This window comes from Camelus bactrianus, chromosome X, assembly GCF_048773025.1.
Source record: "Camelus bactrianus isolate YW-2024 breed Bactrian camel chromosome X, ASM4877302v1, whole genome shotgun sequence".
Lineage (NCBI taxonomy): Eukaryota > Metazoa > Chordata > Mammalia > Artiodactyla > Camelidae > Camelus > Camelus bactrianus.
In genome coordinates this window covers 60,617,090-60,750,261 of record NC_133575.1, presented here as the reverse complement: position 1 = coordinate 60,750,261, position 133,172 = coordinate 60,617,090, and the positions used below count along the sequence as shown (strand labels likewise).

Sequence of the window (133,172 nt, the reverse complement as noted above, 5' to 3'; positions counted from 1 at the left end):
TCATTCATGATTCTGTTCTTTGAAACTCAAGAACACCACTGGAAAACTCACATTCTAGACAACAAAGTAAGCCAATACCCAAGCATTTTGTTGAGGGAAATTTAGTGAGAAGGACCATTACCTAGAACAGAGGATCTGGTAAATCAGAGTGGATTATAAACCATACTCCTAATGTCATTTAAAAATTTTGGAAATAAAAGCTAGGGTCCAGTTTCTTGGAGGTTTTGAATTCAGGCAAGATTTAAATCTAAGACCTTGCAAATGGATTACTAATAGCTATAGCTAAATTTTTCTGGTTGCTGTCAGATGTTGTATTAAGTACTATAAATTATTTAATCTTCATGGTGACTCGGAGGTGTATTATTACCACCCTGTTTTATAGATGTTGACTAAGATGCAGGCATTTGGTAATTTGCCCAAGGTCACATAGTGAATGGCAGAGTATTTCCAAGTTAGATCTCTGATTCCAGAACTTACTTTCATTGTGCTCTTAATCTTGCTGCTACAATATGGTCCCTAATTTATATTTTAAAATATTTATCTCAAGTCCTAGAGTAGATTACTTATGAGGTATGATTTCTTAGACTACACGTTGGTTTTGGCTAGTTTGCCAAGGGAAAAAAGGGCAAATCTGAGGAATATTAAAGGTCATATATTGTAAATTCAGTAAATCACTTTGGGCATTACCAAATACACCTTAGTCTTTGTGTATCAAGGTGTTTCATTTCCGAAAGTTTGGAAGGAGACTGGAATTAGTTTTAGAAATCTTTAATGTTAAGTCATCTCAGCCTCTTATTAAATGTGCTTTTGACCCCAGTTATGACTTGATTTGAAATATGAAATGAGCACAAAAATTGTAGCTTTTAAAAAAAAGGTATATCAGTCAATGTATTGGCATCCAAGTAAATACCCTTTAAAGTTGCCTTGGGCAGCCGTAGGTATTCTGAGAATGCCATCATTGCTCAGAAGATACTTGGAACTTGTTTAAAATTGTATTCAGAAACAATATTAGAAGCAACTGAGAGAAGCAGCCCTGTTCAGTTTGTTCATGTTATTTGCCATCCTTGGGGTGAATCTTGGCTGTTTCTAAGAATTATCTTTTCCTCAGTGGATGGAGATTTGCCACCGTTAAGCATATTCACGGAAATACTATGAGCTCTGAAAGCAATCACAAACAAGACATTTCAGGTAATAGATTTAGAATAAGTAAATGGCTGCCAAGGTGAGTGCTTTGAAAAGATTATCACGCCTCATTCAACATTTGAGCACAGGGAGAAGGATATAATCCTTACTCACAAGGAACAGGCATTTCAGTGGGGATACATGTAAATAGTAGAGTATTACAGAAACCATAAAAGACACACATTACCGTAATTATCCATCCCTATGCAAATAGTATTTGAGAGGAGCAGTGAGGAGTAGTGGGGTGATCAAGGGCTCATCTGAATTTAGAGTTTGTTTCTTCAGCTAATAGGAGATAAATGTCTTGCACTTCCACTATGTATGAGGCATTGTGCTGATCTGAGGTTTCTCTTCCTGTTTTTGGCAAGATGGAGACCTGAAGCCTCTGAAATATTGCTGAATTTCTCAGTGGACAGTGTTGCTGACTATTATGTACCTACTTTTTAAAAAATTCCCAATTTCCCATATCTGCACCGAATGTTTTAGAATAGCACTGTCTAGTAGGAATATAATGCAAGGAACATGTAATTTAAAATTCTCTAGCAGCTACATTACAAAAGGAAAAAGATATAGTTGAAATTAATTTTAATACTTTTATTTAACCCAGTAGACATATCTTAACATGTAATCAACATAAAAGTTATTAATGAGATACTTACATTTTTTTCATACTGAGTCTTCAAGATCTGGTATTTTACACTTATAGTATGTCTCGTTTTGAACAAAGTATATTCCAAATTCTCAATAGTAACTAGTGGCTACCATACTGGACAGTACAGTTCTAGAACAATATGGGAGAGAGTGGTTAAAGTGGGTAGGATGCAAATGGCGATGTATTTTAGAAGTTCACCTGTAGATATGCACACCTCATCTGCTCACCTATACTACCCTAAAATTAAATGGACATCATGCTTTTAATTGTGTGTCAAAACTAATTAGGGTGTCTCCTAGCTTACAAAACTACCATCTTTCTCCCCTTCTGAGGTTAAAAGAATACACTTTCTACCAAAGCTTGAAATCTAACCATTAAGAATTAGCAAAAGACCTTAGCTAGTTGAGGGCTCTTATGATTAAAAGCTAGGGAAGACCATCACAACTGCAGCATAATAGCGATTAAAGTTACTTACTGCAGGAACAAGCAAAGTTTAATGTGGATTCTCTTAGTTCAGTTATGTTAAAATAATACAAATAATTTCCAAGCAGTTGCTCTATCATCTGAAATCACCACATTGGAATATTCCTGGCCTTTGTTAGAAACTGCTAATCTGGATTTACAATCTTTCTACTTTGTAGTTAAGACAGAAGTGATAATATATATGTTAAATGAGTTTCTTGGGGTGGAAGGGGCAAAGTTGACAATATGAGACTAGAGGCTACCAGATCAGACTTCAGGCTCAGTGAAAGTATTTCCCAACACCAAGTCTCTGATGCCATTGCTGAAAGTTTGTTTTGTTTTGTTTTGTTTTGTTTGGCAACATGAAGTGAAATATTAACTCCTGTGAAGAAAGAGCTTTTGGAGTTAAGGTTTTAGAAAAAGCTGATTGATTTGGCTTGGCTTTACTTGTATTTTCTGTGTGAATACAATGTAACATTTTCTGTGGCCTTTTTATTTAAGCACCTGAAAACCCATTTAGCAGTAGAGACGGATGTTGGTTTCTAGCATGGGTAACAAGCCGATCCACAGCATGTGAATCTGACTGCTTACTTGGAAGAGGCCAGAGAAGCACATCACCCAGCTTTTATCAGAATCTTGGATGTAGCCACTCTCGATTAAAGGTGAAAATTCAGGAGGAGTCATTCTGCTTTGTCTTGGCCCTGTGCCTTCCTGGAAGAAGGAAAAGAATGGAACAACGAGGCTCTGTTAACATGAAGGTACAGGAGAATTCTCCTTAAGGAGAGGCCAACTCAGCAACTAAGCCCAAATTCTGCCCTATTGCTCCAATGAAAAGGAACATTCCTAATAATAATACTACCTTCTCCAGCATCTGGTTTAATCTCTTTTCTCTACATTTGGGGACCAGTAACATCTGCATTTTTAAATAGGATAATCATTCCAGCCTAATGTGCTAAATAGAAATATATTCCAAGCTTCATTTTAGTGATATTGTCTAACAGCCCTTGTGCAGATGGGCACTGACTGGGTCCTTTCTCTGTTATTTTTTTTAAGTCTGAGGTCAAAATCACCTGGGAAGAAAAGAGCTGGAGAATCCATTCTTGTTCTTTTTCTCTATCCCACCTGCTGATGTTCCCTTTAATTCACACTATTAGTACATTTGATTTTGAACTGTCCAGCATATATTAACTAGGCCTGGCTTAGGCCTTATTTTCTGTTTAAAATGCCAGTTTATAAATCAGCCTAGAATCAGCTAGATTCCTAACCCTGACATCTTTGTGGATGACTGAAATATCTACCTACAACTGTTCCAGAGAGGTACTGTGGGACCCATTTGTAAGCATTATATGAATTACAGCACCAACCTTATAATCCCCAGTACTGTATACACACTTTGTACTGAAAGGTATGTGAACTGTCAGCAGGCCCTGAAAGGGAAAGGGAGGTGGAGAGATGGTTATGGATTGATGAATAGATGTGTTGAATACCTGCCTATTTATCAGCCACTGGGCTAGGCCTTTTCACACTTGTCCTCTTATTTGATACTCATACAAACTGGGGAGGGGGCAATTGGATATTTGCATTTCATAACTGAAATAGAATCAGAAGGTAAGTGATATGCTCCAGGTCCCACTACTAGCACTAAAAATAAAAAAAAATTTATTGGAATCTATGTCCCAAGCACCATTCCAGGTGTAAAGGATACAACAGTGAACAAGACAAAGGCCCTTACCTTCATGGAGATTACATTCTAGTAGGGGGAGGCAGATACATTTGTAAGTACAAATTAATAAGGTGGCTAAATGCTGCGAAAGAAAATAAAATGGTGTGATGTGACTATGACTGAGATGGAATAAGATAGTTGGAGAAGACCTCTCTGAGGAGGCGACACAAGCTGAGACCTGAATAAATAGGAAGCAGAACAGTCCAGCCCTAGGAACTGAGCTCTGCCCATTATTTGGAGAGAGGAAAAGGAGCAATGTTGAAGGTGGGGATAGGGGAGAAGCAGTAAGAGATAAATGAGGGCCATTTTGTGAGGATTTTATAGGCCAGGAAAGGGAGACGGAATTTTATTCTGAGATGAGAAGCTGTTGGTGTCTTGATCATGGGAGTGAAGTGTTTCAACTTTAACTCCTAAGTGGCAGAATCAGGACTAGAATACAGATCTGACTCTCGGGGAGCTCCATGTTCCATGATACCACAGCAGCCTCTCCCTTCCCTGCCCTTTTCCTTCCTAGTGGAAGTGCAGGGAAGCTGGGTCCACAGTACCCTGGAGATGGCTCTGCAGTTCTCTAAGCTTTTGTCTTCTCTTTCTAGTTTTCCTTGTTTCCTAACATTGTGGCTCTTTACGTTATTTTACTCTAATCTGATTTGAACGACCCTTTTCCGCCATCACTGAGAGAAATCCTCAGATAATGGAACCCAATGCCACAAATAAAACGGAACAAGGTAACTGGGCCAGCATTGTTCTGTTTTTCTTCACTAATACCTGTAGGGGGCAGCATTGCCCATATAATGAACCACAGAGCCAGCTGAAATTTAAATTTTTTAAAGAGCTGAATGTTCAGATCCTTTGCATCGGATGCCTCTTAACTTCTTTGTCAGTGATTTTACTGATGTATAGGCTAAATACAACAAACTCAGATGAATCTGGTCAATTGAACATACATTTATGGATTAGCTAATATGCCCTCGCATTTTATGGTTGACAGTCACCCAGTTCAGCTGCCCACATCTAGGCAGGTCTACATCAAAGCATCCTGAGAGAATTGGTAGCTGAAAAATGGGTGACTCTGGATTGAAAGATTCCAGTTATTTATGGGATATGAGGCCCTAACCTAACTATGAGGAAAGGGGCCCCAACCTTGGAGTCCAAGTTGCTAGTTCATCTTCCAGGTTTCAGATATAGAAGCAAAGGGCCAAAGAAAATAGGGGCAATGGAAAGGCAGTTCTGGGCTACAGCATAGGAATCAGGCCAAGCTACATGGAAACTGGCTCCTTTTCTGCTTGTTATGGTGCCACAGATTGCTTCCCCAGTCTAGTAGGTAGGTCCGTGTTGCAGTCCTACTACCTCAACTCTCTGCCATGCCAACACTAACTGTTGGAGTGGGTCTGATGGTGACTTCATAGCCACATTCCCTCTGGATCCAGCAAAGTTCAGAGATTTTCAGGGCTGCAGGTGAGTACACATGGAGCCTGACTCATTTGCAGAGGTATCTTCTTAGGCTAAGCAACAAGTTTTGTGAAAAGGCCCTAGTTCAATTGCTGGTCCTAACCTTGCCCTACATTGATGAGACAAAGGGCCCTGCAAAGAGTATATCTGATATGGACCCCAGTCCTGTGCAAGGCACTCATCTAGGAAACAACTTCTGGGGGCTTCACCACGCTGCCCTGAAACTTCCCTCTATCTTTGCTCCTTCAAAAGAATCTATTCACCTGGAGATCCAACTAAATTATTAGAATTGTGTCTAGATAAGGACATATGGCCCTAGGAACTATAGGAGGCAATATAAGGGTTTAGGCCTTTACCACTAATGAGCAGTAATGATCTGATTGAGCAAACAGCCCATGGGAGAGGTAATTTGGGGACCTAAAGATGCAGTGAAAATAACACAGGTGTAAGAGCCAGCCAGACTTAGATTCATATGCCTCTTACAGGCTGTGTGGTTTTGGATGACACTTACCTTCTTTGAGTCTCAATTTTCCTTTCTGCAATGCAGGGATAGTGATGTCTACTTTGTTGGGAAGCTTAGCAATCATAAAGTTAAATTCCCTAGCACTTTAATGGGAGAGACGTTCTATTGAGCTATTAACAAGGTTAACAAGCAGTATTTCCCAGCATGGGAGAAGGTGGCTGAACCAACCTCTAATGGCTGTGAAGTCTGTACATCTAATTTTGAGATATTTTAAAAATATCTGGGAAGCAGCTTTAGAAAAGAGGAATGCATTTGCCCAGTGTTCTTTTGACGCTCAAGGAAGCCTATTAGATGTGTGTGAAGAAGACAAGCAGGCGACAGACACAGTTGTTCTAGAATAAGACGAAGTAGAAAGAAGTAGGAGAAAAACCAAAAGCCCATGTAATATGTCCCTGCTTTGCCAGGTAAACTAAGATTACACCTAATTGCCTGTGAAGCAAGAAATCAATGGCTAAAGATTTGTTGCTATGGCAACTTTTTTTTTTTTTTTTTTTTTTTTTTTTGCTTATTCAGCATCTAGCCACTATTTAGAGGCTACAACAGGGTCTGGGTAAGGAGATAATTAGATATACCAGGTGCAAAAAAAAAAAAAAAAAAACCTGCGCAATCTAAAAACAACCCCCCAAAATCTGCTAGTAAAATAGGATAAGTGGCAAAACTTGCATGCTTCTTTTAAAACTTTACATGTGGCTCAACAAGGATTCCACACACTCTAAAAAGAGGAAATCTTTTATACATTCGAAAAAGATTGAAAAGGGGGAAAAGTGTGAGAAGTGTGGATCTTAGGCCCAGCAAAACTTTTGTCAGAAACCAGTGACTCCAAAAATCTTGCTTGGAATTTCTCCTGTTTCCCCTTCTCCTATAATTTATGGGTCCTCTTCACTAGAAACAGCAACCCTCAGGTATCAGTTAGCAACCTTTTACACATTGTATCTAGCAGCCTTCTATTTGTAATCAGCATACCCAGGTCTGAGCTGAACTAAGATTTTCCTTTGTTCATCTAAAAGGAGTGAAGCTACTCCCTAGGTCAGAGACAGGCTGCAAAAAAAAAAAAAAAAAAAAAAAAAAAAAAAAAAAATTGCAGAGACAATTCACCCAGAGGGAACTTCTCCTTGCATTACCCCATCCATCACACAAAGCCCTGCTACTTTTCCTGAATGTGCTTGGGACAGTTCAAGGCTTCAACCATCAGAGATCATAGCTCAAAGAAAAAAGCACTGTTAGACCCTTTGTTCGTCTCTAACACTGTTTGACTTTACATACCACTGTGGTATTGTTCCTTTATGTAAGAATTTGTTATCTTATTACAGAAGAAATTTCCCCATGGTTTTGACTATTCTCCATACTCTGATGACTCATCAATCTATATCTCCTAAGGTCTGACCTCTTAGAACTTTAGACACTCTTTCCATGCCTCCCAGTCCCCCAGTTGTTTGCCAGACATCTCAACCTGAATATTTTAAAAGTACTAATTTTACATGGAATATCCTTCCCTATTTCAGTAGGTAGTACCATGTAGTGAAGGGTAGTAGATTTGAACTACTAGACCTAGCTAATGAGTGGGCCATTCAACAGAGGAGATCATGAAATAGGCAAGAAGCTTCTAAGAAATCTTGAACATGACTGAGCCAGATCTTAAGGCTTAGTGTAAAGAGTTAGGAGTGAGGGTTAAAAAACCCAACTTAGCAATAAATATTTAAGTGTATGGCTTCTAAAAAAAGGTCAAGCCATCTATAGGAGGAAAAGCCAGTAGGGAGGAAGACTCTTAAGGGAAATCTGACCTGCAAGAAAACCTAGAACTTTGACATGAGAGAATGATGAAACTGTGGGCAAGTCAACGCTGGAAAGTACAATGGTGAAAGTTATCACTTTTATTTCTGTTGCTTGGGTAGACTGCCCTAGGACAACATTGCTGAGATGTATGTCAGATAAGGTTTTACTTATGTTTTCTTCTAGGATATTTATTGTGTCTTGTCTTATGTTTAACTCTTTAAGCCATTTTGAGTTTATTTTTGTGTATGATGTGAGGGAATATTCCAACTTCATTGATTTACATGCAGCTGTCCAGTTTTCCCAACACCATTTGCTGAAGAGACTGTCTTTATTCCACTGTATATTCTTGCCTCCTTTGTCAAAGGATTGGCATGAGCTCTTTTTTGTATGTTTAATAGAATTCCCCAGTGAAGCTGTTGGGTCCTGGACTTTTGTTAGCAGGGAGGTTTTTTATTGCTGATTCTATTTCACTTCTAGTGATTGGTCTGTTCAAGTGATCTATTTGTTCTTGATTCAGTTTTGGTGGACTGTATGTTTCTAGAAACTTGTCCATTGCTTCTAAGTTGTCCAATTTATTGCCATATACTTGTTCATAGTATTCTCTTATGATTTTTTGTATTTCTGTGATGTTGGTTGTAATCTTTCCATTTTCTTTCCTTATTTTGTTTATTTGTGTCCTCTCTCTTTAATTCTTGGTGAGCCTGGCCTGAGGTTTGTCAATTGTGTTTACTCTTTCAAAAAATCAGCTCTTGGTTTGATTGATTTTTTCTATTGTTTTTTAAATCTATCTTATTTATTTCCTCCCTGATCTTTATTATTTATTTCCTTCTGCTGACTTTGGGTTTTGTTTGTTCTTCTTTTTCTAGTTCTTTTAGGTCGTAGGTTAGGTTGTTTATTTGAGACTGTTCTTCTTTTCTGAGGAAGGCCTGAATCACTATGAACTTCCCTCTTAGGACTGCTTTTGCTGCATCCCATAGATTTTGTATGGTTGTGTTTTCATTGTTGTTCGTCTCAAGGTATTTTTCAATTCCTTCTCTGATTTCATCTTTGACCCATCGGTTTTTTAGTAGCATGTTGTTTAGTTTCCATGCTGTCATTTTTTTTCTCATTTGTTTTTCTATGGTTGATTTCTAGTTTCACTGCATTGTGATCATAGAAGACGCTTGAAATAATTTCTATCCTCTTAAATTTGCTGAAGCTTCTTTTGTGTCTGAGTATGTGGTCTATCCTAGAGAATGGTCCATGAGCACTTGAAAAGAATGTATATTCTGTTTTTTGGGGGGATGTAACATCCTAAAGACATCAACCCAGTCCAACTGTTCTATTGTGTCATTTAGTATCTCCTTTGCCATATTGATTTTCTGTCTGGAAGACCTGTCCAATGATGTTAGTGGGGTGTTAAAGTCTCCTACTTTTATTGTATTCCCACCAATTTCTCCCTTTATGTCTGTTAGTATTTGTTTTATATATTTAGGTGCTCCTATATTGGGTGCATACATGTTAACAAGTTTAATATCTTCATCTTGCATTGCTCCTTTGATCATTATATAAGTTTCCTTATCTCTCTTTGTGGCCTTTGTTTTAAAGTGTACTTTGTCTGATATGAGTATTGCTACTCCTGGTTTCTTGTCATTTCCATTTGCATGAAGTATCTTTTTCCATCCTCTCACTTTCAATCTATGTGTGTCCTTCACTCTAAAGTGGGTCTCTTGTAGGCAGCATATTGTAGGCTTTTGTTTCATTATCCAACCTACCACTCTATGTCTTTTGATTGGAGCATTCAATCCCTTGAATATTGATAGTAATTTTTGATAGATGTGTGTTTATAGCTGCTTTGAATTTTGTTTTCCAGTTGATTTGGCATTTCTTCTTTGTTCCTTTCTTTTCCTTCTTCTTTTTGTGGTTTGATAATTTTCTTTTGTATTACCTTCATTTCTTTTTGTTTTTTATGACTCTATTGTATACTTTTGATTTGTGGTTACCCTCTTTTTCAAGCATGCTAATTCCTTACTGTATCTGTTTGGTTTAGACTGATAGTCATGTAGGCCCAAATGCATCCTAAAAAGAATAAAGAAAAAAAGAACAGAGAGAGGGAAAAAAATCTATATTTCCATGTTCTTTTCTCCCATCTTTTATGATTTTGATTTTATTTATTTATTTATTTATTTATTTATTTATTTATTTATTTATTTATTTATTTATTTACATCTTCATGTTTATTCTCTTTCAATTCACTGTAGTTATTGCATTTCCAATTATGGTTTTCTCATTTCTGTAGTTTCCTGTTTCTTTTCTATTTAGAGTTAATCTTTCCATATTTCTTTTATCATAGGTTTAGTATTCTGAATTCTTTTAGTTTTTGCTTGTCTGTGAAATTCTTTTTCTCTCTTTCTAGTCTAAAGGGTAATCCTGCTGAATAGAGTATCCTAGGTTGCAGCTTTTTCTCATTCAGGACTGAATATATCTTGCCACTCCCTTCTGGCTAGCAGTGTTTGTGTAGAGAAATCAGATGAAAGCCTTATGGGGGTTCCTTTGTAACTAACTCTTTGTTTTTCCCTTGCTGCCTTTAGAATCCTTTCTTTATCTTTAATTTTGGCCATCTTAATTATAATATGTCTTGGTGTAAGTCTGTTTGGGTTCTTCTTGTTTGGGACCTTCTGTGCCTCCTGTACTTAGATATCTGTTTCTTCTTTAGGTTTGGGAAGTTTTCAGTCATGATTTCTTCAAAAACCTCTTCAATCCCCTTTTCTCTTTCTTTTCCTTCTGGGACCCTTATTATGAATAGGTTGGCATGTTTTATATCATCCCAAAGGTCCTTTATGTTGTTTTTATTAGTTTTTACTTACTTTTCTGTCTGCTCTTCTGATTGGGTGACTTCTGTTATCCTGTCTTCTGAGTACTTATTTGTTCCTCTGCATTATCTAGTCTGCTTTTGACTGCCTTTAGTTCGGCTCTTATCTCAGCCATTGAATTTTCTGTTTTTAATTGGCTCTTCTTTATAGTTTCAGTTTCCTTTTTAAAGTATTCTCTGTCTCTATTCATAGTCTCCTTTAGTTCCTTTATTGCCTTGATCATTCTCTTTTTGAAATCATGATCTAGTAGACTTTTGAGGTCTATTTTATTGATCATTCTTTCATGGGATTTCTCTTGTTTTAATTTGGAATGGTTCTTCTGCTTCTTCATTTACTTATGTTTCTTCTATGTATTTAGGAGTATCAGTTATCTCCCGTGGTCTTCAAGGGCTGTTTTATTTTTTGTTTGTTTTTATTTAAAGTGGGAGCATTCCTGTGTAGACTGTATTCATCTAATAGTTTTGTTGTGATGGCTGTTCTTGGTACAGTGGTTGCTACATCTTTATTCTATAAGCATTGGCTGTTATCCCTTTGATTTGGGGTGTGTTTGGTGTACTGGTGATCTGAGCCTGCCCTGATTGCTGTTGTTGAACAGGGCCTCCTTTTTTTCCTGTGGTTGTCACAGCCTTGACAGAGGCCTAGTCTGCTCCCCTGTTGCTGGGATAGAGGCTTCTAGACCCATTCCTGAGCTGTTGTGTGTAGTAGGCAGGGTTGGAGTGCTTCAGCTGGAAAGAAGAGTAGGAAAGAGATGTCCACTGGGATGTGCCCTCTGTGGTGTTGTCAATTGTTATGCAGTCTTTCAAAGTACTTTTTGTTGACACTGCCTTTATCCCCAACTTAGCTACCAGAATGTCAGCTACCCACTCTAGTGTCCCCCAGGTTCTGGACCCCAGGGACCACCACTGCAGATCCGACAATGTCAGGCACCAGGACCCACCATAGCAAGTGTGCAGTCACACACCTGAATTTGTTGTGCGCCACAGGGTCAGTACAGACCCCAGCCCTGCCTCCATGTACTGTATGGTACCCTGGCCTATTGTAAATACCCATAGTCCCAGAACTCCACTCACTGCCTATTCGTTCCAAAGGCACAGGTCCACAAATTATCCAGAGAGATCATATCTGCCCCCTCTGCCTGGCACTGTACACAAATGTCAGTCCCACCTATGAAGTTGCAGGGCCTTGGGGTATGGATTCAGCTTTCAGCCCTGCCTCCACACAGCAGTGATGGCTATGACCAGGCCCCACCTCTCTTCTTGCAAGAACACACCAACAATGGAGTCAAGTGGAGAAAGTGGCTATGGCATGGCTGTGTTTCACCTATCCCCCCCCACACCACAACAGTGGTGCTTTTTTATGGGGGTCCCAGGCTGTTCTGTTCTATACACACCCCCAACCAGAGCTCACACACCACCCTCCAGTCCCCTGAGGTTGCCTCTATGCAGTGGGTCCCAGCCCTCTGCCTAGGCTCCTCACCCATTTCCAAAAGCCAGTCCCAGCATGTCCCTTTTGGCTCACATCTGAGGCCGGGGATCACAGGGACCCACCATGTCAGTTTCCCTTAGTTCTGTCTGCCAAGCAGTTGCCACTTTCTCCTCCGAGCCTCAGAAGCTCTGCTTCTGTCTCCACTGACCTTCTGGCTGGAGAAGGGGCATCCCTGCATGAGGGTGCGTTTCTTCCAATGTCCCTCCCTCCCTGCAGTACTGGTCCTGCACTGATTTTTCTTCTTTTTTTTTTCTTACCAGATTTTGTGAGAATCCTCCTGTATTCAAAGTGAGAGACAATCTGCTATAGTTCAGTAGGTGTTCTGTGAGATTCAGTGGGTTTGTAGATGTAATTCTAGGTGTATTTGTGGGAGAGGGTGAGCTGTGAGTCTCTCTACTCAGCCATCTTGGCTCAACCCCAAATTTCTTATTTTGAAATAAGTATAAATTCACAGGAAATTGGAAAGATAGTAGAGAGAGGTACTCTATGCTCTTTACCCAGTTTCCCTCATTAACTACATCTTAGGTAACTATAACACAAAACCAGGAATCAAAACCAGGAAATTGATATTGGTATAATATGCATGAATAGTTCTATGCCATTTATCACATATGTAGAGTCATAAAACCAACACAACTATCAAGATATGAAACTATTCCATCACCCCAAAGATCTCCCTCATGCTACCAATTTATATTCACACTCACACCTGCTCTCCATTGCCACCAACTTTAACCCCTGGCAATTACTAATCTCTTCTCCCTCTGTATAATTTAATCATCCCAAGAATGTTATATAAATGGAATCATATAGTATGGGAACTTTGAGGACTGGCTTTTTGTCATTCAGTATAATATTCTTGAGGTCCATCCAAGTTGTTCCATGTATCAGGTAGCTTGTTCCTTTTTATTGCTGGGTAGTATTTCATTATGTGGATGTACCACAGTTTAACTACCCATCTATTATAGAACATTTTGATTATGTCCAGATTTTGGCTAATACAAATAATACTATGAATAATTGTGTGGAGGCTTTGTGTGGACATAAGTTTTCACTTCTCAGGGATAAGTGCCCAGGAGTACAGTTGTTGAGTTTCACGGTAAATGTATAATTAACTTTTTAAGGAACTGCCAACCTGTTTTCTAGAGTGGCTGTAACATTTTACATTCCCACAGCAATGTATGAGAGATTCAGTTTCTCCACATCCTTGCCATCATTTGGTGTTGTCATTGTTCATTATTTTAGTTGTTTTCATAAATATATAAAGATATTTCATCATGATCTTAGTTTGCATTTCCCTAATGCAAGGATGTTAAACATCTTTTCCTGTGACTATGTGCCATACATACACCCTCTTTGGTGAAATATCTCTTCATATCTTTTGCCTGTTTTCTAATTGAATTGTTTATTTTTTATTGAGTTTTATTTATATATTCTAGATATGAGTCCTTCGTTAGGTTTGTGGTTTGTAAATATTTTTTTCCCAATGTGTAGCTTGTCCTTTCATCCTCTTAACAGTGTTCTGCTGGGGAAAGTTTTTACTTTTGATAAAATCTGATTTATAGATTTTTTTCCTATGGATTATGTTTTTGGTATTGTGCCCAAGAAATGCCTCTCCAAGCCCTAGGTTATGAATATATTCTCCTGTTTTCTTCTAAAAGTGTTATGGTTTTGCATTTCACTTTTAAGTTTATGATCAATTTGAGTTTATGTTTGTATAAGGCATGATGTTTAGTAGGTCAATGTTCTTTTTTTCTTTTTTTTTTCTTTTTGTTTTTGTTTTGGCATATGGATATCCAATTGCTCCAGCCCCATTTGTTAAAAAATTTTTTTTAAATTGCTTTTGTACCTGGGTCAAAATCAGTTGATCATACTTGTGTGGGGCTGTGTCAAGGTTTTCTATTCTGTTCCATTGTTCTATATATCTAGCCCTCTACCAATATCACATAGTCGTGATTACTATATAATGGATCTTGAAATCAGATAGACTGATTCTTCTCAATTTATATTCTTTTTCAAAGAAGATATTATAATTCCTTTATCTTTCCATGTAAATTCTAGAATAATATTGACCATTTATACAAAAATAATTGTTAGGCTTTTGATAGGAATTTAGTTAAAACTATCAGTTTAGGAAAAATAGACATCTTTATTATGTTGAGCCTTCCAATCCATGAACATAGTATGTCTTTTGATTTATTTAGTTTTCCTTAATTTCTTTCATCAGTATTTTGAAAATTTCAGCATACAGATCCAGTACATGTTTTGCTAAGTGTATACTTATGCATTTCATTTTCTTTGTAATGATTGTAAATGTTGGTGTGTTTTCAACTTCAGTGTCTACATATTCATTGATACTACATAGAAATGTGATTTATTTTTGTCTGTTGATCTTGTTTACTGTGATGTTGCTGAACCACTTATTAATTCCATAAAGTTTTTGTAGATTCCTTGAGATTTTTTACATAAACAATCCTGTCATCTGCAAATACAGTTTTATTTCTTCCTTTCCAATCTATATACATTTTATTTCTTTTCCTTGTCTTATTGCAGTGGCTAGGTTTTCCAGTACTATGTTAAATGACAGTGGTGAGAATGGGCATATTTGCCTTGTTCCTGACATTAGCAGGAAAATATCGAATACTTCCCCATAAGGGATAATGTTGGCCCAAATGCTCTTTATCAAATCGAAGTAATTCCCCTCCATTCTTAACTTGCTGAGAGTTTTTAATCATAAGTGAGTGTTGGATTTTGTCAAATACTTTTTCTGCACCAATTGATAGTATCATATGATTTTTCATCCCTAAGTTGTTGATATGGAACAATACATTGATTAAATTTCAAATATGGAAATAACATTATATACATGGAATAAATCCCATTTGGGCATGGTGCATAATTATATTATTGGATTTGGTTTGCTAATATTTTGTTGCTGAATTTTACATCTTTATTCATAAGGGATATTGGTTTATAGTTTTCTATTTTTTGTTTTTGGTTTTAATATCAGGTTAATGCTTATCTCATAAAATCATTTGGGAAGTGTTTTTTCATCTTAAGTTTCCTGGAAGAGAGTGTGTAAAATGCTGTTAATTCTTATTTGGATATTTTGTAAAATTTTCCAGTGAATCCATATATGCTTTGCTTTTAGGGGAACTTTTAAATTAAAAATTCAACTTCTTTGGTAGTTGTAGGACTATTCAGGTAATATATTTCCTCTTGATTGCATTCTTATAGTTTGTGGGTTTGGGGGGATTTATCTAATTCTTCTAGTTATTGATGTTATGAGTGGAAAGTTGTTCATAGTATTCTCTTATTATCCTTTTAATGGCTCCAGGATCTGTAATGTTATCCTGTTTCATTCCAGGTATTGGTGATTTGGATCATCTCTTTTTATTCAGTCTTACTAGAGGTTGATAAACAGATTTTTTTCAAAGGGCTTTTTGTTTTATTAATTTTCTCTATTGTTTTCCTATTTTCAATTTAATTGATTTCTGCCTTGTATTTCCTTTCTTCTGCTTGCTTTTATTTTGATCTTCTTTTTCTAGTTTCTTGAGGTAGGAACTTAGATTATTGATTTGAGACCATTCCTAATTTATAATGTAAGTATTCTGTGCTATAAGCTTCCCTCTCAGTACTTCTTTAGCTCTGTCCCACATATTTTGATATGTTGTATTTTAATTTTCATTCAGATGTCTGTATTTTTTAAAAAAATCTTTTGATACTTCCTCTTTGATCTATGCATTGTTAAGAAGTATGTCGTTTAATTTCCACCTGTTTTAGAGATTTTCCTGTTGTCTTCCTGGTTTTTATGTCTACTTTGATCCCATTATACAGAGAAAAAACACATTATGTATGATTTCAATTATTTGAAATTTGTTGAAGTTGGTGTTATAACTCAGGATATGGTCTATCTTGGTATATGTTCCATGGGTGCTTGAAAAGAATGTATATTCTGCTGTTGTGAGGTATAGTGCTTCCTAAAAGTTGATTAGATCTTCCTGGTTGATGGTGTTTTTAGTTCTTCTATGTCCTTACTGATTTTTCTGTCTAGTTTTTCTAATTTTTGAGATATAGTATTGGTGTCTGCAACTATATTGTCTATATCCCTTTGCTTTCTGTTTTTTGCTTCAAGTGTTTTGCAGCACTGTTTAGGATTGCTGTATCTTCTTGGTAAGCTAACCTTTTTATCATTATGTTTTGTCATTTTATCTTTTGGCAGTTTTATTTGCTCTGACACCTACTGTATCAAAATTGATACAACTACTCTCACTTCCTTTTTATTAGTGAATATATATATATTATAGATACACATATGTGTGTGTGTGTATATATATATATATATATATATATATATATATATATATATATATGTATATTTGGCATATCTTTTCCCATCCTTTTACTTTCAACCTATTGTTATATATTTCAGAATTTCCTGTAGACAACATATAGTTGTGTCATTTTTTAAATCCACCCTGCTCATCTCTATAGTTGATGTATCTATACTATTTACATTTAATGTAACACTTGATATGTTAGTGCTTAAGTCTGACATTTTATTTGTTTTTTGTTTTTCCCTCTGTTTTCATTTATGGCTTTTATTCCTGCCTTTCTGTGGGTTATTTTAAACTTTTTTTTAAAGAATTCTATTTAATTTCTGAGGGTATTTCTTTGAATAGCTTCTTTAGTGGTTGATCTAAGTATTACATTGTATGCACATAACTTATCACAGTCTATTGGTGTTGATATTTTACCAGTTTCAGTGATGTGTAGAAACCTTACCTCTTTTTTGTGTCTTTTCACTTTCCTCCATTTATAATATTGTCTTAAATAATTTCTCTACATACATTGAGATCCACATCAGACATTGTTATAATTTTTGTTTCAATTGTTAAACATAATTTAGAAAACCCAAGAGGATAAGAAAAACCTGTTATATTTACTCATATTCTTACTCTATTCATTGTATTTTCTTGCCTCATGAAGTTCCAAGATTACCCTTGTCACTTCTTTTTTGTTTGGAGAACCTCCTTTAGCCATTCTTTTAGGGTTGATTTGCTTACAACAAATTCTAGTTTACCGTCATCTGAGAATATCTTGATTTTCCCTTAATTCCTCAAGGATTTTTTGCTGGATTTACAATTCTGGTTTGAGAGTTCTTTTCTTTTGGTACTTGAAAAATGTATGACTTCTTCCAACCCCCCTCTGTGGTTTCTGATGAGAAATCTACTGTTATCCTAATTGCTTTCCCCCTATAATTAAGGTGTCATTTCTCTGACAGCTTTCAAGATCTTTCTTTGTTTGTTTGTGTTTAGTTTTCACATTTTATATGATGTGTTTTAGCATAGATTGTTTTTAGTTCCTCCTGTTTGGGATTTGCTCAGTTTCTTGAACCCATAGGAATATGTCTTTTGCCCAATGGGGAGAGTTTTCTTTTTTCACATTTTTAGATTGAGGCATACTCAGTTTACAATGTTGTGTCAATTTCTGGCATACAGCACAATGTTTCAGTCATACACATACATACACATATTCCTTTTCATATTCTTTTCCATTATAGGTTACTACAAGATACAGAATACAGTTCCCTGTGCTATACAGTAGAACCTTGTTGTTTATCTATTTATATATACTAGTTAGTATCTGCAAATCTCAAATTCCCAATTTATTGCTTCCCACCCTCTTTCCCCCCTGGTAACCATAAGTTTGTTTTCTATGTCTGTGAGTCTGTTTTTGTTTTGTAGATAAGTTCATTAGTGTCATCTTTTTTCTTTTTTCAGATTCCACATATGACTGATATCATATGGTATTTTTCTTTCTCTTTCTGGCTTAGTTCACTTAGAACGATGATCTCCAGGTCCATCCATGTTGTTGCAAATGGCATTATTTTTAAGACTGAGTAGTATTCCATTCTATATACATAAATATATACCACAACTTCTTTCTTATCTGTCGATGGGCATTTAGGTTGTTTCCATGTCTTGGCTATTGTAAATAGTGTTGCTATGAACATTGGGGTTCATGTGTATTTTAGAATTAGAGTTCCCTCCAGATAGATGCCCAGGAGTGGGATTGCCAGATCATCAGTTGGGGGAGTTTTCAGTCATTATTTCTTTGAATACTTTTTCAACCTCATCTACTTTCTCTTCTCCTTCTGGGACTCTGATTATATGAATATTAGATCTTTGTTGTAGTTTTAGCAGACTTCCTCTGACCATGTGCCAGTGAGAGAAAGGGTGCACTACCTCATTACTGTCAAGGTAGAAGTCCAGGTTCCCCACTGGTCCTCCCTTGGCACCCAGGTGGTGAAGGACTCCTCATTACTGCTTCGTGGGGGTGGGAGTACAAGCACCCCACTAGGCTTCCTCTCATACCACCAGGGTTGTAAGGGACAGAGATCCGTCGTTACTATTCCTCACATTTTGCTGCCTGGCTGGGATGAGTCTGGGCTCTAAATTTGGCTGGCCTGTGATACCACCATGGTGATGGCAGGGAGAGGTGATTTGTTAAAGCATGGTGAAGGTGGAAATCTGGGCTCTGCACTTTGCCTTTGCCTGCTGGGGTGGAGGTGGGGCCACAATTTTTCCATGGTGTCTGACTGGAGTAGTACAGTTATTGTATAAAAGTTTTCTCTTTCTAGACTCTCCCTTTCCGGATTCTTTGTCTAAAGAGAAAAAAAAAAAAAGATTTCCTTGGGCTTTTTATGTCAATGCCCATTGGCATTTCTGGGTTTCTGGCTTCTCTATCACCAAGACTGGGATATGTAAGGCAAAAAGGAAACCTAGAGCATTCATTCACCTCAAGTGAATCACTCTTCAGGTTCTGAGGTCCCTAGCTGTTCTGTCTTCTTCTCTCCAACATTCAGTGTCTTCTTTGGTGTGTTTTGTATATAATATCCAGCATTTAAGCTGTTCTTCATTGGAGGAATAGGGAAAATCAGTCACAGAAATTTTAGTGGACTTTGAGGTACCTATATAAATCCCCCAAAGAGTAATAGAGAGTGCAGTATGAAAATTACTGGATCTGAAGCTCTCAATCATTTCAACTCTGACCTTTTTTTGTTCTTTGACTTCCTCCGGGTAGGACAGCTCTTAATTGTATTGACCAAGGATTATGAAAAAAGAACCTATTTGACTAGAAGAAGGGAATTGAGGTAAGTTTGTTTGTAGCCCCTGTGTTCTGTCAATATAATGTTTAAAGTACTCCTAAAGTTCACTAGTTACAACTATGTACACAGCTACTGAACTGGAACTAGCTTTGCCTAGAACTTGATTTTCCTTGAAAGTTGCTTCTCCCTGCTTTCCAGGCCCAGCCATTGTATTTTACAGGTGAGTCATAAACTTGGAGGGTCCTGGCTTGGATGCTTGAAGCTGTTCACCCTGAAGAAATGGCTTAGGGTAAGATTTTTTGGGATCTGGGAATTTAGAGCCCATCAAAAAAATGTGGTAGCGAGGGGTGTGGATTGCTAGATGACATCAAGCTCCCCTGCAGATATAGGGACTCCCTTAGCCGGGGGTAGGGGAAATGAAGAGGAGGGTAATGGCCGCAGTTACTGAGAGGCATATTCAGGACAAGTCCACCTAACAGCAGTGTGTGGTCAGGCGTCTTAGCATGTTCTCCACTTTTCCTTTCCCTGGGTGCTATCTTGGGAGCTAACCTTCCTTTAATTGCATGATATTTACTACTCCTCAACCCACCCCTCTCTGTAGCTCAACAGAGTGCTGGAAGCTTAGAAGAGAGGAAGCCTCTGAGTTATAGCTGTGTTGGCCACTTAGACACATGAATCCTGTCCCATGAAAGCAGGGCCTCCCAGGAACAGTTCCTCAGTTCCTTGCCTCCTCTTTTGACATAATTAGACCAGACAAAAGGTCCTCTGGGGGGTCTGTGGGCAATAAAAAAGGTCCTGGAAATTATCCCTGGAAATCAGTAATGATAATTTTATTGAATAATGAGAGAAGCACTAAGGAAGAAAGGCACAGGAGAGCTCATTTTGCAGCTTTATACCCATTTTGAGGCAGAGAGGAACCCAGAAGACAGTGTTGTGTACTCCCAGAGAAAGGCAGATCAGAGACTCTTACTTGTTCTTCCTCACTCCCCTCCCCATCCCTCTCCCTCCATAGGAGAGGCTGGGGTGGTGGGTGGGGGGCCCATCCTGGCTCAGCTTCTGCTGCCTCCCATGCTTCCATTTTGGGCCTGTGGTACCACTCACACCCAGAGCCCTCGTTGGGGGGCAGAGTGGGCCTGGGGGCAGCAGATGCTAACTCCAGGAGCTGCAAGCAGGCTTTCCGAGAAGTCAGGGGAAAAGAGATTTGCTTACTCCCCCACTTTCTGTGAGGTGGGGTGGAAGGAGCCTTGGAGAAGGAGTTTGAAAACTGGCATTCAGCTCCCCTCTGGAGCTTCCTTTCCCCGTTTTTAAAATAGACACAAGAGCAGCTGCTCCCAGGGTTGGAGGGAGGATCAAGCATGATGAGGGATATGGGAGCACCTGTGAACCGTAAAGTGCCCACCCTCAGGTGAAGGCGACCTGTTGTCATGGAAGGGGGCCTCTGTGTCCAAATATGGGGGAGGGAGGCCCTTGTGTTCTTGGAGCTGAAGGAAGGGAGTGTCTCTGTGCACGTGTATGGGGGAGAGGAGGTGAATGAGGAGGCAGGTAGCTGGAAGATCTTGGACTGACAGGCGGAAAATCTGGCCTTTGCAGGCTTTAAGGCAGAAGGATCTGCAAGGCTGGGATCCTCAGAAGACTCCACCCTGGGGGAGGAAGGAGGTATGTGGGTGCGTGTGGGAGGGGAGTGCAGAGGGCTGCCCTGGCCCCCCTTTACCCACACTTAGGCAAGTGGCTGGAGGAAGCGGGTTGACGGAGAGCAGGGTGGAGAGCAAATGGAGGAGGGCAGGTCTTAGAGTTAACCTGGTCCATTCCTGGGGCTCTGTCCGGGTTTGGAGGAGGGCTCTCAAGCCTAGGAAATCCTGCTGGTTCCCCTCTATGACTCTAGGGCAGCTGGTGGGGGCTTACCTTCACCTTGGGTGGGATCTGGGGACTGTGTGATAGGAGAGCAGGCCTGAGCTGGGAGCTCCCACCAGTGAGCTGTGGTTGCCTTTGGGAGTTCTAGCAAAGGTGTTGTGGGGCCAGCCAGCCATCCCAGGGTTGGAGGTTGGAGAGGAGGGCGGAGGAGATGGCTGCTCTGGACCAGAGTGAGGCCTTTCCTGGAGGCAGTTCTCGTTCCCAGTCCCCTCATCCTGGTGGGCCTCCTGCCTGGAATCACTTAGGTCCTTGCTAGTTGTGGGTGGACCCCAGCTGGTGGGGCCTTGGAGACAGATCTGGTAGGGGGAAGAGAAGAGGGGGCCTCTAGTGACAAGGGGTTGTTGGACAGCCCAGCCAGTATCACCTCCAGGGCTCGGGACCCAGAGCTCGATGGGTTCTGTGATGCTGCAATCTCTGGTGATGGTGGCAGTGATGTGGGCAGGGCAGTGGGGGTGGGGGACCGAGCAGGAGCTGAGCTCAGGAAGCGCGCAGCTGCTATCTATCCATCTGGCTTCCCAGACAGTTAGCAGGGCCTGGGGCTGGGCTCTCCTGCCTTCGTTCCCACTCCCTTCCTCAGGGAGGGAAGGCTTGGTTGTCCTGGGCAGGCGTGATTCCTGTCTGAGTAGCAAGGGCAGATGCATCTCCATTGGCACGTCTCCTGGGTTCTTACCCATCATTGCAGACTGGGAAGTGGATAGAGGGCCACGGAGGGGCAGGAACCACCTTCTTCTCTGCTCAAGGTGGCCCGAGGCCAGCAGCAGGACGAGGAGCAGCCGCCAGGGCCCCTGAGACCTCCCAGCCCCATCTCCATCCCCAGCCCTCCCTGAGTGTGGGGTGGGTGTGGGAATATGGTGGGAAATGGTACCAGGTAGCACCTCTATCCCTGAATCTCAGGGTCCAGTCTTTGCAAGGGGAGTATAGTGTGGGTGTGTGGTGGGAAAGGAGGGTATATCTTGCCCCACCTGGTTCTAGCCCTCCATCCCTAGGGCAGGGAGGCCAGGAGAGCCAGGAGGTCCTGGGCCGGGGATGCTGGATAGGTCAATCCATGTGTCGACTGGCCCAGCAGAAGGGCTGATGGGTCAGGTTTGCCCTCCCCTCCCTTCATCTGGACCTGGATCTTACACTAGTTAGATGTGAGCAATAGGCTAATTTGATCCTGCTCTAGCTCAGCAGGAAACCAACACTGAGGAACTCGTAGTTCTTCCAGGAGGCTCTAGTCAGGGGAGGCCAGTCGCAAGGCGGTGAAGAGGGGGAGAAGCTGAGTCCTCTGTCCCAGAAAGGGCATGGTGGCCCCTGTCCTGTCCCAAAGGCTCTGAGATCTGTAAGATCTGGGCCCTGGGGTCCAGAAAAGGAAAAATTATTTTGGAAAGAAGATAGTATGTATTCCCTCTTGCATTTCTTCTCTTTGTTACCTCCACCTCTGTTCCTTTCATTTCTGAAATTCCTGGGTTCTAGCAAAGTGCCTGACACAAAGCAGGTCCCTAGAAAATTTTGCTGAAATGACTTGAAAACTAGGCATGGAACTCTGCTTCTGGTGACCACTAGAGAGAGCTGAAAGTCAGGAATTGAAATGCCTTCTAAAGTTGAGCCTCCTATCTAATCCCTTTCCTTGTGCCTCTGGAGTCTCCTTGACATTTCAGCTTATTAGGATTCAAAACTTGCTTCAAAAACTCTGGCTCAAACTAGCACCCACCCTATCTAGGCACCAGCTGTTGGATACCAGGGATTTGCTGGGGGCACCTGTAATTCCTGTCAGCTGGCCTGCTCTGCTGCTATGAAATGGCAGGGTACTGCTGGCTGCCTCTTCAGACATGAAAAGGCCCTGGAGGAGAGCATATGCTCATAAAAATTATGGGATTCCATAGCTTTGAAATCTAATGATCCCCAGTGATCAAAACAGACTAGAGCCTTGGGGCTACTAGGGAAGGGACTGAGGGGGCAGCAGATCTTGGGTGGGAGAGCCTGGGGCCAGTCAGCAGGACAGAGTAATTAGTCTCAGTGGGAAGAGATGAGGAGGCTGGCAGCTTGAGGATGTCTGCATTGAGTCAGGGGAGAAACGACAAGAGCCAAGAGCAGGGTGGTAAACCACCCTCTCGCAAAGGAAACCAGTCTCCTCCACCCCTCCCCTGCCCAGTGTATGGTCACAGGGAGATAGACTTGTACCTCTTGGGTTGCTGGGGGTGGAAGGACAGTAGGCGGGATCAGCTCTCCAAGGCCAAGGCTACATGAAGGTCTGGAGAACTTGGGAAGAGAGAATACCAGAAGTATAGGTTGGTTGCAAGTGAAAGTAATAGTGAAAAGATGGGCTATGTTAAAAGTCAGATTTTGTTCAGACTCAGTTTTTGCTCAGAGCTGGTCCTGCTGACAGCCTTTTGGAAATAGGCTCACTGTATAGTTGTTGAATGAAGTGGGCAAGTCATTTTCCCCTCCTTGTGTTGGCTTCCTCATTTGTAAAAGGAAGGATTTGGACTGGACTGGAAGTTAATTATCAGAGCTCAAATTCCAGCCTGCTCTGTTGCTGTTGAAGTGTGTGAACCAGCAACAGACCCTTTTTATTAAACAGGTTTCAGTTTCTCCACTTCAATTCAAGGCAGAATATGAACAAGGGAGACTCTACAGTTACTCCTAGCTTTGTCATTGTCACAGGCCTCTCTTTTGCATCACCCTCAATTGCAGGCTGTGTTGCTGCCTGGCTGTTTAACCCAGCTACATTAGTCCCTTCAGGTTCCCCCATCAATAACAAGGGAGAAGAAAAGGGCTTTAAATGGATTATTGCTAAGGTCTTTGCCAATTTTCAACATGGCATGCTTGTAGCAAGGTGGTGGCCTTGGTGGGGCCTCCACTCCAACTCAGTCACTAATCATGTTCTCATTTTGTGAAGTAACCACTTTTCTACTTCAGAGCTCCCTAAAAAAAAATCCAATCCTGAATAGTTCATCCAGCTCTAAACTCCTTTTCCACTTTCTGCTCTCAGAGAAGATTATATATCTTGGCAGAAATTTGACTTGAAATGAGAGTTCAGTTCTGAAGCTAAACCTCCTGCTGTTAACCAGGTTAAGATTATTTCACCCTTGGAGGCAACATACAAACCAAAGCTAGATTTTTAGATCTGTTTATTTTGTTCCAAACCTTTTGAGGATTTAAATGTCCCAGATCTCAAGCTCCCAAATTTTGTTCGTTCTCCTAGATTTAACTGTGGTGCAAAAGAGGCTGCATCTTTCCCTAAGTATTAATACTGTGCTGCTTTCACCAACCAACATTCTCTCCAAAAGTGCATAAGCACACACATGTACATACACATGTTTGGGAGAAGTAAATTGACACCCGGCCATGCCATGTTATGTAATACCTGATAGGGCAGATTTGAGACCTGTGAATGTTTTCCCTCATCTGGAGAGAAGTGGGTGGCAGCCTAATTCTTAAGAGCGATCCACACTTTGAGCAACAAAGGAGGCCCTGCAGAAGTGCCCTCAGGTGACTTGGTGGGGGTCGGGCAGGGAGGAATGGGAGCAGGGGCTTTGTTGCTCCAGTATTCTCAGTGGTCTCTCCTGGGAGTTAAAGTGCTCCTGGGGCCCAGCTTCTCCTATTTCAGTGCTGTTTGAGATAACAGGATAGCAATTAGGCAAGCCCCTTCCTATTCATGAGCTAAAAACCAATGGGTTTTCCTTTGGGGAGTTGATAAGAGCTGGACTGGGACCAATGTAGAGGGCTCAGGACTTTGGCCTTGAATGAAGCCATCAGAGGCCAGCCACGCCCCAGCTGCCTGTTTGTAACGGAAAAACTCATGGGTAGGGACCACTGTCTTCTTTGGAGCCCCTCAGGGGCAACCTCATACTCCTGGCCCCGGAATGGCCCTGGCTTGGGGTGGCAAGTCACTGTTAACTCTAAGTGACCGCCAAGGATGCCTGGCAAGAAGATGACGAAAGGTGAGGGTAACAAGAACACAATAGACAAAGACCCAGAATAGGGAGAGACACAGAGGCAAAGTGAGGAAAAAGGCTGAGCTCCTAATGAGGTGAGTTGTGCTGGCTGGACACAGCCTGGATGGAAATGCTCTTCAGTAGGAGTGCTGCCCAGAGCCTAGGCATAGGGAAGTATCTGGCACCTATTTCAGAGGGATAAAAATGGTCCAGAGTCTACCTTTTCTGGCAACTTTAATGCCCACTAAGTAGAGTGGTCAAGGATGCCCAGCATGGGGACACATTGGGTGGTAAAGGCTAGGATGGTTTCCCTTTCCTAGAAGAAACTGTCCAACAATGTGCATTTCCATCTCTACCTTTTGAAGGATCCAGGTTGGAGATGGGATTTTTCCCTAAAACAGCTCATTTTCTGGCCTGGCCCAGGTGGAAATGTTGACCTGTAATGAATAATGAGAGATGGAGGAGTTGGTCCTTCACCGGTCAATAACTATTGGCCCTTCCCCCCACTATGCCCTGTCATCAGTCTTCCTCTGCCTGCTGAGATGAAAGGAATTTCTTCACATTTTGACAGGTGGATTCAAGGATGGGGAGCTAGGAGAGCCTGCAGGTTAATGCACTGGCCTGGGAAATATGTAAAAATCAGTGAGTGGAACTTTATGGCATGTAAGGTTTCTTCCCTATGTGATATTCTACTTTTCCAGTCTATGATTATAGCAGCTTGAGCCAAAAAGTGAGATGTGGTTCAGCCTGAGATGAGTGGGATTGATTCTAGTGTTACAGGTGGGCTAAGCCAAGGTTAGGTTGATTGGCCCAAGCCCTGGGTCCCTCCTTTCTTCAAGCACCCATAAGTCTATGACAGTAATAAAAAGAAATAGAGGGGAAAGAGAAGGGAGAAGAGGCAGTAGAGGGAAAGAAAGGAGGAAGGGAAGAAGGACCAACCATATGATGTGGAAACTGTCTGTACACTTGTAAAATGATGTCAGCCACAGCTCTTGGGAAGCCATAGCTCTTACAGACTTTGAGGATAAACAAGGCTCCTTGTCTCATTTTACCTCTATGCCCTTCCCCCCATGCCCCCAAACAGTTCCAAAGGACAGATGGCAAGGAACTCCTCTGCACACAGGGGCTTGGATCTTCCCACCAGGCTTCTGGGGACACAGTAGCACCTTTGGCAGTTGCTTTTAGTGAGTGACTAATAAGCTGGGCCAGGAGTTCCCATCCCCCAAGAGTTGAAAAGTATATGGAGAGGTTCCAAAGGCCAGGGGATGAACCCAAGCTTTGCTAGATCCTGGGAGAAGAGAACCCTGGCAAGTTTAAAGGCATTCATGGGGAGAATTTGATTAATGAGTTTGGAACACCTGGAGCTTTGGCTCCAAGGGATGGTCAGGTGGCTGAAATGCTGTGTGTGCAGGTTTGGGAACAAGTGTGCTGGTGGCAAAAATGTAAATGCTGAGCAGGGCAGGGTGAAGGGAAAGGTTTGGGGAAGAGCACACAATGGCAAAGAAGAGGCATTAGATTTGTTCTTCAGGGTTGGGGGAGCCCGGCAGCAGCTCCCCGTTGGGATCTGGGTCAGGGGCCAACATCTTATCCTTGCTGGAATCCCTTTGCTCTTTCTTGAACATCCTTTGATGCATCAGAGGGACGAACAAGAGGATTACAGCCCCGATGATAGGGGGCACACCGGCAAAGTAGAAGGCCACATGATAGTCCCCAAAACAGTTGCGGAGGAGGCCTGAAACAGTCAACAGAGACAAGTCAAGCTCAGCTTTGCCCTACTGCCCAAAAGTGCTCTCTGCCCCTTCTAGGGGCCATTAACAATGCCTATCCAGAGAATCTTGGACTGTACAGCCTTGACCTAGAAGCCCCTCTCAGTTTAAATATGCCTGGATGGAAGAAACAAAACCTCTATTATAAAGGCAAGTGGCCTTTCCTTGAGGCACTGGGGCTACAGGTTCGTGAGGGTAATGCTCATTATAAAATAAGCTAATGAAGCTTCTCAAAGATCTCCATTTTTTACTTTCATGAAGCTACAGCTAACTTCTAGTCACTCCTAGGTATGGAGTTAGGAAGGAAGCTAGGTTAAAAGAACTCTACAGAAGATGGCCAAGCCTTGTCTGGCTTCACAGTGATATACCCGCCTACACCCTAACTTGGGCTAGAATGTTCTTGTGGAACAATTCAGCCAAGTTCTCATTTTCCCTTTCTCTGAAGTGCCTGCTTGCCCTAAGAGGAGGCTGGATGTGTCTCTTTCCTTCCAGCTGCAGATATGTTTGGCTCTTCTGGGTTCCTCTAAGTTGTGGATGTGTTTGGCATGGAACACAGGGCCTCCCCTGCTCACCTCCAGAAGCTAATGTGGGCCACCTCATAGGGAGGATGGGCCCAGAAACACTACTGAGGAAAAGTAAGTCAGCCTGGAGGCTGTTTAGGAGGTAAGCAAAATGGACAAATATAGATTCTGGCATCCACCCTTGGGGTCAGAGCAGGTAGAGGCTGCCCTCCCTCAGTTGGCAGTATGGCTGTTGTACAAGGGCCTGAGTAGAAGGTTTTGTCACTATAACACAGCCTGACCAGTGCTCTCACAACACTTTGTGCAGAACTGATGTTCAAGGAATGTTTTTTGAGTTAGCTCAGTTGGCCAGCCTAGGAGAGGCTAGCCCATGAATCAATATTTGCAATAAATCCTAAAGAGAGAAAATGTTCTCTTCTTATTAGTTTTTCTTGTTTCCTATGTTCCCTGGAGCACCAACAATGCCTTTCTTGAAAGTGGAGAGAGTGCTGAAAGATAGCAAGCCAGAACTTTTGCCTGCTGCCTGCTGCCTGCTGCCTGCTGCCTGCTGCCTGCTGCCTGCTGCCTGCTGCCTGCTGCAAGTGAGCCTCATTGGTCCAGTCCTGAGTTGTGGTCTTAATCAAATCTTCTCTACAGTTCAATTCAGAAGCCAGTAGAGGAGAAGGGGGATGTCTCTAAGTCTTAGTAAGACCATGGCCCACTTTCTCTTCTCTTCCTGCTCAACTATCTTTCTAATAATGACTTGCCTATGAAGAAAGAGAAGATTCTGGACCAATAGAATGGCCAAGAAGGCCAAACCCATTTCTCTCTCTACCCTCCTGGAATGTCTACAGTAAGACTCCACTGAAGCAGATATACAGCCATGAAAAGCCCATTTCCCAATGTGAATCCATGCACATATACTGTGCTTAGTCACTTTCACCAATAGTGCTAAGGGGTTTCGTGCACTCTGACAAGGCTGCATAAATAGAGAATGAGAAGAAAAGGGACTTCAACCAGAAATTCTTAGGAGAGCTAGATCCCAAGGAAGACAGGACTCCCCCACTCATACCCTCCCTATATATCATCCTCACCTGCAATGGGGGGTCCAGCAATCATTGGCAGGGCCATCATGCCCAGGAGGTAGCCAATGGCCTGTGAGGCCTGCATGGGGCCCACCAGCTCAAATGCGATGGGAGCCATGATGGTGATAAAGAAGCCATCACACAGGCCCAGGAAGAGGCAGACGACGATGAGGCCCCCGAAGCCCCGGCATAGGGGAATCATCATGGACATCAGGCCCAGGAGCAGGAAGGAGATGACCTAGAGGAGCAATAGACTGAGGTCATGTTGTGCTTGCCCGCCAAGACCACATAATAAATCACATCTCTTTCCTTAGGGCCTCATTTATACCATCTGTAAAATGGGGCAAAAGGATGTCAACAGAAAGACTAGTTGGACTAAATAGTTACTTAGGCCCCTTCTAAGTCCTGCTTAGAGGGACTTAGGATTCAAAGTTCTTAAGAGATCCCTTATTTAACTTTGATTCTGTCAAGATTTTTTAAAAGGTAAAGGGCATGGTCCCTGTCTTCAAGAAGTTGTCTTTTCACTGGACTCTAAGATAAACAAAATTGCTGTTTCTACTTTCTGATTCTTGTGTTTGTCTGCCCCAGGCATCAGGGTCTGGGATCAGACCACGCTGGTGTTCTTAGATCCAAGTTAGGTATGGGAAAAGGAAGGGGAGGAAGTGAGGATGACTTGAATAATGATTGGATGCATGAATGGAAGGCACAGCTTCCTAAAATGGGAAAGGAGCCAGTGCCCATTTCTGTGGGAGACTGCTTTTAGAAAACATCTTGGTGTGAAGACCATTGGGAGGTTCACCCAGGTTCCTTAGGCTTTAGGTCATGGGACACATTACCCATCACAGATATCTTAGGGTGGCTCTGGGGACTTCTAGGCTTGTCTGGGCACCCTGCAAAGGCAACAAAAGGGTCTTTAAGGAGAACCAAGACACTAGGAGGAGGTCTAGGGAAACTGAAGCCAGCCCAAGGGCACTAACTAGCCACTGGGCTTTCTTTGGGCTGAGAAAAATGACTCTGAAGTAAAGAAGCTGCCTTTCCAGAGGCTGTTTTTCCCATCTCAATAGAGAGAAGGGCCACTGGAAACACAACTGGCCTTTTGATTGAGGTCATCTGCAACCTATGTCAGTGAGCCAGACTGAAGAGCTGGGCTGTGGGTAGAGAAAGGAGCTCTTTCCCCCACCCACTTGTAGCCAGTGGAGTCAGGTTGTCCCAGGGTCAGGGCTAAGACCTGATCTGTTTACCAATGCCTTGACAGGACCTAGGATTTTCCAGTAGTTCACATAAGCAGACTGCCTTACCCAGGAAGGGTAAGTCACCGCATGATAAGGATATGTCACCATTATCACCACATGGAAGGTGGGTAGGAAGGTCAAGGATGTCTCAAGCCCTAAAGATTTCCTGTTTTGTTGCTGGCAGTGGGTTTGTTAGGCTAACTGGTTGGTTTTTAGAGAGGATAAGAAATGTCCTGGTCATGCCGTCTGAGGAAATCTCTTTGTTGAGGGACTTTTGAACTTTGCCAAGGCTGTCTTGGAATAGCTACTCAGAATCTAGGAATAAAGACTTATATATCTTAGTTTCTTCTCTAGGTATTCATGCACAACTGTAAGATGAAACCAAGCTATATCAACCAAGCTATAATAGTATGGCAATTAAGAGTTAATATCATCATATAATACAAAGGACCCCATTAACTGATTTCAATTTGCTCTAATTACTACCTATTGTGTCTAACTGCCTCTTAACATCTTCCATGACATCTTGCCAAGATTTGGAATTTAAAAATCCCTCTTGGAACTGAGAATCAGGCCTCAAGAATTGGCCCAAAGTGTGGTTGTCCTGCAGGTTGTCATCATTTCCTTTCCAACAGACTGTCTAGGGGCTTGACACCAGACAGATGTGCCTGTCTTCATCAATAGTAGGAACCACAGGGTCTAGTGGATGGCTCTTCAGAACCTGAAGCTCTGTGTACCTACTTTCCTCTCCCAGACCCTCATTCTTGCACCTGACCCAGGGAAAAAAGGAGGCAAATTCCTGCGATGGATTATCTTGAGTAGCTCAAGAGAAAGAAGTTCATTCATTGTCTTGTGCTCTCAGCCTGAGACACTTACCAGCACAAAGACTTTAGACAAATCACTTTCCCTCTCTGGGCCTTAGTTCCTCAGTTTGTAAAATGAGGGAGTTAGACTACAAGTTGATGAAGATACGTTTCAGCTATAAAGTTCTCAGATTATTTTTAATTATTCTAAATGGTAAAGTGGGGTTTAAATAAGAGTGGAAAAGGGGAGAGAATGATGGGTGGGTAGGGGAAGTAATAAACAGAAGCACTGGGCCTTAAGCCTAGCTCTGCTTCTGATTAGCTAATGTCTCTGCCTCCCTTGGAACTCCCTCTGCACTATAGAAAGCAAAAGCTGCTTTGGCCCTACGTCTCTCCTAGAGGCTATGGTGAGAAATGAGCTATATGGCTAGGCAAGGGCTGTTGCCTTTCCTGAAGATAAAGCCGTGGCCCAATGCTAGCTTATCCTGATTTCCAGCACCATTTGGCATCTTGGAACTGCTGATACTGACAGGGAAGATCCACAGGCATGGTATGCAAGAGGCTGGGAAAGCCACATATATAGTCCTATGCAAAAAGCCACTCAGGTAAGGGATTTGCTGATATTTTCACAGGAACTAAAAATGTCATAATTGGTTTATCTCAATCACAGGCTTTTGGTTTGACCTTGGTCAAGTCACTTATCATGGCTGGGACTTGGCTCTGCCATCCATCACTTAGGGTAAAGTGGAATATGGGAAGAGTGCTACATAGCAGTTCAGCTCTGCCACTGCTGTCTAAGTCTTCCCTTCAGTTTCTCCATCAGTGTAATGAGAGATTGGACTGGATGGACCATAATGGAACCCCTAGTTCTGACAAAGCAGATTCACTAGCTCTTGCAAATCTAACACAAAGTTAAACACAACAAGAAACCTTAATCATATCCTCATCCAAGACATATAAGGGTATTTAGGAAAACACTTGGGGCTGTCAGAAGACAGAGAAATCCCTGCTGTGAGTACAGTCAGGGCCCGTTGGAAGTGCTTTTAGGGCTTCTCCAGGGAGTCAGAACTCAAGCACCTTCCTGATGGATTATTTATGACCACATGTTTTCTGGGGCTGCCATTGCCCCTCCACAGGGTTCCACACTTGGGCACCTTCTGGTAAACCCAGCTGCATGAGCCAAAAGCATGAGCCAGTTCAGAAGGCTATATTGTTGCCAGGTACACAAAGACAGACAGCTTGACTGGTAGTTTGTATTCAAGCTGGACTAGAGCCCAGTTTACACAGAAAATGGCCTCCCAGGCATCCCATAATATGAGGCCACCTGTGTCAGTGTGAGAAGGATTTGTATGGCTTTGTATGGCTATAACATTTTTTACTTCTCAAAGCCAGGTCACACCTATACTTATTTTGATCCTCACCTACGAGGTGAGATAGGAAAGGCAAAAATTATTCTTAGTGCACAAAGGAGGAAAGTGAGGCCTAGAGAGGGGGAAGTGAGGTCTGGGCTTTTCTGGCACTTTTTTTGCATCCATCAAGAGGATGGCATTTGAGAGCCAGTGTTTAGTGCCAAGTAGCTCTGGAAGTATTAGAAGTGATGACCTGGGCCTAGGCCTGGAGGAGAGAGACATTGGGCCACAGAGCACTACAGAAGCCCAAGACCCTCCAAGAGAGTATAAGGTAGCAATGAGATCAGTCCTTACTGGGGGCGGCATTTAACTCCTGGCTTCAGTTTCCCTCTTTCAGGTGAGAGAGCCTTCATTAATAAACATTTTCTTTGAAAGTGCTTTTAGAGGTTCCATTTACACTGCTCTCACTGGATACTCACTTGAAGGAAGCAGAACAAGGATGATGGCCTTCACTTAAAAGCAAAGGAAACTGAGGCTTAGAGAATTTGATCAACTTGCCCATGTCACACAACAAGCTGATGTCAGAGCTAGGGCCTAGGGCACAGCAGTTACACACCCTACCATTCTGTCCCAAAGGTTGGGGATAGGATACCATAGCACCTGTGGCAGGCTGTTCTCCCCACAGTAGACAGGGTGGTCACACTCACCTGCAAGTAGATCTTCTTAAGGCCAGGAATGGAGTCACTGACACGGCCTGACACAAGGCGCCCAAGGCCTGAGGTAGCCCCAATACACACCAAGAGCACCCAGGTCTGCTTGATTTCCAAGAACTCCTCTTCCACATACTTCATCTGAAAAGCATAGCACCAGGCCCCACAGGATATGAAGAAGAAGAGGAGCTGAGTGGTTGACTGTTGGCATACCCAGAACCCTCTACTGCTTATTCCCTTGGACTATGGCAGAAGTGCCTTCTCCTGTAGCCTCCTCCCCTGTAGCCCTCGTGCCAGGACAAGCTCTCTGGCTGCTTCTAACAGCTTAGTAAGTTGCTTATCCCTTAGCTGTCTGGATTCTGGGCTTCTGAGCAATAGCTGAGGGCAGTGAGTATCTCCAAGCCCCTTCCAAGTTCTGGCAGGACAGAATACAGCCTTCACAACTGAAAAAATCCAAGGGTTCCCATATAATCTCCCCATTCTCAGACCCGGAACTGATAGCCTGGGGAAACAGCAGGTCATGAGGGTAGAAAGATCCACCAACCTCCAGATAATATTCCAAAGTGTGTTTTAAGAAACACAAGATCTGTGGAAGATAACAGCTGGACTAAAATCAACAGTTCTGTGACCATATAAGTTGGGTGGATGCTGGTTAAAGAAAGCTGAATTGATTACTGCAGGCTTTTTGGTATCTTTAAAAGATTGATACACATTATGAAGCTAGAGAGATCTAGTTATTTCCTAAACAAAATTAGCTGACCACAAAGACCAGCATTCCATAAAACACACTCTTAGAAAACCCTATCTTTGGGTCCCCTAGGGCAGTCTCCTGTATCCCAGTGATGCTTATCTTCTCCTGAAAATCTATCTAGCTTTATCAGTGGGGGCAACCATAGGCATAGGCCTTCCCCTAAGGAACTTCCCCCATTTCCCATTGAGGTCTTCCCTCAGGCTATGCTCTTTCCTACTCTGGGTCTTTCCAACCACTGTTATGTCTTTTTCTAAAGGTCCCAGCTCTGCCCTTTCAGTGTCCTTTGCTCCTATCCTCTGGATTTCAGGCAGGTTAAGGGCAGCTTCTTGGGGCCAGGTAGGGTAGACCCACCCTGGTATTCCTCACCAAGTGTACATAGGGAACGAAGTAGCCAAGGGCAGCAGCAGCAATCCCGAAGGCCCAGATGCGGTAAGTACGTTGGCGGAACACTCGCATGTTGAAGTACTTCCTGAGCTGAGCCAGAAAGCGTTGGCACAGGGTGTGAACACCTCTCTTGCTTGGGGTGTCCTGGGAGCTAGGCAGGAGGGGCCGGTAGGTGAGTGAAAGCAGCGTAAGAATAAACATAAAGGTACTCAGCACCTGGAAGGTTTGGGCGAGCTGGATCTTAGCCCCCAGCGTTTTGATGAGGAGGGGGAAGGATATGGAGAAGATGCTACTCCCAGCAGACACCACACCATTGGCCAGACCCAGGCGACGTTGGAAGTAGTGGCCCAGGATGACGAGAGATGGCTGAAAGGCGAAGGAGCAGCCACAACCAAAGAGAATCCCATAGGTGAAGTAACGCAGGCTTAGCGAGCTGTGGAAGAGACACCAAGAGCTATCATTCAGAAGCCTGACCAGCAAGCCACCTGCCCTTCTCCTCCCACCCTCCTGAGACCTTAATTCCCCCCATCCTTAACCTACAGCCCACTTATTACTGACCCTCAGAGCAGACAAGGAACAGGACCTTCTGATCCCCATTTTGTAGATGGGGAGACAGAGGCCCAGAGAAGTGAAGTGATTTACCCAAAGTAGCATAACTGGGGATCAGCAAAGCTTGCGCTTGACTCTAGGTCTGTGTGACTCTAGTCTGAATCCTAGCATCTCATCAGAGAGGATTGTTCAAAAGTCACAGCTAGCCTATGCAAAGTCTGGATGAGGGCCTACAAGGAGTAAGTCAGTGCCTTAAAGAAAATAGTTCCACCTACTGCTCACCTAGATGCCAGGGGGAGGCTGATACCGAAGATTTATCCCAAGTAACAAGAAAGTTCTGCAAGGAGCCAAGGTCCTGGAAGGTTGAGACCCTCCATAGGACTCTTCAGTGTCTTCCTCCATGCTCAAGGCCCTTAATATTTCAGAGAATGGTTGGTGGTATCCTGAGAGACACCCCCTCCCCAACCATGCCCAAGGTCTGGATATCCTAAGACCCTTTACTGTAGGCCTTAGATAATAGTCATGGAGATCCTTAGGTAAGGAGTCCCTGTAACTTCCAGAGCCTGGCTTCTGTTGCTGGACATGATATAGACTAGCTTTCCAGAGTAGTTTGGCTGCTTGATGGGAAGTAGTGCCTCAAAGAAGTTGTGGGCCTGGCCAAGTAAGACATTTCTCGCTAAAATTCTTGGGCCCTGCCTTGGCCATAAGCTCCTATTAACAGAAGGCAAAGTGTCAGAGGGAAAAGGCCATGGGAAGGTCAGCTCGGCCAGCCATCTGCCCTCAGACAATATTAGCACAACCTAGTGAAGAATTTTGTCTTCTTTTTGATGCCTCCACATATTTTGCAATAGTTCTTATCTGACCTTTTAATAACCTAATACTCTCCATGGTCAGGCAGTTCCTCTCCATAGGTAGACCCAGTCCTCATACTAAAGGACTGGACTTATGCCACAGAGATGAAGTGGTGCTAGTACTCATGATTCTAAGATAGCTATCATCATCATTGCTTTCAATCTGCCTGCATTCATTGGATATGAGCAAGGGCTTTGGTGCCAAAAGGGTTGCTTCTAGTTAGAACACATGGCTAAGTCAATTGCTCCTCTTATGTCAGATTCTTTGGGGCCTCATCCCATTAGGGTCTAGATACCCTTTGGCACTAACCTGGGCTGGGGGCCTCGTCTAAGGGAGAGGAGTTAGGAAAGTCTAAGGGAGACCTTCAGGGAGGAGGGTCAGAGGGAGCAAACATGGGATTCAGTTCAGGATGCTGTGTGGTGAATCTATTTCTAGCTGGGCCCCATGGCAGGAGGTCCCTGAGTAGGCTTGCCAAGGCCTCCCCAGCTCTGCCTGAACTTTGCCCCACCTCACACCATCCAAAGGAACTCAGAGCCCTGATTCAGAGAACAGGAAGGATGACCTGGAATTCTAGCCACAAGCAGAACCATTCTTCCACTAGACGTGAAACCATCCAGAAAGTTTCTTGGCTCTGAAGATGTTATTACAGAAAGGGCAAAGTGGGTGGGGGAGGATCCTAGGGGCTGGAGAACAGAACGCCTACTCCAATGTGCCTAAAGAAGAGTGCCAGAAGAAAGCACATCTGAGCTCCTTCCCCTGCTGTAACTGAGCTCATGTAGATTGGAAGGAAAATGGGATCCGTATGTTGCTAATTTGTTTACACTTTGCTCTGCTTGGCTTTAAAAAACAGGCCTCTGCTATGTAGTGCTGAGACTGGAGCCGCTTCTGAGGCCTAGCTCCTTCCCACAAGGAGCCAGGCACCAGCTTGCTGAGGGCAAATGAGGCCGACCACCAGAAGGGTCCTGAAAGTGTTTGGAGCTGCTGCCCTGGGGGTGCTGAATGGATTACAGGCAGGACATGGTTTTCCCTGCCTCTGTCCCAGTTGGATGGTACCAAGCCAAGAAACCATTGCAGGCCAGATCCAAGCTCTGCTGGAGGCTAGGCTGGGCAGCCGGAAATGCTCAAATCATAAAGAAAGCTGGCTCAAACTCACAGGGCCCAATTGCAGCAGAACACAATTATCATTCTCTGCTGTGAGTAGAACCTTAGGCCTAGAGAACAGAACCATGGTACTTCTCTGGGGAGCCAAGCTCAGAAAGCAAGTCTCTGACAAGTTAGCTGTGTCTCCAGGCAGGCATTCTCCTACACCAACCCAGGCAGATTGGAAGTAGGAGGTACCATAACTTCCAAAGTGTCTTTGGCAGAAAGTCAACGGAGTTCTTTAGGAATCCCTTATTCCTCAGGCAGTGGTAGAGGGTTTTTATTTCTCCCCTCCCTTACAGACATGCTTCTGCAGAGCTGGTAGAAAGAAAGCAGAAAGTGAACTTGTAGCCTGCTCCTTGCCTGATACCACCAAGTTCCACCAGTGAGACCAATGGGACTAGAGTTTGAGTTTACCCAGCTTAGGCTTAGCTAGGTAGCTGGGTTCTTGGTCTGTAGCTCAGTGAGGGATGCTGCTAAACATCCCTTCTCATGCTCAAGACATGAATCTTTATCTGTCCGTCCATACATTGGCATCCAGAAATACCTGGGAAAAGACCAGAAATGCTAAACAGCCTTGGGCTCAGCTGACCTCTTTTTCAGCATAAGATTCCCTGAGGAATACTGTAATGGTAGGTGTTCACATGGGCTTACTCTAGAAGTTCATTCCCAAGAGGGCAGTTGAGGTCATGAGATGTGCAAGATGCGTAGCACACTGAAGAGAAATGGAATGGCAGAGTTGGAAGACACCTGAAAAGACCTGATCTAATCTCCTCATGTTACAGATACAAAAATTGAGGCCCAGAGAGGGGAATGGTATTCATCAATTGTTCCATTGCCATTTGGTTGCCAAAACTGGACTTGAGCCTACCTGTATTAACTCCCAAGTTTGGACTCCTCCCACCATTTTGGAACTCTTGGGTCCTTTTGTGGTATATTCCCTACCAATGTGTAATGGGGACCCACCCTAGATGAATCCCATTAGACAATAATTCTTGGGAGCAGGGCCTTTAAGGACCCTTCATGGAAAGAGCCATAGGGGATTCTGCAATGAGAAGAAGGTCTCTAGCTGAAGCTCAGAAATAAGCCAAACCTCAGCCTTGGGCAAATGGCTAGCAACACCTATCCTTACCTGGTGAAGGAGCTGGTATGGAGGCCGATGAAAGCGACAGCAGCCCCTGCAGTTGCTGTGATTCGGCAGCCCAAACGATCAGTGAATATACTCACAATGGGAGAACAGAAGAAGATCATGCCCATTGAGAGGGCTCCTACCCATGCTGCAGAGAAAAGAAGAACAAAGACACCTTAGTTTAATGTGGTATCTGGTGGTGTGGCTGGTATCTCAGTTCTTCTCTGGCCTTTCTCAGAGCGTGTTGCATTAACCTGCACTGCCAGCCTGCCAGTCCCTAATGGCCAAGGAGGTTAGGCAATTTTCAAAGTGCCTATAGCAAGGCAATGTGAGAACCAGGAGTCTAGTTCATAAACACACCCAGAACATCAAAGTTGGGGCAGGGGGCCTTTAGAGATCAAGTCTATGATGGAGTCTTCTAGCTAGCCACCACATAGCTGCACTATATTTATCAGCCTATTGGGCTGTTTGGTATGACCATGTGACTGAATTCTGACCAATAGGATGTGGGTAAAAGTGACACACAGCACTTCTAGGCCTGGACCATAAAAAGAATCCATGATGTTTCTAATTTCTTGTGGGCTATATAACTGCAGAGTGACCTAGGAAGCCATGTATTAAGACTGGCAGAACTGCCATTAGTTCTGTTTCAGTCCCTGAATAACTATATGGAGCAAAGTTCCCCCTCCCTCTCCAATCTGGAACCCCTGCCCTGAATATTACATAAGAAATAAACTTCTTGTCCTTTAAACCACCAAATTTCTTAGGGCCATTTGTTACAGCAGTTAAATCAACACAAACTGAAACAAAGAGATTTTCCACTACCATTTTACTGATAAAGAAACAGGTCCAGAAATGTGAAGGGATTTACTTTCACACAGCAAGATCATACAGCAAGTCAGTGGCAGAGGTGGGACTCAAACCTAACTCTTCTTATTTCTAGTCCAATGTTCATTGTATTATCTCCTATTGGGATGAATGAAGCTTCCCATCATTGGAGGTATGCAAGCAGAGGCTAGATATAAAGCAGAGGATTCAAGCATTCGGGTCAGATTTGGACTAGCCAACATTTCAGGCTAACTTCCTGGGATTCTAAGGCAGATTTATAGCTTTAGGCACTGCGCTACTTTGTTTCAGGGTCAAGGAGCATGGGAGTTAATTAAGCATTCAGAAGCTAAGGTAAGGCTTGTCTTGTCATTGGAAGAGTCCTGTGAAGATGCTAAGACTAAGGAGTAGGGAAGGCCACAGAAAACGTCCTGGAAATGCGTGAGAACATAGGACAGGTTCGGAAGCCACCCAAAGATTGATAAGGACACTGTGCAAGAGGGTCATGCAACCCTCATGTGGAAATCCTTCATCAGAGCCCATGTTTGGCAAATCCCTGACTCCAAACTCAAACAAGAGTTTATTCTGTTTATAAAGGCTCTTAAGTGTCTGTAACAATGCTCAACAGGGAGGAAGAAATTTGCCCTTTTACTTAGATTCTTCCAGCCCATTTCCCCTTGCTCAGCCCTCGGAAAGCCTAAGCTATTTTTCTGTTTGTTTGAAGGCTGTTATCAAGTTTCATCTTGGGCCTCTCTTTTCTAGGCTAAACAATCTTAGTTTCCTTAACTTTTCCTCTTAGCTTTAATTTCTAACTCTGTAATTACTTTGAGAGCTCTCCTCTGAACACATTCCAAGTTTTCATCATCATCATCAAAAAGTACTCATTGAGTGTCACCTGAGCAGGGTGCCAAGCCAACTTCTGGCTTTCTTCAATTGTAGAGCCCCTAATGGGCCAGAGGAGTACAGCTGAGGTTAGACTAGTCCACTGTCTGTGTCTCTTACCTCAGAGCATAACACATTGCTCAGATCTCCACTGGGAATCTTTGCCTTGCTGAGGGTGTCATCTTGAGTCCTAGCTGGCTGGCTCCAAAAGTACTGGCCTGAGACAGCAAGAGAACTGAACTCTCATCACAATTTTACCTCATACCTTGCAACTTGACCTCTTATCAGCTATGGGACCTTGAGCAAGTCACACAGCACTTCTCTAATCCTCAGTATTCTCATCTGTAAAATGGGGATTAAAATTCCCCATGTGCCTTCCTCAAAGTTTTTTGTCTAATGATGATCAGATGTGATCATATGTATGAGAGCTTTATAACTACCAAAAGTCACACCAGATACAAAAATTAATACAAATGGATCATAGACTCACATGTTAAGCTTAAAACATCTAGAAGAAAGTCTAGGAGAAAATCTTTCTGACCTTTATTTAGGCAAAGATTTCCTAGATATTTACAAAAAGTATGATCCATTTAAAAATTGATACATTAAACTTCATCAAAATGTAGAATTTCTGCTCTTTGAAAAATACCATTATAATATGAAAATGAAAGGGCAAGACACAGACTGGGAAAAAATATTTACAACATACACATATGATAAAAGACTGGTATTCAGAGTACAAATGTGAGTTGATTCTCACAATTCAATATGAAGGAAGCAAACAATCCAGTTTAAAACATGGGTAAAAGAAACAAGTTTATACTGTATAGCACAGGGAACTATATTCAATATCTTGTAGTAACTTATGGTGAAAAATAATATAAAAAATAAATATATATATATTCATGTATGACTGAAGCATTGTGCTATACACCAGAAATTGACACATTGTAAACTGACTATATTTCAATAAAAATATATTTTAGAAAACATACGTAAAAGATTTGGATAGACATTTCACATACATACAAACACACAATGTGAATGGCAATTAGGCACATGAAAAGATGCTCAATATAATTAATTATTCAAGAAATGCATATTAAAACCACAAGAGATACCCCTATAAAACCACTAAAAAGTATTTTTATTTATTTATTTATTTTAACTTTTTTTTATTGAGTTATAGTCATTTTACAATGTTATGTCAAAGTCCAGTGTAGAGCACAATTTTTCAGTTATACATGAGCATACATATATTCATTGTCACATTTTTTTCCACTGTGAGCTACCACAAGATCTTGTATATATTTCCCTGTACTATACAGTATAATCTTGTTTATCTGTTCTGCATATACTTGTCAGTATGTACAAATTTTGAACTCCCAGTCTGTCCATTCCCACCCCCTTGGCAACCAAAAGTTTGTATTCTATGTCTATGAGTCTTTTTCTGTTTTGTATTTATGCTCTTTTTTTTTAGATTCCACATATGAGCAATCTCATATGGTATTTTTCTTTCTCTTTCTGGCTTACTTCACTTAGAATGACATTCCCCAGGAACATCCATGTTGCTGCAAATGGCGTTATGTTGTCAGTTCTTATGGCTGAATAGTATTCCAGTGTATAGATATATCACTTCTTCTTTATCCAGTCATCTGTTGATGGACATTTAGGCTGTTTCCGTGTCTTGGCTATTGTAAATAGTGCTGCTATAGAGGTGCAGGTGTCTTTTTGAAGTAGGGTTCCTTCTGGATATATGCCCAGGAGCGGGATGACTGAGTCACATGGTAAGTCTATTCCTAGTCTTTTGAGGAATCTCCACAGTTTTCCATAGTGGCTGCACCAAACTGCATTCCCACCAGCAGTGTAGGAGGGTTCCATTTTTCTCTATTGCCTCTCCAGCATTTGTCATTTGTGGACTTTTGAATGATGGCCATTCTGGCTGGTGTGAGGTGATAGCTCATTGTAGTTTTGATTTGCATTTCTCTGATAATTAGTGATATTGAGCATTTTTTTCATGTGCCTATTGATCATTTGTATTTCTTCCTTGGAGAATTGCTTGTTTAGGTCTTCTGCCCATTTTTGGATTAGGTTGTTTGTTTTTTTCCTTATTAAATCATATGAGCTGCTTATATATCAATGTGCATAGCAGCACTACGTACAATAACCAAGACATGGAAACAGCCTAAATGTCCATTGACAGATGATTGGATAAAGAAGTAGTATATTTATACAATGGCATACTATTCAGCCATAAAAAATGACAACATAACGCCATTTGCAGCAACATGGATGTCCTTGGAGAATGTCATTCTGAATGAAGTAAGCCAGAAAGAGAAAGAAAATTACCATATGAGATCACTCATATGTGAAATCTAAAAAAAAATGAACATAAATACAAAACAGAAACAGACTCATAGACAGAATACAAACTTGTAGTTGCCAGGGATGAGGCAGGTGGGAAGGGACAGACTGGGAGTTTGAAATTTGTAGATATTGACAGGCATATGTAGAATAGATAAACAAGATTTTACTGTATAGCACAGGGAAATATATACAAGATCTTGTGGTAGCTCATGGTGAAAAAGAATTTGACAATGAATATATGTCTGCTCATGCATAACTGAAAAATTGTGCTTTACACTGGAAATTGACACAACATTGTAAACTGACTATAACTCAATAAAATAAAATTTAAAAATAATAAAGTAATACATTTACATATTCAAAAAAAGTTAAACATACAATTACCATATGACCCTGAAATCACACTCCTGGGTATTTACCCAAGATAAATGAAAACTTATATTTACATAAAACATGTACCTAGATTTTTTTGCAGATTTTTCATAACTGCTAAAGCCTGGCAATAACTCAAAATGTACTTCAGCTGGTGAATGGACAAACAAGTGGATATACATTAATACAGGGGAATACAACTCTGCAATAAACAGGAATGAACTATTGGTACACACAACAACTTGGACAATTCTCAAAGGCATTATGCTAAGTGAAAAGAAGCTAGACACAAATTATTTCATTTATATTTAATTCTGAAAAGGCAGAACTATGGGGTCAAACAGATCAGTGGATACCAGGAGGAAATGTTGGGAGAGAGGATTCATTATAGAGGACCATGAAGGAAATTTTTGGAGTAATGAAATATTATATACCTTGACTATAATGGTGGTATCTTTTGGTCAAAATTCATAGAACTGAGCATACAAAAAGGGTGAATATTACCATATGTAAATTATACCTCAATAAATCTGGTATTATATTAAAAATGAGAAGGTGCAGGGAACCAGAAAGTGCTGGTAGAATATCTCAGTTATGATGTATGTATATTTCTTAAAAAAATTAGTTTGAGTGTATTGTCAAAAATGAAAAAAATACTTAAATTTTCAGTAAATTATCTTACTGGCATTTTATTAACTACAACTCACCATTATTTGGCCCTTCTGAACATCTACAATACAATGAAAACTGATGATTTGGCTTGAAAGTATCTTTTGTACAGTCAAAGAAAGTTTGAATTATATTTGATATAGCTTTTTATGTTAATGACATGTATTCATCATTATGGTATCATACAGAATATTTTCACTGCCCTAAAAATACCATGCTCTGCCTATTCATCCCTCCTCCCCTCCTGACCTCTGGCAACCACTGATCTTTCTACTGTCTCCATAGTTTTGCCTTTTCTAGAATGTTATATAGTTGGAATCATACAGTGTGTAGCCTTTTCAGATTGGTTTCTTTAGTTATATGCATTTAAGCTTTCCCCATGTCTTTTCATGACTGGATAGCTCTTTTTTTTAAGCGCTGAATAATATTCCATTGTCTGGATGTACCACAGTTTATTTATCAGTTCAGCTACCAAAGGACATCTTGGTTGCTTCCACATTTTTGGCAGCTATGAATAAAGGTACTAAAATATGCATGTGCAAATTTTTGTATGGATTTGAGTTTTTCACTTATTTGGGAAATAATTCAGAGGAGGAATAGGTCTTGTTACCACTGAGGATGACATTCCTGGCTCTCTACTCAGTTTTCTCTGACATTACCTTGGAATGGTAGGGGGACAGACTGGGTGATTGTAGAAGTCAAAGTTCCTCACTAGGCCTTTGTTGGTAAAGGTCAGAGGGGATGCATTTTTTTCCCATGGTGTTTGGCTGAAGTGGAGTGGTTATTGTCTAAAAGATTTCTGTCGTGCAAGGCTGCCCCTTTCCTGGTCATTTGGACAGAGAAATCAGTCTTTTCTTAGGGCTCATTTTATCTGTTCCTGTTGGCATGTCTGGATTGTGTGCTTTTTCAGCTCCAGGTCTAAGATGTATGAGGCAAAAAGAAAACCCAGGTAATTCATCACTTTGTTGTTCCTTGGGTTCTGAGGTACCTAGTACATCAGCTTTCTTCTCTCTACCTTTCAGCCTTCTTATATTTGTTTTATATATAATGGCCAGTGTTTTTAGCCATACTTCATAGAAGGAATAGGGGAAAGTTACCTTGATATAGTTTTTAATGTTAAATCTACATTAAAAAAATGAAGCCATCTACATATGATATTCATTTATTCAACAGTTATTTAATGTCCTCTCTGGCCCAAAAACATGGCTATCCCAAAGGCACTGAGGATGCTAAGTGAGTGACATATGGTCCTTGCCATTAAGGATCTCATAGTAGAATAAGGAACGCTTTTCTTAAAATAGGGCAATAAAATGTAAAAATCCCATGGTTCAAGACCAGAGTAAAAGTTTCTACTTAAAGAGTTTTAGAGAAGTCAGCCATTCCAAGTGAAAGAAAATTCACTATGTTAAGGGAAAAAAAGGTAATTTAATAGCTACATTATTGACTGAAGAAGAATAGCATGGTATAACAAATATTTAAAGGGTTGTTAGCATGAAAGGTTGTCAGAGGAAATTCAGTAACAGAAAAATTATCAAGAGATGACTATATTTAAGAAAGAAGAACCAATAGTGATGATAATAATAATAATGATAATTATAATCATATTGATAATAAATGAATGCTATTGGTTACCCTTTAACTTTCTTTTACTGAGTTTCCTTTTTTTGGAAAATATAAGGCATAGATACTCATTTCTAGAGCCCTCAACAGTCCTTGGACTCAAAACTAGGGAGTTTTTGTTGTTTCCCATATTACCCTTGCTCTCATATGAGGCAGACAAAGAGATTTTAATGAAGCAGCTGAGATATGGGAGAGTTCGGAAGGGTGAAAAGTAGATTTTAACAGGAGATATAGAGGGTCATCTTTATAAACAAACTTGGCAAAATCAGGGATGGCATGCCACAACTCCATCAGGCTGAGAGCATTATTTTCAATGTACAGCTGTGCTAAGTGCTAAGCAAGCATCTAATTTCTGACTAATAAACTTTCTGTCCAATGCACCATCCACAGCTTTCATCCAGTGATTCTCAGACTTCTCTTCAGCCTCAACCACTACCCTCAGGTGAGTTAAGTACTCCCAGAGAGTTGGCCCCAAAAGGCCTGTACCTGAAGTGAACACAATGTCTGTATTTACCAGGCATCCCCCCCCCCTTTCCTCTAAGCACCCATAGCCAGCTGAGCTTCTGTTGAGCCTGGGCAGTACAAAAGCAGAACTCTGGCCTTTCCAGCTCCATCCTGGACCTATTGGCCCTCAAGTTTCCTTATATTCAAAGTCTTTTCACTCAAGTGCCCAATTAGTGCCCTGGCTCCTTACCCAGGCTCACAGGCTAATGTCTTTGAAGTACAGGGAGACTGCTCAGAAAAGAACTCAAATGCGAGACCAGATTCTTCATTCCTTGGCTGCCAAAAGCCAACCTCTCTGAGCTCTCCCTCTGAGTTGAAAATGGGGGAGAGGGTACTCCAAGAGCCAAAGTCTCCAAATAAATTACAGGCTTTCACAAATTCCTGTTGTTGTGGGGAACTAATAAAAGCTCAAATGAGGGAATGATGGAGCAAAGCCAAAGAAGGAACAAAGCCAAAGAAGGGGCAAAGCTGGGGAAGAGGTAGATGAGAGAGAGAGGTGAAGGGGCAGAGATGGCTCTATTCAAGAGCCCAGGCTTCCTGGCAAGGTGAACATAATGACAAACTAACAAATAGGATTAGGAGGCCATGTTCTGAGGCTTGCTATCCAACTGTTGTACCCAACACTAAGTGGAGAACATGTCACTATGAATTGGAGTCTCTGTTGCCAGAAATATCCCCCTGTTTCTGCCCCATCTCCACCCTTCTTCAGAGTCCCCAGAACATAGTAAAGATACTAAACCTGATTGGGATAAATGAGCATGGTCAGAATGGCATAAGTAGGGCATGGAGGCCATGTAGGGTTGGTGGCAGGTAGCTCAGGATTGTGCCAATTGTATGCTGGCACACCTGGCTGGGTTGCCAGCAAATATTAGTAAGACAACTGAAAGCATTGGTGGAAAACACTTAAAAGGAGGCAAGTAAGGGCACTTCAGGGGTTAGTTGGGGAGCTCCAGAGGAAAGAAATGCAACACCCTGGCCTTCCTTGGGGACTGAGATGGCAGGATCCCTGCTCTTCATTCTCTCTGTGTCTGACTGGAGAGTGACCTACAGCTGAGCTTCATTTATTAACTATTTCTCTAGCCTTGTGCAGGACCTAGAGTTAACTGCTAGATAGTTATTTTTTCCAATGAGTAAATGAAATGCTCTTGTTCAGGGAAGCTAATTTCAAAGCTTTTTCTATTTTCTAATTAAACACCACGTTGAGAAGCTCTTTCTTCCAGTTCTCAGCCTCTCTAACTCCATTTACTTTGGTAGCTACTCACCACCCATTGTGTCTAGAACTCTACTCCAGATTTGTAGCAAGACTTTATTTAAAAATTCTAGAAGTGTTTTCATATTTATCCTGGCATTTAATCCTGCCAATGTTTTATTTCTTTTCTTCATTAGAATGTAGTGGTGTTTTTCTGGGTTGGCACAGCAATACTGGAAAACATTCTTTTCCAAGCATTCAACATCTAAACAAATCCCATGTTTAACCTTCCACACTTTGTCTCAAAACATGCCAACTTTAACAGGCTACCTATTTTGAGGGTCAAAACTTGTAAAGTCAAATAATCACTGAAAACATAAGTTGTCTTATTAGCACCTTATTACTTTATTTGGCCTCCTTCTCTGTGCTGCTATTGTTTATTTACTTTCATTTTTGGAATCTAGAGATTCAGATCTAGAGATCCAGTTCCTAATTTTACAGGTAGTCAGACTGAGGCCCAGAGAGACTCATACTTAGAAGTATCCATGTCAAGTCTGAAAATGCAGTCCTTCTAACTCCTGCCTCAGTCCTTCACAGGTGACTGGGTTTTACTTACTGGCTTATTGCCCACTGATTTGACAACCACTGGTTTAGGACAATGGTCAGTTATCTACTCTAGTGACTAAGGTATATTACAACCATCAGTGCTTTGGAGAAACTACAAATTGAAACAGTTTCCTCAGCTTTCTCTGAAATGGCTGGCCAGCACCTACAGACTCTGTCAGACACTCACCTGACAGAGACTATGGGAAAAAGGCAGGAGACAGAGACTGACAAGAAATAAGGAGATAGAAGGAGAGATACACACATCTAAAATGGAAAAATTGATGATAAATATCTTATTAGAACTGCAAAGTGTTAAAAATGAAAGGGTCCTCAAGAATCACAGAGGGGTAACCAAGATGTCTTCACTGGTGAATAACAAACATTTAAGGAAGAAATAATAATAATCCAACATAAACTCTTAAAATATAGAACAGGAGGTTAACACTTTCCAATTCATTCTATGAGTCCAGTATTAACCTACTATCAAAACCAGATAAAGACATTACAAGAAAAGAAAACTATAGATGAATGCCCCTCATAAACACAGTTGCAAAACCCTTAACAACATTTTAGCAAATTGAATCCAACAATATATTAAAAGGGTAACCATCATGACCAAGTAAGTATTATTTATCCCAGAAATACAAGATTAGTTCAATAACCAAAAATCAAAGGAAAATAAACAAATGGCACACAGGTCAAGGAAGAGTTTTCTTTATGATTAAAAAAAATCAGTCAATGCAGTATGTGATTATAATGGCTACAAATTTTTTAAATCCCATATGATTATCTCAATAGAAACAGAAAAAACATTTGACAAAATTCAATACCCATTCAAGATAAAAGCTCTCAGCAAGCCAGTAACAGATGGGGACTTCCTCAACCTGATAAAGGGCAACTATTGAAAAATTATAGTTAACATCATACTTGATAACAAAAGACTAAAATCTTTCACCCTAAGATGAAGAGTAAGGCAAGGATGTCTGCTCTTGCTACTTTTATTTAATATTGCATTGGAAGTTCTTGCCAGTGCAATAAGACAAGAAGAAGAAATAAAAGACATACAGATTAAAATAAGAATTACTTATAGTTTTACAACTATCTCTATTTACAGACAACATGATTGTCTATCTAGAAAATTCCAAAGACTACAAAAAAGCTACTTAGAACTAATACATGAGGTAAACAAGCTCACAGGGTGCAAGTCAGCATTCAAAAACCAATTGGATTTCTGTATACTAGCAATTAATAATTAAAAATTGAAATAAAATTAACATTTACAAATTACATCAGAAATTTGAAATACTTATAGATAAACTTGATAAAAATATGTGCAAGACCTATACACTGAAAATTACAAAATGTTGATGAGAGACATTAAAGAAGACCTAAATAAATGGAGGGATGTATCTTGTTCACAGGTCAGAAGACTCAATATTGTGAATATGTCCCCAAATTGTTTTATAGATATAATTAAATCCCAATCAGAATCCCAGCAAAGATTTTTTCATAGAATTTGGCAAGCTGATTTTCAAACTTACATGTAAATGTAAAGGATATATAGAATTGCAAAAATAACATTTACATTGAAGAACAAAGTTAGAGGACTTATTATAACCTGATTTCAAGACATACTATAAAATTCCAGCAATCAAGACATTGTGGTATTGGCATAAAGATAGACATATAGATTAATAAAACAAAATAAAGAGTCCATAAATGGGTGCACACATATATGGCTAGTTGATTTTCAACAAAAAAAAAATGTCAAAACAATTCAATAGAAAAAGGATAATATTTTTCAACAAATGGTGCTGGGTAAATGGGATATCCACATCGAAAACAATGAAGTTGAACTACTATCTTGCACCGTACTCTAAAATTAACTCAGACTGCTTTGTAGACCTAAATGTAAAAATGAAAACTATAAAACGTCTAGAAAACATAAGAGAAAATCATAGTGAGCTTGGGTTAGGCAAAGATTTCTTAATTAAAGCACCAAGAATAAAAATACATAAAATTGACTTCATCAAAATTTAAAAATTTAGTTTTCAATATACTTTTTAAATAATTAAAACACAAGCAACAGACTGGGAGAAAATATTTGCCAATCATATATCTGATAAAGGAGGACTCATATCCAGAGTATACGAGAATGATTGCTTATTTTCAAAAATAAGAAGCTAAAAACCCAGTTGAAAACAAGCAAAAGATTTGAACTGACACTTGACCAAAGAAGATATATGAGCGGTAAAGAAATACATGATAAAATGCTCAACATCATTAACCATTAGGAAAATGCAAGTTAAAACCCAATGAGATGCCAATATACATCCATTAAATCATCTAACATTTTTTTAAACTGACCATACCAAGTGTTGATGAGGATTTGGAACAACTGGAGCTCTGAGTTCCAGTTGCATAGCTGCTGGGAATGTAAAATGATGCAATCATTTTGGAAAACAGTTTAGAAGTCCCTCAAATGGTTAAACATAGAGTTACAATGACCCAGCAACCCCACCCCCGGACCCAAAATGAAAGTATATTGTCCACATCAAGACTTCTACGTGAATATTTATAGCAATTATATTTACAATAGTAAAAAACTAGAAGCAACCCAAGTATCCATCAATATGTAAATGGATAAACACATTGCGGTACATCTATAGCAAGAAATGGTATTCAGCAATAAAAAGAAATGAACTATTGATATATGAAACAACTTGGATGAATCTCAAAACAACTGTGGTGAGTAAAAGAAGCCAGATTTTAAAAATACCTACTTTTTGTTCCATTTATATAAACGTCTATAAAATGCAAAGTAATCTGTAGTGACAGAAAGAAGAGCAACGGTTGCCTATGGATAGGAGGACAAGGACTTTGGAAGATGATGATAGATATGCTCCTTACTTTGAATATAGTAATGGCTTCATGATATATACATATATTAAAACTTATCACACTATGTAGGTTAAATATGAGCTGTTCATTGTATATCAATTATATCTCAAGAAAGCTGTTTAAAAATACAGTAACATTTTCCTACTTTTTAAAAAAGCTGTGTATTTCCACAACTGAAAAATTAGAAAAACAAAGAAGCAAGGTGCAAAAAATCTTTTTCCACAATTCCAATCACTCGGAGACAAGTATTTTTACCTTGATATGTCTTTCTCCAGGTTTTTCTATACATATATCTGTATAGTTTTGTTCAAGACAGCATATACAGTACATATCACTTACAATCTGCTTTTAAAAATTTACTCAAGTTTTAGATACCTTTCCATGTTAATAAAATTCAATACCACTTCCCCTAAAGAAAGAATGGAAGAAAGGGAGGGAGGAAGGAAGGAAGGAAGGAAAGAAGGTGGGAAGGAAGGAGAATGAGCAAACAATTGATACATGCAACAACGTGGGTGAATCTCAAAATAATTATGTTGAGTGAAAGAAGCTAGAGCCTGCCAAAAAATACATACTGTATGTCTTCAGCTATGTAAAACTCTAGAAAAATACAAACTAATCTATAATGACAAGAAAGCATATTAGTAGTTGCCTAGAGGTGGGGAGGGGCAAGGAGTGGGGTGGGAAAAAGGAATATAAAGACACATGAGAAAACTTTTGGGGGTGATGGATATGTCCATTACTTTGATCGTAGTGATGGTTTCATGAGTGTGTACATATGTCAAAACCCATCAAACTGTATACTTGAAATACATGCTGTCTATTGTATATTAATTGTTCCTTAATAAAGCTTTAAAAAAACTATTGATGAGGAAATTGAGGCTCAGAGAGGACACAAACTACTCAAGGAGACACAGCAGGTCCATTGCTAAGCCAGGACTAAAATCTCCATTTTTGGACTCTTAATCTAGTGCTCCTTCCAGTGTTCCATGATGTCTGACAGGCCTCCAATGATCTATCCAGCCACCAGGGAAGAGCAGCAGGGGTCAGATGCTGATTTTCTAAGCTCTGCTTTCAGGAAGCATCAGGGCCTTTGCAGAGCCAGAACTAAAAACAAATGCCTAAATGATGAGTCCCTTCCTCCCACACCCTCAGCTTTGAGAACACTTGCGCTAAGAAGGTAGCCAATTTGGGCAGTTGAGTAGGCACTCCAAGGAGACAGGTGATCACTCTGTCTCCGGAAGCAGCTCTCCCCACACCTGTAGTCCAGCACTAGGAAGGAAACTTTGGATGATCGGCCTGAGACAGAAGACAAGGTAATCAATCCAGGGAAGACTGGCTGCCAGGATCAATAGGGCTTTGATCCTCAGAGCTGAGATAAACACTCATATTAGCTTCACAGTTGGGGGCCTCCTGCTATGGCCTTATGAAGTATCAAAGCCAGAGGAAATCTCACTTTGAGATTAGGCCATGTTCCTGCCTCTGAGCAGAAATCTGTTGACAATCCGTAGCATCTTTGGATTCCTTGTTAGAACAGAGGGATGGAGGTAGGGAAAAGATGGTAGAGGGAGGGACTGAGAAAACATGGGCAGAGCCCATTTTTCAATGTAAAATGCCTTTTCCAGGGATACTGACCCTTTCTGTTAAGTCTTTTCTGAGAAGGTGGAGAAAATGAGGGACAAAGTAGAGGAAGAACATCAAGTCCCTGCAAGCCAGAGGATATTACAATGGTTGGCAACCTGCTTTCCAACTGGAAAATTTCCTTAAGCCTCAGCTTGGCCATCCTGGAACCAGGCTGGGACCTGTACCACTATAAGGAAGGCTCTGGGATGGATTAGTCTTTCTATAATGTATAGGTTAAGAGTGCAGGCTCTAAAGTCAGACAGACAGGGGTCTAAGAACAAGATCTACTTACTTGCTGTTTGACCTTGAGCAACTTACTTCATATCTCTAAGTCTCAGTTTCCTCATCTGGAAAATGGATATTATAAAAGTGCCAACTAAATGTTTTGTTTTGTGAAGATTAAGTGAGGTCATATAAGAGACCTGGCATGTAGATATTAACTAATGTTCTGGAGAGAGCAGATGAAGACAGTCACTCCTCTCAAGCTGCTCCTGAAGGGAAACCCACATCCACACACACATACCCCTCCTTTAGCTGGTCCAGGTTTGTTAAATGGTCATTATGCAACTGTGTCTTTGTGTGCAGAAGTTAATGACTGCTCAGAGCAGTGAGCCTTCATGGCTCCCTGTGGGCTCCAGCACACCCCAAAACCTGAAATGCAGCAGCAGGAAGCCTGACCACTGGCATCTAAGAGCCAAATCCTGACCAGAGCAAATGCGAAGTGCAGTCTGGGTTTGGGCCTGGGCTGGGCACTGGTTACTTATTTAAGAGGTGACTCTGCAGGAAGTGTGGGAGTGGCAGAGTTGACAGAGGGATGGAGGTCAAGGTTTCAAATCCCCTCTTCCAATTCAATCTACCAGGAGGAGTAAATCACCATGATGGCAAGGATGGGTAGGTAAAAGGGGAAGGAAATAGCCACTCATGCCAGCACTGAGCAAGCCAGAGCTCATAGTCAAGATAAACCTTTTGGCAGCAAGGGAGAAGGTTCCAGCACCTTTATGTTTTAATTTCAATACCACCTTACCTTTGAAAAGTCCTTTTATCTTCCAAACCCTTTTTCTGCATTTATCTTATTACATCCTCATGGCAACTGTATAAGATAGGCCAGCAAATGTCCTCCTCTAACTCTTCTTTTTTCATAGTAGTAGTAGCAGTAATAGCTGACACTTGTATAGTGCTTACTATGTGGCAGGTACTATGTTCAATTCCTTATGTATATTAGCTATGTAATGTCATTTAATCCTCATGACAACCTCATAAAGTAAATACTGTTAGCATTCCCATTTACTTTCTCTCAAGTAAGTAAACAGGCCAAGAGGAATTTGGTGACTAGACTAGGTCACATGGCTAGTAAGTGGTAAAGCTAGAACATCAACCCAGGTCTTTCTGACTTTAAAACCCTTAGCTAATCATAGCTACTCTGCTATATATACCCTATTTTGCAAAGGAAGAAAATGGAGCTAGAGAGTTTGAGTGGCTCGCCCAAGGATACAAAGCAAGCTAGTAACAGAAGGAGGCCTAACTTGGGGCCTTCTGACTTCAGTCTAGTGTTCATTCCCTTATTCCCAATTGTATCCCACACCATCACTGGCATGTTTTTCTGGCCATTGGTACTACTTTCCAGGCACCATGTACTTGGATTACCAGAGATCAGGTAAACATGTCACCTACCAGCAAAGTCAGAATTTAATCTTTCATTATTTTATGATACTTGCTCTATAGATGAAGTAACCAAGGTGAAAAGAAGGTAAACAGCTTACCCCAGGTTTCCCACTGTGCCAGGAGCAGAGAAATTCCTCGAAGTTATTAACTCTCAAGTCTGGGCTTGTTTCACTTGAATACCTATGTGTGTGCCCACAAGGCAGCAAAGAAAGCAGTGTGGGTCAAAAGAAAATAAGACAAAAGAAACCCAGTATACTTCCTGTCTCCTTTTAATTGGATCTGTGGAGCCCTCAGGGCTGGGACAAAGGGAGCTGACACAGAAGTGAGATGGCTGAAGAGAATGTCAGGGGTTTGCAAGGATAGGAAAAGAGAGGTTTGAAAAATCATATAATTTGGGTAGAGGTAGAGGGAAGGAAATGTTAGGATCTTGAAGGCTTGGAATGTCTTTTTGTAGAGGCTTTGTGGTGTCCTCAAACTGGGTGAGGAGAGAACAGGAACACAGGCAGAGTTGTAAATACATTTCTACTTTGGTCTTCAGCCATGAAACCAGCACTGACTAAAAACCTGCCAGGATTTTGGACTGGTACCAGAGACTGGGGAGGCTATGGTCCCAGGGACTGAGGTCTGGCCAGTCCAAGTAAAAAGCTAACACACGCGTAAAGGGATCTTGTCCGGTGATCCCAAATGCCAGCCTGGGGACCATGCTTGTTTGGTTGCACCTGTATCACCTAGGTAATTCAAAGGCACTGCCAAGTTTGGGAGGCTCTGGATTGGCTCAACTAGTATTGTTCATTGTCAGGGACAATGGTGGAGAGTAGGGAGAGCAGGAGGAGGAGGTCAGAAGGACCATTTGGCTGGAGCTCTCATTCAGAAAAGGTCTCCAATGTAGACCTCATTAATCTGGTAATTATCTCATGAATGACATATATTGATTGTGCCGTATTTATGTGATGTGTGTTAAAATGATTAGTTGCTAAAGGTAAATATTTCAAAAATACCACAGTTTTTGACAGCATATTTTGGCACTTCTTTATTTAAAAGTTTCCAGAGAACCTCACAAAATGGGTATGTCTTGAGCCTTTCTCCAACTCTGAGTGTGGGGAAGCTTTGAGTGACAGGGTCAGAAAAAGGACCTGGATCTTCAGGCACTGGAAGAGACTACACTCTTCATATGTTTATATGGAATGTTAAAAATATAACTGTGATCATTGTGTCTGTAAGTTTGGAGGCAGAGTTAGAAACCACCACTGAGGAGGCCAGTGTCAGAAATTTTTAGGGAGCGTAGGAGGTAAACTGAACTAGGGACTTGCCATGGGTGCAGACTTAAGACTGAACCACACCTCTTTGCCGCATCTATTGTGAGAATGAAGACCATTCTCAGCAATCAGAAATTTCCAGAAAATGTCGACATCACTTTGAAGGGACTCACAGTTATTGTGAAGGGCCCCAGAGGCACCCTGCAGAGGGACTTCAATCACATCAACGTAGAACTCAGTCTCCTTGGACAGAAAAAGAATAGGCTCTGGGTTGACAAGTGGTGGGGAAATAGAATAGAATGGCTACTGTTCGCACTATCTGTAGTCACATACAGAACATAATCAAGGATATTACACTGGTCTCCTGTTAGAAGATGAGGTTTGTGTACGCTCACTTCCCCATCAACGTCATTATTCAGGAGAATGGTTTGCTTGTTGAAATCTGAAATTTCTTGGGTGAAAAATACATATGCAGGGTTCGGATGAGGCCAGGTGTTGCTTGTTCAGTATCTCAAGCTCAGAAAGATGAGTTAGTTCTTGAGGGAAACCACATTGAACTGGTATCAAATTCAGCTGCTTTGATTCTGCAAGCTACGACAGTTAAAAACAAGGATATCAGAAAAATTTTGGATAGTATCTATGTTTCTGAAAAAGGAACAGTTCAGCAGGCTGATGAATAATACCTAAGTTGTCCAGGTACAGAAAGAGCAAGACGGGTACAGAAAGAGCAAGATGCCAGATGACTCTTCAGATTCATTTGTGATATCTTAAGGATACAATAAAAGCTGTGTTGATTGGGGGTAAAAAAAAGGCTGAACCACATAACACAAGAGTTTGGTATAACAACACTGCTTATCTAAACCAACCTTCTCATTCTATGCATGGAGAAAGTGAGGCCCAGAAAGATTAAATGTATCGCCCAAAGAAGTCACTAATCTTTTAGTGCCAGAGCCTAAACTAATATGTTATATATTTCTAGTACACAAAGACTTAAGATGTTAAAAAGTGACAGGACTCTTTCTGGAGAGGGGGGAGGAGAGAACTGAGGAGGACTCCAACGTTTCAAGTATGTACATGCATCCCAGATAGTTCTTGAACCCAGGACCCTCCCACCCTGTGGAAGATAAACAGGATTTCAGGAAACACTTCAAAGAAAGTGGCTGAGGTCCTACCCCCAGGGGCTCTTGCCATGTAGTGGGTCAGGGGCTGGTCTGGGCCCTGGGTGAGGATGCCCACCTGGTGGGTTTTGGTGGAGCAGCAGGTATCAGTAAAAGCCAGGCTGCCCAGGTCCTACTGCAGCCTGTTCCATTCTTCTATGTGGGTGGCATTTCCCAAGGGCCAGGGTGGGGGCAGGGTGAAAGAGCTAGCTAGCACCAAGGTGAAAGGAGCAGAAGCTATTTGTTGAGACATGTGCTCTTTGGAGGAGGTGGCCTCCATGCCAAGACAAACTCCTTCAGAAATAAATATTGTACATAAAAGACTAATTATGGGTTTGGAGTTTGGGGTTTAGTAGGAGAGAACTGGCTCTATTCAGGATGAACTTTTGCCATCTGCAGTGCTAGGCTGCAGCCAGGGAACATGAGAGGGCAAGGTGGGAAGTGAGTCTCTCCGGTACCCATCAGCAGTCTCCTCTGGCTAGGAGGTGATGTGTATCTAGGGAGAAAACAGTTTTACAAAGTTGGTTTTACAAGGAACTGAAACAGAAGGGAGCTGGAACAGAGATGGCACCCACCAGAGATGGCGGCAGCTGCACTGAGATCTTCCCCCTTGCCATTTTTGCCCAAGGGACTACAGTTGTATCCTCTCCAACCTTCCTACTAAACTGGCTTGTGCTGTTGTCAACAACTGCCACTAAAAAGGCTCTTCACCACCAACCTGGAGATAGTAGCCCTCTGTCCCCTCCCATGCTGCATTGCTTTCTCTCTGCATTGTCTGCCCAACCCAGGTAAATGATATCTCCAACAGGGCACAAGTGGAAGCCAAGCAGCTGTTCTGTACACATCCCAGGCCTCTCTGGTGAGAGACATTTCAGCATAGTCTGACAATTAAATGCCCAGCTCTAGCTTCATCATTTACCTTCTATATAACTTCAAGCAATTAACCCCTTCAAACTAATTTTTCTATTCTGTAAAATGGGGGTAGTAGTAGTCACATTATATAGTTATTATAAGGAAGGACTGTATAAAATAATGCATCTGAAGGAAAATGAGTGGCATGTAAGGAAGGAAAGCACTTGATTTATCACCCCAATCATGCCAGTTTTGAGGGCGCATTTCCATTTCAATAATTAGAATGGTGGGGTATAGCTCAGTGGTAGAGTGCCTGCCTAGCATGCATGAGGTCCTGGGTTCAATCCCCAGTACTGCCATTAAAAATAAATAAATAAAACCAATTGCCTTTACCCTCCAAAACAAAATAAATTTTTAAAAAATTAGAATGGGACAATATTCATAAACTGATACATATAGTTATTCTATTTATACAGGTTACCTATTATTAAGAAACTTGAGTTTCCATCCTGCAAATGATAGCTACATAACACTGAGCAAACTCCCTCCTTTATTTGAAATGCAGTCTGTCTATCTATGAGGTAGAGTAAATAGGGAACAGGAGTAGGCTCAGAAATGCGTTGAGTTTGAAAACTATTTCTTAGCAATTCATCAGGATTCTGCATTTTACTCCAGAATATAACCCTGTAATAAGCATGGCTTTAAATTACTAATAACTGAGTAAAATACAGATTTCCAACTTTCGGATCTTCGCAATAAGGGCAAGATCCCTGTGTTCTCTGGGTCTCAGTTCCCAGCTCTGAGAAGGAAGAGGCTGGATGCCATCACCCCTGTGCTTTCTGTCTCAAGTCAGATAGGGGTGGGGCACAGCATGGCAGAGAGAAGGAAGTGTCAGCCCCAAAGGAACAGAAGCCCACTGGGATCACTGTTTTTCATGGGCACAGGCCCCAAACGAGGGCCAGTGGCAAAGAGAGACCATATGGACAGAGAGTCGGAGGGAGAGATGCCCCAGGGCCCTTCTGTTTCTTTTCCAAGAAAACAAACAGTTCCTCAATAGCTCAGTACTTATGAAACAGCCTGGAAACCAGAAAACTCAGAAACTAAACAACAGAAATGACCAGGTAGCTAAAATAAGGCATTTCCCTACTTTTCCCCTGAACGTTCCACTTAAACATCTCCGTGTGTCACTGAACTCAGTAACTAAAGAATCCACAAGTTTCCCCATGCTTACCCCCCTTCTTTTCTGTGTCACACACCTCCCCCCTTAACACACACCCAGGGATGGATGGAGAAAAGGGGCAGACTTGCTCAGTGCCCTTTATGTTAATTGCCAAGGTCAAAGGAAGCAAAATCACAAACACAGGTTTAAAGAAAGAAATGTCTTGGCCCTCTGCATGAGTGTGGGAAAAAAGAAAACTGTTTTTCAGAACAATCGAACTGTTATTGATCTTTTGAGACCTCACACTCCACACTTTTCATCACCCAACCAGCAAGAGTGAGGGCACCCAGCTCATAGGCAACTTCTGCTCAGAAGAGCCCCTAGAGACTCAACAGGGAGTTTTGGGGTCCCGACCACTACTTTGAGAACCCCTGACAAAGGGGAGCCTCACCTCTTCTCCAAGCCCCAGAAATGACCCAATTCTTACTGGCCTGACAAAAAGTTCCAGAGGGTCAGCCACACCCATGGCCACAGTTGCCTGCCCTGAAGAGGGAAGGCCAGTTGCTCCCCAAGGCTGCCTTCCCAGCCAACCAGAACCAACTCCTCCAGAAATAGGCACAGGCAGCCAGGAAAGTGCCTGCAGGACAGGACTGTCCCTGAGTCCATGAGGTGGGCTCTGCTGGGTTCCACAGCCCCCGGCTTCCTTCAGCCTGGGGGTAGCGCCATGGGTTGGACTTTCCTCTCAATCACTGGCCTGTCTAGCTAGGCTGCCAGCTCTGCAAGGTCAGGGACCACGTCCCACTTGTTCACTGCTCAGTTCCCAGTCCCTGAGTCACTATCTGCTGAATAAATGAAGTAGCTAGGATACGCAGTGTCTCCCGGTGGGGTGGACAAGATAGAGTCCCAGCTCAGGCACTTGGTAGGAGACGTGCTTGTGATGTCTTCTCCTGTGGCCTGTGTGCACATGTGAGTCCGCACATATGCATGTGTGTGTGTGTGCAGGTGCAAGCACGTGTCCTGTGTTCCCCCCCGGAGATCCCAGGAGCTCCCTGAGGGTGGATTTTCATTCACATCAACTCTGCTCCTTTTGAGGACTCCTCGCCATCACCTGCCCTACCCGGGAAGGATCCTGCCTGAGGAGGTCCCCAGCTCTTTCCTGCCCCAAGCTCCTCCCTGTCCCAGCTCGGTGTGACCTTGGACGAGTCCCTGTTTCCTAGTCTGGAAAGTGGAAACATTGGGCTCCACGGAGGGCACGGAGCCGCAGTTGCTCATCTACATGGTTTCTGAGCACTGTTATCTCTTGAACACCTCGGGGATTGCAGCAGGGACGTGAGGGCTGCAGGCCCCACTCTCCCACCGTTGTGACTTGAATTGTGGTGACGAAAACGGCTGTCACTCCCCCAGGTCCTTCAGGATCAACCAAGAAGCTTATCCAGACTCAGCCTCAGCCAGAGGAAACAAGGCTTAGAAGAGGGTAGGACGCAGGCAGGAAGACCCTCCTGACTGTAAAGATCATTAAAAGCAGCCAGCACTTACCAAGGAGTGTTGTGGGTCTTCCTTTCCTGGAGATCACAGAAACATGGAAGCTAATGGACCCCTGGAGATCAACTAGTGTAGCCCCTCATTGTATAGATGAGGAAACTGAGACCCACAGGGAGGAAGTAGCCCGCCCGGGCCACAGAGCAGCATAACGGAAGAGCACAGACCCAGACCTGCCACCAGGGCTCTCCGGCCAGAGCAGATTCCATTACTCCAAGCTGATAGGCCGCCTTCAACCACAGGACAACCTGGGCGATTCTCTGGAGCGTCTTCCCTGCCCAGATGAAGACTCTCTGAGGTCCTCAGAAGGTAAATGGCCTGTGGGAGGGAGGGGTGAGGCCAGAGGCCCCTGTCCTCAGGACACCCAAACCCAGGCTGCTCCCTGGACACGCCCTTGCCTCTCTCTGGGGGGCCAGAGAGATCACTGTCACTCTGGAGTGTCCGATGGCTGCTCCTGCCTGGGGTCCAGGATCTCTCCTCAAAGATTCCCTTATACATCCAGCCCATTCACCCTCCAGAAGGCCACTCAGTCAGTCAGTCAGTCAGTCAGTGAGCCACCCTTTGGGGAGCACCATCCAAAAGTGCTCTGGGTGAGGCTCAGCTGGGGCGGGTCACAGGCATCCAGAACCAAGGTCCCTGCACTTGGGGAACTTCTGGGTGAGAACTTCTGGGTGAGGGAAGACTGAGGTACATGCACCCAAGGGCAGACACTTGGGAAGGGAGAAATGGGCCTTGGGAGGTTAGAGGGGGTGGGATCGCAGGGGTCTTTGACAGATGCTGGGTAGGACCTGGACTAGAAGGTGGGGACAGGGTGGAGCCCTTCCCTGCCTCTTTCTTAAAGCCTTCCCTCAGCTTTCTGGAGGCAGGACAGGTGGAGGTGGCAGAAGATGGTTGTCAGAACACACACAATTCAGAGTTTAGATTTCAGACATGAGTTCCCGGCCTGGCCCAGTGCCTCAGTAGCTTGGCGACCTTGAGCTCTTCATTTCACCGCTTTGAATCTGTCTCCTCATCTCAAAATTTGGGAATTAATAATGTCTCATGTAACTCAAGGCAGAGCTCACAAGAAGTCTCAGGAAGAGCCCGGGGGTCTGTGGTTTCCAGGATCACTCCGGTCCCATGTTATTTCAGTATACTGTGGGGACCTACCTGGGACCCAGAGTTGGTATAAAGATTATTTTAACTGAAGACATTTGAGATTCAACAGACAACGAGGAAAACAGCCTTCTTGGAGCTTCCCTTATCTGACTAAAAACAGCAACTTCTGGGAAATGAGGCTGCCAAAAATTCCTTCTCAGGGTGGGTCTACTCCCAGAAGGTAGACTGTGAATAAAACCGACCCCAGATCTTTTCTCCAAGTGAGTTTTGTGGTCCTGAAGAAGACAGAAAGGCCACTCTCACATCTGTATAGACAAACATTACAAGCTCTCTTATCAAGTATTTGTTCTTCTGAAAATCCATGTGTCTTTCCAAAAAGTCCTTTATATACCAGGCAAGTGCTTTCCCCCCGCCCACTTCACCTATTAAGATGGTATATATACCCCAAATTCCAACCACTCCTTTGAGTCATCATCACTGAGTTCTTCTGTGTATATGGAGGTTGTGCAGATAAATAAACTCTGGGCTTTTTCCTCCTGTTGGACTGTCTTTTATTGGTTTGATTTGCAGGCCCCAGGCACTGAACCTAAGAGAGTAGAAGGAAACTTTCTTTCCCTAGAATATTCAGAAAGGGGAACCTATAGGTTAATGTGTGGACTTTATATCTTGAGTCAAATAAACTGAAAAAAAAAAAACCAGTCAGCACTTCATGACACTGATAAGGCATTTGAAGTTTGAACACTGCCTAGGTATTTGATGCTATTATGGAATAATTGTTAAGTATTTGAGGTGTTATAGTGGCACTGCAGTTCTATTAAAAAGAGAGTTCTTGTGGTTCAGAATTCCATACTGAAATGCAGATACAATGATGTGATACCTGGCTGGCAGTTGATAATTGCTGATGCTGGGTGACGTCCACAGGAGGCTTATTATGCTATTCTACTTGGATATAGGCTCGAAGTTTTCCATAACAAAAAGTTTAACATATGAAGTAGAAAAAGGTGGATCGAGGAGGTGTTTACCCAAATGTGGCTTGTCTGCCTTTGGAAGACTTATTATAGGGAACAAGAAATCACAAATTCAAGGAAAGGCTGATATCTGTTTTGAGAGCAACAGTGGCATATGACTGGAGACAGTGATTTCGCCCCCTCATTTCAGCCCCCTCATTAGGCAGCATCTGTGCTGCTCTTCTCAGCCTGTGGCAGCCCAGTTTGGTTGCCAGGCAATGGAAGCCAGAAGCCAGAAGCCCTTTTCTTGGGAGGGAGAAAGGGGGAAAGGGAGGGAGAGAAGCAAGGAGGGAGAAGGCAGAAAGAAGCTGCTCGGGAGGAAGGCTTGTCCCTGCCGAGGGGCCCGGCCCAGGGGAAAGAAGGGAGGTGGGGGCCCCTTGCTGGATGCTGGTCTCCCTCAGCCCCCACTTTCCTCAGTCTGTTCCTCGGGGGACCCTCATTGTCAGAGCTTGAGGCCGCACAGAAGGAGTAGGGGGCTATGCAGGCAGGTGCACCTCCTGCAAAGACCAGCGAGGTCTGTGATTAAGTAAGACACCGTTAGCATCCATTCAGAGTCAGAATTCCAGACAGACCGCTCCTCGCCAATGCTCCTGAACTCTTACTGGGTTTTAAAAAAAATCTAGGAAAGGAGCTCGTCAAATGCGAAACCTGTACTGGTGATCACCCTGAGTTGGGGCCAACCCAAAAGGCAGGAGGGCAGGAAGCTTCTTCTTCGGGGTGGAGAAACCTGTCCTCGCTGTCCTTTGGGGAAGGAAGGCAGAACCCTCTGGTGCTGCGCAGTGGCCTGGCAGTCTCATGGATGCTGACAGTGTTGAGGAACTCTGTTCTGGCAGTGGTTCAGACCCAGCTATCACTGAAAGGCTGTATGGGCCTGAGCCCACCTCTGACTCTCAATGTCCTGATCTCTGGAAGCCCAGGGAGTTACCTTGTATTACCTTGCATCCCTTCAGCTCAGGTGGGCTGGGATTACAATGTGCCCCCACCCCCACCCCTGGGCAGGAATTGCTCTCACCCAGGGCCAAAGGAGCCTGGCCCACCCTACTCCCACCCACAGGGCCAGACTGGAGGAACCAACAGAGCCAGTGACCTCTGAGAGACAGAGGGAGGGCACTTCCTAGAGCTACCCTGCTGTGATCATGAACCACCTCCTGCTGGCCTAGGGGGTGGATTCAGAGGGGCTCCAGGAAGGCAGGATGGGGGTGAGGTCAGGCAGCTGCCCCAGAGATAAGCCTTTCAAGACCCAGCATCTGAGACAGGAAGGCTGTGTGTGCTCCATGAGAAAAACATCAGGGAGGCCAGCAGTCAGGAGCTGAGCAAGAGAGGGCCCAGACAGCCCCCCCTTTTCTGCAGCATCTTTGTGGCTTCTAGTTGCTAGGAGCAGGCTCTTCCGTTGCTAAGCAACTGGAGCCTGGTGGATTAAAACCAATTTCCTGAGCTCACTGGAAGGGGGAGGGAGAGAAGGTGCAATGCAGATGCCCTGAGGAAGCTCATCCCTGCCTCCAACCTTTGTTGGCAGATGCAGGTGGAGGTGAAGGGCAGGTGAGATGCAGCTGGGAGCTGATCCCTAGGGAGGAGAGGGGGGACTGGGGGAGGGCTATGCACCAGGTATTCATTATCAAGACCAAAAGACCAGAGTGAGACTGGCAATTAAGATGCCAATTAGAGCACTAATGAATACTAATGCTGCTCCTTTCTGAAACCCCAGAAAAGGCCTGCAGTCCCTGGGGTGTTCCTGAGCCACCTGACCAGGCCAGACAGGACTGGGCAAGGTTTGTCCTCCAAAGATGGGACGATTAGAGCATTTTAGGGTCCACGGGCCAACAAGAGTCCTGGGGTCCAACCTCTTGTTGAATGATAAAGGCCCCTCAACGTGCTGCCCTCTGCTCTCTGCTTAGATAACAACCCCGGGATGACAGGGAGCTCAATTCCTCCTGCAACAGCCCTCTCTTACCTTCCCCCTAGAAGGCGCCTCAGGGGCCAAGGGAGTCCCATCTGCCTTGCTGTTGGGACCTGTAGAGTCTCTCTTCTGTGCAGCCTCCCTCCCCCACCTCTTGCCTCTTGCCACTACTCAGAATAGATGGGAGCCTCACCATGACATGGTGCCTTCTGATTCCCCACCCCCAGCCTGGTCTTTAGATTCCTTAAGGGGCAAGCCACTATGATTCACAAATTTACAAGAGGTCCTGGACCCAATTCCTTCTCATGTCCAGGCTTCTCCTATAACCCTGCTCTGATGGGATCTTGGTTCAGAGAGAAAGATGAAGCCTATGTGAGAGGTGTTTACAAACTTAACAGAGAGAGTTCCATTTCTGGGACAGGGATGTTATGAGCCTTGTGGACCCATTTTCTAGTGAAACAACCATAGTTGGTGTAATTTATTAAACTTATTAAATATTTGTTCTAATGTCATACAGCAAATGGAGCAACATATATTCAAGATATTCTAATAAATCTTGGTGAGAACAGCAAGTATCTATGACATTTGAGCCATGACTTGCTCCCATCCCTGCCTTCTCTAGTTCAGTGTGATATAAGCTCTATTCTAGGTGAGTGTGGCCAAAAATAGGGGGCTCTGTCTTCCTCTAGCTCCTAGTACTGGGCTACAGTTTAATTCCTCAAAGGATAAGTTGCAGGAATCTCTCATCCCTTCCCCAGCTCTTTGTTGCAGAAGCTTTGCATCAGACAAGAAGGGCCAAGATGACTGGGGACACTTTCTACCACCCAGCTCCTACTGGTATGATCCAGGCATGGCGGGCTAAGAATATTGTCTCTGATAACCTCTTCCTCAATTCATTCATAGGGTGGAGGTTACATGCTAGTAAAGACAAGTCAAGAAAAGCAGTAGCTACCATCTTGCCTAGCACCCTGTTCATACAGCAGTGATGTCACTCTGGGAGATATGGGATACTGTCCCCACCTCCAGCTCAAGTTCCACCCAACTCTTTCCACCAGAGGAAAAGCAGTCTTTTAAGATTGGAGAGCTCCTTAGCTCTTCCTAAAAGGACTAATTTTATTTAGAAAAGAGAGCGGTTCTTTCCTAAGAGTATTATCAGAAACAATGAAGCTCTTGGTGGTGAGCATTTAAGAGGGGACTGGGAGCATCATGATTTTATTAGCAACTGTAGAATGGTAGGGCAGGTAGAAGTTTAAGAGAGAACTTGGGAAAGAACTAAGAAGAACTATTCTAGGGTCTTAGCAAGCCTCCAAGACTGATAGCACCCTTTCCCTGCAAAGGAGCAGCAAGTTTAATCAGATTGTGGAACAATTTATGCCCACAGGCATCATTAAAAAAACAATACTGAAATTAAGAAGCAATTAGTAGAGGTTAATAGCTGAGTGTGATACCGCTAGAGATAGATCAGCCAGAAGCTAAATGGTGATCTCAGTGAAATAAACAGAGATCCAATATGAAACCACAGTAATCACTGGTAGTAGTTATGCTGTGTACATGCCCATGGCTGTGACTTTTGAGGAGAGACACAGAGGTTGTATACTGCAGGGGATAGACTTCACCAACTTAGTCCAGAAAAGTTAGTAACAGTATGTTGAGTTGCTACAATATATTATCTGATATATCTAGTTTTCAACAAAAAATTATGAAATATGCAAAGAAACAGGAAAGTGTAACCCATAAACAGGAATTAAAATCAGGCAATAGAAATCTTCTTGAGGGGACCAAATGGTAGACTTAGGAGACAAAGAAGCTATTATAAATATTTTCAAAGAAATGAAGGAAATCATGCTTAAAGAATCAAAAGGATGCATAATGACAGTGTCTCACCACAAACAGAATACCAATAAAGAGACAAATTTTTAAAAGGAACCAAAGGGAAATTATGGAGTTGAAAAGTACTATAAGTGAAATTAAAAATTCAATAGAGGAGCTCAACAGTAGATTTGAGAAGAAAGAAATCAGCAAATTTGAAGGTAGATCAATATGTTATGCAAATTGAAAAAGATTGAGAACATAGAATGAAGAAAAATAAACAGAAACTCAAAGAAATTTGGGACACCATTAAGCCCACCAATATACATGCAGTGTGATTCCAGAAAGAAAGGATATTCAAAAAAAAAAAAAAAGAAGAAAACATTAATCTACACACCTAAGAAGCTCTACAAATAACAATAGGATAAACACAAGGAGAGACATCCCAGACACACCATAGTCAAAATGCTGAAAGCCAAAAACAAAGGGAAATCTTGAAAGTAGCGAGAGAAAAATGATTCATCATGGACCAGAAAAACTCCTTAAGATTAACGGCTGACTTCTACCAAAAATAATAGAGATCACTAGGCAGTTGGATGACATATCTAAGTGGTGAAAGGTAAAACCTCTCAACCAAAAATATCTTCCATAGAATGTCCAAAATAGGCAAATCCATAGAGGCAAAAAGTCTCCAGGGGCTGAGGGATGATGAGGTAGGGAAGAGACTGCTACTAGGTACAATCTCCTTGGAGTGATTGAAATGTTCAAAAATTATAGAGTGGTAATGATTGGAAAGCATTGGAAGTATACAAAAAACACCAAATTATACACTTTAAAAGGGCAAATGTTATGGTATGTGAATTTTTATCTCAATAAAAAATTGTAAAAATAAAGACCACAAAACACTAACCTAATTTTCCAGCTAAAGAAACTAGAAAAAGAAAAGCCAACTAAACCCATAGCATGTAGAAGGAAGGCAATAATTAAGACCAGAACAGAAATAAATAAAATAGAGAATAAAAACAATGGGCAAAATCAATGAAACCACAAGTTAGTTCTTTGAAAAGATCTACAAAATTGGCAAATCTTTAATCAGGTTGACCAAGACCAAAAAAAAAAAGAGAGAGAGAGGACTCAAATTAATAAGATTAAGTACAAAGAGGGGCTATCACTATGACCTTACGTAAATAAAGAAGTATAAAGGGATACTATGAACAATTGTATGCCACTAAATTAAATAACTTGGATGAAATGGACAAATTCATACAAAATCACAAACTACCAAAATTGATGCAAGAAGAAACAGAACACCTGAAAAGAGATATAACAAAAGATTAAATTCGTAATTAAAACACTCCTCCCCCCTCAAAAAAAAATAAAAACCAAGCCAAATGCCTTTACTAATGAACTATACCAAACATTTAAAAAAGAATTAATACCAATCTTCACAAACTCTCCCTAAACAGGAGGGAACATTTCCCAATTCATTCTAAGAGGCCAGTGTTACCTGATACCAAAGCCAGCCAAAGTCATCACAAGAGAAGAAAAATCCAGACGAATACCTCTTACGAACATTGATGTGAAAATCCCCAACAAAACACTAGCAAATTGAATAGAGTAACGTTTAAAAGAAGATTATACATCATGACCAAGTAAGGTTTATCTCAGGAATGCAAGATTGACTTAAAATCTGAAAATCAACTAATGTAATACACTGTATCAATAGCATGAAAGACAAAACCCACATTATTATCTCTTGGATGCAGAAAAAGCATCTGAAAAAACACAACAATTCCTTCATGACAAAAGCATTCAACAAACTAGGAACAGAAGGAAACTTCCTTGGCCTGATAAAGGAAATCTATGAAAAACCCAACACTAATAGCATACATATTGGTGAAAGACTGATTACTTTCCCCCTAAGATGATAAACAAGACAAGGATATCTGCTATCATCGTGTCTACTCAGCTTTGAACTTGAGGTTCCAGCTAGGCCAATTAGGCAAGAAAAATAAATAAAAGGCATCCAGATTGGAAAGGAAGAAATAAAACTATCTCTATTTGCAGATAACACAATCTTGTATATAGAAAATCCTAAGGAATCTACAAAAAAAAAAAAACAAACCCTATTTGAACAAATAAATTAGCTCATCAAAGTTACAGGATACAAGATCAATATAAAAAGATCAATTGTACTGTATACTAGCCACAAACAATCTGAAAACAATTCCATTAACAATAGCATCAAAACCACAAATTATTTAGGAATAAATTAAACAAAAAATATAAAACTTATATTCTGAAAACTATAAAACATTGTTGAAGGAAGTTAAAGAAAATCTAAATAAGTGGAAATACATCCCATCTTCATAGGTACAAAGATTTAATATTGTTAAGATGGCACCCTCTCTAAGTTGATCTACAGGTTCAACACAATCCCTATCAAAATCCCAGCTGTATTGTTTTTGCAGAAATTTACAAATTGATCCTAAAATTTGTATGGAAATTTAAGAGACCCAGATGGCCAGAACAAAACTGAAAAATTTGAGGGCTCACACTTCCTAATTTAACATTTACTACAAATCTACAGTAATCAAGACAGTGTAGTACTGGCGTAAGTATAGACACATCTATTAATGACATAAAATTGAAAGTCCAGAAAAAATTACATTTATCGTGAATTTATTTCTTACAAATGTGCCAAGATAATTCAGTGTAGAAAAAGTAGTGTCTTCAATAAATGGTGATAAGTCAGTTGGATATCCACATGTAAAACATTTAACTTAGACCCCTACATCATGCTAATATATACAAATTACCTCAAAATGAAGCATATTCCCAAATGTAAGAACTAAAACTATAAAACTCTTTGAAGAAAGCATAGAAGTAAATCTTCATGACCTTAGATTAGGCAATGGTTTCTTAGATATGACAACAAAAGCATAAGCAACAAAAGAAAACAATAGATAAATAGGACTTCAGGAAAATTAAGAATAATTTGGGGTTATATGCCCAAAACAATTGAAAGCAGGAACTTGAACAGATATATCCATGCTCATAGCAGCATTATTAACAATAGCCAAAAAGTGGAAACAACCCAAACATCCATCAAGGGATGAACGGATAAACAAAATGTGATATATACATACAATGGAATATTATTCAACTTTAAAAAGTAAAGAAATTTTGACACATGCTACAACATGAATGAACCTTGAAGATGTTATGCTAAGTGAAACAAACCAGTTACAAGAGGAAAATATTGTATGATTTTACTTATAAAGAGGTACATAGAGTAATCAAATGCATAGACACAGAAAGTAAAATGTTGGTTGCTAGGGGTTCAGAGGAGGAGGAAATGGAGAGTTATTATTTAATGGGTACAGAGTTTCAGTTTGGGAAGATGAAAAAGTTCTGGATATGGGTGTGGTGGTGATTGCACAATAATGTGGATGTACTTAATACTACTGAAATGTATGGTTAAAATGGTAAATTTTGTGATGTATATTTTACTATGATAAAATATTAAAAATGTTTTCCTTCTAAGGACACCAGCAAGTAAGTAAAAAGACAACCAACGAAATGGGATAAAATATTTGCATATCATTTACCTGAAAAGGGTTGAATATCTAGAATATACAAAGAACACCCATAATTCAACAATGAAAAGACATTTTTAAAAGGGCAAAGATTTTATAACTTTGCATGTAAGGAGCTTGGAAGTCATCACTCCATCCTAACAAATAAAAAGCTGAACAAACTGAAAATTCAGCAACTCTTCTTAGATCCATTAGAGAAGTGAGGTCACAGGGCAAAGTACTGTACTAAAAATTATAAAGATAGACTGTTGAATACAGAGAATCCCAACTTTATGGTGCAGGAACCTCTGTGGAGCAAGCATCAGGGTAGGAAAATCTAAACTGTAACTGACGAATTGCAAGAGGCTTAGTGTGGACAAGTGTGAGATTTAAAATCTCCAGCAAACTTATGGTTACCAGGGGGGAAGGGGGTGGGAAGGGATAAATTGGGAGTTTGAGATTTGCAGATACTGACTGGTATATATAAAATAGATAAACAAGTTTATACTGCATACATAGGGAACTATTTTTGATATCTTGTAGTAGCTTACAGTGAAAAAGAATACAAAAATGAATATATGTATATTCATGTATGACTGAAGCATTGTGTTGTAAACCAAAAATTGACATAACATTGTAAACTGACTATACTTCAATAAAAAAAAGTAAAAACTCCAGCAAGCCTATCATGGTGGGGATTTGGGGGCAACGCTTTTGTGAGTTTTGCCTCAAGAGCTCTACTAGAGTCTCATAGTGAAGAATGGAGAAAAATCCTTTCATGTTTCTTTCAAGGTGACACAAAACATGGACATTTCAAAATATATCAGAGCATTCTGTTCTTCTTAATAAGGCCTGTCCTGAGGAGAAACTACTTTACCAGAGCCTAAACTGTTGGAGTTTTATCAGAGCCTAACTGACCTGGGGGAAGAGAAGTACCCAACTCAGCCCCTCCTAGCCATCTTGTCCCACCTAAGGGGGAAAAAGTACTGAGAAGTACTTTTGATGTTCACAATCCAGAAGAACAAGCTCACTAAGAGACAGAGACCTAATCATAGGACTATAAAACACTTTCTCTACCCCACTCCTACCACATCATACCATCACTAAGGGCCTATTTACCAGAGTTCCTTTTACCTAGTACATCATGTCTGACTTTCAACAAAAGATCACAAGTAAATTATACTAAAAAGCTGAAAACACAGTCTGACAAGACAGAGTGAGCATCAGAACCAGACAAGATATGGCTGGGTTGTTGGAATTATCAGACTGGGAATTTAAAACAACTATGATTAATATGGTAAAGGCTCTAATGAATAAAGTAGACAACATGCAAGAACAGATGGGCAATGTAAGCAGAGATAAGGACAGTCTAAGAAAGAATCAAAAAGAAATGCTAGAGATAAAAAACAGTGTAACAGAAATAAAGAATGCCTTTGATAGGCTCATTAGTAGATTGGACATGGTTGAGGAAAGTCAGTGAGACTGAGGATATGTCAATAGAAACTTCCAAAATGGAAAAGCAAAGAAAAAGAGACTGGAAAAAATGGAACACAATATCCAAGAACTGTGGGACAGTTACAAAAGACATAACATATGCATAATGGAAATACCAGAAGGAGACAAAAGAAAGAAAGGGACAGAAAAAATATCTGAAACAATAATGACCAAGAATTTCCCCAATTAATGTTGGACAATAAATTACAGATCCAGGAAACTCAGAGAACTCCAAGCAAAATAAAAGCCCCAAAACAACATCTAGGTATATCATATTCAAACTGCAGAAAATAAAAGATAAAGAAAAAATCTTGAAAGAAATTGTCTTACCTAAAGAGAAGTAAAGATAAGAATTACATCTGACTTGTCCTCAGAAGTCATGTAAGCAAGAAGAGAGTGGAGTGAAATATCTAAAATGTTAAGAGAAAAAAACCCACCAACCTGGAATTTTGTACTGTGGGAAATTAACTGCCAAAAGTAAAGGAGAAATACTTTCTCAAACAAACAAAATATTGAGGGAATTTGTTGCCAGTGAATCTGCCATGCAAAAAATATGAAAAGAAGTTCTTCAGTGAGAAGGAAAATAATATAGGTCAGAAACTTCTGATCTACATAAAGAAAGGAAGAGCACTGAAGAAGGAATAAGTTAAAGTAAGATTAAAACTTTTATTTTTCTTATTTTTAACTTATCTAACAGATCAACTTTTTGCTCAAAAATAATAATAGCAATAATGTATTCAATTATGTATACATATATTATAGTGAAATAAATGACAGCAATGATACAAGGGACAGAAGGGAGGAATTAGGATTATTTTGTTTTTATAAGATACTTGCACTATTCATGAGGCAGTATAGTGTTATTTAAAAGTGGACTTGGATTATAATTATATACATTAGTTATATATATATAAGTTATAAATATATATATTAGTTATAAATGCATATTGTAAACTGTAGGGAAACCACTAAAAAAAGTAAAAAAAAAAAGTATAATTGATATGCTATGAAAAGAGAGAAAATAGAATCATATAAAAAGCTCAGTTAAAACCACAAAAGGCAGGAAAAGAATGATAGACAAAAATTAAAACAAAGAAAAAGGGCAACAAATAGAAAACAGTGACAAATATGGCAAACAATCCAACTATCACTTTAAACGTCAATGGTCTAAAGAGAGGATCAAAAAAAATAAGACCCAACTATGTGTTGTCTACAGGGAACCCACTCTTAATACAAACACTCATACAGATTAAAAGTAAAGGGATGGAGAAAGATATACCATGCTAACAATAATCAAAAGAAAGCTGAAATAGCTAAATTAATTTCAGACAGAGTAGGCTTCAGAGCAAGACATATCAGGGATAAAGAAGAGCACAACATAATGGTAAAGGGGTCAATTCTCAAGGAAGACATAGCAATCCTTAATGTGTATATGCCTAACAACAGGGTGCCAAAATATGCAAAGCAAAAACTGATAGAACTGCAAAGAGAAATAGATAAATCCACTATCTTAGTTGGAGGCTTTAATATCCCTCTGTCGGAAATGGACAGATCCAGTGCAGAAAATCAGTAAGAGCATAGCTGAACTGAAAAGCACCATCAATCAAATGGGTCTAATGACATCTATAGACTACTTCATCCAGTAACAAGAGAGTAAACGTTCTTCTCCAGCTCACAAGGAACATTCACCAAGATAGACCATATTCTGGGCTACAAAACATACTTTAACAAATTTAAAAAAATAGAAATCATACAATATCTACTCTCAGAACACAATGGGATTAAACTAGAAATCAATTTAAAAAAAAAAGATAAGTGGAAAATACCAAAATATTTGGAGATTAAACAACATACTTCTAAATAACATATGGGTCAAAAAAATCAAGAGAAATTTTAAATTTTGAATTAAATAAAGATGAAAGTACAATTTATCAAAATTTGTGAAATGCAGTGAAGGCAATTCTGAGAGGGAAATTCATAGCATCATATGCCTCTATTAGAAAAGAAGAATTCTCAGTATCACTAATTATTAGAGAAATGCAAATCAAAGCTATAATGAGGTATCACCTCACACCAGTCAGAATGGCCATCATTCAAAAATCCACAAATGACAAATGCTGGAGAGGCTTAGAGAAAAGGGAACCCTCCTACACCGATGGCGGGAATGTAGTTTGGTGTAGCCACTGTGGAAAACAGTATGGAGATTCCTCAAAAGACTAGGAATAGACTTACCATATGACCCAGGAATCCTGCTCCTGGGCATATATCCAGAAAGAACCCTACTTCAGGATGACACCTGCACCCCAATGTTCACAGCAGCATTATTTACAATAGCCAAGACATAGAAACAGCCTAAATGCCCATCAACAGATGACTGGATAAAGAGAAAGTGGTGTATTTATACAATGGAATATTATTCAGCCATAAAAACCCACAACATAACACCATTTGCAGCAACATGGATGCTCCTGAAGAATGTTATTCTAAGTGAAGTAAGCCAGAAAGAGAAAGAAAAATACCATATGAGATCACTCATATGTGGAATCTAAAATTTAAAAAAAACGCAAACAAACAAACAAAACATAAATACAAAACAGAAACAGACTCATAGACATAGAATACAAACTTGTGGTTGCCAAGGGGGCTGGGGGTGGGAAGGGATAGACTGGGATTTCAAAATTGTAGAAATTGATAAACAAGATTATACTGTATAGCACAGGGAAATATACACAAGATCTTATGGCAGCTCACAGAGAAAAAAATGTGACAATGAATATATATATGTTCATGTATAACTGAAAAATTGTGTTCTACACTGGAATTTGACACAACAGTGTAAAATGATTATAAATCAATAAAAAATGTTAAAAAAAAAAAAAGAAAAGAAGAAAGATCTAAAATCAATCACCTAATCTACCACCTTTGGAAGCTAGGAAAAGAAGAGCAAATTAAAGTAAGCAGAAGAAAAATAATAAAAATTAGAGCAGAAATCATTGAAATTGAAAACAGGAAATCAATTGAGAAAATCAACAAAACTAAAAGCTGATCTTTGAAAATATCCATAAAATTGATAAGGCTCTAGCCATACTAACCAAGAAAAAAAGAGAGAAGATATAAATTACTAGTATCAGAAATGAAAGATTTGCAGATACTAACTACTATATATAAAATAGATAAACAAGTTTCTATTGTATATATAGCACATGGAATTATATTCAATATCTCATAGTAACCTATAATGAAAAAGATATGAAAATGAACATATGTATGTATATGTATGACTGAAACATGCTGTACACCAGAAATTGACACAACATTGTAAACTGACTATATACTTCAATAAAAAAAAGAATACAAAGTTGAAAAAAAAAGAAATGAAAGAGGGACATCATTACAGATCCCATGGACATTAAAAGGATAATAAAGGAATATTATGAGCAATTCTATGCCACAAATTTGATAACCTAGATGAAATGGACCAGTTTATTGAAAGACATAATCTGCCAAAATTCACACAAGGATACAAGGTTAATATACATAATTCGATCATTTTCGTATATACCAACAATGAACAAGTGGAATTTGAAATTAAAAAGCACACCATTACATTAGTACCCCTCAAAATGAAACCTTTAGGTATAACTCTAACAAAATATGCATAGTATCTATATAAGAACTATAAAACTCTGATGAAAGAAATCAAAGGAACTAAATAAATGGAGAGATAGTCCATGTTTATGGATAGGAAGACTCAATATTGTCAACATGTCAGTTTTTCCCAATTTGGTTAATGAAATCCTAATTAAAATCTCAGCATGTTATTTTATGGATGTTAACAAACTGATTCTAGAGTTTATATGGAGAGGCAAAAGACCCAAATTAGCCAACACAATATTGGGGAAGAATACCTCAATTATCAAGTAAATTTAGGAAGAACTATGTATGACAAATGGTGCTGTCAAGTCTTCTTACCTGAGGTCTAGTTATTGTTTATCTTGAGAACATGTATTTAATAAGTTGTATCTGCTTGGCTATATAAAAAGGTGAGATTTCTTTCTGCCTTGCCATCTCTTAGTGGATTGTCTGTGATGCACATCACGGTCTCATTAATGATTATTCAATAATAAAATTGTTTTCTTTCTCCTCTAAAAACAATATTGATGGAGAAAACAAAGTTGGAGGAGTGACACTACCTGACTTTCAGGATGTTCTATAAAACTACAGCCATCAAGACAGTGTGGTATTGGTGAAAGAATAGGCAAATAGATTAACAAAACAGGATAGAGAGCCCAGAAATAGATCCACATAATTATAGTCAATTGATCTTTGACAAAGAAACAAAGGCAATACAATGTAGCAAAGAGTGTTTTCAACAAATGGTGTAGAACAACTGTACATCCATATGCAAAATAAGAAAATGAATCTAGACGCAGACCTTATATTCTTCACAAAAATTAACTCAAAATTAACCATAGACCTAAATGTAAAATGCAAAACTCCGAAAATCCTGGAAAATAATACAGGAGAAAATCTAGCTAACCCCAGGTATGGCAATGACTTTTTGGATATGATCTATAAAAGAAAGAAACTGGACTTCATTAAAATTAAAAACGTTTGCTCTGCAAAAGACACTGTCAAGAGAATGAAAAAATAAGCCACAGACTGGGAGAAAATATTTGCAGAGGACGTATCTGATAAAGGACTGTTATCCAAAATATACAAAGAACTCTTAAAATTCAGCAATAAGAAAATGAACAACCCAATTTTTTTAAAAGGGCAAAAGATCTTAGACACCTCACCAAAAAAGATACATAGGTGGCAAACAAGCATATGAAAAGATATGTGTCAGGGAATTGCAAAAGAAAACAAGGAGATAACCACTACACCCCTGTAAGAATGGACAAAATCCAAAACACTGACAACACAAAATGCTGCCAAGGATGTGGAGCAACAGAAGCTGTCATTCACTGCTGGTGAGAATGCAAAATGGTACAGCCACTTTGTAAGTCAGTTTGGTAGTTTCCTATAAAACTAAACATACTCTTACCATATGCTCTAGCAATTGTGTTCCTTGGTATTTAAGGAAATAAATTAAAAAACCTATGTCCTCGCAAAAATCTGCACCTGATTGTTTATAGCAGCTTTGTTCATAATTGTCTAAATTTGGAAACAATCAAGATGTCCTTCAGTACCCATTCACTGTGGTTCATCCAGGCAATGGAATATTATTCAATGCTAAAAAGAAATGAGCTATCAAGACATAAAAAGACATGGAGAAATTCTAAATGCATATTACCAGGTGAAAGAAGCCAATCTGAAAAGGTTATATTCCATACAATTCCAACTATATGACAATCTGGAAAAGGGAAAACTATGGAGACAGTAAATGGATCAGTGGTTGCCAGGGGTTCAGGAGGAGGGGGAGAGGAATAGAAGAGCACAGAAGATTTGGGGGCTGTGAAACGATTCTGTACAATACTGTAATGGGGGAGTTTGACATTTGTCAGAGGTCATGGAATGTACTGACACCAAGAGTGAACCAACTTAAACTATGGACTTTGGGCACTGATGATGTATCAATGTAGGTACATTCATTGTAACAAATGTATCACTCTGGTTTGGATATTAATAGTGGGGGAGGTGGGCATATGTTGGGACAGAGGATATATGAGAAATCTCTGTACCTTCCACTCACTTTTGCTGTAAGCCTAAAACTGCTCTAAAATATATACAGTCTTTTAAAAAATCAAGCAAAAAATTTTGGGTAGACATTTCTCCAAAGAAGATATATGAATGGCCAATATACATATGAAAAGATGCTCAACAACAATAATAATATGAAAAGATGCCCAGTATCATTAGGGAATTGCAGATAAAAATCAAAATGAGATGCCATTTAACACTCACAAGGATGGTTATAATAATAATAATTAAAATAATTAAAGAGGAAAATAACAAATATTGGTAAGGATGTGGAGAAAATGAAATTCTCATGCATTGCTGTTGGGGATGTAAAATTATTCAGTTGCTTTGGAAAACATTTTGGCAGTTCCTTAAAATGTTAAACATAGAGTTACCATATAATCCAACAATTCTATTTCTAGGTATATACCCAAAACAAATGAAAATCTATGCCTACAAAAAAACTTGAACACAAATATTCATAGCATTATTTATAATATCCAAAAATGGAAACAACACAAATATGCATGAATTGATGAGTGGATAAACAAAATGTGATATATCTATGCAATGGAATATTATTCATCCATAAAAGTGAATAAATTAATAATACATGCCACAACATAGAAGAACCCTGAAAACATTGTGCTAGGTGAAAGAAGTCAGTCAAAAAGGACCACATATTGATAATTCCATTTATATGAAGTGTCAAGAACGTGAAAAAACATGTAGACAGAAAGTAAATTAATGCTTACCTAGGGCTGAGTTGGGGAAATGGGGAAATTGGGGGGTGATAGCTAAAGGGTATAGGCTTCTCTTTGGAAGATGACAATGTTCTACAATTGTGGCAATAGTTACACAATTCTGTGACTATACTAAAAACCATTGAATTGTACACTTTAAATGTGTTAATTGTACAGCATATCAATTTTGCCTCAATAAAGTTGTTATTTTTTTTAAAGTGTAACATAACAGAAGGTGTTCTTTGAATTGTGCTCTGAAGGATAATCAAATAATCATAAAGTAAAGGAAGGTATTTCAAGCTGATGGAACAGCATGAAAAATGGTTTGGAGATTTGAAATATGAATGATATGGTGTGAATGGAGAAGGTACGTGTGGGTGCTTTAGGCAGGTGTTGGGTGGAAGAATATGAGCCTTTGAAAAGCAGCCTGGGAACTTGAATGGCCTGCTCAGGAGTTTGGATCTAATCTCACCAATTCAATGGGGACTCATGAGTGGTTTCTGGGCTGAGAATTGACAAAGTCAGATTTTTATTTTATGGAGCATGCCCTGACAACTGTCAGCCTGTAGAATACATGGGTGGAGGTAGGAATATCAGTTAGGCTTTTGTAAACTGTGTAGTCTACAAAGGCTATCCCTGGGAACTTTCTCAATTGTCTTCCCTGAGCTGCCTCCCTCTGGACCTCCCCTGAGCCTTGTTCCCATTGGATCTCAACTATACTAAGATTTCGTTTTTGGAAAATTAAACATGCACAATCTTCAAACTCCAAAAGAATTACTCAGAGATAGTATCTCTGTTTCTGAGAGATACTTTGGTGCCAGTGCCAGTAGACAACCAGGTAAACAGCAAACCAACCCTCGATGTGGCCACAAAGTCCAGGGTATGGGTCTTGATCTGCTTTCTGCATGCCCCACACACACTTAACTTAGGATATTCTCTTTGTTTTAGAAGCTTCCCTTCATGTCTTAGCCCTAGACTCTAGTTCTCAGCTCTGCCACTAATCTGCTGTGTGGCCTAAGTCAAGTTCCTTATTGTTCTGGATCTTTGTTTCTCTGTCTATATCATGAAGGATTCTGAAAATATTTTCTCTAATGGCCCTTATCACTTTCTAGCTTAGCTTTCTTTAAATGGAGGTAAGTCTGAGTAGGTAGAGGAGGGACAGATAGAGAAAGGCAGGAAGATAGAGAAGAGGGGCAAGTCCTCAGAGAGCCCTAGACCTCTTTTTCTGGCTAAGAGCTATCTGGGATTATGGTGACCTGGTTCAGCCTGGGAAGGGTAGGGACTGTCCCTAATACAAACATGCTCCCCTCAACCTGGTATTTACCCCTTGGGAGTGTTCCACTTTCATATTCAAAATGTACTCCATATTTTCCAATGCTCTCTGTGTCACCAGATCTCAGGAGAGCATATTGTTTGGGGTAAGGTAGGAACCTATAAGAATCATACCCTTCATTAACAACCTGACCAGTCCACTGAACAACAGCAGGGAGACCAAAAGAAACTTGGAGTCTGAGCTTGGCTTAACTGTAGTAAGGATCTTTGTCCTCATCCCTCTAGCCTGTTTTTAAAGGGGTTTCTGGATTCTTTCAGTGGTTTCTAGGTTCCTGCCCATCCTTCCCAGAGGACTTACAACTGGGGAGAAAGAACAAAGAGAAGAAAGCCTACCACTCTACAAAGGAGTCAGAGTATGGCAGTATCACAGAAACTGGTGAGCCAGGTTTGGAGGTAGCAAGTTGGGGTGGAGCTGACAAAGGGAGTAGGGACTGATTCCCTGGGGCACCTAAAGGGCTGATGGAAGCTTACTGACCATCTATTCCAGCAGCTTCTAACCAAGAGTGGTAGAAGGTAGTAAAGAAGGAATGGAGGGAAGGAGAGAAGTCTTTGAATGAATCCCAAATCCTCAAGGAAATTCTAGGTTGACCTAGGATAAGGTGACATGTAGCACAAACTCACTGAAGTGTAAAGTTTCTTTTTGGCCATAACACTCATTATCTTTACTGGTCAGAAATTCTGGTTGGCAGTTATGACTTAGGCTAATAAGATGAAGAAATAAATTATCATGTAATCAATATATTTGTTGCTAAAAAAAACTTGCAAAATACATGGCCCAGGAGGGAAATTTAAGGGTGAAAAATTTGGGAACCTCTTATGGAATCCAGACATTTAATATTACTCATGAGAAAACTGAGACCCAAGGAAGAGAGGAAACTTGTCTGAAGTCACATAGTGAGTGGCCCTGTCAGATTTGGAGCCCAGATCTCTTAACCAGCCAGAACCCTGTTTCCTCTACTCTTCCCCACTCCAGGACTGCTTGTTCCTCCACAATAAAGCAGGTGCTCAGGAAGGTTTTATTGAATTGAACAAAATCTGAGTTTTGCCAGGAAAGCATCTGGCTTGATTGGTTCCATGGTTGTAAAGTGATCTGGGTTGGCAGAATTGGGCCCAAAAAACTGGAACCTAAGCTAAAAAGTCTAAAACTTCTCTAAGGCCATATCACAAAGTACTAAGTGTTGTTACAAAACCATGGACTTCTGAACCATGCTAGACCCATGGCAACCCTAACTTAGATCAGGACCTCATGGTCTCAACCCAAACCACAAGTTCCAGCAGAACTCCCAGATCCCCCGTTACCTGGGGAGTGTTTTATTGTGCCCCCAATGTCACTGAACTGGTGCTCAGAGTGGCTGTGACTGGGTTGCAGCTTGGTAAAATAACTCAGGGAAGGGCAACTTTGTTTTCACTAGGCATCTTAGGTCAACTTCTTTGGGGCGAGGAGAGGCATATAGAATGAAAGTCCTAGAAGGGGCAAGGGGCTGCAGCAGATCCCAGAAAACATACATTCAGGTGAGGGGAATGGTGAGTAGGGAGTCAGAGAAGGGAATAGAAAATGCTGTTGCCTGAGCAGCTGTTGGGCTTTTGTGGCTTTTTAGGAGTCAGGTCTAGAAGAAGCTCATAAAGACAATTGAAGTAAAAAGTTCACACCAGCCCCAAGCACCAAGGCTTTGAAGCAGTGGTGAGAGAGTATGGAGTCTGTGTCCACCGCCCATCCGGACTCCTAGAACCCTGGGGCCTTGGATGGAGTCTGCACCCTTCTACCTAGGCTTCCCTCAACAGTGTCGCCTGCTGGGTTTGCAATTCTCCTGGTTCCCTTCTCATCTTTCCTCAGAGGTGATATTGACCAGCCCTCTACCACCAGATAAGAACATCACGTTTTTTCCTGACCTAGGAAAGCAAAACAGTCTGCATTCCCTGGGGTCTGGGAGGGCCGGAGAGGGGAAGTTCTAATGTTTGTACACAGATCAGGGGCTCCTGGTCCAGATATCCTCCGCCACCTCCTGTTTAGTTCCCTCCTCATATTTATCCCCTCACACAGCCTGTGGACTGCTTTGTTCATTGCCCAGAGACTTGCAGCAAGCCAAGAACAATGCATCCCACCTCCCTGGAATTGTCACTCCAGTATGGGGGTTGGCTGAGGAAGAAAACTGCAGTGCTCTCCTTGCTAGGCTTCTCTCCAACTATCTCTAGCCCTTTCCTGCCTGTCAGTGGGTGCTGCTCTGGTGCGCAAATATTGTCTCCAACCTACAAGATGGGCTGAGCCCCACCCCCAGCCTCCCTGGCAGTCCAGCATAGCAAAAAATACTATTCAAGCTGGTCTGAGTGGCCTCAAGTCCCAGAGGAAGAGTCTGAAGGGTGGGCAAGGGCAGTAAGAACCTGGACGGTTTACAGTAGCTAATGAGTCAGTGATTTCTGAAGGATTCTGCTCCTGCCTTTCTCTTTAATAATTCATTCTCAGGGACACATCCAGGGACTCCAGAGTTCAGGGCAAAGTTTTCGTGCTTGCATTCCCCATTCCAGGCTGTCCCTCTCACACTGTGACAAAATCTCCTCAAAGCACACTCTCTTCTCAACTGAGAGTCACCCTTGGTTTCCAAATAGTCCCATGGGGCTATTTTAAATTTTGTTAGGGAAATAGAAAGTAAAATAAAATAAGAATGAAATAAAAGTATGGCCATTTCCTTGGGGAGTTCTGGAAGGAAGACATGAGATAGATCTCATATCCCATTCTATTAGCAGTTCTATTAACAGATGCACACCATGCAATCTCTCCCTGATCCCCTTTCCTGAAACAACAGCTGTTTGCTGGCCATGGGCCAGCCCAGCCCAGAAGGCCAGATTCCTCTACGTTGCCATTTTCCCTGGTTCAGTGGCAGAGCAATAGGTCTGTAACTGACTATTTTAGGATTGTGTCCCCTGTCCCACTTCCAGACTTCTAGTCTCTCCTTCTAGTCTCTAGATTCTCCTTCTAGTCTCTAGACTCTTCTAGTCTTCTAGAGACTTCTAGTCTCTCCTAACTGAAGATCTTAGTCTTTGTCTAGGCCAGTGGGTTTGAAAAGAAAATAATCCTATATTTTTATGGTATTATATTTATTGGTTTGTTTTAATAAATATATAATATTTACAAGGGCTTTGTCTTGTAAAGGTCTTTGCCTCTCATGTCCCACTGCCCAAGACAACTTTTTATAAAAAAGTCTTAAGTTTTTCAACTGAAATTCTTCCTACATGGATTTTCAGAAACCCATTCCCCATACTTAGGGAAGTGCTTACTGCAGGGTCAACAATCTGTAATAACATCAAAAGGATGTAAAATATCAACAACAACAAAAACTGCCCAAAATAGTCTTGAGTACAAAAGAGAAATACAAATGCAACATTTGCCAAGTCAGCTTCTGCTAAAAACATTTTGAAAACGGAAGTCATCAGTTAAATTAAAAAGTACTTGTAAATGACTCAAACATAAATGTTCATAACAGCTTTATTTGTAATAGTCCCAAACTGGAAACAACCAAAATATCTATCAACAAGTGAATGGAGAAGTGTGTTATATCTATATAATGGGATACTACTTAGGAATAAAAAGGAAAAATATTGATACACATATTATTTTCAATCTCAAAATTGTGCTGAGTGAAAGAATTTCTAGACATACTATATGAGTCCATTTATATAAAATTTTTTAAAATGCTAGCTAATCTACAGTGACAGAAAACAGATCAGTGGTTATTTGGGGATAATGGAAGAGGGAGAGATGAACTGAACAAAGGCATGAAGAAACTTTTGGGGATGATATGTTCATTATTCAGATTATTGCAATGATTTCATGGGTGCACACATTTGCCAAAATTTACCAAATTATAAACTTTAAATGTGTGCAGTTTATTGTACATCAATTTTCCCTTCATAAGGTGTAAAAGAAAAAGTAATTATATTTAGTTGTAGCAGATGCTGTTGGGCTAACTCAATATCCATTTCAATTCTCTTCTCTATTTCTGTCACCAGTACAGAAGCTACAAAAGCTAAATGCTTACTTTTCCAGACTCACAGCTAAAAGTTTAAAATCTTTCTAAATCCATGGAATCCCTTTTCTTTTCCAATTGCAATCTTACACTGAAGCACATCGTGTAAATCATATAAAAGCAAGGCTGCAGTAGTGTTATGGGGGTGCCTGTCAGGACACTAGAAACTCCACTCATTTTTTTTCTCATTTACTTCCTCCTCATCCTCTCTCTCTCTCTCTCTCTGTTGTAGTCCCTGAGGGGTTGTGAATTATCTCTGGAGTTGTATAGATCTCCTTTTTCCCAGGCTAGCTACTATCTCACTATCTGTCCTAAAAGATGACAGTCTAGTCCACTCGTTTGCTAGGTAGGGAAATTGAACCATGAAGAAGTGAAGGGATCTGCACATGGTCTCACAAGACAGAAGCAGAAGTTGGTGGCCCGTGTGTTTTGGGAGTCCCAGGCTAGATTGTTGTATTGGGCATGTGGGTGGTATTTCTGAAGGGTTTTTATTTTGATGGGATTTTCTCTTTCGTTTCTTCACCGGTGTCTTGAACCCCTAATGAATTCCTGCTACATTAGTCCTAAGCACAACTACTTCTTTGTCCCCTGCTCAGTGCTATTTTTCTTTGGTCATGGTCTTCCAGGCCTGGTAACCTTCCTCCTCCCTTCTGGAGAAGCCCATTCTCCATGGATCTGCAGCAGGCTTGACAGCAAAGTTGTGATATGCTGGGACAAGAACAACAAACTGGAACCAAAAGCTCTGGGTGAAACACTAGCAGTCAGGAGGCTAACCAGGAAACAAATACCTCAGTACAAGTACCACTTTAAATGAAGAGAACCTCAAGCCCCAAAGGAGCCTGGGAACCAGAAAGCACAAACAACCTTGATTCCTAACCATTCTCTGGATGCCTACAAGGGGCCCCACCCAAACTCAAAGAGGCAGCTCCGGACCCTCTTCAAAGATGCTGGATCAACAGAGGTGGGGTTTCCGCCACTAGGGAGAAGAGGAGACAGGAAGAGGGAGTTCAGGGGGAGGGGCAGCTATGAAAGGAACTGGCCTGGCCTGGGCTGAAGGCCTCAGGAAGACACCCTCTACTGAGGGTAGGAGAGAGTGAAGGCCACTGCAGGGCACAGGGTTAGATTTAGAGAAATCAAGAGCTTGGAACAAAGCACCCTGGCCTCTCTATATGGGGCTGGAGATGGGATTAAGGCTGAATCTCTCCTAGGAGGAGTTGGAAGTGATTAAGTTTCAAATCTCTGGAGTGGTTTCCGGCAACATAAAGCTAAGAGCTAGAATGCCTTTCAACCTTATAATTTCTGTAATTTAGTAATGATACCAGAGCTGTAGACCCTCTGTTCCACATATCTGTGTCTGTCGTTTAGTGGCAGATCCTTCCCAGGCAAATGAGCAAGGTAAAGAAGATTGTAACTCCAGAAAGAGCCTTCTTGCAAAAGTAGGTCACCATGTGTGTTGCCTAGCACTGCGTGTGAGGGAACCGCCAAGCAAAGCTGGAAACAAGCTGCACAGAGGGGATGTCTTGCTTGCTTCCTCTTTCTTTCTTTCTTTCTTTCTTTCTTTCTTTCTTTCTTTCTTTCTTTCTTTCTTTCTTTCTTTCTTTCTTTCTTTCTCTTTCTTTCTTTCTTTCTTTCTTTCTCTTTCTTTCTTTTTCTTTCTTTCTTTTTCTTTCTTTCTTTCTTTCTTTCTTTCTTTCTTTCTTTCTTTCTTTCTTTCTTTCTTTCTTTCTTTCTTTCCTTTCTTTCTCTCTCTCTCTCCCTTCCTTTCTTTCTTTCTTCTTTCTTTTCTTTCTTTCTTTCCCTCTCTCTCTCTCTCACACACACACACATCACACTCTCTTTCCAATACATTGCTGTCCTTTAGAAGAACTTAAACACCATGATTGAGATAAAAAAAAGATTAAAAAAAAAAAAAGAAAAAGTGGTAGTCACAAAAAATTAAAGCTGAGGCCCAAACAGGGAAGGTCACAGAGGATGTAGGGACTTGTCCAAGGTGACATGGTTTGTTAGGGAAAGCCTGGAGATAGATTTCCCTGACTGCCAATCCAAAATGGAGATCAAGATGAAATTAGCACTTCTTAGGCAATATTATATAGCCAGACTAAAGAAAGATCTTCCTATGAAATCTTGCCATTTGCAACAACATGGATGGACCTTGAGGGCATTATACTAAGTGAAATAAGTCAGATGGAAAAAGAAAAATACCGTATGATCTTACTTACATGTGGAATTTAAAAACAAAACCAAACCCCCAAAACAAACAAACAAAAAAAGCAGAGCTCATCGATATAGAGAACAGATTGGTGGTTGCCTGAGGCAGGGGGTGAGGGGTGGGTGAAGGGGGTCAAAAGTTACAAGTTTCCAATTATAAAATGGGTAAGTCATGGAGATGTGATGTACAGCATAGTGACAACAGTTAATACTGTATTGCATATTTGAAAGTAGCCAAGAGAGTGGATCTTGAGAGTTCTCATCATAAGAAAAGAATTTGTAACGATGTTTGGTGATGAATGTTAACTGGACTTATTATGATAATCAGTATGCAATATATACAAATATTGAATCATTACATTGTATATTTGAAACTAATATAATGTTATGTCAATTGTGCCTCAGTAAAAAAAAGAAAGGTCATCCTCCATAAGAAGGCATATAAGACACTGAGTTGGAACACTGAAAAAAAAAAAAGAAACTGATCCATATGAGATATTGATTTGGAGTAAATTAAGGCAACAAATTTGGATCACTCATGAAGTCTCTCTAAACCCTAGGGATCCTTCCCCAATGTTTATAAACCTGCTGACTATTTTCTGGGGATGGCCCATGGCTTCTCATTACATAGGACCCTGGGTATAGGTCCAGACTCCAGGCCAATACATTTTGTTTTACATTGCTCAGAACTTGTGTTAGTCTGGGGCTTATCTCAATCATGGTGTTTAAGTTCTTCTAAAGGACAGCAATGTATTGGAAAAAGAGTGTGATGTGTGTGTGTGAGAGAGAGAGAGAATCAGAGAATAAAATGGGATTAAATGTTCAAGGATTTACTAAGAGAAATGAGAGCATGGAGAGGGGGACCTGCGAAGTCTTGGAGAGCCAGGAGACTGTAATGTAAGTCTGACTCTGAGAGAGAAAGCAAGGGAAGATTGGGTGGAATTGTCCCAGTCTGCCCTATACTCTAAGGAAGGTTTGGCAACGCCATCAGGGATTCATGTGGCCAATATCAGTAGGCAGTCAGAGGAGTTGTATGTCTACCTTAGTATCTCTGCCATGTAGCAGGTGCCTCAGTGTAAATGCTGGGATAGATTTCAGAGCACAGCAGCCAATCAAGGCCCTTGGTCACTTATGCTTCTTGTAGTTAAAGGTCTGCAAGACACATTTTCTTGAGTACCATAGAATTCCACTCTAGCTTCTACTGTACCTCTTCTTTGCCCAGATGCATCTGCTTTCCCCATACTCACAGGCCCAGCTAGGACCACAAGTCTCTAGAGAGGAAGAACAGAAGAGGGCATGGACCAGAAAGTCTCTACCTGAAGCCCCGAGGTCAGACCCACTTTGAACAGTGGCTCTTTTCTTCCATGGCCCTGCCCTCTGTCATGGGCTAACATGTTCATACTACCCATGCTAGTTGTCCATCAAAACCATTCAATTCTAGTAGCCCTTTCAAGTATCCTGAATGTACAGACCCTTTCTTGCTCCAGACACATTTCCTATCCTTCCTTTCTCTAGCCTCTTAATCACCTGGGTCTGGAGAACACAAAGCAAAACAAAGAATGGCCAAGAAGGTGGGGCGAGAGTTGGAGAGAGTGTCACATATAAGTGTTTTTTCCAATAGTGGGTGTGACAATTGGTACCAGGCCAAAATTTTGGCCCCCAAATGTACTTAACCTGCAGTACTCCTATATATACCTGCACTGGTAGGTATTAGTGTACCTCCTTAGTGGATAAGAAAACTGAGGATACATGTAAGCTACTTGCCACACAACACTAAGTGGCAGAGCTCCTAAACTTACAATGAACCAGAACCTTGGTGGGAGAGGACCCAAAATATGACCTTTGGTGAGTTTTTCCTCTTTCAGAACCCCAGGGATTGGCAGGGTTGCAGCCCTCTCTGCAAGGTGCTTCCACTGGAAGCCACCACTAATCTGCATTTCTGCCTAGTAACTGTCATGCCTTCAATTCAGCTCCAGCTACTGGGGTAGTAAGTACCTCAGTGTTTCTTTCCCAGGATACCTCTCAGCTTCTGGCCTTGATAGGAGGCATGGGATACCCTGGGTTAAGATCCAGGTCAGGCCTCAGTTACAGGTAGAGGCCAAAGAAGAGGTCTGTAACTGGCTTGAGAGGATCTAGGCAGGGCTCTAGTGAGGCAGGGATGAGAGCTTAGCTGGGATTTCTGGGTATCCCATTCCACCCACCACCCACTGCAGTGAACAGAATAAACTATTCTCCCACAACATTGGCCCAAAGGGATTTCTTTATTGCTCTAGCTTTGATTTTACATTTAAAAAGCCCACAGAACACAAGTCCAAGAGATTTAACAAGCACATTCTTGGGCTCTGAGCCATAGGTGGTAGGAGGTAAAAGAAGGAACAGAAATCTGACCAAGGGAGGACATTAAAAGACCACAACATAGCAAAGTGCGTATGTTGTCAAACAATTATCGATAATCCCTTCCAGCTTGATTATTTGAAGATAGTTGTATGTAGTAATAGGAAGAGAATGTTCTTTTTCTTCAGTATTATTAATATTTAGTTTTACTAGTAGAATATTTCAATAAATCTTACTTTCTTGAAAAAAGAAAGACAACTCAGTGGTGTGGGAAATGAGACACACATCTACCCTCTTATCCTTGGGCAAGTCAAGCTTACACACAACTGTGGGCCCAGAGCCAGCAAGACAGCAGTCAGAGATGAACAGGCTTCAGGACTCCCGGTGCCCAGTGTCGCCCTTCTCCCTCCTCTGTGCTGACTCTCCCCGAAGCTCTGGTGCTTAGGAAGCAGGCTCTATGAGTGAGAACTGCAAGTAGATGGGATGGAAGCTGAAGGATACTTAAGACAGTGCAAACCACTTGGAGGGAGCCAGAGAAGAAACATGCCTTGTGTGGGAGAAAAGTCAGAAACTGGGGCAAACTGTGGGCTCCTCACTGGAGGCAGGCGGTCTTTTCATAGGCCTTTGTTATAGGTAAAGAAAGAGTAAGAAGGCTAGAACTAAATACTTCTGATCTAGAATGAGGGGAAAGGTGATGACAAGAGGATCAGTGGGGCTCAGGACAGCATCAATGACTCTGAAACTGAGACTTTCAGACTTCTAGGCCCTCCACATACCACCATATCTCCACCAGTTTAATGAGGGAGTTGGATTTCATGGCCTCTAAGCATCCTTCCAACTTCTTCAACCTTCTAGGAATTTACCAGGCAGGAGAGGGAGTTGGGGAGGCTTTGCTGCTCTCTGTGGTCTAGGCTTGGTCTGCAGGGGATGCAAAAGAGCATAGCTAATCCAGCCCACTGGGAAGGGCTGGTATCAGGGAACGGCCTACCCAGATTTCAAATTAGAAGGCATGGAAACTGTCCTCAGGTACTCCTCAATTGTGAGCCCAATAGTTAGGGGCAGTGCTCAAGTGCAGGCTCCCGCTGATGGTATAACACACATACACCTATATTAATATTATTATTTGCAGTAATAGTAGTAGTGATAATGATCTTAACTTGACACCAGATTTCCCATCCCATAATAATGGCAGCTCAAATGTGTCTGTAGGAGCATCCCAATGAGCTGAAACCACTTCAATTGAATTCTCTTCTTCCTTCCTATTATCTCCCTGCTGGGGAGACGAAGGCCCAGGGAACTGAAGTAGAAGTGTACATGGTAATTCATATTTCAAGTCACTGTTTTCCAAGCTTAAGCCTGGCCAAGATTCTCTGCCCACACATTGGACTTTAAGAATGGCTTGCTGCCCAGCTGGGAAGGGAGCAAAGTGTCTTCTTCCACATTCAATTCAACTGCTAACCTCCCTTCTCTGCACCTCTTTTTGCAGCCAGTTATCCTCATGCTTCCTGTCAGTTTCTTCATCCATTTCTTGCCTCTCCGACAGCCCTACTAATGAACTACAAAACACAATACATTAAATAACAATTTCACCATGCAACAACCACAGCTCACAAATAAGTCAATTACTTAGGCTTGAAGCTTCTTGGGAAAGAGATCTTGCTTCCTCTTTCTCCTCAGTCCTCTACAGTTTAATACAGAACTGAGCAGTCAGTTCATGCCTTTCACAAGAGACCAGTTGGCTCATATGATAAAGTTGCCAGGGCTAATCAATCTAGGATTGTAAGAGTCCAGTGCAGTAGCCAGATATTCATGGATTTTGTGAGTAGGTATTTTGGAATATAAGTCCAAAGCTTCGGCTTGCCACTGCAGCTTCTCCTTGTCCCTCTCCCACAGTGTGTTACCCATGCCACAGACCTACTCCTGCCTGGTCCCCTCATGGCTGCCACCTCCTGGTGTCTCCTCTTCAGGTTCATTCTCCTCCTGACCCAGGTCCTCTATACCAGAAGTATAATGTAGGAGGAGCAACACCCCACCTCCTTCACTACCCCCACCTCACTGGGCCCTCTCTGCCTGACAGACTCTTACCAAGGCCATTACCATCCTATCCCTTTCTCATTGCCTTATTATTGCCATCAGTAAGCCTTCTCTACTCACCCAAGCAGAAGAACTTTTAAATTCCTAGAGGCCTTTTGCTCCCCTCTCTCATGGCCCTTAGCATTTTCTACTTTACTTTAGAGTTAATCTCCCAATAACCCTAAGACAGATCACTTGTTGTATGACCTTCAACAAGTCATTTAACCTCTCAAACTTTAGTTACTAATCTGTAAAATGGAGGTGACAATCCTTACTCTAACCTCCTCTGAGATCAAATGAGATAAAATATGGAAGGCATATAGTACTTAATTGTAGTGATAGTCAATATTTATTGAGGAGATTGCCAGGCACTGTTCTAAGTACTTCATATATACAAATTAACTTAAACCACCAAGCAACCCTATACAATTATTGTCCTGATTTTGAGGAAACTGAAACACATAGAGAGATTAATTTGCATAGGGACATACAACTAGCAAATTGTAGAACTAGATTTGAATCTAGGCGGTCTAGCTTTGGAAGGCTTACTTGTATGACTTAGTAATACACCTCCAATGCAGGCAACAAGATATTGATTTAAATATACATTTATATACACACAAATATGTATACATACATATATATTCTTATATAACATTAAGTGTGAAGCAAATATACAGGAAGTGCAATAGAAAGTGTAGAAATTCAGAGGACAGATGAATGTGATCTACAGCTGTTGAATACGGCATCATGGAAGATGTAGTGATTCAATTTGTTGGGTCATGAAAGATGAGTTAGAGCAAAGAAGACATCATAAGATGAGGGCTTAGTATAGTCAAAAGCCTAGAGGCAGAAGTATGTCTGAGGTATAGGGGGGAAAACAATGAGGACAACAAGTTGGCTGGAGTTGGGGCATCATGGTAGCCAGACAGAGAAAGAATAGAAGAACTGTAAAAGGAATGGTCTGGAAAAAATAAACATGACTTGCTGAAGAAGTGCTATGTGGGATGTGGGGTTTATTTTTTAATATTTTTAATACTTTTATTTATTTTTGTTTTTGGGGGGGGTAATTGGGTTTGTTTGTTTGTTTATTCATTCATTTATTTATTTATTTAATGGAAGTACTAGGGATTGAACCCAGGACCTCTAGTGAGCTATACTCTCCTCCCCACCACTATGGGGTTTAAATAAAGCTCTCTCTGAGCCAATGAAACCAGATTTATATATGCATGAAGATGATCATGGGTGATATATGTAAGTGGATTTAAAAAAAGGTGAGTCAAGGTGAAAGGTAAACTAACACAGGTAATGCTTAATATACTTGTATTAAAAATAAACCTGCACAATTATAGAATGAAGGAGCTATGATTTAGTAGAGACATATGTGAGAGATACCTAGGGGTTTTAGACAAAACAAGTTCAATAGATATCAAAGTTGTGATGTGCTGCTTTATTGGAGATCTTGAACTAAGTTGTCCAAAATGTACCAATCAGAACAAAGGAGATAGTTGTGCTTTCCTCTGCTCTGGGTAGACTACACTTGGAGGGCTGCTGCAGTTCCAGAGCCCCACACTCTAAAATCAAGTGGAATGTGTCTGGAAGAGAGTGGACTGTAGACTGAGGACAATTGAAATTATATCATATGAGCATTAGTGAAAGAAGATCTGTGTATATTTATATATCCATGTATATTTATATATCCATGTATATTTATATGTGCAAATATGTATATGTATTACACATACCTATACATATATATATGCCACACTTATGTCATGTTGTAAAATGTATAGATAACTAATACATATTTAAAGTTATATGTGAAATATTTATATACATCTTAAATAAATTTCAGAAAACAGTAATTACCCCTACTCTGTGTGACAAACTCTGACATTTTCTAATGCACTGTATTTTTTTAATGCAGAATGTGACCCACTAAATCAATTTCATGACCCACTAATGGAATGTAATGAACTTTTTGCAAAACACTGTACCAGACAAATCTTGAGGTCCCCACATGCTCTAGATCTCCACTCCTCTGTGTTGCTCATTGCTTGCTCCCTAATTCAAACTGGTACCTGGATTATGAGCATGTCCCTGCTCTTCTTTCCTAGAAAAGGAGCTGATAAGACTGCCCCTAGCAGGGCAAAAGGAAAGGCCTACTCCCTTCCGGGCTAGTAGTCAGATCCACTCTGCTGAGAGTAGTGGTGGTAATGCTTCAGGGAAGAGATCTGACTGGCAGTTGGAAGGGTGGTGGGAAGTGGCTGGCCCAGTCTCAATGCATGTCCTCTGGAGGGTGCCTAGGGGGCTTTCCAACTCTATTATAGCCATTTTACCATGATCCAAGAGGGTCAAAGAACAACCTGCTGCTAGTCATTTAGCTCAAATTGTGCTCTAACAGTGGACAAGGACATTGAATTTTTCCCTTCTTCAAATAGTAGACCTCCTTTGGCCCTTTTCCCAACTATGGGATCCTCCAAGCCCCTTACTAATGGTAATACATCCATTCTCTTTCTGACAGAACATGATATACTTGAATTTGGGCTCATTCCCTCCTATTTATAACACCAGGGAGGTTCAAGTACACCAAAAGCATTTGATCAGCGTGGCATATTTAACTATCACATTCTTCTATGAGACATTTGTTCCATGACAAGTGGGGACCCCCTGGGGGGTGACATGTCAATGCAAATAGGCATATCACTATGAGAAATCCCCCTCATACACACTCACACACTACCTCTATAATTCCTTCTTGAGCTACTGGGCCCTGAGGATCCAGAGTTCTCTTTGCCTCATAGCTTACCCACCCCATCACTAACCATCAACCTTCCATGTCACTTTATAGCCAAGCCTACCAAGTTCTAGCCATGTAACATGGTCATTTGTTCCTTGCCTGGAATAAAGCATTGAAAATAACCATAGAAGTGTCACTGACAAATTGCATTGCAAGTCTGAATAATCTCATAGAGTCACAGAATGAACAGCAGAACTGGAACATACCTCACATATTGTGTAGCCTAAAGCTGATGTTTGATAATGGAGCCTAACTGTATATATGAGGGAGGGTAGGAGGTATGAGTGACAAGTTTTTCAATTTATTGATTACACATTTTAGGCTGCATACATTCATCATCTGATGAACATGTGTTGCCTTTCTTCAGAAAGAAACCTGTATCTCCCCTCTGAAGCTCATCATGTACCCACATACTCACTGGCTTACTCCAACTTCAGCCTGACTCACCACACTCAAAGAACATGCACAAAATAAACCACCTTCCTATTCATTATATATTTGGAATCAGAATCATAGATTTCAGGGATTGGAAGTTCTCCTAAAGGTTATCCTTAATAAGCATCCTTAAAGTTCATGTGCTTCACCCAAAGAGCCCTATGGAAACCCAATCTAGAAGAATGAGAAAGACAAAGGCTAAGAGAGTTGTACCTTTCCTGGTTTTCTGCCTGGTTTCCTTTAATTCCAGGCAGGTAGGCCTGTATATATTTTTGTGGTTGGATGAGACTTTCAAAATCAAGGCAAAGATTTTGTTCTGCTATGACCAGGACTCCCAGATCTCCAGGAATCTGTCCATCCCAACCACCACTAGAGCCCAGGAGACATCATTTATGCAATATACTTCTCATGGGATGTCAAAAATATCGTAGAAGGGACAAAAAGTGGGGACCTTGAATTTTGTGCCTTTCACTTACAGAAGTGAGACCTAATCAGCAATCTCCATTGTCAGGGTGAGAAGCAGTAGATTCTCTGAAATTGGTTTGGTCCAGAATCCAGAGTTTAGTTCTTTTTTCCCATCAACATAATCCAAATACTATCTGATAACTAGATGGAGGTTTATTTCACTTCTTGGTGGTCTTTGTGTGGGAGGGGGGGTGTTTTGTACAGGAGTTCAGATCACAGAGTCATAAACTGCCAGAAAAAGATGATTCCTAAGGGACCACTGAGTTCAGCATCCAATTCTACAGAGAGACTTACACCCACAGAGAGGAAGGAATATGCCCAAGGTTAAAAGATGGGTTAGTGGGTGATTCAGGTCTCCTGACTCAGCTAGTACTATTTCCTTTGGCTTTTAGGTCTGTTTAGTCTTCATTTGTTCAGCCATTATTCATTCAACAAATATTTATTGAGTATCTATTATGTGCCAGCCATGCCTTGTGCTAGGCCCTGGGGCATATAATGTGGTGTCCATAATTTCTCAATAGGAAGGGCATAAGGAAAGCAATTTGGTTGAAAAGAGGTGACTAGAGGACTTTTCTTGATGTTTGCTTGCATAGCAAGTGCATGAGTTTTGTTTAGATTATCCATGTATTAGTCATAGCTTTGGGAGATGCTAAAGTTTCCCAAGCTAGCCCTTGTTACTGTCACTGGAAGGTGGTTGGAAGGGTGGGCCTTCCTGGTAGACCATAGTGCTCTGTTCCAAGACAGAGACCATCCCATCATCCATAGGTGATTAGGGTAGAGAGTGGGGAGAAGGAGGAGAGAGGGAGGGTTATTGGGAGAAGGGTTAGGCAGAGGAGAAATCCTGAGTAAAACTGCCAAACAGAAGAGTTCCCCACAACAGGATGAATCAAGGCCTTTCCAGTAAGAGAAACCACAGGCTGCTGGCACTGAGTCAGTGCCAGCAGGTGACCTAGTTAGAGGGGTGTGTGGCTAAGAGAGTCAATGTATTAAAAAGCCCCACAGATGCTGCAGATCAGGCAAAAGAGAACTAGGGAAGGGATCCTGAAAAACAGAGTTAGCTATATCCTCAGGATCTCACATCCAGTGTGGAAAAGCAGTTTTCTGTTGCACCTGGCTGCCTTCAAGAAGCTGAAATATCCAGAGTGCAGTGGAGCCAGTCTGCACTGAGATATTGCCCAGCTGAGTCCTACTGAAGCCAGCACAGTCGGGTGTGAACATATTATGCAAATGGCTTTGGAGGTCTTATCCTGAGCCTGGGGTAATAACACATCTTCTCCAAGAATGAACTCAAGATGTGGAGTGAATAGGGCACCATGAGGTCAGGGAATGGGCATCACACATTAGATGCCCTCTCTGTGGCCCTCCAGCTCAGCTCTTAAACTAGCACCATTCAATAAGAAGGGAAAGGCTCTGAGTCCAGCCTCCTCATTGTGTGGGTGGGGAACATTAGGCTTAGAGGGGTGAAGGTCTACTCCACAGTCACACAGCCAGTGAACATAGCAGTGGTAAGGCTAGAACTTAGGTCTAATGACAGTCAGTGCTCCTAGCATACTCCCCCTAGCTTGGCACTGAGTGCATCTCAATGCACAAAAAGGCAAACTACAGGTCAACCTTGCCTTGCCTCCCACCAGCCATCTTTCCATTCTACTTCTAACCCTGGCCCTGAAGAACAGCAGGCCAAAGCTATGGACAGCCTTGCAAACTTAGGCAGGGTGAAACACAGCGCTGTGAGAGTGATAAGCACAGCTTAAGATCTGGACATGAAGGAACAACTCCCAGGGGTTGTCTCAATGCTGGGTAATTGACGTTTGAGGCATTTTTCAAAGCATGTCATTACCCTTGCACTTAAGGCTGCCGCCGGCAATAGTGTGATGGGAACAAGGCCAAAATTCCCCGAGATAAGCAAACAGACACTCAGCCCCAGCCCAAGATTTAGGTAACCTGCTGCCACTAGACATTCCAGCTCCCTCACTCAGCACAAGAACTGGGCTCCCAGCTACCCCACAGCTTTGGACAGATTTCTGGGAGCACACACACTTGAAACTTCGCAGCCGGCCTTGCTTTTTGAAGGAAAGGGGGCACTGTGGCTCCTGCCCCGACCTTTCATCCCTGGAAAAACAAAGGTACAGAGGCTAAGAGTGTGCAGCAATTTGGGAGCCTGGCTTCAAGTATCAAACTCAAGGACTTGGAGTCCTCAGAGATGGACCTAACATGGTCCCATCATCAAAGTAGCCATAATTCTGGAGACATGGGAAAATAAGTAATGGCAGGACTCGGGAGAGTAATGTGGGTGATCCATGCAGAGAGGGGGTGGTAAGAACCAAGGCAGAAGGGCTCTGCCCTTATTTTCCTGCCTGGCCAATTTGCTACAGGCCACTGCCCCTCTGAGTCTGAATTCCCTCATCTAAAAACAAAAATCAAAGGATTCAACCAAGTAGTTCCTATACCTGGCCTATTATCAGAATCACCTGATGAGATTAATACAATACAGTGTTTGGGACCCCACTTCAGAAGCTCTGATTCAGTAGATTTACCACAGGCCCCAGAGAAGATGTCTTTTTTAACACACTCCTTAGATGATTTTGATGGTCAGCCAGGGTCAGGAACCACTGGACTAGATGACTGCTGAAGACCTTCTAGCCCTGAACTTCTATGAATCTAAGTCAAGTTTGGACCAAGTACGTTATCATAATTATCAATGTCACCATTGAAAAATCCTTTATCATGCAACTACCTTCACATGACTCAGGTCTGGGCATTTCACATAGGGAGTTTGTGGGTGTCTCTGAAAGCTCACAAAGATTGAAATTGACCACAGGTTCAGACCCAAAGGAAATACCTATGGGCTCTTGAACATTGAACCATTTATTTGAATAAGTAATTCAATAACTTAATAACCTTATTTAGAAAGAGAAGGGCAAAAGCTTATTGAGGGGTGGCAAAGGGAGAGGTATTCAATTACATGTTGGGGCAGGACCGGGTGGGGAGGAATGCATTCTCTGTTGCAGTTAGGTAACTCTGTCATTCTGTCATCCTCATCTTCATCCGGGCCCCAGGCCAAAATCTGAACTTCTAACACTAAGAAAATAGACAGAGATTTTCATCTCTCTGGCACAACTGGAGGCAGGAGACTGAATCCAAGGCATTAGGGAGAACTGTATCTGTAACAATGTCTTAGAATTCTCAAAGTTGAGAATTTCTCTCTTCTCAATTAATTTTTTTCAGCTGCAAGTTTACCTCACCAGTACTCTGGGCTTTGTATGAGAGGTAGGCAAGCTTAAATGACCCATCCCTAGATAAATTATATGTCAGAATCCACTTGAACCTGGAATGCAATCTGCTTGCTCCATTCAATGGCGTCACTGAGCTGGCAAGAGAGAAGCCTGTTCCCCACCCACCCCACACACCAGCTTTTCTCATAAAGGGGAAAGAAGGCAGAGAATTGACTTAGGTTGAGTCTGGAAACTGCGGTTGTGGGGGGCTAGGCTGCCCATGGAAGAACACAGCAGATGTCTGGGAAATTTACCCTGTCTAGCTGCACCTGGAGTGCAGACAAGGCAGACCATGTTTTGGGAATTCCAGACTCAGCCAGAGGATGGGTGAGAGTGTGACTCTACTCTAGAATTGAGAAACCTGATTGGTCCCAGGGGAAGTATTAAGGTGGTGGTGGGGGCAGAATCTTGGCACTCACAACTAAAATCAGAATCCATAGATAGGGCAAGGAAATGAGAGAGTCATTTGCCAAGAGTCCAGGAGCAAGGTGAAGGCTGGGGGCTTCCTGTGGGATTTCTTAGGCAGAGGGGCATGATCAGCAGTCAAATAAAAAGCCAGAAACTCTGACCCTGGGCTGTTAAGAACAATGACTTGGAAAACAAATCCAAACACATCACACCTTTAAAGCAGCCTTACAAATAAGGCCTGAGATGTCAGCAGTGGATCCTGGAGTGAGAAGCATGAAACACTTAGGCCTTTTTGCCCACAGTGCATTAACCTTTCCCAAAACCTGCCCATGTTCTCCTACATTTGGCCCTCATTTCTTTCAGTAGACATTTATCACACACTTACTATACGTAGTGTATTGTGTTAGTCACTAGAATCACTACCTCATTCCTTAAAAATCACTGTACCCAAGTCTATGTCTGTGCATACAGACATGAAATATAAAACTTAGTTCTCTATCTCCCCTTGACCCTCTGATCATAGCACCTAGAAAAATGTGCTACATGTAGTGAAATAAAATAAATCCTCTTGTTAGAAATCCAGGCCAAGAGAGAAGAGATGAAAAGGTAGTGCACAGTCAGTATCTTTTTGGTGCACTGCCTAATTTTTATTAGGCTTGCTGCCTGGTTTTATTTGACTCCTGAAGACCAATGGTTATCTTAATAGCTAATCCAGATTTCTCACCTCTTATATGCTTCCAGATGAATTTCCTACCCACCTCAATACACACACATACACAACTTAGAACCTGCCACTTATTATCTACATGCCCTTCACTTCAGTTCTCTGAGCTTCAGTTTCCTCATCTGCAATAATGGGCTAATAATAACATCCTGAGACAAGCCGAATCTTCCCAAATAGATTTCTCCTACTGGTTTGCATTGACTTGAGATTGCCACTGCTCTTCTGGCTGAGATGAGAAAGCCTTTCTGTGCATAAAAGCCCAGCTAAGTTTGTCCGTGGGAGAAGAAAGAAGACCCTGTGGGAACCTTGTGATTCTCCACCATAAACATAGAGATTCCAGGAACGGATGACTACCTCATCTTCAGAGCAAACACCAGAGGGGAACAGGACATTAGCCAGGCTGGGTAACTTTGAATTATTGCCTGTATGGTAAGGCAGTCAGTGAATAGGGGGTGTTAACAATAGCAACTCCTCCTGTGTGAACAGCACTTTAGGGATCACCAAATATTTCCAGTTTATTCCCTCATTTGATCCTCAAAACAAGGAACATAAATGTCCTAGATGCTTGTGCAAACATTTTTTTCTTTTAAATCCTGAGTCAAATCTTTAAAAACAGTCTGGTTTTTGTCTGTTCTACAAATGAGGGAGCTGAGGTTCACTGATAGTTCGCTGATAGTAATAACGTATCTATCTGTTCAAAGTCACACAGGGAGATGGTAGTGAAATTTGCAGATAATGGTAGAACCCATGTTTTCTGATCCCTTGCAGAGTGCTTGTTCCCTTGTACTAAATAACAATGATGGAGGAGTCGTGGCAGGATATGGTGCTGGGACAATAGGTTTGAAGAGGGAGGCAGTATAGAGAAGGAAGACAGGTGAAAGAAGGTGAAGGGGAATGAGAAGGTATCTGAACCACGGCCCCTCCATCCACAGTAATTTCCTAAGTGCTGCTCAGGACCCTCCTAAGGAAAGTCCCCTCCCCAAATGTTGCCTCCACAGACAACTTGGCTTATCCCAGACCCTGGTCACCAGGTACATCTGGGTAGTCCTCTGATGGGGTAGGGTAGATCAATACCACCAGACTGTGACTAATATTACTGTATGAGCCAAACTGCCTTCTTCTGGTCAAAGTTCAGAAAGGGATGGAAAATTCATCAGCAGCTTCCAAGAGGAAAAGTTCTGATGGAGTAGGCAAGGAAGGAAATATTCATCTCAGCCTACCAAAGAGGGCTGCAGACAATGCAGAATCAAGGTTGACCTCTGTCTGGGTTAATATCTAAAATATATAAACAGCTCATACAACTAAACATCAAAAAACAAACAACCTGATGAAAGATAGGCAGAAGACTTGAATAGACATTTTTCCAAAGAAGACATACAGATGGTACATGAAAAGATACTCAACATCATTAACCATCAGAGAAATACAAACCAAAATGATAGCAAAATATCACCTCTCATCAGTCAGAATGGCCATCATCAAAAAGAATACAAATAACAAATGCTGGTGAGGATGTGGAGAAAAAGGAACCCTTGTACATTGTTGGTGGGAATGTAAATTGGTGCAGCCACGGTGGAAAACAACATAGAGGTTTATCAAAAAACTAAAAATAGAACTACCATATGACCCAGCAATTCCACATCTAGATATACATCTGAAAAAAACAAAAACACTAATTCGAAAAGATAGATGCACCCAAATGTTCATAGCAGCATTATTTACAGTAGCCAAGATATGGAAGCAAGCTGTGTCCATCAAGAGATGAATGAATAAAGATGTGGTATATGTATACAATGGAATACTATTCAGCCATCAAAAAGAATGAAATTTTGCCATTTACAATATGGATGGAATTGGAGGGTATTATGCTTCGTGAAATAAGTCAGACAGAGAAAGACAAACGCTGTATGATATATATTATATGTGGAATCTGAAAAATAAAGCAAACTAGTGAATATAACAAAAAAGAAACAGACTCACAGATATAGAGAACAAACTAGTGGTTACCAGTGGGCAGATGGAAGGGGGGGAGGGACAAGATGGGGATAGGGCATTAAGAGGTACAAACTACTATTATAAAATAAATAAGCTACAAGGATATATTGTACAGCACTAGGAATATAGCCAATATTTTATAAGAACTGTAAATAGAGTATAACCTTTAAAAATTGTGAATCACTACATTGTACACTTAAAACTTACATAATTCTGTACATCAAATATATCTCAATTTAAAAAAATGTAAAGGTTGACCTGTCTGCAACTCCTGGCTATACCATGCACCCAGATAAATATGCACACAGACATGGGCACAGTCATCTAAAGCATAAAGTCACCTTCCCTGGGCCCCTTTTGCAGGATTTTCTCATTTGCCAATTTAAGGAGATCCTCCTGTTTTTCACAGAGGGAAATAATTACAGGGCCCAGGTTTAGAGAACAGAGCAGCTTCTGGAGGTGGTTACAGAAAACACCTCACCTGTTACCTGGGGCCAGCAGTGGGGGAGCTGAGCTAGAGCCCCAGGCCAACTCAGACTAAGCTGATTGGGGATCACTTGCTCACTCTTCCCTAGTGGGAAGAGGAGCATGACAAGGGACCACAGCCAAGTGACTCAAAGCTGCTGGAGTTCATGGGGAAGGTTTGCTACAGAGTTGCTGAATGTCAAAGTTGGAAGGGGCTTTAGGAATCATCTAGATGAGGAATCTGATATCCACAGTGGATTAGGGAAGACACCTTATGCTTGGGAATCAACAGAGTATACTAGTGCTATACTAGCACTAGACCTTGGATATGTTACATAGCATTTCTGTTCCTTAATATCCTTATCTGTTTAATAAAAAGGAGGAAGCATATCCTCTCATAGGGCTATTTTGAGGATTAAGTGAGAGAATCCATGGAAAAAGCATAGTGCCTGGTGCACAGCAAGCTCTCAATAATATTTTAAATGTAAATAGATTTAGTATCATTAATCAAGCATAGTTGTGATTGAATTCTGATTCCCCCATTACTAGCTGTTTTACTTTGAGGAAGCCACTTTACCTCTTGGAGTTCTTAGTGAGATGAATCCTGCTTCACAGGGCTGTTGTGAGGGTTCAACACAGTCATTAATACATGTAAAAGTCTAGCATGGTGCTAGGCACATAGTAAATGCTTAATAAATATTGGCTGAGTGTAAACTGACATATGACATGAGATCTGAGTTGTTTTCTCATAGTTGTGCTGCAGCACCCCATACTCTTTTGCCTATCCATTGTGTAACTTGTCAGGCAAATGGATACAGCCTGAACAGAGGCCCAAGCAAGCTGAATCTGTTCAGGTGAGGACTGAACCATAGTTTGGGGTTTGGCTTCATCAGCACTGGGCTAATACACAGCTTGTACTTGCTCACTTGCACATCTAACTCCTCAGCCACAGATAGAACAGGCCAGGATTCGTGATATAGTCACGCACCCTTCTCCTGGGGGCACAAATTCCCATTCCAACCACCAATCCTAACACTCCTGGGGCCTCTCTAGCCATTCCCTTTGCCCAGAGCCCAAAGTGATGAGGGCAGGTGCAGAGAGGTCAGAGATTAGAAGGGGAGAGTCTTTCCAGTCTTATTGCTCGGTCTGGGGACACTTTCTGCTTATGTCTGGTCTGCATCCTGTGAAGGCTTCTAGTGTATCTTTACTCTCCAGGTTTGTCTCCAAGGAAACCTCATCTGTAGGTTGCGGGTTTAAGGTGGAGGGCTTTTGTGTGATGTTCAAGACACTGGAAAGTTTCCATTACTTGACAGGGTCCTTCAGGGAGGCAGGCTTAGGGGAACTAGCCATCTGTCAAATCTTCCCCATGCACTCAAATCTAAGCTTACAGGCACATCAAGCTTACTCTGAAGCAGCTTGTTCCCACACTTGCCAAGCACCTGTTGTTTTCAGAAACTACTTTACCCTCAACCACTGCCAAGAAAATAGTAAAAGTAGGTCTCATTACATTTGCCTCAGTTTCCTCACATGTACAATGAGGTGGTGGTCTATGTTATTGCTCCCTGAAAGTTAAAAAGTCCACAACTTAATGAACCAGTGTGTGCATGCACACACACCCTCATTTATCCTCAATACATCCATATTCATACACTCACATGTCCATACACACATAGAGCCCACAGTTACCCATAGTTACGTATACTCATGTTCACACTCACACTCACTTTCAAAATTTTGACACAAATACAAAATTGTATACACACACATACAGTTTCTCCTCTTCTGAAACTGACCAGAAAATAAACATACTAGGGAAAGAGTTCCATTACATATGTATGGACAACAATAAGAAGAGGAATTCATATTCAGAGTAATAATCCCTGGTCTCAAAGTAGAATGTCCCTGCCCTGGTCTCCATTACCCAACCACCCCCCCACGCACAGTTTTCAAGTCATCCTGTGAGTCCTTATAGTTTGTCCTTTCCTGGCAAGCTGGAGCAATATGGCCTAAATCTAGAATGAAAATGCATCTTGGTCTGCCTGGGACAATCTAGTTTAGGCATGTTGTCCCAGCATAATATGAATAGTGTCCTCTTTCAGTCTTAAAAGTATCCTAGTTTGGAAAATAAATTATCTGATGGCCCTACCTAAACCTCTCCTCACCCCAGGCCATGGCTAGGCCACCTGGAATGGAGCCCATCACATCCGGCCTGGGCCTGCTCTCTTCCTGGGAAATCATGTTGCTCTTTAACCAAGGTTAACTTTTCAATTCCATCACTAGGCATTCTTTCAAGAGTTCCCATCTTGCTTATTAGCAAACCAGTTTACTGGCCCACATCCCAGTGGTTAAGGGGATGTTGGTGTGCCTTCCCATCCTAGTTGGCCTCAAAGTAGGCGGAAACCCTCCTCCTTTTGATGTCACCCTGTTTAATTCCCCAGCTATGTTCTCCCTGCATATAATCCCAGAAATTGTAATTTTTTCCCTCCTGTTTTTCCTCTTCCTTCTTCCCAAAAAGGAGAGCCTGATGGTCTCAGGCTCTCTCTGAAGCCAATACAGTCCATGACATCATGCCATCCACCCCACCACACCGTAGGCTTAGAGATACTTGGAATAAAAAGGAGTGGCAAAGGGAGAGAGAGAAAGAGAGGAGGAGGAGAAGGAGAAGAAGAAGAAGAGGAGGAGGAGTAAGGAGGAGGAGGAGTAAGGAGAAGGAGGAGGAGGAGGGGAAGGAGAAGAAGAAGGAGGAGGAGGAGGGGAAGGAGAAGAAGAAGAAGGAGGAGGAGGGGAAGGGGAAAGAGAAGAGGAGAGGACAGGAGAGACTGGTTGATTCAACCTCATTTAGGCTCTGCGACTAATTTTCATTAGGCTTGCTGCCTAATTTCCTTTAGCTTCAGGACGTGTGGGCCAGTGACTATTTTCGTCATGGGATTAACTGTATTTTGAAAAGAATCTGAAAAAGCTGTCAAACATGGATATCAAACTACTAGAACTGTAATGCCATTCACAGAGCAACTGGACAAGGATCCATGTTCTCCAGATATGTGGATACCACATACTGCTGCTTGAATTGTGGCAGCAGCTATGCTAATCTGCAAACAAAATGGAAGCAGGGAAGAGGCCTCAGCAAGGGCAAAAAAGACATTGTCAGGATGAAGTGGGGGGGATTAACAAACAGGGCCCATTTCAGACTCTTAGGATACTGAATAGTCTGGGGAGAAACCGGAAGGTATGGTATGCTCACCTATACAGCTATGGCTCTGTACATATATGTACACATGCATCTGCAAACATACACAGACACATATACATCTGTCTGTCTGTGGATATATGTGTGAGAAAGAGAGAGGCTATCAATACAGGTAACTGTATCTGTATGCCTATGGGTATTTGCTTTTATTGCTTATGTCATGAGTTCAGGCTTAAGGTCAGATTATGTACATACTTTTGTACACACAAGTGGTTGCCTATACAGATATGCATCATTGGTAATGCCTCAATCCAGCTATACATGCATAAGTACATGTGCAAATCTACAGATAAATTTACGTACCTGGCAGCCATGATAATAACTCATACATAAGGCTCAAATCCATTTTCAAAGGACTATCACATCCATCTTCTCATTTGAATTTCATCACAAGGCTGTGAGATAGAGATTATCATTCTCTCCCCACTCTCCCATTTTACAGATAGGGGTGAGGCTCAAAGAAGCCAAGTGACTAGGCCGTGGTTGCAGATTAGGTAAATGGCAATGCCAGGATTCTAATGCTGGTCTATGTGATGTCAGATCCTTACCCTATACCACACAGCCCAGGGAGAAATGAGGCAAAGGGGGCTTGAACTTTGGGATCTTCTTTATAACCTTCCACTTTGAGGCCATCTCTTCTGTTAGTACCGAAACAAATTCTATCAAAAGGAAGAGGCCCCCAGGGCCTGTGCTATTCTCTGTTGAGCCATGATCTAGAGAGTGGCTTTCAGGTTGCTGGTCCTGCCTGGAGACACTGCCCAAATCCACTTATGGGACACAGATAAGCCATGGCCTCCTTGAGCAGGTGTTCACTGGTGATATACTGGAGCCCAAGGGGAAGCTTCCTAGGGTTAGGAACTGGGACAATAGGTCTGTTCCTTCCCTTTTCTCTCCTCTGGCTGTCTGTCTTTCTCTTCCTAAAAGCTGCAGGCTCTCAACATCTGGTCTGACCGGTTCCACTGAACCTTCAATGTTTAAGACATACTGTGAGGAGGGCAGGGAGCACAGGCTTGGCTAGGCTTGAACGTAAGTGGTGCCATCCCAGGGCAAGGCAGCAAATGAACCTGTTTGGGGCCCTGCTAACCTCCCTTACCTTGGCCACCAGGTCCTTCTAGTTGGTTGACCAGCAGATCTAAAGAAAACTTGCTTTTGGCTAGTCTTTCCATATGCAAAATCTAGGTCAAAGCAAAAAAAAAAAAAAAAAAAACACTGTGGCTCTTGGAACACAAAACTTTCCTGTTGTTCACCATTTGGAAGGTTAGAATCTGGTCAAGAGTAGTAGAGATAATGATAGAGATTCCAAAGCTTCAGGATCACTAATTTAAAGTCCTTGAAGGAGTCAGGGCTCAGGGAAGCAGGGATGGTCTCCTAGTCATTTGGTGGCTAGAGATCCTCACCATCCCCCTTCTCAACTATGACTGTACTCGGTCATCCCAACTGGTCACCAGATTTTTAACTTGCTAATGTTCAGATCCTTCGTCAGGGGGCTCTTACTGTGACGTCCCAGCATATGTTCTCCCCTCCCCCTGCCCCAGAAGATAAACCCTCCCTCTAAGTAACAGGATGGGAGGTCCCAATGGTCAATGAGGTCAAGGATCTTGGCAGGATAATCTCTTAGGAGGTGGGACACAGAGGACTTTGTTATAGATGGAAATGTTCAGGTTCAAAATTGTGTACGAATGTGTAGATCACCCACAGTCATTGGTTCCCTCCAGAATTTAGGGAGGGGCTTATAGGCTGATGTGGTCAGTGAAGGATTACCCAACAGGTAGACTAAATATGAGTTTAGGGCATCAGTGAAGCAAGGGCACCCTAAAATGAGAAAAGCATAAATTTAATTGTTTCAGAATTTGGCAGTTGAAAAAACAGTACTTAGGGCCTCTAAAGGTCTTAATCTAGGCCTGAGCATGATCAACATCTGAGCAGCCCAGATGGTGCCTTGACAAGATACATTTATCCCCAGAATTCCTGAGTAATGCTAAACTCCTTTGGGCTCACCTGGGGTTACCCTAGCTTACCAGAGGGATCATAAGAACAGCAAATGTTTATACAGCACTTAACATGTACCAGACACTGTTCTAAGATATACATAAAATTTAACAACCCTATTGGTAAGCACTTTTGTTATCCCCCTCTTACACATGAGAAAATAGTCGCACAGAGATGTTAAGTGCCTTGCCTAAAGACACATGGCTAGTAGGGGGTGGAGGGTACAGCTCAGTGATAGAGGGCACACTTAGCATGCATGAGGTCCTAGGTTCAATCCCCAGTACCTCCATTAAAAAAGAAACGAAAATATACTCTTAAAAAAAAAAAAAAAACCAGACACTTTCAGCTAGTAACTGGTGGAGCCAGGACCTACCCAGGCAGTTTGGCTCCAGGGTCAGTGCTCATTCATGAAGGCTCCAAGAAAGGAAAACTCTCAATGGTACTTAGCCCATAAAACACAAACTCCCTTTTAAAAAATAAAGCTAAGATCTTAGAAAAGTGATCTTAAAGTAGAGAATATTCAGGAGAGATTTCCAGGCATGTTGACTCAGCATACCATAATCTGTCCCACCAAATTTCACACTGAGGTACTTGCTTGTGCACAAATGCTCTCTCTTGGATGGCATTCTTCAAAGAGATAGGATAGAGACCATGGGACAGCTTCCCTTTCCAAAACTCATCTTTTCTCAAATCCGGGAGGATCTATTTTCAATGTTCATCAAAGAAGTTGTTCTTTTATACTCACTACTTCACCATTCCCTATCACCTTCAACCCTTTAACAAAAAGTACCCAAGGCCTCTTTGGTTTATATTGGTTCTAAGCATCACTAAGTGCCTCAATCTGCCCTCCATTTTTCTGCAACTATAAAATGGGAATGTGACTCTCTACACAACCCTTCCCTGCCCTGTACTTTTCCCTAACTAATACAAACCATGTTGACTTTTCATTTTCCAGAACCCCTCAACATAGCACTTGTGATCAAAGATGTTGGCATGTAATGAGATTCAACTGAATATTTTATTTCATAACTGTCTCTGTTGCAAGCATAAAGCATCAATTAAGATGTAAACTACAGTGTACCACACACTGAGGAGATTATTATCACTCAGTATCTCCCCCTCTCTTGGGGCTCACAACATCTGGACCTGTTTGGGACTCAGGGTGAGGGGCTGAGAAGTTCTGGTCTCAGGTCCTTTATCCCTCTTCTCAGACCTCTTAGAAAAAGTGCCTGGCTGCTGACATGTAAGGGCAGGTGGTGTAGGCTGGGCAGGCTATGCTACAAACCACTTGCAGGTAACTTGTTCTGTGGCCCAGTGCCCAGACATCCCCTGGCCCTTGCCCTTTTCTCCAAATGTCCTCAGTATTTTCCTCTCCCCCTTCCCTTTCACTCCACTCTACCTTCTGGGTCACAGCCTAATGGGAAACAGTGACCTACTGGACTCCCAGACCCTGAGCAACAACTGAACTGTCCAATTTTCACCACTGCTCAATTCATAGGCTCCTCTCCACTTAGCTAAATCCCTTTTCAAGTTACAACTCTACCAACAAAACTTCTTTGATTCTTCTGTCTCTCATACTCATCTCTCTTTTCCACATCACCACACCAAAACTGCATCCAATTTTATATGTATATATTTTTTGTGACCTAGCAGTGATCTGTAGTTGTTTGGTATGTTATGGCTTCTCACAGAAATTATAAACTTGAGGGACACTTTTCCTTCTCTGGTTCATCCAACGTCCAGTCTAGCACATAATTAAACACATACTGACTTGAATTGAACCAACATTAATTGAATTGAAGGTGGAGAGTATGCAGAAGACTTGTGAGCAGGGAGAGAATTAACATTTATTGAACACTTAGTGTGTGCCAGGCTGTATGCTAGATGTTTATATGTCTTCTTTCATTTAATCTCCACATCAGTAATGACAGATGTTATTATTATCCCTGTTTTACAAATGAGAAAACTCAGAATTCGAGAAGCTAAAACCTTTGTCAAGGCCAGCTATATGGTAAGTATTTGAATCTAGTGCTGTTTGATTCCAAAGCCCATATTCAAAGATCGGTTACAACTTGAATGCCTCTTAGCAAAGCACTGAGTAAATAAATTATGATATACCTATATAATGGAATACTGTGCAGTTATTTAAAAAGAGTGATGACTTTGTGGACTTAATGTGTAATAATATCCAATATATATTTTGAAGTATAAAAGGCAAGGTAGAGGATAATGTGAATTATAGTCTACCACTGTGTTTTTAAAATAGGGTATACACATACACACACACAGACACACATACAATTGCTTGTACATATACAGAATATCTATGGAAGAACACACCAGATAACACTGGCGGCCTCTAGGACAGGGAACAGAGTAGCTGGGAGATAGTTTAGGAGAGAGAATTTTCATCATCATACCTCTTGAATTTTGTCTTATATTAAATAAATAAAATTACACTTATTACAACACAATACAATCTCTTTCCACAGAGTAGTGCCTGGGCACAGACTTTAGAAAAGTTCAGGAAGAGATGAAGGGGAAAGTATCCCAGTGATTGAACTGGGGAAATCCCAAGGTGCCAGAAGCCCCATCCCTTGAGCTCATTTCCTAATCCCATTTTTTTTTTAAATTGAAGTATAGTTGATTTACAACGTTGTGTTAGTTTCTGGTGTACAGCATAATGATTCAGCCATATATATACATGTACATATACACATATTCTTTTTCATAATAGGTTATTACAAGGTATTGATTATAGTTCCCTGTGCTACACCATAGGACCTTGTTGTTTATCTATTTTATCCCCATCTCCTCTTGTAAACCAACCTCCACCCAATCATCTGCCCATAATGCTGATTCAGATGACATCTTTCCAGATCTCAGTTCTCTACCTGTAAAATGGGACCTAGATGGGGTAGGATTAGGTAGTCTCTAAAATGCCTTCCAGCTCAGACATTTAAATAACTGAAAGTCAAGATGGTAAGTCCTAGTGTGTCTGAAATCTTAGTCTCAAAGAAGGGCTTGGGGATTGTGTTTTGCTGTTTCACATTTATGCTGTGAAATGATAGAAACATTTGCTCACCCAATGGACTTAATGGAGGCTGCTCAAAACTGCTATTGCAGTCCTCCTCCAGGCCTCTGCCCTTCTGTGGCCTCTGTTCTCTAGAGCTATCCTGTTTAGAACATAAGGAAATTGGCCCACTCCAAAACTGAATACAAAGGAGCAAGGCCCCTTCTTTGCTTAATGTCCTCTGGCCCAGACCTTCTGACCCTAAATATCCCTTTCCTTCTTCCTCACTACCTACAGGAGAACAGAGGCTCTGTGAGAGACCCTTGGGAGGAAGTGACACCCTAACTCCACCCACCATCTGCCCCCAATGCTTAGCAATTCCTATTTAAAAAAAACTCAGTTCTTGACTCCTAGGGAGGTTTGTGAGCTCCTGCCAAGAGCTGTAAATATTTCAACATGCCTTGTTTCCTTGAATGTATATGACTTGGGATCTGGCCCCTCCTCTCCCTGGACTCCTAGAGAACTGAGGAACAAAGAAAGCACAGCCAGTCCTTAGCTAAAGGACAACCGGGTCAAATTGCAGAAGAATACAGAGGGGAGATGGGGAAGAGATGGAGTGGGGAGGCGGAAGATGGGGAGGAGGGGTTGACTCCTTTTCCAGAAGTATTTAGAGAAAGGTGTAGCAACTCAATTTCTAGGAGCTGGAAAAGGCTATTGGATAATAATAATAATAATAATAATAATAATAATAATAATGCCAACCCCTTCACAATTCACAAAGATCTTTCACATACACAATCTCATTTGACCCTTCATAGTCCTAGAAAATTAAATACTGTTAATACTATTATGAAGATGACACCCTTGAAAACTTGAAAGATTATGTGACTTGTTCAGGCTAACCACCTAAGAAGAGACAGTTTCTCTGGCCCTTTTTGGACCTAAGGATCATGATTCTGGGTAGAATGAGATGGGTGGTTAAAGGAGTATATCATGGATCACAAGACTGTCGGACTTGTTTACTAAACCCTTTCTTGGTCATCTCTTTTTATCCCTTAGTCATAAGGATTCCCTGAGGCTACAGGAATGAAAATCTCTGCAGCAATCCCCCTTGGTAGCTGCATACACCACCCATCTTTGCTATGTAATAGGTGAAATCTAAAAGCAGGAGTTCTGGACTCAGACTCTCTGGGTCTTGGCTCTGCCATTATTTACTATATGAGCTTAAGCAAGCTACTTAATTTCTGTATGTCTGTCTCTTTATCTGTGAAATGGAGGAAATAATAGTACCTACATCATAGGGTTGTTCAGAATTAAAATGAGTTCATACATGCAAAGTGCTTAATATAATGCCCAGCACAGAATTAACTGCTAAATGCTAAATAAATGTTAGTTGTTGTTGTTATTATTATTATTAGGTGCTTGACAGAAGTAAGAAGCTAAATGCCAAAGAAATTGCACTGTGGAAGAGCAGCCATCACTGGGCTGTGTCCTTCTTGTCTTTTCCCCAGTAACAGGGAAAGCTTATAGGGAGTCATCTCCATACTTCTACGCAGTCCCCTTGGGATGAGTGGCAACCTCATATGAGGGGCTTGGGTGGTGAACAGAAGAAGAGTTCTTTTCTTTGTGAGAAGCTCAGTGACTTAAACAACTGACTAAACCTGTGACCCCAGTCTCATAGGCACCATGTTCTAAGCAACTGTGCTAATTGGCTTAGACAGATATCATACACCCAGCTATGCACACGTACACACAGGTCTGGACACACGGGTGCACGCACATACCCTTCCAGCCTAGGTAAGAGGGTGGGCAAACAGATCCACAGGATAAGTTAGACAAAGAGACTGTGTGGGGACTGCTTGTTTAGTGACATTTCCTTTCCCCTTTAGCTGCATAGAAGCAGGGAAGCAACTAACCTGGGAGTTTCACTTCTTACCTGTCCACCCTCACTGAAAGCACTCTTGACTTTAGTTAGGACTTTGGTGTCTGTCTCCTTCCTCCTCTGACTCCTCTACAATCAATTCTGCAGTATTTTTTTTTTTTTTTTGGCAAGAAGAGGGATGATAGAGGCTCAAAATAGGATGAAGATTTCTATACTATCCAGAATCCCTGAAGTTACTGAAAACCAATCTGAAATCTCTGGAGGTTCAGTTGGCCCAAGAGCTGGGGGGACAATGATAGTGAGGGTTTGAAGGGAAAGGGTTCAACTGACCAGGACATTTATTGAATACTATTGAGTAAGACCTGTTACAATACTATCTCTTCGACTGGGGTCCTGGGAGTGTGAAAAAAATGAGGTGTGGAAATGACAAAACGGGGTTCATAGCAGCTATCTTACTGCAAAAATCCAGAAGGTGATGGCTTCCACACTCTTGAGTGCTTGAGAGAAAGTCACCCTTCCCCCAGAAAATGGAGAGTAAGAGGGAGGAGAAAGGGGGAAAAGGAAAGGATACCTCCACAGAATGTGAAGGAATGAGCCTGAGAGCTAATCTGGAGTTAGGCCTGTAGAAATTCCAAAACCCCAGTTGTTCCTCTAATTGAGCAAGGGAAAGAAGGAGAAGAGAAAAGAATACTGGGAGGAAAGGGGGTGGCATATCTAGCAGAGGTTTTACAAATGCACTGTGAAAATAGGTGGAGCCAAGAAAATATACGGTTGGGACAACAAGTTTTATCCCTTCTTCTCCTACCAATCCCAGAAACAAGCAAAGAGAATGCAACAGGGCAAGACTACCAGGGTGAAGAAGAATATACTTCCTCAAGTCACCCAGAAAGGCCACATTCCCCACCCACAAATAGGAGCCCAAGTGATCTCACACTAGTAATCACAGTATCTTGATTTCAAGGCAGGTGATTAAACATCACTAGGCTTAGTCCCCTGTCACTCCTAAAATGGGAGAGGGCTGGAATATCCTAAACCCTGCTCTGAATAACCTTTGAATACTAAAAGGGATGCAGGATAAGGGGAGGATGGAAGCAGAAAGAAATTTGCAATAAAATCAAAACTACAGTGAGGTATCACCTCACACCAGTCAGAATGATCATCATTAAAAAGTCCACAAATGATAAATGCTGGAGAGGGTGTGGAGAAAAGGGAAACCTCCTACGCTGCTGATGGGAATGTAGTTTTGGTGAAAACAGACTTACCATATAATCCAGCAATCCCACTAGTGGGCATATATTCAGAGGGAACTTTAATTGGAAAAGATACATGCACCCCAATGTTCATAGCAGCACTATATACAATAGCTGAGACATGGAAGCAACCTAAATGTTCATCAACAGATGACTGGATAAAGAAGTTGTGGTATATTTATACAATGGAATACTACTCAGTCATAAAAAGAATAAAATAATGCCATTTGCAGCAACATGGGTGGACCTGGAGATTATCGTATTATGTGAAATAAGCCAGAAAGAGAAAGAAAAATACCATATGGTATCACTTATATGTGGAATCTAAAAAATGAGACAAATGAACTTATTTACAAAACAGAAACAGACACACAGACATAGAAAACCAACCTGTGGTTACCAGCGGGAAAATAGATGAGGAGGTGGAGGGATAAACTGAGAGTTTCAGATTTGCAGATAGTAACTACTATATATAAAATAGATAAACAAGGTCCTACTGTATAGCAAGGGGAACTATATTCAATACCTTGTAATAGCTTATAATGAAAAAAATATGAAAAGGAATATGTATGTATAACTGAATCACTATGCTGTACACCAGAAATTAACACATTGTAAACTGACTATACTTCAATTTTTAAAAAATAAATGAATAAATTTGCAATAAATGTTTCCAAGTCCCACTATTGGGGAGTTGCAAATGGGTTCATGCTAAGAAGTACAATCCAGGCTGGCCATATTCTCTCCATCACTCTCACCTAACAAGTTACCTAGTCTGGGCCCTTTGCACTAGCCCCCCATAACTCCTACAGAAGCCTCTGTTACATTAAACCTGATTCCATAAACAGAAGAGAAAACACTTTTTTCAGACAGAAGATTCATAAACCATGGCTTGAAGTGTAGATTATGTGTATGTGTGTGTGTGTGTCTGTTTGTCTGTGTGTGTGTTTCACCAATAAAGACTTTTCTCTAAGGTTTACTCATTCAGTCCCAGGTGAGATAGCTCCTTTCAAAACAGGAAATCCCACTCCATCTTTCACACAATCTGAAAAGAGTAAATGATTCTTTTTTTTTTTCAAAATGCAACAAAACAAAAAGATGCTGATGGGGAAAGCAGCACACCCTCCTAGGAAACTGGTCTGCTCAAAAAGTCCAGATGACATCTTTTATATATTTCTGCAAATGCTGACAGTCCAGCTGCTTGTTTACTCTTCATGACATTGGAGGAAATATTTCCAAAGCAAGTATAAATTCAGGGAAAGGGAGAGAGAGCTCTGTGCCCGCTACTTCAGTAGCCACACTCCCAGCTAAGCTGTGAGTGAAGCTGAAGTTGACCAGAAATTGTGGATATTCATTATGGTCTTTTCTAGGATCGCAAGCAGCAGCCCTCTCACACCCACCACCAGGCAGCATCCCTCAGTGAGCTATAAAGTTGCCCTGTCTGAAGCCCCCTGAAGGAAATCATTGTATTGCATTTAGGAATCTTGGTTTACACTTCTATCCTGAATAACAGCAAACAAAGGTCATACTAACCATGCATTTCTGAGAAATGAGAATGAGCTGTGGAAAATTACGTTTCAGGAAAGGGCTCCAAACTAAGGCTTAAGGGAATGCTTGCAGTTTAATGCTTTTCAGGAACAGTCTCAAATGCTGGGAAATAGCAGCATACGGTACCACTCTGCTAGCTTGCAACAGGCCAAGTCGAAGGAATTCTCTTGGAAGCCCAGTTCTGTGCTGAGTGAGACATTTTGGGAGAAGCAGTTGTACATCTGGAGTTGCCTTTACATACTGGGTTAAAAAAAAAACTGAGCCTTTTCAACCACATTGATACGTATAAGTAGCCCTATAGTCTTTTAGTACACGCAACATAGGAAAATGACGTCTATGTGGCTTTTCATTGCTTTGTCAATATCCTCCCAACCCATCTGCACCCTCATTCAGGCAGATTAATACATTCCATTTGTCTGAATGAGTCAAAATTTATGCCAGGTGAATAGTAAAGGATAATATATCACATAATTCTAGAAAGTAGAATGGCAGCACTAAGAAGTTCATCTAGCTCAACTTTGCTAATTATTAGAGAGATGCAAATCAAAACTACAATGAGGCAGCACCTCACACCAGTCAGAATAGCCATCATTAAAAAGTCTACAAATAATAAATGCTAGAGAGGATGTGGAGAAAAGGGAACCCTCCTACACTGTTTTTTTTTTAACATTTTTTATTGACTTATAATCATTTTATAATGTTGTGTCAAATTCCAGTGTTCAGCACAATTTTTCAGTCATACATGGACATATACACACTCATTGTCACGTTTTTTCCTCTGTTAGTTACCATAACGTTTTGTGTAAATTTCCCTGTGCTATACAGTATAATCTTGTTTATCTATTCTACAATTTTGAAATCCCAGTCTATCCCTTCCCACCCTCCGCCCCCCTGGCAACCACAGGTCTGTATTCTCTGTCTATGAGTCTATTTCTGTCCTGTATTTATGCTTTGTTTTCGTTTGTTTGTTTCTTTGTTTTTTAGATTCCACATATGAGCGATCTCATATGGTATTTTTCTTTCTCTTTCTGGCTTACTTCGCTTAGAATGACATTCTCCAGGAGCATCCATGTTGCTGCAAATGGCGTTATGTTGTCGGTTTTTATGGCTGAGTAGTATTCCATTGTATAAATATACCACTTCTTCTTTATCCAGTCACCTGTTGATGGACATTTAGGCTCTTTCCATGTTTTGGCTATTTTAAATAGTGCTGCTATGAACATTGGGGTGCAGGTGTCTTTTTGAAGTAGGGTTCCTTCTGGATATAAGCCCAGGAGTGGGATTCCTGGGTCATACGGTAAGTCTAATCCTAGTCTTTTGAGGAATCTCCACACTGTTTTCCATAGTGGCTGTACCAAACTGCATTCCCACCAGCAGTGCTCCTACACTGTTGATGGGAATGTAAATTGGTGCAGCCACTATGGAGGAGAGTATGGAGGTTCCTTAAAAAACTAAAAATAGACTTATCATATGGTCTAGCAATCCCATTCCTGGGCATATGTCTGAAGAAAACTCTAATTCAAAAAGATACATGCACCCCAATGTTCATAGCAGCACTATTATAATAGCCAAGACATGGAAGCAAACTAAATGTCCATTGACAGATGAATGGATGGATGAAGAAGATGTGTGTGTGTGTGTGTGTGCATGTGTGTGTCTGTGTATAAAATATATTATATATAATGGTATATTACTCAGCCATGAAAAAGGATGAAGTATTGTCATTGCAGCAATAGGGATGGACCTAGAGATCATCATACTAAGTGAAGTAAGTCAGAAAGAGAAAGACAAATATCATGATATCACTTACATGTGGAATTTAAAAGATGATACAAATGAACTTAGTTACAAAACAGAAACAGACTCACAGATATAGAAAACAAACTTATTGTTACCAAAGGGGAAAAGAGGGTCAGGGATGAATTAAGAGTTTGGGATCAGCAGATATAAACTACTATGTATAAAATAAACAATAAGGTCCTACTGTATAGCACAGGGAACTACATTCAATACCCTTTAATAAACCATTATGAAAAAGAATAGATAGATAGATAGATAGATAGATAGATAGATAGATAGATAACTGAATCACTTTGCTGTACATCAGAATCTACCACAGCATTGTAAATCAACTATATGTCAATAAAAAAAATTAAAAATATAAGTTCATCTAGTCAAATCCTTTCATTTTACAGACAGATAAACTGAGGTACAGAGATGTAAAGTGCCTGCTTAAAGTCACAGAGCAAATCAGGGGCACAAGCTGTCTAGTTCCTAGTCACTGCCTAACTGGTATTACTGAGATCACCAGCCCTTTGGGGTCTAGATTTAGACTTAGAATGAGGATTTGAGACCTCTGAACAGTGAGCAGGGATCCAACCTCAATCAGCTACTCCAATTCAAATAAGGATCCCATTGGTTGGCTTCCAAATACCGCAACCTCTCCTCAACATCCCCTCCAGTATGAGTCAAGGTCTCAGTTTGGGACCCGGTTTGGTTGGAGAGAAGGCAGAGGAGTGACTTGAAAGATACCTGGCCAATGGCCCTGTGGCCCAAAACTCCATAGCAGGCTTTGAGCCAATCTGATCTAGCTTCTCTGGACAGTAGGCAAAAACCTTCAGCCAAAGGCAAGACATTGGCAGATTTGCTCAAAAGATACCTGGCTGCCAAAGTCAGCAATTTAGTGGTCAGCCCAATGAGACACTGAACCAAGCAATGAAAGCCCCTAAAAAGGGGAAGAGATAGCTCAAACTGCCCTAGGCCTCACCTATTCTTGGGACTCTGCCCAAAAGCAGATTGTATCATTCATCCCATGCCTAGAATATTGTCTCCATCAGAGTGGCCCATGAGCCCTAACTATCTGGTACCCAGTAATGAACCTTCCTGACCATTACCCCTTTCCCTGGGTGGTGGAAGACCTATCCCTGCTCCCTCCACCTGGGAGCCTACAAGGGCCATGCTCATAAACTTCCCAGTAAGAGATGCCTCCCATCATATTTTATGGTTCAGTGTTAGACTGGCAGTCAAGGTGGAAAGTTCAGGGTAATGAGTTTACTCTGGAGCATGTTCAAAAAGACCTAAGCTTGGAGCCAGTGTTAACAGCTTTGACTTGTTCTGCCTTGTCCCCTGGACCCCCAACCCTAACCCTGCCCCAGCTCCCACTCATTTAGGGTTCCAGTAATGATCTAAGGCCTGCAACCAATGCCACAGTGCTCTTTCTTTCCTACAAAAGGCTCCTCTCTCATCCCAGGAAGACATGATATACTTTCCACTAAATTGCCTGCTTGCTCCTGTCCTGTCTGCAGCTTGGTCTAGGTTGGGAGACTCCCAAACTTCCCACAAGCTCTGCAAAATGTATAGTCTCATTTCTCTCTTGACCTTTTCCCCTTTTCCCTAAATCAGACTTTGGTCATTTGCCTCCACCTCAGGAATCTTTTGCCTGCCAGTCCTCCCAGGCCTCAGACCCAGGGAAATTTGGCTTCCTTTTCAAAGTGGGTGAAGAGAAGTGACAAGATATACTGCCACCACAGAACTGTATACATCACAGAGTCCACAAAGACTATACATTGCATGCTTTAGAAGGCATGAATTCTACTTCCCTTCCACTCCTCGTGGCCTTTTCCCATGCCCAGGGACCCCTGGGATGTGGAGTTAGCCCCCAAACATCAAAACAACCTTTCTCTGTGGCTCCCTCACAATAATCCCAATCATCTGCAGAACTGTAGACTCATTAAGCCAATCAGCACAGCTTTAGGGCTGTAAAGATATTAGGCCTAGCCAAAGAGAATTTGGGTTGTAGGGAGCCTCCAAATATTAAATTCATAGATTTTTTTAGAGATGAAAGGTATTTTGGACATTAATAGAAATGAACAATGCTCCTTGACTGTGGGAGTGTATATTCTGTGTTCCCCAGAACGGCTATTGGGCAAATCCCGGCCAACAAAGAGTGCAGCTTCTGCTGGTTCCTTCTATCCCTTTGAGATATCAGCACTGTGGTACAGGTGGCTGGGAAATTTCTTGTAAACTGCAAAACATATGTGGCGGCAGAGACACATTTGGAATCTCAGGATCTGAATGGTTGCTTGGGAAAGCTGAGGGGCTCAAGAAAGGTAGTGGTGAGGATGAGATTTTCTAGGAACTCAGGAATGTGGTGGGGTATTCCTGACTTTTTTAAAAAATAACAATGGAGGTGTTCTTGAGAGCCTCCTGTATCAAAAATAACTTTCATGAATTCAAGACTCACACAGGAGGGACCCAAGCCAAAGTATCCTGAGACCCTGGGGACATAACAAATTCCTTTCTGTCCTTTCCTGACCTATACTCACCCTAATTTAAACCAGTAACCCCAGCCCCTCAATGGACCTAGTCTGTGTCAGAGTACACACCAGCCACACCTCTGCACAGCTCACTGCCACCCCCTTTCCCAGCTGTGCTGTGAGGTCTTGACCGGAAAGTCCCAGCCAGCCCTCCCCCTGAGTCCCCTATGATCACCTGCTTTGAAGTTTGTTCCCCAGCAGTGAACCTCTTCCTGGTAAAAATAGTGGGTTTTCCAAGTTTTATGACACACTCCTAAGGCCCCGGCTCTAGGCCTGCTCACATCACATGAATGCCAAGGCCTAGCTTCAGCCCATCCCCCACTACCTCCCATGAAGTTTCACCCAGACTTTGCCACTGATCCCGGAGGCCAACAGCCTGCCTTTAACCACAGGGCAATGCTCAGCAGGTGCTCTCCAAGGTAACCTAGGCAACAGCCAGAGGCCTTACCCTGGCTGCCTTCCCAAGAGCCCCTTAACTGCATCAAAGCAGGGAAAATGCAGTCCCAGGGGTGAATGCGGCAGTGACCTTCCACCCAGAAGTTGTTCCACACAGTCAGGGACCCCCTCCACTCAGGCGTCAATGTTGCCTAGGCAATCCTGAGACTGACTTGGACAGCCATTGACACACACTCGAACTTTCAAGTGGGGCAGGCACACTGCGGCGCCAATGGGTCACAAGGTCAGAGGCACCATGAGCCCCCAAACCTCTTTAAGGACAGCCCAGTGAAGTTGCAAACTTAAAAAAAAATGAGTCCTTGGTTGAGAGCAGTAGGAGAGGCTCTCCAAGGGCCCAGGGAATCTACAGGTGGACTCCTCCAGAATTCAAGATTTCTATTCACTAAATAATCCCCTGACCTCCTCAGAGAGCAGCAGAAGTACGTGTTTGGGGGTAACGAGAGGAAGGAGCACTTCAGCCCCAGGGCAACACTTATTCTGAGCTGTGTTAAAAAAAAAAAAAAAGCCACGAATTCTGAGCTGCGAACTTGGCGGCGGGTCGCGAGTGGAGCTGTCCTGAAAAGCCACAAGAGGGAGTGAACCTTGAGGAAGAGGGCATCCCAAGCCCCAGGGCTCCTGAGACTCCTCATCGGAACTGCTGAGGGGCTTCGCTGGTGGCTTGCTGAGAAAGCGGGATGGCTACTCTGACTTCTCCGAGCCCACGGGCAGGCTTCAACAGGAGGAGCGCACAAGCCTGCGGTCCCGCGGCCGCCGGCCTGAAGAGCGAGAGCTATGCCCCTAGCCCTGCTTGTCTTGGGGAAGAAGACCAAGTCAGCACCACACAAAGGTGGGAGGGGCGGAGGCCGGCATTCCGGCTGAGGACGAACGAGGCACCCCGCGGATAGCGGAGAGGCTCAGGGCGCCAAGGAGCGCAAGGCTGAGGTCGGGGGCGGCGCGAAATGAGCCGCAGGGCCCAGCCTTTCAACCGCCTCACGCCTCTCTGGCAGGAGACCGGAGAGATTTCCTCCCTGCCTGCTTTGGGGTTCAGCTCAGAGGGCACGGAGATCCGCTCGCTCCCTCAGAGTGGCAGAGGACTGCCGGACCCGGTTGGGCTGTAACCACGGCGGGCAAAGAGATGCGCTCACACCCCCACTTGCACTATCTCACTCCCTTCCTCTCTCTCCTGTATACAGACACACACGCCTGCCATGTGTTTGACTCTTCGCGCAGTCACCAAGATTCCTAAAGTGTCTTTGACAGAAAACCCCTCCGCTCCCTGTACAGGAACAGGGGTTGCTGCGGAGATCCGCAGTACAGTGTTTCTCTCAAAGTCCTCCCAACCTCCCAACTCTCTCCTCTCTCCGTTGCTTACCCTACCACCAAAAAACATTCTGCAAATATTTTCTCCCAGTACACACGCTAAGAGTACTTTAAGTAAACCCGAAAGGTGCATCTGAATAAGTCCCAGAGCAAGAAAGTTTATTCCTTGCGCGTGATCAACGAATGTCCCAGGTCCCATCCCTGGGATACCTTGCACCTCTTCTTCACAGCTAAGGCTGCCCGGAGCCCGACAACTCGCGCCCTAGCAGGGCCACCGGCAAGGGGCAAGAGGGAGGAGTCCGAGCGGCGCGCTAGAAGGGCGCCTCGGACCGGGAGGTATGGGGTCGGCGGCGGCGGGAGCACACACCCTTGCCTAGAATACCAGGTGGAGCGCGAAGGGCCGCTCACCTGCTTGGAACTCCACTTGGCGATTTTTCTCTCTTTCCTCCTGCAGCAGCATGGAGTAGAGAATCCCGAAGGAGTTCTGGATGCCGAAGATGGAGCCGTTGCACCAGGTGGCAGCGAAGACCACCATCCAGCCGAAGCCACCTTCGGGGGGCTGGAAGCCGCGCGCGGTGCCGCGGGTCTCCACCGTGGGCGTGGACTCGGGTTCATGCACCGGCTCCGGCTCAAACTCCAGCTCCGGCAGCGGTGCAGGGTCCGGTAGAGGCTGGGGCTCTGGTTGGGGCTCTGGCTGGGGCTCGGGTTGGGGCACTGGTACCGGCTCCGGCTCGGGCTCCGGCTCCGGCTCGGGGTTACCCACCCGCTCCTGCTGTTCCTGCTCTGCCTCCCGCCAGGGCCCCTTAGCTTCCTCGCTCGCCGGGCTTTGCAGCGCCATCGCGGCCGGGGGACTGTGGCTGCTCGGGCCGGAGGAGCCGCTGTGTGGCTGGTACTTGTTTCTGCTGCTGCTGCTGCTGCTGCTGCTGCTGCTGCTGCTGCTGCTGCTGCTGCTGCTGCTGCTGCTGCCGCTGCCTCCTCCTCCCGGCTCCGCGCCCCAGCTGGCCAGCCTGTCCCGCGACAGACGGTCCCTCGAGCCCTCTCCTCCTCCTCTCCCGTCCAACCCCCCTCCTCCTCTCCCCATGTCATCTCTCTCCTCCCCCTCCTCGTCTCCCCCCCACCTCTTCCTCCCTCAACAGGCAGCCGCTACAGCCTCGCTCTTCTCCCCAGCCCTTCCTCCTCCTCATACTCTAGCTGCCGCTGCCTCCCTCAACTCCCTTTCCAAACTACTGAATCCTGTCCTCCTTGCCCAGATGCCCAGAAGAGTAAGAGTTAAAATGTAAAAAATGAGAGCACAAACTATCCTACTCCCCTGCCCTCTCCTCCCCGCAGGCTCCAAACGGGCATTGATCAACCTAGAATCCACGGGGCAGACCCCGGCTGTCCCTTGCTCCCTCTATCTCCTTCCTCACAAGCAGCCTGGAACCGGGGTGACCCCAGGGACCTCAGGACGAGAGATGGCCCATGAGAGACCCCACCCTGCCCTCGGTAGTCCCCATGCCCCCCCCCCACCTTGGGCTTGAGGGAGACTTGGAGGGGACAGCTCAGGCTTCGGACAGAGGGTAGACACTCTCTCGAGCCCGGGGGCTCAGTCCCCTACAGTCCTGCGCAACAGCCCCCCTCCCCAGTCTCTCCCCCTCCGCCCCCGCCCTTCCCGGCAAATCCCTGGCGGGGCACGGATGGGAGGAGGCGGCTCGGCAGAGAGGCCCGCCCCTCCGGGCAGTCAATCAGGGCTTTGTTTGCGCCGACCTGGAGCCTAGAGGAGCCGAAGAGGGCCGGGTCTGGGCCGGGGGCCGGGCCAGGAAGGGAGGGAGGTGCAGTGGCACCGGAGGGGGCCGGGCCCAGGCGGGGCGGGAGCTGGAACTCAGCTCAGGCTCCTCCCGGCTCTCTGTCCCGCATTGGGGGACTAGGAGTCAGGGCCAGGTCGAGCCGCCAGTTTGGGCAAGGGCCACCCGGCCCCCAACATCCTGGCTAGGCTGGTCTCTCGGGCCTCTGCCACAGCTTTTCGGGCGCTGGGAACTCGCCCGAGACGCTAGCAGAGGGATGTCTTCCCAGCACCCACCTCCCTCTTCCGCCCACCTCCGGCTTAGAGACACCGGAGTCCCGCTGAATGTCCCAGACTAAGGCCCTAGCCCTGCGAGGGCGAGGGAGAGTTTGCTCGCTAAAGATTCCGCGGGTCCCGAGAGGCGGGAGGGGTGATCTGCCCTGCAGGCGGCCGGGCTCTCAGCCGGAGTGCACGGCTGTTCCCAGCCTCAGTTCTCGGGGCCGGCCCGCGATCCCGGGAAGCTCTGCCTCCCCTAAGGGCCAGCGCGTCTAATGCACTAATCATGAGTTCGTGGTGTGGTTACCAAGCTACTTTGCTCCCCACCAGCGGGCGGGCAAGCGCCAAGCCCTTTCTACCCAGCATCTCATTAACCTTCTTGCTGGGTGGAAAGACTGCATGGCAGTTGAAAATGCATCTGGGGGCTGCGCCAGATGCCTAGGAACATAGTCATTAAGTACCTGAGGGTCGGCTGAGCTGGGCGGGAGGATAAAGTTGTCCCAAGTAGCTTGCCATGCAGTGAGAGGAATCGGCCAAATTCACAAATCAGGGGGCTATGCCAGTCAGCAAAGCAGGTACTGCTTGAGGAATAGAGCATGTCGCTTATTGCCTGGAGGTGAGCATTTATTATTCACTTACTTTTTGCAAGCAGGAAGCCTGAGGCTCAATGCAGTCAAGGTGTTTATTAGCCTAAGGCCATGGGACAAGTCAAGTACAAGCTGGAATTCAAGGCAGGTCTTCATACAGCAAAGCCTCCCGCTCCCTGAGCTTCCCCACAGGTGGCTGGGGCTAGGTGCTCCGGGGAGAGGGACAGGAGAAGGAAAGGCAAGATCTGGCTGAGCTAATACAGTAGGCTTCTGGGGGATGTAGTGGCTTAGATGGATCTTGAATGTTGAGAAGGATTTTAACAGCTGGGAGTGGGGGTTGGATGTCCCTACCTAAGAGAGACAAAACGAAGAGGCATGGAAGGACTCTACTCGTAGAAAGAAAACTAATCAGGCCAAAAAGTTAATATGTATGCTGCCTCTCCTAGGAAACGTTTGCATTTTAATAAGAATCCACAATGCTTCAGTCATGAGGAGTGACAAATCATGGACATTATGGGCACTGGGGCTTAAGATTTGCTTTTTAGTCAACAGTCTCACCATACACAGGACCAACTGTTGTCCTAGGGGAGCATTAGTCTTGGCTTCCATTTGCAGGGAACCTGATTAAGACTCTGAAAAGGATTATTTCCAACCCCAGAACTAGGTATAGACCCTGGAGCCTTGCAGCCCATCTCAGACTCCTACTGCCTAAATTCTAGTTTCCTCATTTGAATGGTGTTTTAGATCACTGGAGTGATGACACTCTCTGAGAATCTCTTGTGAACCTAGCACTATGCTAACCCTTTACATACATGAACTCATAATCTTCATAACAGTTTTTAAGATTGGGGTGATTTGTCCCTGTCTTATAAGTGAGGAAACAGAAGCTCTGAGAGGTTAAGTCAGTTTTTTAAGTCTGCAAAGACATCAGGATGTAGAACAGGGATCCTGACTCATTTTTGTGAGCTTCAAAGTATGTGCCCATTTAGAAGACAGGATTATGTAACCACCATTCTAGAAACATGTACAGTACCTATCATTTATCCCCTCTTTAAAAGGTACTTCATAATGGCTAGAGCACTGGTATCAGGACACCTGGATTCTAATCGTGGTTCTACCATTGCATACCTGTGTGAGCCTAAGCAAGTTGTTTTCCCTTTCTGAGCTTCAATTTCTTGATCTGCAAAATGTAGTTAATACCTCCTTCGCAGAGTTATTAAATGCTATACTGGGAAGTATAGGTTTATTTTGGATATACAAGAGAGCCATTGAAGACTTTTGAGTAGATAACTAATATTAGATCTGCATTTTAGGAAAAAAACAACTGGTGACAGTGTAGAAAGATACTGTGGCTTGGAAAGATTAGAGATAAGGAAGCCAAGCAATGAACGAGGTTAAAAAAAAAAGTTTATGATCCAAAACAGGGCAGTGACGGGATGAAGACAAAGGGGTGGCTCTGTGAACCATTGTTGTGGTAGAGATGACAGAACAGATTTGGTAGTGAGGGGGGGGAGCAAAAATGATGCTGACATTTCTTGCTTGTGTGAAGGCGAGGATGGTAATAGTGTTAGTGTAAGATTGGAAATTAGGAGCCAAATCAGGTCTGAAGGTGCCTGTGACTTTCTGACTCTTCTGCTTTCAAACAATTCTGTCAATTACAGCTCTAACATACAATTTTAATCATGACACTTCTCTGCTTTAAAAACTTTCAGGGATTTTCCATTTGACACTTAAGTTTAAATTCTTCAGCTAGGCATAAAAGGTTCTTTATGGTTTGGGACCACCCTCATTTATTCAACAAAGATTTACTGAGAGCCTCTATGTGCCTGGCTCTGTACTAAATACCAAGGACACAAAAAGACCTGGTACCTGTTTCTGAGGCACTCATATTCAACCTGTCCAGCACCACTCTTTGACATTTTCTCCCCTTCCTTTCTCCCATCCATCCAGGATCCAAACACACTGGATTATTCACCATTCCATGACATATGGACACCTGTTAGTTTCTTATCCCTCACCACCCATTCTCCTCACTATCCTTCAGTTGAGATTCTATACCTTTCCTAAGCCTCCCAGGTGTGTTCAGCAAAGCAAATAGCGGATTATTCTGAACTGGGGAGGCATGCCTCTTGCCTTTGTCATACCATTCAGTCATTCATTTCATAGATTGTTACTGAGCAACTATTGTGTGCCAGTCACTATGTCAGGCACTGGAAACAAACAATGGTCCTTGTCTTCATGGAGTTTACAGTCTAGTGGAAAATATTAATAATGATAACTACCATTTATTGAATTTGACTCCACTAGACTGAGTGAAGCTGTTCTGAGATTGAGGAAAAGGGAAGAGAAGGATGCAAAGGATGAGACAAGGTTGAGAATGAGGTTGTAGAAGTAGGGCTAAAGTCTTGAGATGAATGAAGTTTTTCTCTACAAATTTCTAAATCAAACGTGTACAACAAACATCATCAATAGTAACAAATCTTTAGAGAGTGCCTACTATGTATAGACTCATTCAGTTTGGCTCATGCTCCCAACAAGTGATGTGTGGCCCCTGTAAGCCCTTTAAATTATTTTACTAATCTGACTGTGGACCTTAGAAAACCCCAGTGGAGGTCTCTGGTTTACACTGCAAGTGAAAGAATGTGCCTTCTTTCTGTCCCTAACAGAAATAAGCCCACAATGGAATCATTCCAATTACTTAGGCCCTTGATTACTCATACTGATTAAGAAGCAGAGCAGTGGTTCCCTAACCTGGTTACACATCAGAATCACCTAGAGACTTTTGTAAAAGTACTGACTCCTGGGCTTCATTCCACACTTGCTGATTCAGAATATCTGGGTCTGGGTTGGGGGCAGGAATACATAGTTTTAACAAAGCTCCCAGTACTACTGATGCACTGCCAGGTTTTGAAACCACTAGACCAAAACAATAATAACCAAAAATTTGGATCTCAAAGGCTAGTACAATTTCTCCAAAATTTCTCCCCAAACTTTGGGAACCAACATAAGGATGTCAATTTTTAATGTTGCCATGTGAGATGTATCATCACTGTCATATCATTAATGAAACGACGTTTTAACATGGAAATATAGAAAATGTAGAAAGGAAAGTCTTTCTCAAGAGGGGTCAGTTGGCAACAATTTTTCTCATGTGTCAGCAGACTGGTGAAAATGTCGCAAACTACCATGGGTCTGCAGGTTAGTGCTTGGGATTCACTAGACCAGATGACCCCTGAAAGTCCTTCTATCCCTGATATTCTCTATTTTAGGCCAAAGGTACTTCCTTACTTTGGGCCTCTCCTATTTTTCAATGGAATTTTCAGGCTAGAGTGGAACTCAATAGACCATTCTCATTATCCCCCTGCTCTGTGCCTAAATCATTCTAACTACTTCACAATGGGTGATGTATTGAGAACTTTCTCAAGAGGGTGAGTACATAATCTTTCCCTCTTTCACTCTCTTTTCTTTATTCATCTCTATGAGGGCAACTGAGGCTTTCTGATGACACAGCATCACCTTGGATCCAAGAGCCAGTGGGATTGATTGTGAAAAGGAGCCAGGATGCTAGTGGTGGCAAAAGAAGTAGTGGTGACAGAGAAGAAGTCCAAAGGCAGAGAAGACTTATGTTTTATTGTCCATAATCAGGAAAGAGTGCTAATGGGAACCCATATTACTGGGAAAGGAATTTGACTGTTGACACCTCCTGATAGCCAAAGTGGAGGCATGGAAGGGAAAAGATATTTGATATAGCCTGACTTTAGTTTGAGCCAGCAGGCTATTCATAATAATAGGTGCATTAAAAACAAATCAATTGACCATATACATGGAGCCTGCTTCCTGAATGCCAAGGAAGCAATTCTGCTCAATTTTTGATCTATTATTAGAGCAAGCATACAAGAGAAAAGATGACAGAAGCAGCAGGAGCATTAAAGAAAAGAATGGGATAGGACTTAACCCTCTGGGGGCTAGTATAGAACAGCAAAGCTTGAAGTGAGAGAAAGGGTGAAATAGATTGGTTTCTTGTTTATATCCAAGGGAGAAATGGAATGGGGTTTTTTAAGCCTTTAATTAATTATTTTTCCCATTTACTCGAGAGATATTTATTGATAGCCTACTCTGTATTAAACATTGTGTGAAACCCTGGCTAAGAAGTTTCCTATCATGAGAAGTGAAACCATGGTAGGGCTGGAAGAGAGGTGTCTCAGGTGTATGGTTGCAATGCAGTGTAAGAATGGGCCTTGCTCTTGTTATATCTCAGTTCTTTCTCTATGACCTCCTTGAGCCTAGGGTCAGCTTTTTTTATTTTTGTATCCTTAGTATTTAACACAATGCTTGATACAAAGAAGATTCTATAAATAAATAAATAAATAAATTTATTTAACTGCTTCATGTAACAAAGCCCATAAACAATAGAGGTGAGGCTTATCTTTCAGATTTGTTGTGAAGATGAAAAATAAAATATGGAAAGTACCTAGCATAGAACCTGGCATGTAGTAGGAGTGATCGATAAATGTTAACTACAAGATGGTTTGCAGATTGCTTTCATCCGGAAAAGAAGAAAACAACCTAGTATGTTCTTTGGCATTGGTTCAATTTCAAAATCTAGGACATAGAATGTCAGAGCTGGAAGGAACCTTCCACAAAATCCAATCTTCTCATTACACAGATGGGAACACGGACACCTAAAGAGGGAAAAAGACTTAAGGTGATATCTAATTTAACTAAGCGTTTCCTTTTAATTACCTCAAATCCTTGTGGACAGCAATATGACTCACATACATATAAAGTAGGGGCATCATTTTACAACTAACACAGGGAAAGATTAAATCATTTGCTCAAGGACCTATGATTCATACTGTGGCAGTCTGGCTCCAGAGTCTGTGATTTTAACAACAATACTCTGTCACAGCACTTATGAAATTATATTAAAATGACCCATTTAACATGTCTTTTCACTAGACTTTAAGCTCCTTGGGGACAGGAACAGTGTCTGACTTCCACTGTGGATAGACATTCATTCACAAATATTTATTGAGCAACTATTATACAATCAGGACTTGTTAGCTTTAAGAGCAGGCCATATGTTTGAAAGCAGATTATGTAGCTCTGTGGTGCTGTTGTTGTTTATTTCCCTTTTGTTATGTTCTTCCCTTAACTAGTGTCTTGTTGAACATTTCAGCTTAGGCTCATCTGTTCTATGGGGCAGAAAATTCTGTGCCATGCTTGGGTCAGACCATTACAGGAGAATAATCAGTGAGAAACTTCAGGGGAAAAGTGAAGGGTCAGAGACATGATGAGATCTGGGAGTTCCTCATCATGTGGAGAGGCTTATTTCAGTAAAGGCTTTGGGGTATTGCACTTGGTAGGTTTCTGGTTTGTTTTGTTCTGTTCAATTTAGGAAGTGCTCTGGCCTTGCAATATCTTTTGACTGTTCCCCTCCCATTTGGCTTCCTAAGAATTCAGTCTAGATAAAAACAGAAGTCATATACATCCAGAAAGCTAACTCCCCTAGCACCAGGTCAGTGGTAAAGGCACCAACTGCTGAAGAGAGCATAGAAGAGCCAGATGAGGGAGACCTGGGGGTGGGATGGGGTAGGGTTCAGGTTAGCAGAGGGAAGGCTGGGAGTATACATGGTTGTCTGCATTCTCAGACATTTCCTGGTCCACCTCTTTAGGGGTGACTTCTCAGACTCCAAGATAGCCACAGACCCAAGGCCATTAGGAATCCCAAGGCCCTTACACAGGAAGTTTCTAGAGTAAGAGAAAGAAGGATGCAGGGAGGCTATAGCTCAAGGGGTAGAGTACATGCTTAGCATGCACGAGGTCCTCCTGAGTTCAATCCCTAGTACCTCCTCTAAGAATAAATAAATAAACCTAATTACCTACCCCCCACCAAAAAGAAAGAAAGAAAAGAAAAAGAAGGATGAATAGTGGTGGGCCTTAGGGCCAGAATCAAGTATCAGCAGTTGAGTTAGAGGAGAGTGACTTGTATGCTCTGGCCCAGGGGCCAAGTTTCAAGTCCAACTTGCTGACCCTGCAGATAAAGAAAGCCAGTTAAAGGGCAGGAAAAAATCATTCAAATGGAGCAGGGGCAAGGGTACAAGGGGCAGGGGCAAGGGAGTTGGGTGGAGAAGAAGGACAAAGAAGAGGCAGTTTATTTTTCTCCTTCAGTACATATTTACAGAGTTCCTTCTGTGCCTGATTAAACTCAGTTTTCCCAGGGCCTCTTTTGGATGGGGGAGGGGACAAAAAAGGAGAAGTATATTTTGTTGAAATGTTCTGAGACCTGTCCGATATTAATGCACTTGCCCAAGGTCATGCTGTGACTGGGACCAGAATCCTTCTCACTTAGCTCCTAATCACAGAAAATTTCTCCATACCACACTATCTTCTATTATGTCATCCACCTGCTTAAAAATCTCTGGTGATTCCTCACTGCCTAAAGGGTAAAGTCTAAACCTCTGAGCTGCCACATTGGGCTCCTTAGTATCTGGGCTCTGTTCAACTCCTCAAATAGTTCCTGGGCCACTTCCCACAATGACATTTAAACCCAAACAACACAGAGCTCTTTCCTTTCCCCCACATGCCCTTATCTCCTTTTTCTCAACTTCCTTCTGCCAAAATTGAAATAATTTTACCATAAACAACTGTATACTCACCACTGGATTCTAGCATTAACATTTTACTATATTGACTATATCACATATATGTCCATCTATTTAACTTTCTGTTGATCTATCAATCCATGTTATTTTTTAATGTAATTCAGAGTAAATTGAAGACATCAGTACACATCTTTCCCCCAATACTTCTGCATGTATATTATTAATTAGAGTTCAATTTTCTTGCAGTTTTTTTCTTTTGAGGTAAAATTCACATATAGTGAAATACATACATCTTAAGGAAACATTTGCTGAGTTTTAACAAATGCATGCACCTCTGTAACCCAAACCCCTATCGAGATATACATTTCCATCACCCCAGAAGCTTCCCTCATGCCCCTTCCCAGTCAAACTCACCTTCACCTCATCCTTGAGAGAACCAAGGATTAGTTGTGCCTTTTCTAGAGCTTCATATAAACAGAATAATACAGTTTGTAGCCTTCTGAGCATGGCATCTTTCACAGCATAATGCTTTTGAGATTCAGTTATATTGTGCTGGATAGTATTCCATTGTACTAGTGTTGCATTTGTATTGTATTCACCAGTTGATGGGCATCTTGGTTGTCTCCAGTTTGGGGTTATTATGAATAAAGCTGCTATGAACATTTGTATACAAGTCTTTTCATGGAGATACTTTCATTTCTTTTGAGTGGATACCTAGAAGTGGAACTGTCAGGTCATAGGGTAAGATATGTGTTTAACTATATAAAATACTGCCAGAACTGTGTCAGAAGAAGTTATTCTATTTTATACTGCTTCCAGCAGTAAGAGTATGTAAGAGTTATTCCATATCCTTACCAATATTTGGTATTTTCATTAAAAATTAATTTACTCATTCTAGTGGATGTGTAGTGGTTTTAAACTTGCAGTTTCCTGATGACTGATGATGTTGAGTATTTTTTTTTCATGTCTTTATTGAACACCCATACATCTTCTTTTGTGAAGTGTCTGTTTAAATATTTTGTGCATTTTTAAATTGTTTTTTTTAATTATTGAGATGTAGGAATTCTTTATATATACTGGATACCAGTTCTTTGTTAGATGTATATTTTGCAAATTTTTCTCCCAGTCTGTGATTTGCCTATTGATTTTCTTGACAATGTTTTATGATGAGCAGACATTTTAAATTTTAATAAAGCCTAATCTAGTCTTTTTTTTCTTGTTTGGATATTGCTTTCTGTGATTTGTTTAAGGTATCTTTGCCTATCCTCCAAGTCATATTCTTCTATGTTTTCCTCTAAAAGCTTTATGATTTCAGATATTACATTTAGACTTATGATCCATCTCAAATTAATTTTTGTGTGTGGTGTAAGGTAAGAGTTGAGGTTCTTTTTTTTTCATATAGATATCTTATTATTCTTATACCATTTGAAAAGACTTCCATTTCCCCCACTGGATTGCTTTGGTTTCTTGTCATTTTATTGTTAGCTCTTTTATCTAGAAAAGTGAGTGTGGAATCTCATTGAATTTTCACAAATGGAACACTTCCATTTAACCAGCCCCCATATCCTAGCAACCATATCATTACCAGCATTCCAGAAGCCCCTTATGTGCCTACTTAGAGTTACAATCTCTCCTTCTGCTGCAGCAGTAACCACTATCCTGTGTAATACCATAGATTAATTTTGCCTATTTTTTTATACTTTACATAAATGGAATCATACTTTGTTTACTCTTTCGTGTCTGGCTTCTTTCAATATTATGTTTATGAGAATTATCCATGTTGTGTTCTTTGTTTGTGCAACATGTCCTTTGTTGCACATATGTAGGCATTTCTATTAGTTGTATATTTAGGAACTGCAACTATTAGGTCATAAGGCATGCAGAGCTTTACATTTTAGTAGATGCTGCCAAACAGTTTTTTGGAGTGATTATTTTAGTATGTACTCTCACTAGTAGTTGCTCCACATCCTTAACAACACTTGATATTGTTTATCTTTTTCATTTTATTTATTCTGATGTAAATGACATTGTGGTTTTTATTTCATTTCCCTGATGAAAAGGTTGAGTACCTTTTAATATGTTTATCAAATATTTATTTTTCCTATTGGAGTTGTCATCTTTTTACTTGTGACCATTCTGGTGGGTGATTTGCTCCCATTTTTACTTACAAAAATATATTCTACCTTCAAGATCCAGCTCAAATGTTACCTTTTTAATGAAGCTTTCCCCATATTCTAGGCCTTATAAATGTTTCCTCAGAATTGTCATAGCAATTTGCGCTCAATTATAGTATTTCACTTTTTGGGGCATCTATTTTCACCCATTACTGGGTTAAACTATTTGTTAGAACAACTCCAGATTTGTGTTATGGGCCTACCTCTTTGTAATTACCTCTCTTACTAGGCTAGAAGCTTTTCAAGGACAGAAACTCCACCTTGTTTAATTCTGTACACCCTCCTCCATTCACTATCCCCACACTTACAGGATGACAAGCACATAGTAGGCACTCAATAAACATTTGTTGAATTAAATGCATGCTGTTGAATATATGACATACATTACTCTGGATCTACACAGGGCTTCAGCAAATGATTGATAATGTTGAATTAATGCTAAAATAGATTTTATACAGAAAGGATTAAATCAAGTCACTGAAAGTTTTTCCATAGCCCTGAGGCTCAGAACTAGACCTTGGATACAGTTTCCTAGGCCAGAGGGTGAGGGGCTATTTTTCTTAGGTCCCTGCCATGTTCCTTGAATGTCAGCTCCACGGGGTCAGGGATTTTTATCTTTAGTATCTAGAAGAGTACCTAACACATAGTAGATATTTAATAATTGGTTGTCAAATGAATGATATAGTCAGCAAAGTATCTTGAACCTCTAGCCTCTAACCCATTCTGCCCTGATGTTTAAAATGCTGTATTAGTGGCTACTTCCTTCAAATTATGCTTTCAAAATAGGAGTCCCTAAAGAGAGGTGACTAACTCAATCTTTCACATGTGCATTGTGATTGGCTCTTCACAAAGTAACTTTATGTCCAGTATCTCCTTTGATCTGTACAGCAATTTTCTGAGGTATACAGCTCAAGGATTATCATGCATGTTTTGTGAAGGGGAAATTGATACTCAGAGAGGTGAAATCATTTTGTTCCAAGTTACAGAACTAGTAAGTGAAAAAGCCAAGACTTGAACGCAGGTTTTCTTATCTTCATCCAGAAATTTTCCCACCACAAATGAATTTATCAGATTGGTGAGGGCTGGGGTACTTGAAGTCTCTGGGGATGTGAATGGAGTGAAAAGGAACCAGGGAGAAAACTACAAACAGGGAAAAGGATCCTGAAGAGAGAAGTGGGGAGAGACACTTGAAGATGAGGCTGGTGCTATAGCTGGTCTGTCCCTCTCCCTATTCATTGCCCCAGGCACCCCAGTTTTAGCAGGGTGGCCAAGCCTGGTACCCACATCAGTAGAACTTCCTCAGTGTGATAATTTTCCTGGCTGTGAGGAGTCTAATCCAGTGAGTACTTGTGAAAGAAACAGTATTTCAGGTCCTCTTCCTATTAGAAGATTTAGTTTTAGGGGTCTGGAGACTTTGAGGGGTATTTGGGGGGAGCAGAAATGATGGTAAAAATAGTCCTCAGGGCCTTGCTAGCCAATCAGCAACAAAATCCCTATGTCCAGATTTCTGGGGAAGTACCACATGTGTGCAGGGGGTGAGAGTGGACCTCCAGCTTCTCATCAAACTAGAGTAAGCCAAATAGAGCTACCAGAATCAGACAATACTAATCAGTTATAGACCCATTTCCAATATGTCCTTTTTGAAATGCCCCATGAACAAGTCTCGGTAGGGGAAAAGATTGAAAGGAGCCATAGCCCAGCACTCAGTAGTTTTAGAATTGAGTTTCTGGCCACATTCAATTTGTTCATTCCCATTTAGAGGATGGGTTCTGTCTTTGCAAATGATATGAAAAGAGTAGGGGAAAAGAAAGGACATGGATAACAAATGTCAGTGGTGAAAAAAAAAAAAGCAAAAGACTCTATGGCATGGCCTTTGTCTGGCAGTGGGTTACCAACTCCAGACTTTGAAAGGTATTTAACAGCTATCAGTCCTCATGGTTGAGAGAAGAGAAAATCAAACCTTTGGACTAGAGCTGCTGAACTTGTGTAGGACAGGGCTTGTGCCTACTCTCCTCCCTCTCCCCACTCCCATCAAGCCTTTCTCTGTGCTCATGCAGCACCCTGTGCTCCCCATCCCAGCACTAATCAGCTGTTTACTGCAATGTTTCACCTGCTGGAATGTAAGCTCTTTTTTTGTCCTCAGGCTCATGATAAGTGCTCTATAATATCATGTTGCACATATAAGCAAATGAGACCAGGCTTTGGAAGATGGAACCCCACAAATACTTGACCCAGAGGAACATGGGAAATCATTGTACCCAGCTCTTGCCTTGGCCCTTCTGAATCACAGTTTCTGTACCAGTCCCAATTCAGTACGCAAATAGTGTATTTCTTCTCCCTCCTTTCCTTCCTTCTTTCCCTCTTTCCTATGGAAGAGTCTGGATAATGGAGGGGCTTTCTAATGCCCTTGGAATATAGTACAGTGAAAGGAACAAAAGACTGGGAGTGAGTAGACTTGGGTTTAAGTCCCAGTTCTGTCACTGTCACTGTCACTGAGTGACCTTAGGTAAGTCCCTTTTTTTTCTTAATCAACCTACATGACCTGTTATTTAATTTTTTCCTCCACACAAGTCTTCTAAATTTTGGCTACATTTTGTTCAAAATCAATAGATAAATTTATATTCCATACCAGAATTTCATCAGTTGAGAAAATGTGATGGCTCTGACATGTGTCAGCATGGCTAGGCTGAACTACTTGTCACAGAATTTCCCTTCCTGTCTGTTTTTGCTTAGTTTGGGCCACAAGAGACATTTTGCATGAGTTTTGGTGGGTAGAAGAAAAGCAGCAGCAGTTGAGGCTTTTCAACTGTGAGAGGTTGAGGCCTGTGCTTTTGTAGTTCACAGGCCTTTTCACTCATCTGCTGATTCATCTCATTGATGCGGGGAAGCTGCTCTATCTTCCTTCAGATATGCTTCTGCTCCTTTCACTCCTAGACTGGGTGAGTGTTAAGCTTCATGACCAAGAGCACCAACTTTTCCTGCCAAACACTCAATATATCAAGGTTGGAGGTAAGGAGAACTAACACAATACTTGCCCATCTTCATGGGTTCCTGCCCAAACTCGTGGGCTCCAGCTCATATTTATAGGTTCTGTCCTGTTCTTGATCTCCCCACTTTACATCCATCTACCCTTCCTGCCTTCTCTGTAAAAGGAAAGGTGTTTTAGTGTTTTTACCTGACAGTAGAATGAACTAGGATAGCTACTTTCCCAACTGTGCTCTTTGGTGCCATAAATTGTCATTTCTCAAAGTGTAATACAAGGACATGAGACAATTTTAGGTGCTACCAGAAACAAGTCTTAAATTTCAATAGCCATGGGTGTATTTTAATATGAATTAGAAAAAATATGCCTAGAACATTAAATCTATGACATTACATAGGATGAGGCTGAATTTATTTGGAAAAAATTAAATCAATTTAAAGAAATATATTAAATAAATATTATCACATTGGCTGATAGATATAGTAAACATTTTATAGGTGCTCTGGGTAGGACTGAAAGTTGGACCACACTGCCCTACAATTCTGAGGCCTCTCTTCAGGCCAAGGTTGAGCCCAGGGCCTTCCATTGTCAACCATCATCACTGTCCTTTAACCAAGAGTTGCATCTTTAATTTGAAGAAAGAAAAAACAAAAACAAATCCCAAAATCCTGGCCTAGGTAATCCCCAAGGGTCCCCCTGTGCTGACATTCTAAGACTTTAGATTCTAAATCACAACACCCAGACTTGGATGTTATCCTGGCCTGAGGGGTAATTTAATGACTCTGTCTGAGTCACATGATTTGAAAAGCTGCCCACTTTCCTGCAGTGCACTTCAGGCTCCAGGACAAAGTTATGGGAAGAAATTTGGAAGCTGCCATTCAAAATTAGTCTTGGGAGAGGATATTGGTGGTTCTGGTAATAGTCTCCACAGTCCAGCTGCCACCTGGTGGCCATAGGATAGGCATCAATGTGTATAAATAGAGTTCCTCTTGGCCTGGATTGGCATCCATTCAGAGCAGATAGTTCTAGAGCACAGTGGTTCTCAATAAGCCTCAGAGACATTGCACTAGGGGGAGGCGGGTAGAGTGGGGATGAACCTGAGAAGTCTTTATAGCTCTGGCCATCACACCTGACCAGGCTATATACCTTCTTCAACCCAAGAGCAGAATGATAGGAAAGACTCAGCAAACCCTGGGCCTAACACAAAATTCTGACCAGTTCCTTGACTTTCAAGTGCATCTCAAGAAGGGACAATTGGTGGTTGATCAGGCCCATCTTCCCATCCTGACATGTAACCTTAGAAGCAGCTCCCCAATCAAAGAACCACTTGATACTTTTCAAACACAAAGAGAGGCCTGGGAAGGATTTAACATTTTATCCCATAATTTCCATCAGTTCTCACACATCCATGATATTAACAACTGGTGTTTTCTCAAATTTATGCTATGTGCTTTTCAAATATGGCTTAAAG

General features: G+C 41.9%; 1 protein-coding gene and 1 pseudogene across 2 annotated transcripts; one reads left to right on the top strand and one right to left on the bottom strand.

The window, feature by feature from the left end:
• Positions 1–24,219: 24,219 nt before the first annotated feature.
• On the bottom strand, positions 24,220–118,934 carry SLC16A2 (solute carrier family 16 member 2). 2 transcript variants are annotated; one of them, XM_074358937.1, is made up of 7 exons: positions 118,824–118,934; positions 117,723–118,321; positions 37,297–37,441; positions 33,606–34,056; positions 32,486–32,629; positions 28,404–28,632; positions 24,220–26,775 (listed from the first exon to the last, which is right to left on the bottom strand). In XM_074358937.1, exons 2-7 carry the CDS (start codon positions 118,150–118,152, stop codon positions 26,555–26,557), a joined length of 1,620 nt encoding a protein of 539 aa, XP_074215038.1. In that variant the 5' UTR covers positions 118,153–118,321; positions 118,824–118,934; the 3' UTR covers positions 24,220–26,554. The 2 variants fall into 2 exon arrangements, with proteins under 2 accessions (XP_074215038.1, XP_010965873.3); XM_010967571.3 differs by lacking the exon at positions 118,824–118,934 and having other exon boundaries at positions 117,723–118,410.
• Positions 53,786–54,726, top strand: LOC105078914 (large ribosomal subunit protein uL6 pseudogene; annotated as a pseudogene).
• Positions 118,935–133,172: the final 14,238 nt, after the last annotated feature.

Excerpts from the sequence above, each read along its gene's own strand:
- SLC16A2 (XM_010967571.3), bottom strand. The coding sequence starts at position 118,395 with ATGGGGAGAGGAGGAGGGGGGTTGGACGGGAGAGGAGGAGGAGAGGGC. Across the intron at positions 34,057-37,296 it reads CATACCAGCTCCTTCACCAG|CTCGCTAAGCCTGCGTTACT; the intron begins GTAAGGATAGGT and ends TCTCTTCCACAG. Across the intron at positions 26,776-28,403 it reads TGCTGGACCCCCCATTGCAG|GCCTCCTCCGCAACTGTTTT; the intron begins GTGAGGATGATA and ends TGACTGTTTCAG.